The 144179-nt window shown below is 44.4% G+C and overlaps 1 protein-coding gene across 4 annotated transcripts; it reads right to left on the bottom strand.

The window, feature by feature from the left end:
* Window positions 1-28546: 28546 nt before the first annotated feature.
* TNC (tenascin C) lies at window positions 28547-119970 on the bottom strand. 4 transcript variants are annotated; one of them, XM_057720186.1, is made up of 30 exons: window positions 119788-119970; window positions 93205-93798; window positions 89193-90602; window positions 87352-87615; window positions 86124-86239; window positions 85211-85367; window positions 81500-81769; window positions 80552-80737; window positions 80216-80305; window positions 78515-78778; window positions 70505-70777; window positions 69671-69943; window positions 68794-69066; window positions 65702-65974; window positions 63141-63413; window positions 61602-61874; window positions 58892-59167; window positions 55330-55602; window positions 53522-53794; window positions 48027-48149; window positions 46743-46886; window positions 44473-44592; window positions 42484-42627; window positions 41586-41716; window positions 38196-38328; window positions 36401-36552; window positions 35537-35633; window positions 34487-34648; window positions 31822-31985; window positions 28547-29252 (listed from the first exon to the last, which is right to left on the bottom strand). In XM_057720186.1, the coding sequence occupies exons 2-30, from the start codon at window positions 93659-93661 to the stop codon at window positions 29142-29144; spliced, it is 7155 nt and encodes a 2384-aa protein (XP_057576169.1). In that variant the 5' UTR covers window positions 93662-93798; window positions 119788-119970; the 3' UTR covers window positions 28547-29141. The 4 variants fall into 4 exon arrangements, with proteins under 4 accessions (XP_057576169.1, XP_057576170.1, XP_057576171.1 ...); XM_057720187.1 differs by lacking the exons at window positions 55330-55602; window positions 58892-59167 and having other exon boundaries at window positions 119788-119959; XM_057720188.1 differs by lacking the exons at window positions 55330-55602; window positions 58892-59167; window positions 61602-61874 and having other exon boundaries at window positions 119788-119955.
* Window positions 119971-144179: the final 24209 nt, after the last annotated feature.

Here is a 144179-nt window from a genome sequence, read left to right as displayed (position 1 = left end):
GGGGGCGGGGGGTGAAGGGGAAGCTGAGACGAAGTGAGAGAGTAGCACAGACATATATATACTACCAACTGTAAAATAGATAGCCAGTGGGAAGTTGTTGTATAACAAAGGGAGTTCAACTCGAGGATGAAGATGCCTTAGAGGACTGGGACGGGGAGGGTGGGGGGGACTCGAGGGAGGGTGGGCGGGGAGTCGAGGGAGGGAGGGAATACGGGGATATGTGTATAAAAACAGATGATTGAACTTGGTGTACCCCCCAAAAAATAATAAATAAATAAATAAAATTAAAAAATATATAATGGGAAATGTCCCTAGGACTTAGGACTTATAAGAAAAAAAAAAAAACTGAACGAACTAGATCTATATACGACAGCAAGGGTAAATCCCCAAATCACTCCAATGAGTGAAAAAAGTATGTTGCAAATATGTTCTGAATGGTTCTATTTATGTTCAATTTCAGATATACAAAGAGTAAAATAAGTTGTGGTTTGAAGGATCCAATAGGTGGTTTTCCCTTCCCTACCAGAGTTCAAAACCATTACACTCCAGGGGCCTCAGGTGGAGTGCTCTGTGTAGCCTCTGGAAAGACCCTTCATTTGGACTGAAGTTGGGGGAAGTGCATTCCCCTCTCCTCCCCTAAGATGTGAAGGGGGTGAAGGAAAGCAGGGCACCCCAGCAAATTCTTTCTCTATTAAGGCCCTAGTTTTCATCATCCTCTGGAAGAATGAATTGCAAGCCCTTTCATAAAGCCTGCAGGTGACTGATGGAGTCAGTTTGGCTGCCTGTCCTCCAGTCTTAGCATAGAATCTCCATGCTTCAGAATATGGGGTATTTGATAGGTACTAATTTGTAAGTGGTCTTTGCGGGGGGATTTCCGCGTAAACTCCAAGGCAGTAGTAGATGACATTGTTAACATGTTTTTACATTTCATTAAGGCCCAAAGGTTTCACAATCAGGCCCCAATGCCGTTCATTCAGTGCCTGGTTCTTCTGTGCCCAGCCTTGTACTGGGCACTGGGACATGAACAAGGCCAGGTTTCCGGCTTTGAGGGTTTCACCGCTGGTTGGAATCGCCTTCTTATTTAGTTCTATGCAACTGTCTCCTGCAAACAAGCTAAGCGTCATCACATGGGTGACTCACCAGGATGTAACTGTGTACTTCCCCACCTTGAGGCCTTTGCTGTGCGTGTCCCTCTGCTTGCAGTGACCTTTCTTCCTACAGTGAACACATGTTCACCCCAAAGGCCAGGAAGTCTTTTTTGATTCCTAGTCCACCACATCTCTCCCATCTTCATCTTCTGTTCTTCTCTGTGCACCTCTGTACACCTTCTCCCAGTGGGCCGGGCATTGGCTTGAGCTGTGCATGTAGGTATCTCCCCCACTGGCCTGGGAGCTCTGAGAGGGTAGAGGCCTTGGCTTTTTCATTTCTGTGTTTTCTAAGATGCCCAATGCAGTAACTGGCACCTGGTAGAATGAAGGACTTGTAAATGTACTTTGCCATGAGCTACCTGGCCCTCAGTACATGAAGCTGCCTCCCATCCTTCTTGGGGATCTCAGGAAAAGTGGCTGTCCAGATGTGTGGAAAGGACACTAGACAAAGCATCACAAGGCCTGGCTTTTCCTTCCTGCCCTCTCAGCCTCCTGGTCCATGCATACTCGCTTTCCCCCTCTGGGCCTCAGTCTCCACTTCTCAGAGGGGGCTCGTGGCTCACTGCTCAGAACGTTTAAGAACCCATTGCAATTTGCTGTCAAACCTCCCCTGTATCTCTGTCTCTTTTTCTTTTCCCCCTGTCCTTCCTCTTAGGTGCGTAATAAACCTAGAGTTTACAGTAAAAGCACAGGAAGAGATGAATGATGTGTTCTCTTTAGGAAAGTACCTGGTCCCCCAGGTAGCCAGCGGCCGCCTCAGGAACCCCGAGCCTCCCTGAGCTGTGGCTCCCGAGGACTTTCAGTGTAGACCTGGCAATCCATCTCGAGCCTTTGATGTGGCTTTGACAGGGCATGATACACAAGCAGCCCTGATTCAGAGCTGCAGAAAGGCTTGCTGCTTTCTGCCACCAACCCCAGGGTTCGAACAGTGGTGGGGACAGTCAGGGAAATGGCAGAGAACATGAACCTCAGTGATTGCACCCACCTGATCCCCAGACTTCGAGTGGGACCAACTTTTTTCCACCAGAGCTCTCCAAAAGAGGGAAACAGACATGCCCTTAGAATCGGTGTGCACCCTAAGAAGCCAGGCGATGCTCAAAGAAAGTCCCTGGAGAGACAACAGGTTGAATAATCAGCCCCCGAATCTTCAGAGGCGTCTGTGCTCTTATAAAGGACTGAGGAATCCCCAATTTGTGTATGCATGTCTTCTTCTTAGTAAAAATGAAGGCGATGGAGGAGACTGAAGATACAGCTTCCACTCATGGCTTTCATTCAATGCATTTATTCACTTATTTACTTACTTAGCAAAGATTTGAGGACTTATGCCATACATGGCACTGTGCCAGCACCAGGGACATGATGGTTTTACGTAGATAGATAGATAGATGGTAGATATGTGGATATTGATGTGGATATAGGGAGGGATGTGGATGTGGATATAGGGAGACAGAGAGAGATACATTGACTAGACCCTTGCAAAGTTCAGAATCTGGTAATGGACACAAGCATTATACAAACAGTGGCGCCAATAACTGTGGTAACTGCCCAGGGGGAAAAGACTGGTAAGCCACAAACCTACAAAATGGGGGACTCGATTTATTCTGGGGCTCAGGCAAGGCTTCCTGCATAGAGTCATTTGAAAGCTGAGTTCCAATGAAAGGAGACTACCTCCCCCCACCCCCTACCACAAACACTGGTCAAATTAATTGCAATGTGGGTTCTGGAGTCAGACTGCTTGAGTTTCCATCTGTCTCCACTATAAAGTAGGTAGTTTTAAAGAGTCACTGAGGACCCAGTCTCCTTCCTTCTGCCCTCCCATCTGCAGCTCTAGAACACTGCTTTCAGTTTCAGGTGACAGGATGGCTGCTGCTCCTGTAGGTGTCACGGCTATTTTCAGGTGCTAAGAAAGGAAAGACCAAATGCCAAAAGGGGCATTTCCTTTCAAAGGGGTTAGCCACAAGCTCCAGCCATTGGATTCTGCCCATGTTTCATTGGCCAGAACTGGATCTTACCACTACTCCTAATTGCAAGAATGTCTGGGAGGAGGCGGGGGGTATTTTAAACTGGGCACTTTGCCTCGTTGAACCAAACCAGAGGAGACTGGGTGGTAAACTAGCTGTGTCTGCCCAAGATATAGTCATGATTTATTCCTCTTTGGCCATCTATATCTTTTCCTCACTTTTGGCAACACCGACTAGATTTTCTTTCTGGAAAAGAACCTGCTCCCTCATGTCTTGCCTTCCTGGAACCAAACCATGGACCTTCAGGACTTTGAATGCTGAGCAAAAGAGACAAAGATGGAAAAACAGTTGGAATACATTCATTCTAAGGTATGGTCAAAACTGGTGGGTATTTCCTGCTACCCAGCTCCCTGGAACTACCCATTGCTGTTCTTTTCACACTTTGGTTTCTAGTCTCCTCTCACACTCAGTGAGCTGAAGTCCCGGAGCCTCTGTTCTTCCTTCCTGAATTCCTTTTGTTTAGTGCCCTCTCCTCCCCTGCCCCTCCCCCCTGTTCCCCTCCCCTCCCTCCGCCCCAGCAGCCAGCTCTTCACTTGAAGCTCAACTTAGCAGTCAGGTGCTTGGCTTTTCCGCTCCAGGTGGTTGCCTGCCTGTGTGCCTCTCCCCAACCCCACCTTCTAGACTGCAAACTCCTTGAGGGCAGGAAGGGGGTCTAGTTCCTGTTCGGAAATGATTTCTAGCGCCTAGCACGGTGGATAGCATGTGGGCATGGGGGGCTTCTCAGTGCATGCTTGTTGCTGCTGTTGTATGTAGGTCCAGCAAGGTGCTGGGACTATTACAGAACAGACAAAGCAGAAGACAAGAACCTTGGCATGGAGAGATTCCTGACCATGTCCCCAGCCATTTCTCAGAATCCTACCAGCTGGACAGACAGCGCGTCCTCATTCTTCAGTAAGTCCTGGCTCACGGAGCCACCCTCCCCTCTGCGTCACAACACATTTTTCCTGCACCCTCCTCCCCTCCTTCCTCCCTCTTCTTGGTGGTCACCTCACCGCCTTTTCCTTCTTTCTCATCATCATTGCCCACATCATTGTTACCCCCATTGAGGATTTCCTCTGTGCTAGGCCTGCTCTAAGTGTTAGCTACGAGGATGAGCTAATTTCCTGGAGAGGTCAGGACGCAAACTCAAGTCAGTTTGACCCGAAACCTGTGTTCTGGACCCTTCCCTCTCTCAGCCACAGAGGCTCGGGGGAGGATAGGGATCTGCCCCAGGCATTCTCCACCTTAAAATCCCTCCACAGACTGAGCTCTGTGGCGCCCGCTGTGACGCAGGCAGGCCCCGCATCCTGTTGGCGCTGCTTCCCTCCCTCTGCGTGGAGCCATCCTTCACGCCAGCCTGTTTCTGCGCCACTTCCCTCACGTGAGATGCTAATCCTACCACCGCTCCGCGCACCAGGCATGCGCCGTGCTTTCCCATCCCTGCGTTCTCTCCAGCTGAAACGCCCTCCCCCCGTCCACCTGTACCAATCATATTCTTCATTTAAGACCTATGTCAAAGGGTGGAGGCACATGAAATCCTCCTGGATTTATCCCCCTCTTCAAACCTTCGCTTCTTCTCTAAACCTCCGTGGAACCTCTTATTGTTTCCTTGGGGTCTAAGGAACGGGGATTGGGGAACTAAGGCTTTGGAGACAAAAACACTCTTGTGAAATCCCTTTTCAGCCTCTCACTAGCGTTATGAATAATTTTGGCAAGTTACTTAGCCTTTCGAATTCTCTTCGTATCTGTAAGAAGGCGATAATGGTATACACTTTGGGAATAATGAGACAATTCTCATAAAATGACGTATGCCCCTGCCCCCTCCCCCGACCACCACTTTCGTTACATCTGCCACCCACCCTGTCTCTGAGGCAACGACGCGAGGCAGCCCACTTTCTATCATTCTTAGAGATCATCTCCAGTGATTATGCATTAAGAAATGACACCCCTGATGGTTACCACTTCTGTCTAGTCTGCTAGGGTACTCACGCCCCCATAGCAATCTCCTGGCCTCCTGATGCCTCAGTCCCCCAGGGGCTGGTGAGCAGCATCCTAGACATGCATATCGGCCCCATCAACATGGAAATTCTGTCTCAACAGCCTCGCCACTGGTTCATGTTGGCAGGTCAGAAAAAGGGCATTGCAGACTGTGTGTGGAGACGGGGAGGATGTATGCACCCGTGGAAGGAAAACAGCCTGGTTCTAGTCATGGAACGGCCCGTTATTGATCGTGTGATTTCATCAAGTCTCTGCCCCTCTCTGGCCGCAGCTTCCCACCTGTAAAATTTGATAGTGGGACTCAGTCCCTAGACAGTGTCCACCTGGGTCAACTCTGGAAGTCTGTCTCAGGGCAGTCGGCTTGGCTTCAGATACCCCACGGTGTTGGGGAGGGGTGATTGTTGGTGGTGGGTCATCCTGAACTAGAGGAGTCCAGGGTGTGTGTGTGTGTGTGTGTGTGTGTGTGTGTGTGTGTGCGTGTGAGGAAGTAGGTGGGCCAGGACCAATTCAGGGGGCTGCTCAGAGAATGTGTGACATCAACCTAGAAACAGCCACTGGGAATTCAGGACCACCTGGAATTCTTGAAGGCACGCCAGACAGTCTTTGTAAATTATCCTAGTCAAGCAAGCATTTAGCATGCATTAAGTACCTACTGTATACTCATATGATACTGATAGGAGTTTTACATTTAGAGTTATAATTTTATAGGGATAGTTGAGTTACTCATATACTCTGTCTCAAAGCACAGTATCATCATTGGTCCTAACAGCCTCTCGTTTTATTTTTATTTCATTTCATTTCATTTCATTTTTTTCTTTAAGAAATTTTATTGAGATACAATTGACATACAATAAACTGCATACATTTAAAGTGTACAATTTGATATTTTTTTTCTTATTAGTAATGTATATACAGCAATTCCAGTCTCCCAATTCATCCCCCCCACCCACCCCGCTTTCCCCACTTGGTGTCCATATGTTTGTTCTCTACATCTGTGTCTATTTCTGCCTTGCAAACCGGTTAATTTGTACCATTTTTCTATATTCCGCATATATGTGTTAATATACGATATTTGTTTTTCTCTTTCTGACTCACTATTTTATTAATAGTATTTTCTTCCTTGCACTCTTGGTACCCTCTCCTATCCTCCCCGCCCCCAATCATAAGGATAGGCATATATTTTTTAAAATGTATGGTATTCACGGTGAATGTGTAAGCTTTTAATTTGTACATATATGATGCCATGATATATCTTATTCAGTTTCTTCTTCTTTCACTCTATATTTCATTTTAAGACTCTATGCATCTCAATGGATGTACTTGTAGCTGACTTTTCTAACTGCTACATAATATCTCTGTGGACCCACTGCACTGTACTCTTCTATTCTGGTAAGGGTAGTAAGTGTATCACCTCCAATTCCCAGAAGCAGTGAGGCAGGTCTTGTCTGCTAGGGTACTCATTGCTTTTTCCCAGGTGCTTTTTAAAGGCAGACACTTGCTGCTAATGGAGACAGTATTAGGTGCTGCATAGTATAACTATTAGCAACATGGAATTATATACTATATTGCATCATGAAGATCCTATCAGTTTAGTGCTAGGAAGTCATTGCTAACCCTCTTTTCTCACTAAATTTCCCTTTTTAAATAGATTAGGAGCAGGCCTCGGGCTAGCATACTTGCTGGCAGCACACTTCAGCTGAAATTTAATTATGTTGGAAATTCAATTAACGTGTAAGTTAATAAAAAATCTATTTATTTAAATGGTTCCTTCTATTTTTAATAAGCAACCTAGTTTTTTACTTAAAGAAGTGACATCCCATATATAATAGAATCTAAATGTTGCTGGTTATACAAACATCATTATTGTATATTCCGTTAATAAATAAAAATAATTCTACTAATTGACCATCATACACCACTGAATATAAGCATGCTGCTTTCAAAGATGTTAAAATGTGAACAAACATGCATCTGTTTTTGTTTCCTTTAACAAACAAGGGTAGTTAAGTAAAGAGGAGAGTTGATTTAATGCAAAAAAAAAAAACAGTAAATAAATGACAATTCTGGAGTTAAGTGAACTTGGTAGAAATGAGGATGCTGGTGCAGGAATGACTAGAGTTTGGGAAACACTGAATTATCTCACATGGTTGGTCCTCAGACCAGCTTTGTAAGAAAGGTGTGATTACTCCTGCTTAGCTGGCAGGGAGGAGAAGTGGTCTTCCCCAGGCCACAAGGTAAGAGTAAATGTATATTCAGGCAGGTAGGTCAAAAGTCCTCACCTCCAGGTACTAAGAGTCCATCAAACTTGTGACCTGATTCCAAGGTGGGCTCTCTCCTGCCCCCCTTTTCTGAGAGGCCTTCAGGAGTGCCTAAATCTTGGCCGTTTCCTTCCAATCTTGAGCCCTTCAAAGCATGCTTTCGTGTTAGCAACTCCTATCACTCCAGCCTGAGTATGAACTAGTGTGTTCTGGTACCTTTCTCACAATGGCTACATTATCAACACAGAAGTCAAATGATGGTGAGTGCACATTTGTGACATCGAGGCATCCACTAAGGGATGTATACTGAGGACAGAGAATGTTCTAGTAATAGTGGAGTTAGTAGTAGTAGTTGTAGTAGTAGTAGTTACAAGTTTTTTCACTTCTATTTTTGTTTGACCCTTACGACCATCATGAGTAGATAATTATCCCCGTTTTACAGGTGGAAAAACTGACAATGTTAATTTGCCAAAGATCTGTGAAGGAACTGCCTTTCTCTCCCTCTCTCTTTTTTTAAAATTAAACTGTTATTTTGAGATAGTCATAGATTCACTATTAGAAATAATGTAGACTGGTCCAAGAGGTCTGGTATATTACTGGATTTATCACTTTTCCCCGTTGGTAACATCTCACAAAATTGTAGCACCATATCACAACCAGGGTTCGGACATTGATATAATCAAGATGAGCATTTCCACAGGTCTGTCCCCTGGTGTCACCCTTTTATAGTCACATCCACCTCCCTCTCCTGCATCGCATCCTATTCCTCACTCCTGGCAACCACTAATCTGTTCTCCATTTCTATAATTTTATCCTTTCAAAAATGTTACATAAATGCATTATACAGTATGTAACCTTTTGAGGTTGTTTGTTACTCAGATTAATCCTCTGGAGAGTCAGGCAAGTCAAGTGGTTCAGTGTATCAATAGTTTGTTCCTCTTACCGCTGACTAGTGTTCCGTGGTTTATCCGTTCAGCTTTTGAATAGGTTGTTTTCAGTTTTCAGCTATTACAAATAAGACTTCTGTGAATAACCTTGCACAGGTTTTTGCATGAACACAAATGTTCATTTCTCTGGAATAAATGCCCAAGAGCGTGATTACCGGATTTTAGGGCAGTTGCATGTTTTTTACGAGAAACTGCCAGACTGTTTTCCAGAGTGGCTGTGCTGTTTTACATCTCTCACTAGCAATGTGACCCAGTTTTTCTGCATCTTCACTAACATTTGGTTTTGTCATTACTTTTTATTTTGGCCAGTTTGATAGGTGTGTCGTAATATCTCATTGTAGTTTTAATTTACTTTTCGCTAATGGCTAATGATGTTGAACATCTTTTATGTGCTTGACTGCCATCTGTATATCCTCTTTGTTGAAACTTTGATGCTTTTTTTCTCTAAATGCCCTTCCATTTTCCCCAATATTCTTTCTGTTAAAATATTAAATTTTGTATTGAGATAATTGTAGATTCATATGCCATTGTTAGAAATAATACAGAGATCAATAACAATAATATGAAGAACTCAAAACATGGGCAAAAAATTTGAAAAGACATTTCTCCAAAGAAAATATACAAATGGCCAATAAATACGTGAAAAGATGGGCAACCTCATTAGCCATTAGGGAAATACAAATTAAAACTACAGCGGGATACCATTTCACACCCACTAGGATGGTTATGATAAAAAAGAGAGAAAATGACAAGTGTTTGTGAGGATAAGGAGAAATTGGAACCTTTAAACACTGCTAATGGGAATTTAAAATGCTGCAGTTGTTTTGAAAACCAGTCTGACACTTTGTCAAAAGGTTAATTGTAGAGTAAACATATAATTCAGCAATTCTATATCTAGGTATACACTTAAGAGAATTGAAAACATATGTCTGCACAAAAACTTGCACATTAATATTTATAGTAAAAGTATCCATAAAAGCCAAAAAGTAGAAAAAAACCCAATGTCCATCAACTAATGAATAGATAATAAAATGTGGTATATCCATACAATGGGATATTGTTCATTGACAAAAAGAAATGAAATATTTATACATGCTACAATAAATGCTAAGTGAAAGAAGCCAGTCACAAAGGATCATCTATTGTATGATTTCAATTATATGAAATATCCAAAACAGACAAATCTATAGAGACAGAAAGTAGATTAGTAGTTTCCTAGGGCTTTGGGGTATGGGGGGATTGGGGAATGACAGATAAAAGATGCAGGGTTTCTTTTGGGGGATAATTAAAATATTCTAAAAGTGTGGTGATGGATACACAACTCTGTGACTATATTAAAAGCCATTGAATTGTACATATTACGTGAGTGAATTGTATATTACATGAATCATATCTCTATAAACTTGTTTTTTTTTTAAGAAATAATATGAAGAGATTCTGCGTATCCTTTACCCAGTTTCCCCCAATGGTAATATTTTGCAAAACTGTGGTAGGATAGAATATTGACACCAGGGTGTAGAGATTGACACAACCCACTATGTTATTTAGATGTCCCCAAATTTACTTGTGCTTCTCTCTCTGTCTCTGTCCCTTTTTGTCATCCTCTCTGTCTCTCTGTGTGTGTGTATTGTTCTATACATTTTATCACAAATGTCGGTTTGTGTATCCACCACCACAGTCAAGACACCAAATGGAATATTGCCTCTTTTAAAGCTCTGTTCACCTTAGATTCTGTCTGAGGATGTGCTGCAAAGACCTTTAGTTTGTCCTCACTGTTAATAACCCAAAGCAGAGCAGTTGTCCCCTTGCCTCCAAGCATACTCTTCACTGTCAAAGGGCGGAAGTCATAGAGGAGCATGAATTCCCACCCACACCAGAGGCACGGAAGGTTGGGATTGCAGGCACCATTCATCTAGATTCTAGAACCACCCACACTCCTGAAAGAGTAGGAAATTATCTTACCAAAAGGAGGAAAATGAATTCTGGGAGGGGGATACGCCCCCATGTCTCCACTCCTGCTTTCTCCTCCCACCAATTTCGGAAGCGATCTCTCTAACTCCCAGACTCGGTGGGTGACTTGTCAGCGCTTTCGGAGATCCGGTATTTATTGGGTTGCCACTAGCAAACGCTCTCAGGGAGAGGACTTGGCAATGATTCATCTGTACTAATCCCTGTGTTTTCATCAGCCTTGCTTCTGTGAAAGGGGACAGCCCCGCTCGCTCTTCCACACCATCATCACTTTGGTTTCTCTCAAAATGTTTGCTCAGAAAAAGCCCAGAGTTTGACCAGGGTTCATTCTGGGCTTCCAGGGGAATTTCCCATCCTCAGACTCCATGGGTGAAGTTGCTAGAACGTTCACTCCTTACCTGGCAGGGCAGAAGGTAAATCTGGCTCTAGCACAGATATATATATATATATATTTTTTGCATCATTGACAAACTTACTAGGATCCCATCTTCTAGGACAAGAGATTTGGGAAGAAATAGCTGTTGTTACTCTCTGTCTCTCAACTGTGATCCCACTGCCTCCACATCACTGGTCCTATCATAGCTGACCACGTGCTAGTCTCAGCTCTACCCTCTACCTCGGTCTTATAATCCAGCCATGACTTGATCATCTGACACTTACCTTGTGTACATCTGACCTTTACAACCCTAACTGTAGTTCCTCAATGTCAACTTCATCATCTATTCCCCACCTGTGCAAAAGCTCAAACTCCAACACTCATAATCCCAGGATCCCAGTTAAACTTTGCATTGTGAGTGGTGCTTGGTAGAATCTCCAAAAACAAGTACTAACACTAAGGGTGATGATAACTTGATTAGTTGAGGAACTTTATGAGACTAATAGACACTCAGAGATGTGAAAACTTGTCCAAGGTCACATAGTGTAATACTGATGAAATTTGTAACAGCAGATTTAAATCTCTCACTTAACTATGGTTTCCTCATAGTCTCCTACCTCCTTCAAGTTCATTATCCCAAATTACAGGTACTTGTCTTCCTTAGTAAGACCATAGCCTTGCAAACTAGGGAAAAAAGGGGTGATCAGCAGGTCGGAGACCCAAGGAATGATTGGTGTTGCAGCTCAAGTCTGAAGGCAGTCTGCTGACAGGACTCCCTCTTCCTTGAAGGAGGTCGGTCTTTTCCTTCAGGCCTTCAAAGGACTGGATGAGGCCCACCCACATGATGGAGGGCAATCTGCTTTACTCAGAGTGTGCTGATTCCAATGTGAACCTCATCTAAAAATTACCTCTACAGCAACATCCAGACATGCTTGATCAAATATCTGGGGACCATGGCCTAGCCAAACTGACACTTAAAATTAACCATCACTGCAGCTAAGACTTTTATGGAAAGGAGACTGGGTGGGAAGGAGAGGGGATTGAACTATCCTGTGTGGGCATTTGACCAAGAAAAGAGAAGTACTTTAGATAAATGAAAGAAATGCTTAGAACAGAAGATGGTCTTTGTCTCCACTCTCTGGTTTGGGCACTGCCAGGCAGAACTGCTTCACAGGATATCATACAAAGGTAAGGGCAGCCATCTAAATGTAAACATGGCAGGGCAGCATCTGTGAGGCCAAGCGGTTTGGTCCTTTCAAGTTGCCTTTGGTTTCCGTGTGCTATGCACAGCTGGGTGCTGGTTAGAAGATCCATCATAGCAGGACCAAGGTAGTTCTGTAGAGAAGGCTGCAGAGATAACAAACCATTTGCTATGAGGTCAAATGGACTCACAGCCAGACCTCAGAAAGGTGCAGAGGTGGCAGGGCTGAGTTATCCAGGGAGTACCCAGACTTTGCCCAAGCAGAGAGAGAAAGAGAGAGAGAAACATAGCAGACCTCAAATTTCACCTGTTGCAGACGTCAGTTGCAAGCACTAGCAGGTCTGTCTGCAGTTAGGTAGATCGAGGTTATTGCTTCTGACAACAGCCTCTGCCTGGCTTTGTGCCTCAGAGCTCCAGCGTTTCCCTTCCATCCTAAAGGTCCATCAACCACACCCAGGTGCCATCTTGAAGAGGCATTGGGGGTGGCAGGTGAAAACCATCGCTTAGGAGAGTGGACCTTTTTCTCCTAGAGAAACGGAGAAGTTTCTAAAGGGTTTATTTAATTTATTGGCACAAATTTAAGGATAAATCGTAATTTAAAGTCCACATTTTGTCTGCCAGCTGGCATGAAGGTTAGATCTCTAGATTCATTAGAGACAGCAATACATTTCAAGGTTGATGTGTGATTACGTTTGTGACCTTGTTATATTAGTAAGTGGTAAGGAGTGAAAACTAGGTCTTCACTTCCTCAAAGTTTTCTGCTGACTTCCAGAAGGTGTCAACATGATTCACCAAAACTCTCCACAGTCCTCTACTGCCATTGACTGACCCCTTACCAGCCTTGATCCGGCCCTCTGGCCATGGCCTTCTAACATTCACTCCATGCTCAGCTTAGGCTAAATGAAGGAAACTTCCATCATTCTTATTTGTAAAATGCATTGCTGTATTTTCATTACTTTTATTTTGAGAAATAAAAAGAAAATATAGAAAAGTATAAAGAATAATGTTGCACATATTACCACTATCCAGATTAACAAATGATAAGGTTTTGTCATATTTGTTTTTAGTTTTTTAGACATGAAATTACAGTCCCCTGTGACCTTTATCCCTGGATCCATTTTCTTCCTATGTTCCCCAGAAGCAACCAGGTTCATGAGTTTGATGTATGTTCTAGTCCATTGGAAAATACTTTTATATATACAAATGCACACATCCATGAAAAATACAAAATATTTTGTGTGTTTCAAAATCTAATCAGGTGGTACCCAACTGTTTATATAATCCAATAACTGCATTTTTCACTCAATCTTGATGAGACTACATGCTAATGATTCTAGTTATTCATCTGTTACATTTTATTTACTCTCCTGTTGATAGGCATTTAGGTTTTTCTCCTAATTTTAAAATTTATAGCCAAATTTCAGTGGACGTCTCTGTATGGTAGTCCCCCTTTACCTGTGGTTTTGCTTTTTATGGTTTCATTTCCTGCAGTGTCAGTTACCTGTGGTCAATGATGGTCCAAAAACTATTAAACGGAAAAATCCCAGAAATAATCAATTTATAAGTTTTCAGTTGCTTGCTGTCCTGATGAAATCTCATGCTGTCCTGCTCCATCCCACCCAGGTTGTGAATCACCCATTTGTCCAGTGCTTCTTACCCATTAGTCACTTAGTATCTGTCTCAGTTATCAGATTGACTATTGTGATATCTCAGTGTTTGTGTTCAAGTCACCCTTACGGCCTGAAGTGCAAGAGTAGTGGTGCTGGACAAGACATGGTGTACAGAGAGTTCGGTGTGACCCGCGGTTTCAGGCATGCATTGGGGGTCTTAGAATGTATCCCCTGAAAATAAGGAGGGGGGAACCACCGTATGCGTTTCCATGGACACACATGTTTTTCTCTCTGTGGCATGCTTCTCGAAGTGGACCGCTGTGTTTCTTGTACTTGAATGTGGAAGTTCTCACACTAGGGGATCAATAACCTGTGTGCGTGTCTGTCTTTCCACCTAGACGCTGAATTCCTTGAAGCTGGGGGCTCTGCTTTATTCAGCTCCTGACACGTAATGTTGAGATAAATGAATAGATATACAAATGAATGAAATTCTCCCCCTGCTTTCCCAAACTAGCTTCTTTCCTCACCCTAGCATCACAAGAGTAAAGGGAAGTCCCTGCCATGACTTACAAGATGCTTTACTCAAATTAGCTCATTTAATTACCACAGCTTTCTGAGCTATAGCGATTTACAAGTGATAAGACAGAAGCTTCTAGAAACATGGAGTGAATTCCCGCCATCACAATCAGTTGGCAGTGAAGGCAAGGTTTGAAGCCAGGTCTTTGCGGATCCAGAGCCTGTGGCCTTTCCATTCTCTTCTGCTACCTCTCCAACACTGGAACTTGCTAATACGGCACCGGTCTGATCTTTTGCCTTCATAAACATGACATCAGCTCAACAGTTCTCTCCACTTCAATGAGATCATTTTTCCCTCAGAGTCTGGGGAAATCACCTTCATTAATTATCCCACAGCTTTGACTAATTAACCTACATCCTTCTCTCTTGGGCCTTGAGTGTACATATTAGGATCTAAAATGTTAGCAGGATGCTTTGGTATGAGTGAGGCTAACACCGTAATTCCCATAATCGTGGGAGAACTAGACCAACGAGCTGAGGAAACGTGCTCAAAGTGACAGAGTGAATTTGAAGCCAAGCTAAGATCAGTACCAGGTCTCCTGTGCCTGGGTCTGGAGCCCTTTGGTCTGGCTTTTGGCTCTTCTCTGACAGGTAGGAGAGCTGGGTGGGGTATGGCTTTGCTGTCTAACTGATTTCAGGGCAATGTGGAAGGGCATGGGGCAGGGACTGGGGGCAGGAATGATACACAGAAGCCAGGAATGTGCATTCAGTGAAGTCCAGCTTGGTAAGAACCAGATGGAGATGCTTGAATCTGCTAATTCAGGTCAGAGGAGAAAGCCGTCCTGACCACATGGGTCTGCACTGGCCAGGGCTGGCTAACTGCCGCAACAAACAAGCCCGTACACTCCGCAGTAGGACACTACACCAGTTTATTGCTTTCTCACGTCACAGCCCAAAGCGCCTGCTGGGTTTGATTTCTGCTCTTTGTGGTTGTTTGGGGAGTCAGGCTCCTTCCATCTCCAGACTCTTCTCTCTTCAACCCACAGCCTGCAAATCTGTGTCCAAGATGAGTAGGGAGCCGTGAGTCAGGGCCAGTCAGAGGCATAGCCTGGTCTCCCGTGGGCATTCCTGGCTCCGTGGCCCACGGCTGGTATTTCTACCACGCTGTCCTTCCCCTCAGCCTCCCTGATCCTATTTGCTCCTCTCAGGAGCGGGAACCACGCAGCCTGTTCTGCCCATCCTCGGCACGGAGATTTTAAGCCTTGGAATATGTTTTGTAAATGGGCATATGGCCTGCAGATATAAGCATGGCTGTGGTTTCTTTTCTAAGTGACAAAGAACCAAGCAGCCTGCCCACCTGGACCTGGAAACCTTTTCCTTCAGGCCCTGAAAGTAGTTGACACGTCTGAAGAACTTCCCTCACGGATGGAAAGACAGCTGCAGTGTGACTGCCTAGAACATGGTCCCTGCTGCTGTGATTTAAGGCATAGAGATCGTCTCTCCCCAGACGGTGTGGTGAACGCGTGCTGTGTGTGTGTGTTGACACTGGGAATCAGTCCCCAACGCTCCCAGCCCCTCCCACCTGCAGCCATCAAGCTTATAGCCGCAGGGTCAGTGGTTGACCTTGAACCCTAGGCCGTAGCACCATTTGGAGCCTGGCAGGTAGTTGGTTGGCCAGAGCGTGGAATTTGGAATCCAGTATATCTGGTTCAAGTCTTGGTTCATAACGCTTAGTGGGCTCACTTTCCTCAGCTGTACAATGGGGAGAATGCCTTACCGGTCGTTTTGAGAACAAAAGAGCTCATTATGAAAACTGCTGAGCAGATTAAAAAGAGACAGAAGTCAGGAAAGCTGCGGTTACTTTCATGCCATGTCCAACGTGCTAGAGATGAGTTCTGGGCACTTGTATAAGGGTTGAGTCAGAACGTTACCTTGTGGCTTCCCCGGTGGCCCCATTTCAATAAGCAGACTTTTGCCTCAGTGTCCCCTTCCTGCCTGTCCCAGTCACTTCCCTGAATCTTCGCAGGCTTCCCAGAGGCAGGATCCAGTCAGGCCACATCCCCAGCCACCACTGTCACCTGAAGGCCCGTGGGCTGGATTCCCAGGCTGGGCTCCACCATCTTGACCACCGGGCAGTGCAGTCTGAAACCTAAAGCTTCTCCACGGCCTGTTCATGGTGTGGCTTGTATTGACTTTGCAGACCTGGTCTTTATAGCCCTCCTGCTTCTCACCATAGCTGCGATGAGCTACCACCTCAGCTTAGCAGGCTTTAGCAGAGCCTGAGACGAGAGCTTGGCAGGTGAGCCCAGGATGCAGGAGTGAGGGTGTGGACAGGGTGCCGCAGGGAGGAGGGAAGGACCAGTGTGTGCCTGTGTATTGAGTTCTTGCTGTGCGCAGCTGTGGCTCCATCCCACTGGGGCCGAATGTGCCTTGAAATTGTCCTGGGGAAGGAGAGGAGCCCAGGTGTTCATCCAGGGCTCCCATCCCTCACTAGTCAAAGGGTCCCAGGGATGTCCCACCTCCCACTTTGGAAACGTTTCTGAATTAGATTGAGTGGGCTTTCCAGGCTCTGAAGAAAGCCCTGAGGCAGAGGGTGGAGAGACTTAGAGGCACGTGCTTGAAGGACAACCTGTCCACTGCAGCCACACTGACGGTAGAGACGATGTCGGATACAGGAAGTGTCTGCTGGAGCTGTACTCAGAAAGCTGCTTCCCACTCAGGGCCTTTTGCTCTGCCCGTGCCCTGCTCACACTAATGGTCTAGGTTCAAATGCTTACTTCTTGAAAGGGGCTTTCCTGGCATCCTATGTGAAGATGCCTACCTGTGATCACTCCATCCCAATATTTTTCTTTCCGTGAGTCTTCTCTGGCAGCCAGGCCAGTGTAGCTTAAAACCTGCCAGCCCGTACATGTGTCTGGGTGTTGGGATAGGTTCAAACAAGACCTGCACCAAACTGGGGGTGGGGTCATTGCAGAAGACCAGTGCTGGTCCAGGTGCCGAAGGAGTGCTAAAGCTTTGGTTGATTATCAGATATTGGGGTAGAAAATGCCAGAATCAGGCACAGCAGGCAAGGTCAGCACCCAGCAGAAACTAACCAGGCAAGTGGGGACTTAGGAGGAGACCAGAAGGTCTAGTGTTATTTCTGCAGACAATGTCAGGCTGGCAGGAGTCTCTTGGGAATGGACAAGACGCACCTCCTCGTCCTGCTTTGTCATTGGAAGAGCACTTTCCTATCTCTGGGTTTCTCTCCCACAGTGTGGCCGCACCAGTGATGTCATTCAAGGTGGGGAGAAGTGACGACTCGTGTACACACCTCAATGAAGATGCATTTCTATCCTGTAGGTTGTTTTGAACCCCTGAAGGTGATGGGATTTTAAGACCAGGAAAGAGTCTCTTTTTGAGTCTCGGTCCAAAGGGGAAGCAGCCTGCATGGCCGCTAGAATTCTGGAGTCTCTAAAAGGCAGAACAGCAGGGCACTGCCTTCCTGTGACCATAGTTTTCTGAGCTGTAGGTGAGAGCAGCCACTTCTCCATAGACCAGCTCAGCAGGACCAGCTTGCCTGAACACAGTGTGAGTCACAGACTGTGGTCAGGAGTTGGGGCTGCAGGTGTTCCTTTCACAATGACCTTGAGATCCCTGTCTCAATTCTCCACACTGGGGGAAAGGCGTCAAGTCAGGAAGAGCTCGTAGAATGATGTGTCTGCCTTGGAGGCAGAGAAAACATCAGATCGCGTGCCCTCATGTGTGTGGATCTTCTTCCCGTCTGACTCAGTTACAACAAAGCAACCTCTTGGCTTTCATTGTTTGTACAGTCAGGTTCTATAGCTCCCGAGAGTGAAACTTGAATGGTAGAGGGAAGATTTACTCCTTACCCTTCTAATCAGTGTCTGTACTGTGTGGGCTGGCTCTGTTGCCAGCCTTTGCAGTGTATTCAGTGTCCAGTTGGCCCATGGTCAACACGAGTTTGAACTGTGCGGGTCCACGTACACACAGAGTTTTTTCAGTATATATGTACTACCGGATCTGTGATCAGCTGAATCTGCGGATGTGGAACCGTGGATACGGAGGGCAGGCTGACTGTGTCCACAGCCGTCTTCATAGTTCTCAGATGATGAGGTTCTAAGTTAAAGTGTTCCATTTTAACCCTAATTGCAGTAAGGAAAGCACCTCCTCAAAAGTGTAGTTTTGAAGTTATCCAACCTTTCTGTGCCCCAGTTTCCTCCTCTGTATAATGGACATAATGCCATTTTTTACCTCCTAGGATTTTTGTGAAAATTACATGAGTTTCTACATGGGAAGCACTTATAACAGTAACTGGCATATATCTAGAGCTGGTTAAAGTGTTTGATGTTATTATTTTTTAGCATCATCACTGATTTAAAGATGGTGAATCTGAGGGAGAGAAATCAGGTATTGTTTTCAAACTAGGGGAACCCACATTGGGAACCTGTGTGCGCTTTCATATTTTAACAATCTTCTATCTCACTTTTCTGCAGAAAGGTTTGTAATGGTTTACGGATTAAAGAGAAGCAAGATTGAATCATTGGAATGAAAAAGAGAACAGAGACCGATGGAAGGATCTAGAAGGAATAGATTATGTCCCAGACCTGATGATTTGGAGTAGTGGCCAATGAATTTGTCCTTAATTTCCTTGCAGTTAATGCAGTGAGGGAACATGCTGGATGACATATGTTCCTCTTCCTGATCACAGCATCAGATACACATTCATTTGCAGAAATAAATTCACTGGGGGCAGGGAGAGGGGACCGGACACAATAGGAATTTATTATGTGGTTCCTTTAAGTATGCGCGACTCTGAGTGGAGTTTACTGTGGCTGCGTATCCAGTTTTACTAATGAAAAGCTGTCAGATGTGTGAATCTTATGTGAATCCTCCGGCAGATTCAGGGACTTTGCTTTTTGGAGCTGAAATACTAAATTAAAAATCATAGTGTAAATGAAAAACACATTATGAGTGCTAGCTGCGTCTCACAGGCAGCAGAGGTATACTTAAATTTTAGATTTCCTTCCTTCCCTCTGCCCCAAACTCTTCCATGGAGCAGCTACCTGAACCCCAGGCACATGAACTCACCTGTCTCTCCTCCTAAATTAACTGCAAGCATTCACATCAGCTCTGTCTATACATCAGCCAGACAAACATTTACACGTCAGGCATTGTGTGCCGTGCCGATCTCAGGAGTATGAGGAGGGGACCATTTACTGAGCACTGAGTCTATGCCGGACACTTTCTGGGACACTTTATACACATTATTGCACTTGTTGTAATCACTCGACATAGCTATCATTATTTCTGACTTATAGATGAAAACATGTGAGCGGCAGAGAAGTTGTGTAATTTAACCAAGGTCACAAGGCTCGTTCTATAGCAGAGCCAGAGCCTGAAACCCTCGAGTCATTGGTTCCTTCATCGGTTGAGCAGATCTCTGTCCTCCTTGCCACGGTTTGCCAAGAGATGATTCCTGCCCTCACCACACCTACTACAGTCTGGTTGGGGAGGCAATTTTCGGGCTCCTTGCCCAGTGGTCTTGTTATCATCGATCTCAAGCCTTAGTATTAAAAACGTGTATTATATGCTGTACGTGAAGCCATTTAAATTCCATTTGAATGCTTTTGGTGTTTAGGGTAAGTGGGGAAGAAAGGATGACCGTGGTGACTGAGGTAAGGAGCTGAATGATAATATTATCTATTTCTTACACTTCAGATCTCCTTTATGGAGACTGTGTCTTTGAACAACCCTCCTGCCTTTTCCTAAGAGAAGTTTAGAAAGTGAAATTTGGCCTTGAGCAATCTCTTGTAGCAAATCCAGGCCCGGGGAGGCAGTGAGATTCTCTGACAAAAAGTCATAGTTGAGGCTGCAGATTTCTTTTTCTGTAAGGAGCTTGCTTCGGAGAAACTAATTAAACCCAGAATTCTCAGGAGGTTCCTGGTGTTGTCAACTTGCAAATACAGTGCCTCCCCAGGGTGTTCCCTGGAGGGAGGGCTCTGTCTGTGCAGAGAGATAGTCAACTCTTTTTTCCTTACCCCTCCCGTCTCCCCAGGGGGCCACCTCCTGCTTAAGAGCAGCATCTGTGTTGTGTAGTGTCTTAACTCTTCCTTGGTAGCCCTTCCTCGTGTTGTATTAGAGACTCAGGATGGAGCCTCAAGGTAGAAACGTTCTGGACGCCTTGAATGAAACAACTGACTGAACTAGAGGTACAGAGTCCGTCCGCTTTTGGGCTGGAAGAGACCTTATGCCACTATGTTAATGTCTAACCACCACTGACACCTAAGATCCCTCCGGTATCAGAGGCGCACTGCTTCTATGACTGCCTGTTCTCTGGATGGCTTTGGTCACTAGAAGTTCTTCTCTTACTTGAGTGCCTTTTGTCCCCGTGGAGATTTAACCATTGGACCCTCTTTCTTCCCTCTGTCACCTAACGGAATAAGTCTGCTCTCTCCTTTCCATGACAGACATTCAGAGATTTTGAGACAGAGGTTATGTCTCAGCTTATTATTTCATTTTTCTCTCTCTGAAGAGCTGGGGATTCTATTGTTTGCACTATCCTGATTGTCTAATGTGCACTGTCCAAAGAATGACAAATACATTAATGAAACATCTATTAATTGAGTGCAACCCTCATTTTGAATGGGCCTGGTTGTGACCTCACAATTGTTCTCAGTAACTTCCAGGCAGCTACTGTAATTTGATTTCTTACTAAATAAACCTTAATTGTGCAGCTACTGTGTTCAAGCTCCACGTCCCATGGATGTGAATACAGCAGAACAGTCCATACCCTTGTGGAATTTTTAGCCCGCTTGGAAGCTAACCCTGTGCTGCACTGAGTTGGAAGCTCTTTGCTACCTTGAACGGGGCTTTTGGGTAGAGATAGATGCCTTTTCAAACCTGACTCTGATGCTCACCTGAAGAGTGCCCAGGTGGAGTGTGGTCTTCTGCCTCCACTGAGCTGGGTCTACTATGTCCCTCTCTCCCAAATTCCTCTGCACACCTAGGGCCTGCTCCACTCTCTCTTCTGCTAATTGCTTAGAAGGCCTTGATTGTGGGGAAAAGCACACACAGAGAAGCTGAATGCCTCTGGGGATAATCTAGGCCTCATTCTGCACTGGAAAACAGAGGCACTTTGTGGAGAAGCTTTTGAACCCACAGCTAGGTGAATCCCGTTTAGTGATGTTTCTACCACACCTGGAAAATGCCCTTTCTCTCTTTTTCTCTATTATTTTAGTAACCTTTCAAAGTTAATGTTTGTAGATAAAAGGCTTGAGAGGTCAGCTGCTTTTACTTACTTCCCATCGATCCTTGAGAAATGGAGGTTCTCCATGTGGTGGGGTAGTAGGGCCTCTGTCCAAAATTGGAGGATCCTCTCCAAGAGACCACATGTGTGGAAAGTCACTGCAAAAGTAATTTTCACTGGGCATGTATTATTCTTTGTCTTTGAAACGACTGATGCTTATGGTGGTTTTTTCCTCTAAATGTCCTACCGGGTTTCTCCCTCCTTGGCTGGGAGATAATCTCAGCCCGTAGCCTGTCCCTCCCTAGAAGAGGCTGCTTTCTGGGGCTCTTGATAGAGCAGTTCCTTTTCTGTTTCTTTAAATCCCTCTGTTAGCTTCTGACCTGTTGAGGCAATGATGTGGGTGAATGGGAACTGAGTTTGGACCCATACTGACTACATGGCAGCTTTGGAGAAGTTACATGTTTTCTGAGTTTGTTTCCACTTACAGTGATGATCTGGGAACAGTACTCAGCGAATTGAATAGAAAAGTAAGGTGAGGACTTCCTAGGTGGCTCAGTGGTTAAGAATCCGCCTGCCAATGCAGGGGACACAGGTTCGATTCCTGGGCCGGGAAGATCCCACATGCTGCGGAGCAGCTAAGCCCATGAGCCCCAACTACTGAGCCTGTGTGCCACAACTACTGAAGCCCATGTGCCTAGAGCCCATGCTCCCCAAAAGAAGTCACCACAATGAGGAGCCCGCACACCACAATGAAGAGTAGCCCCCTCTCACCACAACTAGAGAAAGCCTGTGTGCAGCAACAAAGACCCAATGCAGCCAATAAATAAATAAATAAATAAATAAATAAATAAATTTATTAAAAAAAAAAGAAAGGAAAATAAGGTGAGGCTAATAGACCTCTCCTCCCAGGTCTGATCAGGGACTCCGTAAACGTGTAATGATTGAGGAACAACAGAACAGGCTCTTTTCTAGGTGCTGGGGATACAGCAGAGGGGAAATGCATTTAAAGTCCCTGTCGTCATGAAGCTTGATTTCTGGAAAACATACACACAATTAAGTAAACCAGTAGCGTGTCCAGTGAAAATGTGTGCTATGGAGAAAAATAAAGAAGAGTAATGGGGATGGGAGGGCATGTGTGCATGTGGTTTTGCACGTGTGAGTGTGCACGTGTGTGTTTATGTAGGAGGTGAGGGAAAGGCTCATTGACAAGGTGACATTGGGAGGACGCTTGAAGAACGTGAGCAAGTGAGCCATGCGTGGGGGCAGAGGGGGGTATGTTGGCGGAGGCGGGTACGTTGGCGCGGGGGAGCACTCCAGGCCAAGGGTCTGCAGTGGCAGTGTGCTTGCTGGAGGCCAGTGTGTTAGCACATCACGAGAGAGACCACAGATCACTCAGGGCTTTGAAGGCCACCGTGACACCTGGGCTTTGCTCTAAGCCAGAAGGTGAGCTTTGGAGGCCTTTAGGCAGCAGGATGAGATGACACAACTCAGCCTTTCAGGAGGATGGCTCTGGGGGGCAAACCCTGCAGACCTAAGGTCCTTGGCTTCATTTTCAATGCTGCCCATGCTACTCAGGATAATCTGGAGGGATCGCCATCTAAAACAGCCTTTAGAGGGGAAGAGAAAGTAGAACAACATCAACTAACGGCAACAGGAACTAGTCCCCAATTCTAGATGTGCCCCACTCTATCTGCAGAGAGAAGCAGTAGGGAAGGAGGACAGAAGCCTTGTCGCTGCGGGGCCAGGGACAAGCCACAGGAACAGGCATAGGACAGTAGAAAGACGTGTGAGCGTGGCCTTTACAATCAGCAGTGGGGTTAGCAGACAAAAGTGAATTAGCGTTGGAACGTCGTTGCAGGGGAGCCGTTACGCGTGCCAGAGAAGCGGGGCTCCTCGCCAGGGGTCCTGGCAGAATCTGAGCGGGGACTGGAGGACACGTGGGCCAGAAACCCTCCCTCCCTGCCCCCACCCTGTCCTCCCCTCCCCACACAGTGTCCATTTGTAAGAGGTGGTAAGCAAGAGGGTTTGTGGTTGTTAGCAGGAGGCTTTGTGTAGCAGAGAGAGAGGCAAGAGCAGAAGAGGCACTTGCCATGCCCTGCTGCCCTGGGCTGGGTGTGGGGCCCCCCTGGAAAGAGGGATTAGAGTGACAGTAGAGAAGGTGTCTTCCTGAAAGTGTGAGCCTGGGAGCCCCTTGCCCCAGCAACACATCCGCAAACACGTGCGCTCCTAAAGCCGGGGGAGGCTGCCATCTGCTGGTTGATGTCAGTACTTCACCCAGATGCTCAGCCTTGGACAAACGTCTTTCAGTGTCAAAGACAGATCTGCGCTGACATTTTCTCAAGGCCAGACACTACTCATATTCTCTTTTAAAATCACAAATTCTCATCAGCATAGGTCCTCTTCATTTTCATTTTTAGGGATGCTCAGAAAAAATGAGTGACTAGACCCAGATCATTCAGTACTTGGAAAACTTGCAATTCGAGCTCGAATCTGACTACAAAGAAGTTGTAATCATATCAGCTTTGCAGACTGTGAGTGTTGTGAGGGGACCAGCAAATGGCAGGTGTTCCGTGTGTGCTGATCAGAAGAGTGGATGCAGGAAGAGATCTGCAGATGGATGGGTGCTCCTCAAGGCACTGCAGCCGGAAAGGTGAGCAGACCTAGGTTTCAGTCCTAGCTCTGGCATTTCAGTGCTGGTGAACTTGGGGAAGTCATCTCCTTGCTCTGATACACAACTTTTTTACCTGTAATTGCAAATATACTGGGCTAACATGGGAGCTACTTATTTTGACTGCATGTGTGTTTTCTTTCTATAACATCTTGAAATCTATTTTGCAGTCTTGGTGGGGTTGGAGCGATACTCAAGAGAACAGCTTTTCCCTGCTTCGCTTCCAAGCTCTAAATTCTTTCCCAGGGCTTTCTGGGGAGGGAGGAGGATGAGGGAGTGAGCCCTCTTCTGGCCACTAATATACCACACCAGCCCAAATCCGGGCAAGATGCATATGTGCAGAGTCCAGCAGCCCATGGGCTGGAGGACACAGGTGAACAGGTAGATGCCTTTCTAGTGCAGAAGTGAAATTTCTAAAGGGCAATGCTGGCTATGTGTGTCTTGGCCTAAATACTTCCTGCACTCTCAGCTGTGCTCAGAAGATGCAAAGCCTTCAAAGCCAGGCCCTGCACCACCTTCACCCTTGGTGTCCAGCCACAGCTTCCCCTGACATCGCCAGAGTCCTCATGCTAGCCACAGTACCTTCGAGGGGCCTCCACTGATTCTCCTGCCCATCCTACCCAAATTCTGAAGAGCAATGCCCTAGCACTCCAGGACCCTAAAGCCCTCCCTGTTCTGGAAGCTAATGGGGCCTTGACTCCAGCTCCCCACATCCCTAATTAGCCTGGCTTAATTGAGGTGACGGGGAAAATCTCCTGTAGGAATTGAAGGCAGCTCAAAAACAGGGGTGTAGACATGGAGAAGCTCTTTGAGATCTCAAGCCCTATGGGTTTTACCTTCTAAACATCTCTCAGCGCCATATGCTGCATCTCCAGGACCACATTTATGCAAACTCTGACACCTTTCACCTGACCTCCTGCAGTGACCTCCTTACAGCTCTTTCCCATCTGTACCTCCCAGCCCAAATACAAATTTCAACAAAAAGTTTTCTTTTTAATTGAAGTATAATTGATGTACAATATTGTGTTATTTTCAGGTATGCAGCACAGCAATTCATTAATTTATTCATTTACTTACACATTTTTTTTCAGTTTCTTTTCCTTTATAGGTTATTATAAAATATTGATGATAATACAGTAGGTCCTTGTATGTTTGTGAGTCTCTTTCTGTTTTGGAAATAAGTTCTTTTTTTTTTTAGATTCCACATATAAGCAATATCATATGATATTTGTCTTTCTCTGTCTGGTTTACTTCACTTAGTATGATAGCCTGTAGGTCCATCCATGTTGCTGCAAATGGCATTATTTCATTCTCAAAAAGATGGGTTTTTTTGTTTGTTTGTTTGTTTTAAAAAAAAACAGACATGAGCATAATACTTCTTTGCTTAAAATTCCTTAGTAGCTTCCCACTGCATTTAGGAAGAAGATTAAAAATCCTTATTCTGGACCAAAAGAGCCTGCAGAACAGGGTTGCTGTTGCTGCTGCAGCCTCTCTTGCTCCTGAGTCTCTGGCTTTCTTTCTGAGCAGCCTGGCAGCCTCAGGGCCCCTAGAGATGCTCTGCCCTCTGCACCCCCACCCCCACCCCGCCTTGCTCACTGGTTAACTCCTATTTATTGTTTAGATCACGTGACCTTCCTCAGGGACGCTGTCCTGGTCAGATCCTCATTAGATGTTCTCCTAGTGTCTCGTATTTGCTCCCAAAGCATGTCTTCAGTCTGCAGTTATACATTCGCTTGTCTGATGTGCATGTATAACTCACACTGCCAGCCTCTCCCTGGCATGGAGGCTGCATGAGGACAGGTTCGTTCACTTAGTGCCAGGCACGTGGGGGTTACTTAGTACCGACTTTCAAGTGAAAAGGGAAAAGAGAATCTTGGGAGAAGAGAGCGGATCAGCACAGCCCACAGGGACACTCTGGAGCTGGTGAGGTGCGGTGGGAAGGAGAATGGCTTGGGAGGGGCAAGCCAAGAAAGGGAGCAGGTGGGAAGGATTGTAGTCCCAAAGGACAGGGCTTTGTGGGTAGATGCTGTGATGGTGATTGTGGGGAAGCAGCCTCAGAGGCTCTTTGGTCTGCCTTCCTTGCTGAAGGTTAGAAGTCCCTCTGCAGGTATCCAGTGGGCCAAGCTCAAGTTCTGTGCCCAAGCCCCGCTACCATGGGGAGGAACAAAGAGTATTTTCTTCTGTGGCTTCCATAGTGGGAGGAGGCAGGCTCTTCACCCAATGGGAAATTCTCCAAAACTAGAAAGGAGTTGGATTGCTGGAGAGCCAATAAATGACCACTGTCCACTACAGGGAGAGAGGCATGAGCAGGAATAATGGGGTAAAGCCGGCAGGTAACTCTACAGTGGTACCGAGTGCCTGGCATCCCCAAGAGTGGGCATAGGAAAGTTTAAGTACAGGGACTGTTTCCAATGGGGTGGGCAGGCCGGAGGAGAACCGCAAGGGCCAGCATGGTTCCAGGTCTAGTAGCAGCTGATGTGCAAAGACCACCCCTGGCCTGAAAGGGGCAATCTGGGGGAGCAGTTATCTGAAATCCGAAGAGACAGTTGTGTGCAGACAGTCAATTGACAGGATCTGTGACTCCCCTGAGGGAAACTCTCCCACCATGATGGCCAGCCTGCCATGATGCTGTAGGGATGGAGCTGGAAAAGGAGTTCCCCAACTCATCCCTCACCGCACCTCCACCAGTCTCTTCCCTTCCGTGTCTCTGTGCTGCCAGCCAGAAGCCTGAGGGCATGGGCGTCGGGTGGTATAATTCAGAAAGGGTGGTCTTAAGGATACAGAGCAGGGAGAGGGGAGCAGAGCAGATAGTGGAAAGGCAAAGGGGAGAGCAAACACCCTGGAAATGAATTTTCAGTGGAGAGCTGCGGAGTGCATCTTGCGGGTGGAAGTGGGCTTGGACCTTGAGGGTGGAGTAGAGTTTCACAAGACATTTCGAGATGGAGGAGGGTGCTTGAACAAAGCCACAGGGGCAGCCACTGAAAGTTGTGTTTGAGAAATACTGAGCTCACACTTCTGACCAGTCTGAAACCCACTGTGGAGTGCAGACAGTCTGAAACTCACTGTGGAGGTTTCAGTGCCGCAGCCTCGGGCCTTCTGCCTACCCAGGCCCCACGTGGAGGCGTCTACAGTCTTCCGAAGTCCATGGTTAAGGACTCGTGTTTCATGTGACTTTTTTGATTCTTGTGTGGCTTCTGGGGAGCACCTTGCCAGCTTAGTTATGTCTACCTTTCTCGGGAGGGGTCAAGGTGGGGCTCAGGGGCTCCTGAGTCGGCAGCCAGCAGCGGGTTAAGCCCCCGACCTAAGGCTCGGTTATTCCTGGGAGCCGGTTTGTTTGGGTTTACACAGCAAGGCGGTGTTGCTATGGCTGGCTTGCAGGCCCCAAGTCTTAGGAACTGGAACAGCAAATTGTGTATGTAACATGACAGCGTTTATTAAAGCGAGATAAACTCGGCAGCAAAGGATCTGGCTGGGGCCAGAAATTCCTCTGATCCTTGTTTCTGAGCCATCACATTCCATTTGAGTGAGGCTTGTCAGCCCAAACATTTTCATTAAGTACATTGATTCGTTGAAAATCCCTAAGAGAATGAACTGAGAATTGTCCCCTCGCCCCATCCTTGTTTTAGAAGAGGAATGTGTAATGTGCGGTTCTGACTCACGTTCTCTGAGTACAAACAGGTCTGCTTTTCTGGGCAGTGAGTTCCCTCCACCACCAGATGTGTTCAGACCAGACTGGGCGACACAGGGCATTCTTCCTCTTAGGGGGCGTTGAGCAGGGGGAGAGACATTCGTAACAGACCTTCTAAGGTTGAGGTTGTAGGAGCCTGATGGAGGATCCAGGTGGCTTCCCCACACCCCTCATTCTGCAGCATGGCACATGCATTGTGCTCAGGGAAGGAGAGCTTTTCACCAGGGGCTCGGGGGGGAGAGCAAGGACACTGGGGCCAGAAGGTCTGAGTTTAAATCCTAGTTCTATTGTTGACCGCGTAAGTAGCCCTGGGCAAGTCATTCCATCCTGCGACCCCCAGTCCACCATATATCAAGTGACAGCAGCGATAGCCACGCTGATGAGCGCTTGGTATCTGCCGGGCATCACGTGGAGGGCCTCATGGGGATAATATCGTTCATTTTCCACAGAAATGCTGTGAATTCAAGAAGCCCGCGTATCCCCACTTTACTGACGAGACAACTGAGGCACGGAGAGGTTAGGGAGCTAAGGAATGGTGGAGCTGAGGTTTGAACTCAGGCAGCCTGCCTCTGGGGACTTCAACCCTTACACGATAACAACGGTCACCTCATCTATGTCATAGAACTTTGGGGAGATTGCATTAGAAAACGGGTATAAAAGTGTCTTTTAAGACGATAAACTGTTAGTCTTAGAAGTATTGAGCAGGAAGCTGAATCTTAAGTGATAAGCTTTTCCCAGACTTGTTCAGCTTTGTTCAAAAATGTTTTCCTCTCTCCCAGCCTGTCGTCTCCCTTTCCTCCTTCCCCTCCCGCTGGGCCACCATCCCTCCTTTCCTCTCCCTTCCAACATCCCTCCCTGGGTTCAATATTGGCTTTAGTGGAATTCAGGCTCGACCATGAAAGGAAAACTGATAGCCAGATTTAAAAGTACTTGTGCTTTTATTAAAAAAAAAAAAATACAGTCAGGTCCTGTCCAGATGTGTTTCGGGAAGGAAGATCTCTTTAAAAATCCTTAGTTTACATCATCATCATTATTATTATATTAATAAAATTAATCGTATCCTTAAAATCGAAACAGTATTGCTTTTCTGAAATGTAAAAAAAAGGGACGGCTTCAAGACACACACTGAATCACTGCTAACAAAAATAATGATAATTAATTATACAGCTTTGTGTAAAATACAGCTGGTTCTAAAACAAACTACCACTGTACAGCCTACCCTGCTCCCATTCCCAGAGCCACCCAAGAGAAGGAAAATCGTTGTGATGCTGTCACTGGAAGACTTTTGCTGAAGCAAACAACAAATGGAAACCTGTTGGACATGGTGGTCTTTGGTGTGAAGGAAGTCATCGCAGAGTGGGTGAGGCCGCTGGCCTCAACGATCCATGGTCAACTTTAGCTCCTGCCAGACGCCCAGGTGTGGCTTAATGGTCGGACTACTCACACTGATGCTTTGGTAAAATTATTTTCATTCTCTGGGCCCTACCCCTCTCTCCCCCAGTTGTCCCCGGAATTTACGCCCGTTTGCGCCTGCCTTCGAGGTTTCGGAAGTTGCTGGGTCTCAACTTCATCTCAGCAAACTGGATCGAATACTCGTGGCCCTTCCAGTGGAACCAGTTAACACCCTGCGGAAAAGAGAAGGACTTCAGATTGGTTTCCATCAGGCAAGGTGTTCACTAACCATTGCTGTTTCATTGACAGAACAAGATGAGTTCCGTTTCAACTTGACCATTTGGCAGCTCACAGCTGTCTCTTGCCGATCTGTTTATTGATCTGTGTAGTGAAAACTTTCAAAGGGGCTGGCTGAATCAGACTCAGTTGTTCTACTTTAGGCAGAAGTCACCTGAGTTTGCAATGGGCTTTGATCTGCCATCTTGAAATAAAGTGGTGGCTGATGAAAGTTGCCATCACTAGGATTAGGTGCTCAGGAATTTGGGTGTCATGGTCAGAGCTTACAGAATTGCGTAGCTATATGCAGGGGGGTCTATACTTCACAGGATCCCTGTGGAGTGTTTTAACAGGGGTTTGTGTGGAACAGCAAAAAGAACATAGGTGGACACAAGTTTTGCAACCTGACATATAAGGTTAAATCTTAGTGCTCTTAGTTGAGAGATAAATGAACAAGTTATCAAAACATTCTGTGCCTCAATGTCATTATTTTTTTTCCTTAAGGTCTAATAATGCTAACCTTGGAAGGATGCTGTGAAGATTAAACGAGCCTATAAAGGAGCTGCCACAGTGCTGGACACGTCATAGGTGCTTAGTAAATACTATTCCCCAACCTCAGGCCAATTTTTCCTCAAGAAAAGACTATATTTGTTTCTGGGCCTCCTAGATCCAGGTTTGACTCTTTAGCAAAGTCTACAGATAGTAGAATCTGCCTATTGAATCCCACAGACCCCTTGTCCTCCCAGGGGTGGGGGTCAGCTTCAGAGAGTCCTCCTATGAGGCCTCCACCCCGTGCACGGACGCCTCTTCTCTTTAAGCTTCGTAGGGCTGGGAGGGAACATGTCCACAGAGAAGTTGATGACTGGTTATATGAGGGAAAATATAGATGTTCTGTTTGATTCTAATCTTTTGGCACTGACTGATATTAGACAGTCTCTGAATCTGACAGGAGGATGGGATTTGAGAAAAGCTGACTTATTTTATGGGCAAATGAGTTTGTAATTACGCAGTTTGGTCCTTGTGCTGCCTTCCTCTGCCCTCGTTCTCCCCTCTGATAGAGGTTCAGAGCTGGAAGCAAGCCCTCCTCATACTGTGGTGGAGACTGAAGCCAGAGAGGGAAAGTGACACCATGGAGGCCACACAGCAGCCGGAGCAGCGCCAGAGCTGGAGCTGAACTCCCGTAATTGCTCTGCGGCCTTTATGTCATCTCCTTCTTCCAAAATTGGAAGGAAGGATGGAAAAAGAGGTTTCCTTTTGACATGTAGCTTTTTCTTCCCCCTCCCGAAGGACTTTGTGTTACACTGGTGTCAGAGACAAAGGCAGCACAGAAGCTCTCAGCGTGGACGTGTTATTGAGGCCACCTAACAGGATGGAGAAAACACAGGACTGGTGTCAGAGGTGTCCTTCAAGTCTTGCCTCCTCTGTAAAACAGGTATGAAAAGCCATGTCCTGGTCGCCTCGCAGAGCAAAGGTGATGCACATGGGATAGAAAAGGCGAGAACGCTTTGAAAAGTGTCAGAAATTATGTCAAGGTAAGGTCTACCCTCAAGGTCACAACAATCATTTGCTGGTAGTTAAATCAACATAAACACATATATTAAAATCATTAATAGCAGGTTAAAAAAAAAAACAACAACCCAAACCCAACAACTCAACAATAGCAAAAAGAGCCCCAACAACAAAAGTGTAAGTAAGTAAGATGACAAGCTGCTGCATCCCCCCAGGACCAGCCACCAGAATCCCTGGGGCTGTCTGGTGTGATTTGGACCTTTGCCTTTTTACAAAGGGATCCCAGGTTGCAGACTGGGTCAGACTCCCGAGGTCCAGCCCAGGAATCAGTCTGAGTGGCTCCGTGTGAACACCCAACCCTCCTCCCTGGAGCAGGGATGGCCATTGAGGACCATCATGGTTAAGCAGCGGGGTCCACTAGACTTTGTCCACTTTTCAGGCAGCTGCTCGTGCAGGCTGGACTCAGTGTGAGATAATGGTTGAATTTGGTTTTGCTCACTTATTTTCTCAGGGAATCTAAAAAATCCATTTCTATGATGGCAGGGAAATTTGGCGGGCTGGAAGATTTGGCTCTGCCTCCAGCTTTGCTCTGTGACCTCAGGGAAGTTGCCTTTTTCTGAACCTCGGTCTTATGAGTCATAAAAAGAAGGGACTTAGAAATCTGTGGTCTTTGTTCTGAGATGTTCTTGGGGTTCTGGATGTGCCTCTGGGCTGGGGTAAGGAGGCAACACCCTGGGCCTGTATCACCCCTGGTTCATCTAGACGGCCTCCACTTTCATCTGTTTTCTTTTAGGGTTCAGACAAAGACTTAATCTGAGGAAAGCGCTCTATGTTTGGCATCCCCGTGACCAGCGGTTCCCCTTGGGGTCTTCATGGGTTAGCGCATGCTGTCTCTGTGATTTCCCTGGCCTGCAGTGCCATGGAGGTTTCTCCCTGCTGTGAGAAAACCTATTGTCTTTCACCTGAAGTCCCTGCCTCCTGGTCTCAGCTCTGCTCGGGGCCTGGTGGTCTGCTCACCTGACTGTGGCTGTTGTCCCCGTATCTCCCCATCAGGTTGACGCGGTGGCAGTTCTTGTACCAGAAAGCCCCCTTGTAGGACAGAGCACAGTTGGTGATGGCCGAGTCCGTGTCCTTGTCAAAGGTGGAGAAGGATCTGCCGTTGTGGTAGGCCATGGAGTCACCTGGGAGAGAGAAGGTACAGACTGAGAGCCCAGCTGGAGCTCCCTGTGGGCTGTGAAGGGCAGCGCCAGGGTGACGACCAAAGGGCCCTGGGGTGGGCCGGCCTTGAACGTTGGACCCAGAATTAGGATCCGACGCAGGCCCGGATAGGACATGAGTGTCACCACGAGCCTCGTTTCTGATAGAAGCAATATAAGGTGGTAGAAAGAGGGCTGCAGGTGGCTTTGGCGGGTCCAGCTTCAATCCCATCTCTTTCACTCCCTAGCTTGACCTTGCACAAGCCAAGCCTCCTGCTGAACCTCAGTTTTCCCATCTGTAGAATGGAACTAGTATGTTGATTTGATCCACCTCAGAGGGCTGTTGGAACAATGAATGTGAAGGTGTGTGCTAAACAAGTAACATGGTGTGCAAACGGTCACGATTGTTGTTATTTTTATGATTATTTTTGCATTCACTTTACGTAAAAGTACTCAGAGAGTAAGGTGGGAAATCTGTATTTAATAATTGTGTGCTTTCCCCTCACTAAATGCAAGTGTTTAGAGCCATATTTTTAAAATCTATTTATTTATTTATATATTGTCCATTCATTTATTCATTAACTCGCACTCACTCACTTATTCACTCTCCCATCTCATATTTAGCAAGCTCTAGTATGATTTGAATGTTCCACTCTGCCACGCTGGTTTTCCAGAGCTATCCTGCGACAGTCTATCTTGAGTCTCAGCCTACAGAACCATACTTGTAATCAAACCTTTCAGATATTAGATGTCACTAAATAGCTTGTGTATCGTACCGTTACTTTTCAAAGTGTTTATGGGACCAATTTTCCCTGATTCTTAGACAAGAAGCCCATTTATATATAGTGCTATATGGGAATCTAGTTTGTAATTTAATATATTGAATTTTAGGAGCATTTAAGTGCCATTTCTTTCTGCGTCCCCTCACTCCCAACCCTGGGCAATGCTGTGCAGAAAAAAATTTCAAGACATCAAGGCATTCTATTCCTGGTATTTAGGAGCAAGTTGTCAGAGGGACTTGGGTGCATTTTTAACTGATGAAGCTACAAAGAGCATGAGGATGGCCGCTAGGTATCGATAAGATGAGATGCTTCCTGTGGAGGGGATGCTGCCATCAACACGCACAGGAGGGTGCAGCTCCACGGGTTAGCTCAGGGAAGGGCCATATCATGGCTCATTTCTGTTGGAAATACAGAGAGCGATGGGTGGAGGCCACGTTCCTGGTGCCTTCGCTTGCCCTGTAACAGTATCCTCCCCGCCTGAAGCCATCTCAACAAAAGAGGTATTTATTGGCAGGTAATAAAATGTCAGAATTCTTTGAGGGATGCAACAATGAAAATTTTCACCCCGGGTCTCTCTCTTCGTTACCACCAGACTGATCTCTAAAGAGCTCTGTCTCTCCTTCGATTGAGCCTGGCTTTTGGCAGATCTTATGTGGAGGCTTTTCCCATTATGGACGTATTCTTTCAGGGCTGAGAGGTCGGGAATGTGGTATAGCATCTGTCTCTTCTGTTCTCATAAATGTAACTGAAAGCCACCCCAAGGTGGGCAGGGGTGGCATGGGGTGGTCACGCTCCTACACGTGATCGGCTTGTTACCAAGAACACCCATCAGCAGCCAGGCTCACGCCCTGGGCCCTCCTTCCACAAGCTGTTACATCTTGGGCAAATTGCCAACCCTCTCGAGCCTCAGTTTCCTCATCTGTATGATAGCGATATCTTCCTGGAATTTTTTTTTTAATGAGAATTAAAAGAGGGTAATGCATGTGAAATATCTGTAAAAGAGGCTGCTACCTAGTGGGCCTGAATGCATAAAGGCCATTTCAAGTCAAAGAAATCTTCAAAACCTGAACTTAAAAAAAAAAAAAAAAAAAACAGACAAGGGGTGAAGGACTGCTGGAGAGGTAGTGAGCGTCTTTCGGGTCATGGGGGTATGCAGGCTGAGGCTGGATAGCCATGTGGCAGGAATGTCTTAGAAGAGATTCATCCAGTTGGGTGATGGGGTGGATTGTCTGCTACTCAACGTGCAGGCCACAGGCCAGCAACGCCACCAACAGAAATGCGTCATCTTGATTCCACCCCAGACATCCTATGTCAGCACTCTAATAGGATCCCCCAGTGGGTCATGTATATGTAATAAATCTAGATGCACAGGAGGAGATGAATATTAAGTCTCCCAAGAGGACTTTTCCTCTCAGTCTAAAACTGAAATCTAAACATGGATTAGAAAAGACATATTCTTTGAGCGATGGTAGCTACAAGTCTGTCCTGATTGCCCTAATTCCCAACCTACTCTATATTTCAGTGACCAAAATATCTACCCAGCGTTGTTCAATTGTAGCTCTGCCGGATCAGCACCTAGTAGGGATTCAAATATTTGTCGATAAATGATTGGACCCATGAAGGAAGGAATGACGACCGGAGGAACTGGCTGAACACCCAAGAAGGTTTTGCGGGTCTGTGGGCTCTGAAGCGGGCTGTCCATACCTGCTGTCCCGCTGTACCCCTCCACCTTCAGCCGGTAGCGAGTCCGGGCGTCTCCCACATTGAACTTGTCATAGACGGCGTAGGCTGACTGCCCGTGGTCCCGCAGGTCCACCCGGAGCTCGTACTGCCCTTGGGCTGTGATTTTGCTCAGGGTGTCCAGCCCTGTGGACGATAGGCAAGAGTTGCCTAAGAAGCGCAGTGACAGAGGCCCTCATTCCTACTCATCCCATAAGAGCAGCAGCTGCGTGTGCTCAAAAGAGGTTTGCATCACGCACACCTGGGCTTGCAGCTTGGTCTGCTCTTTGCTGCTGCAACTCTAGGCGAGGTACACGTAGTTTCTGAGCTTCAGCTAAAATTGGGTTGACATCTTTGCCCTGCCAACCTCCTAACGTATTATGAAGATAAAGGAGATAAGGTGGAGAGTGTACCTTTTAAACTCTAAAGCTCCTTCCAAGTGAAAGGCAATAGATGATAGGGGCAGACATTCCTTGGCCCGGGCGCTGGAACATAGGACAGTGCCCTGTGTCGGTAGCTTGTTTCGAAATGTGAGCTGCATGGATGGATGGATGATGGTATTGTAGTGTTGGCTTGGGAGGGTTCAGATTGCAGCTCAACTCTTGATTGGCTGGATTCCTATGGCCAGCAATGTAACCTCTCTGAGGCTCTGTTTTCCCAGGTGCAAGTTGGGAATTTCTACCTTGTGAAGGTGCTGTGAGGCTTAGAGGTTGTGGCTATAAGGGACCTAGTCAGCACAGGACGGAAGCAGTGAATGACCATCAGTGAGGACAGTTCTCTAAATGGCCCAGGGATTGACTTAAGGTTAGGCTTATTCTTAAGGCCTGGCTGTTGGCTCTTCTTCCATCAGATTTTTATTTTTAACAACCCAGAGAATTTAAAGTCTTTTCACTGAGAATTTGATATCCTGTGATGACCACTGGAGCTATCATTTCTTCCTAATCCATTTCTCGCCCACATTTTGCTGTGGATTAGGACAGATGACAAGGAGGGCAGAAACGGACATTTGGGACACAAACATGCAGCCTGTATTACCAAGCCAGAATTCTTCTTTTAGGTCCCCAAATCCAGCAGTGTAGGCCTTCCAGTTTCGATAGAAATCCTCACGTCCATTTTTGCGTCTCAGGAACACCTGTGAACATAACCAATGAATCTGGGTGCGCTTAGGCTATTGAAGGAAAAAGAAGATATCTTTCTGAGAGGAAGAAACCTCCACTGTGGGAAAAACACCTGTCCCTACCTCTGTCCTCACTAATTTGCCATGTGACTCAGTGCATGTCACCTCCTCTCTCTGAGTCTCAGTGGTCTCACCTGAAAAATAGCAGTTAATAAGACGATCACCCAGCTCTGGGTGGTGATGATGTGCCCGTGTAGGCTCACCACGGGTAACAGATGCACCACTCTGGTGTGGGATATTGATAGTGGGAGAGGATGTGCATGTGGGAACAGGGGTGTATGGGAACTCGAACTTTCTACTCAATTTCGCTGCCAATCGAAAACTGCTCTAAAAAATAAAGTTTAATAATTAAAAAATATTCTACCTAGCTCATATGGTAATGGGACTGAAATAACTCATGTAAAACTCTTAGCACAGTGCCTGGTAGGTGGCCAGTGTTAGTTAAGGAACATAAGGGGCTCAGGCCCGCCGTGATTTGTAGATCACAGAGTTGTTTGAGGATCAAATGAGATACATGACGAGAAAACAGGGGAACTGGCTTTTATCCTCAGCTTCTTTCCCATTACTTTGTTCAAGAGAGAATTCCTGAGTGTCTCCATGTGACAGGCACTATCTTGGAGAATCATATGCACGGCAATGTCAGAGGGCACAGGGAGAACCTCCGCCTCTCCTCTGACACCGCCCCCGCTGAGAGCTCTGGAGTCTGTCTCCATGATACTCACGATCCATCCACCCCCGTCAGAGGTCATGTCGCAGAAGACTTGCTGCTTCTGGGCCTTGTCGTTGTTCAGATAAATGGTGTAGACGCCAGAGGTCGTGTCTCCATTTAGCATTGCTTGGGAGCAGTCCCTGGGGAATGGGTACAGGACTCCAACTGCAGGATAAGAAGGAAGGGTGACTCTCTCAGAGCAGGACTGGGGTAAGAACTTTCAAATTGCAGGTCAAACGCTTATTGGCTCAAGGCCTATGGGCAAGGAACCCAAACTCTCTGAGGCTCTGTTCTCTCATGTGCAAGATGAAGATTAAAGCTATTTTGTGGGAGTGCAATGAGGCTGCAAGGTTACGGATGAAAGGGACCCAGTGCAGTCTTTTATACAGATGGAAGCCACCAGTGATATCAATGGGAGGAGAGCTGAGCTGCTGTGAGGGCCATGTGTCAGGTTGACCGTGACCTACCTAGGGCAGCCAGGCAGCACCTGGTGAGCACCTGATGAATACCCAGGTGTGGCCAGGATGGCTGGGTCTCTAGCACCTGGGGGGTGGATCACGGTGGGTCAGGACATTCTGGATGCATGTCAGGCTCTTCAGAGGATGCTGAAGCCAAAGACAAGGGTTCTAGCCCTGAGCTTGCCACTTGCTTGCCTTTGGACACTGGAGAAGTCATTTAACTGCTCTGAGCCTGGAGATCTTAGAGGGCTAACACAAGAATGCGTGGGGAATTTCCACATGTGATAATGTGCTACAAAAATTAAAAACTTGATAGAAATAGATGATCTCGGGGGCTATGCTGAGCGGGTGGGCTTGAGAACTGACAGTCGTAACAGCTCTTTTTTCTGATCTGACCTCCTCACTGTGCTTTACCATCACCTGAAGCTGTATCGTTAGCTGTATTCTTATCTGTTTCACAGCCCTAGGCTGAGAGCACCTTTAGGGCACACTCATATTTTTTGTGCTCCCAGCACCTGGCATGAGATCTGGCAAAGAGGTGCTTTTGCGTCTGGCCCTCCCTCAGCAGGTGTGTGCAGAGCGACTAGAGAGACGTGTGAAGGGCAGGAGCCTGCACTGGGATATACTCCATACACTCCAGGTTCACGGCTCTGCAGAGGCCCCTCTGCCCTTCCTCAGAGAAGGATGCTTCCGCTCCTCCACCAATGGAGCAACTTGCCCGTTTGCCATCTGCAGAGGACATGTAGTGGACGGGTGTGGGGGTGGTTCCCTGGTCCTGGGAGACCTGAGCCCAGATCTGACTCTAACTTGTGGTGTAACCCTGAGCAGGTCATTTTGTCTCTGGAAGCCTCCATTTCCCCACCAGAAAACTGGGCATGATAATCTTGGCCCACCATACCAGCTTCACAGGAGGACCGTTTGTGATTTTGAATATGAACAGGCTTTGTAAATGCCGCCATGCTGAAGGAGAACACTGAGCTTACAATGAGCCCCGACCATGGCTACCCACCGGGCTGGGAGTTCAAATACAATACACAGATTCTCACAAGGTCCTTATGAAGAAGCATAGTTATTAACCCCATTATATGGATGAAGAAACTGAAGCTTGTAGAATGGCGGTCACTTTCCTCAGTCACACAGAGCAAGTGGTGGAGATGGGGAATGAATCCTGCTGGCCTTCCTCCCCTTTCACCACGGGGCTGTAACCTCCTGCATCCACATTCCTCTGGCTTTTCAGGCAAGAGCAGGGAATTGATTCTTCTCGGACATTTGATGGGAACATTTAAAGCGGCGGTCAGAGGAGACGCGGGGGTGGTTCCGTCTCCCCCCACCCCAGCCCGAGCCCTTTACTTGTGGTGAAGATGGTCTTGGCTGCCTTGCTCCTCAGGGGCCCGTTCAGTGCCTGGATCTCGGCTGTGTAGTGGGTGGATGGGCTCAGCTCCGTCAGCCTGTAGGAGGTGGCATCGGGATCCACAATGACTTCCTAAGGGCAGAAGAAAAGTATCATAGCAACTGGCCACATAAATCCTCAGGGTACAGACGATGCATTTGTTTATTCACCCATCCATTCATTTCTCCATTCGACAAGAACGCACTGAGTCCCACTTTGTGCCAGGGGTCACTTCAGGGCTGCGGACATGGGGAGAGGGCAGCGTGAGCAAAGCTCCCGGGGCCAGAAGGGGCAGAGCAAATGCAGGTAACGGGAGGAGGCGATGACCTACCTCGACCACACGTCAGTTAGGGGAGCAGTGGGAGAGGTGGGCAAAGGCCAGATTACAAAGGGCCTTACGTGCCAAGCTATGGAATTGGAAGTTTATCATGATAAGGAATGGAGGGGCCTGAAAGTTTTTTGAAAACGGGAATGCCATGATCTGATAGGAAGATGAATCACACACAGGGCAAACGTTCAGACTTTGAGACCAGTTAAGTCAGCGGTCCCTCATATGGCTCTTTTTCACAGCTCTCTGGGAAGCTTTAAAGTAAGACAATGCCTGGGCTTCATCCTAGAGTGACTGGGTGATAAGAGCCAGAATGGGAGCCTGACCAGGTGTGTATTTAAGAAGCTCCCCGGGTGATTCTGATGCACGGTCACTCTGGGGATCTCTTGAGTCAGGAGATGATTGCAGCAGCTCAGAAGGCACGGCGTGGTGACGGCGTGAGCTGACCCAGCATGGCTCTTTTCTAGAACAGAGATGTCCAGGAGAGGCAGACGTGAACAGCTGCTGCAGACCTATTCTAACTACACCTGCAGTTTGTGACCGGTCACTGTGCTGCCGTCCAGAGGAGGGGATCGGTTTCAATGTTGCAGGAGATCCTCTTTCTTTTCAAATTCTCTTTTTACCTTCCAGTGCCTGTCAATCACCTTTTTAGCAGATGACCCTGGCGTAAGGCATTGGAATTCAGCCTGCATTCCTAGCAAACCAAACACAGCAGTGCTCTCTGCAACCTGCAAACACAGCCGACTGGGTTTAGTCAGCAATGAGTCAGTGTGGAGGCCCCCTGGACGGTTCTTTGGCATCCTCACAACTGGGAAGGTGAAGTTATCCTGATTTTTCCAATATGGCAGGGTGGTGGGGTGGCAGTGGAGGTGTGAGTAGTTTCAAAGAGGCTGAAAGACTCGCGCTTCCTCCAGAATTTGTTGGTGGCAGGGGATGGTCTTGCATCCTGTCTCCTAACATCCTGTCCAGGACTCTTTCCTCCTCTACCAGGTTGATTTTCTTGAGTGCAACAGATAAAGCTGGGGATCGGACATGCAGGGAAGTAAACCTGGGTGAGTGCCTATTTAATACCACTGACCCAATGACCTTTGTGTGGCCCCCAGGTCTGGTCCTTGGGGAAGGATCAGGTACAAAGCTGGGTTCCTTGAATTACTTGGGGTTACAATTACATATCAGCTTTCTAAGCTGCTGTGCAAAATTGTTTTCTAGGCAATTAGGGTAGATTGAAATGAGACACAACTTCAGGTAAACAGTGAATCCTAGGATGCCTGACCAGGAAGGGCCCTTAGAGACTGGGGAGTTCAGTGTACTCATTTTACAGATGTGAACACTGACACCCAGATAAGGCCAGGGACTTGCTTCTGCTCACACTGTGAGTTAGTTCATTGTTATACCGACTCCGAGAAGGGCTGTGACGGTAACTAGAGATATGTGTCCACTACTGGTTAAACATGGCATATTGAACAAGCCAGTTTATCTCTACTTGCTTCTGATACCCACTAAACTGAGAGTAAATGAGATATAAAGTATAAGCCCACAAGGATAAGGGAAATGGCAGAGGAGACAGCAACAGGCACTCGATGTCATCAGAATCTTGATAGATGAAAAGGGTAGAGTGATGGAGTGACAGCTGTGGCGACAGAAGGGAGAAAGCCAGGAGCTAACTAATTAGTGGGTGCAGCCACATGGCTGCAGAGCCCCGCAAGCAAAGGAATGGAATGTATACAAAAGCAGAGATGCCTTTGAAGGCCAGGGTGGGGCATGACTGAACAAAGGTTTGTTTAAAACTTTCTGTAATAAACAGATCCCCAGCTCTCTCCATCCCCCAACAATCTGGATGACTGTCCTTCCCGGCCCAGCTGAAAGGCTGAGGTTTCCTCTCTGGAGAGGCTGAGCCAGAGAGGAGACTCTGGGTTCAAATCTATCAGGCCCAGCCGCAGGGGAGGCTTGGGCACTATGCTGAAAACAGGAGAAGTGAAGGTTTGTACACAGTGGGAGCCCAGGCTCCGTCTCCAGTGAGGCTTCTGGCAGCATGGTTCGAAGGAGGTGGAGGATTCTCCAAGGAGACTGATGAGCTCGAGAGAAAGGTCCTGACGCTTGAGAGTTCCCCAGGAAAATTGCTGGGTATTTGCCCAATCACTCTACAGTGAGCCCCAGAGTTGACAAACCCTGTCTGTGCAATTAGGTGTCCCAGTCAGCCTATTTCATCCTAGGCTCCAGTACAGAAAGACCAACAGACATTAGGTGAAAGTCTCCAACATCAAAGATGGAGACCCAAACCAAACCCAACCCAACAACAGCAAACCAGAAAAGAGACCTTGGAGGAAACACTATGTAGGCTGTGGAAGAAAATACCGAGAACATATATTCTCAGAGATAAAGAGAAGAAGATAACAGGAAATGCAAACAATATGCTAGAAAAAGATCAATGTGCAGACAATAAGTAAAAGATCTGGAAATGTAAAGGATGGTGACCAAAATTAAAAAGTCAATAACAAATTTAGAAGGTAAGGGTTAGAAAATTTCTTTCATTTGTATGAAGGTCTAAAGTTATTTCAAATTAAAAAGTAGGAGAAAAATTTCATGGGTAGAGAATATAAATAAAAATTGCTGTAAACAGTTGCTGTCATAAGGACATAGTGATATGTATTTCATTATATAATGGAATGATGCCATCTGTGAGATAATATATATAGCAAAGATGCGGAAGAAGGCTTTGTCCTTTGCTCAATAAAACATTTAAGGACAAAGAGTCCAGCTCCTAAAATGGCCTCAAGTCTTGTGAGCAGTGGTTCTTGACCTTGGCTGGCTGTCAAAACTGGAGTCTGGTTAAAATGAGACAGGGAGGCTGGAGTTGATGATTCAGAAGGTCTGGCATGGTGTCCAGTTCCTACTAATTTTTTTCCAGCTCCCCAGCTGCACTGGGATAGGAGAAATAGCACCCAGATAATTCCTCCCTACTTTAAGGATTACGTGAGTGTTTCAGCCAGCAGTGGGGAGCTGTTTATATACTTCAAGATACCTTGGTTGTACCGTCCACGGATTCATACACCAACAGGTAACCAGTGACAGATGCCCGGGGAGGTCTCCAGGTGAGAACGGCAGTTTCCGACTGAACCTCAGTAGCAGTAAAGTCTCTTGGAGAATCGAGGTCTGGAGAAGATAAGACATTTGATATCAAATAAGCCAGAAGGTGTAGGACAGAGTCCCTAGCTGGGCTATCAGGAGGCTTGGGTTCATGTCCTTTCCCTACCATTGACCAATATGACCTTGGACAAAACCTTCCCCATCTGTAAATGAAGAGGTTGAGCTAGGTGACCTCCAAAGGCATACGTTCTCTGTGGAGCATCTCATCCTAAGGGCCACGTTTTCCTGAGCCCAGTAGGATGTTGATTGGCTTCAGTGAGATTTGGGGAGAAAGACACGGCCGTGCACATAATCAGAACCCCCCGTGCTTCTAAAGAAGAGGACAGATGAATGCTGGTGCTGGTGTTCACCCCTGCTCAGAGCACATTGCCTCTGTTTCTTTGCTTGCTGTAGTTTGTAAAAAGACCTCAAGGTATAAAAACCCAGCGGACATCTAGGAAAACTTGCCTTTAAAATCTTTCCCTTAAAAATCTTTCCCTGCCTAGAACATGGATCATTAAATACTGGGTTTAGGGCCAGTGGGAACCGGTTTTCCACTTAAAAAGCCCTCCTCTTAAAGTCATTTTCTAGTCTGTGGGGAGAGCAAGGTCGTTTCAGTTCAAAAGGAAATGGTGTGTTTCTTAAGGTCTGGACTGAGCGGGCACTGGTGAATTCAGCTGATGCTGATGTCATCACATTGCAGGGAGCTGACTTGAGACATAAGAGTTGTAGCGGGATGCTGTTAAAGATAGAGGCTGTGGGTGGGCATCTTCCAGTTCTTGATGTCTTTGTACCTGTTTTGAACTTGGTGGTGCTGGTTGAGCTCTTCTGGGGCCCTTTCTCTGCAAAGATCCTCAGCGTGTATTCTGTGGCAGGCTCGAGGTCAGTCAGTGCATACTCCACCGTGTTCCCGGACACTGTGCGGGTAATTTCTGGTACTAAACAGGAAATATACACACCACAGCAGTTACCTCTCCCTGTCCAGGCCATCAGTGGACTTGGCCAAGGGTGCACACACCTTCTAACACAGAAACTTTCCATGACCCTACAGAAAAGCAGGTTTGATTTCTGAGATGACTCACACTTCTGTCTCACTCTTGAGCAATCACTTCATATACAAAGGATTTCTCATATGGAGACTGGATTTTTTTCAGGCACCAGATCAGAAGGAAGAGGAACTTGGGATCAGAAGACTTTTGCACATGGTGCTGCTGGGACAGTATTACAACTGAGGCACAGGACCCAGTTAGAGGAGAGTTGCAGGTAACATCTCTAAGACTTGGGCTACTCAAATTTAATTTGTCCCATTGCTTGCTCTCCCCTTTTTTTCACTTACTCTCATGTCCTTTTATAATTTACCAAATGTCAGATCATTAGGCTGGGGGATCACAAACATCAGGTGGCACAGACACACCAGAGCCTCATAAGTGGCTCTCAGTTCCACGGGGTCAGGACCAGCGGTGGACCCCAGACCATGGTGCCCAGATGCACGTGCTTACTTCCCAATCACAGGTGACCAGCCATCCTGGCTTGCCGAGGACTGAGAGGTTTCCCAAGGCTTGGGGCTTATAAGGCTAAAACTGGGAAAGTCGGGGCAGAGTGGGATGAGCTGGTCACCCTACTCATCACTAACGAGAGCCTCCCCCGCCCCAGACACACACACACACACCTGAACTTGGAAATGTCTCTGCCTGCGTCCACGATTTCCACGATTCCCACCAACTATACTCTGATTTATTTTAGGTGAGATAACATCATCTTCCCTGACTTGGAAGAGGTTGCTCGCTCACAGGGGATATTTAAAAATGGAAAAGTAGAAAGAATAAACCCAGGCATTCCTCTAGCCACCCCCCCCCCCCGCCCCCCCATCTTTGCTCTGTCCTCACAAGGAACTCTCATAAGCGGTGCCAGGGCTGAATTAAGACTTTCAGAGGCCCCAGCACAGCTTATGGTGTGCTCTTATATTGTTACTGAAAGCAAAAAAAAAAAAAAAAAAAAAAAAAAAACTGAACCATAAAGATATGAAACACATATACTTTGAGACTAAAATAACATATTTTCTCTAGTCTAGCTCATGACAAAAGTGTGGATGTGTTCATTGAAAAGGAATCCTTCTCTTCTCTCTTATTTGTATTTAATTTTACCTTTTGGTAGCCTTGACTTGCTGGTGCCCCAAACAAGTAATCTCCAACTGAGTGAATTAGCACAGATGGTTGCAAAGACAAGGAAAAATAATTTCTGATTTCTCAATCAGACCTGCTCTAATTGGCCTCGTCTGTGGCATCCAAGAAACTCAGGTCCCCAGAGCTACCTGAAATAGTCTGTTTAAGAGTTCAAAATCTGGATTCCTTCTTTGTAAGAGGTGAGAGCTGCTGCCTGCAGAGGGTGACTCACTCTAACGGCAGAGAGACTAGCAGGAGAGGAGGAACAGGGTGGAGATGCACCCTCTGCTTTTCTTTAAACGGCCTGCTGGCCTCGCTTGATACAACTGTGGTGCTGATGCCCTTTCACTTGACAACAAGCAGGGGAATATGGGTAGGACCCCTCTTGCCACCACCTGAACTGGCCTCTCCACACCCACTCACCCAGCCCCAGTCCTAGCCCACGTGTCTATTCTCAGGTGGCAGTAGAGAGACACAAGAACATTGCTGGATTCTCCAATCTACCCACGCATTTTTGCCACCATATACCAAGTATGGCATGAAGAAGGGAGCACAGTAAGAGTTTACAGCAGGCCAGACACTCCTTGGGGTGGGCGTGGGGGGTCTTGGACACGACCTTACCTCTCTCCCCGGTGTAGGAGATGACATAATTGTCCACAGGGGCGATGGCTGGCTGCCACATGGCCAAGGCTTCTGAGTCGGTGATGTTGGCTGTCACGAGGCCAGATGGGCCGTCCAGAGCTGCAAGGAAAGATGGTGATGTGTTGAAGAGTTAGGCCACCGTGGGGTAGGACATCAGACCACAGCTGCTCTGCTGTCTATACTGCTCCTGGGCTCCTGGTGTGAGACACAGTGTCAGAAGAATGGAAAGGGCAGAATCCTGACCTTGGAGTCAGGATGACCTGGGTTTGAGTCATGACTCTTTCCTTTGCTGGCTGGGTCACCTTGAGTCTCTATTTCTCCACCTGTTAAATGGGGATAATAGTTCTTTCTGGCTTTGTCTCCAGTGTTACTTTGATTTTCACATGATATTATAGGTGGAAAGGTGCTCTATGAACTGGAAAGGGCTGAACATGTGACAAGGACATATTTATAGTTCATATCACTTTCTCCAGGGAAAGGACTTACAACGACAGGACACGTACAGTGTGAAGGCTGCCTGTGATGTCCCTGGCTTTGAGCGATAGTTCTGGTTAGGAGGCCCATAGATAACATGGAGCCAGGCTCCGGGGACCAGGTGTCCCAGGCTCTCCCTTGGATTCTCTGTCTGGGGTCCATGTGCCCTTGGGTCATTTACCTTCTCCAAACTTCGCTTCCTTCAGTGTCACAGAGTGATTGCTGTGAGGATGAACTAGAGGATGTGTGTGAAATGTGCTGGGGCAGCACTCAATAATTTTAGCTGTTATTAACATGACTATTAAAGTTATGTGGAGTCTTTAATATGATTTCCAAATGACTGGTACTGAGAAGGGACGGATAGTCACAGGGCCTTGGCCCTTTTAACTGACCATGGCTACAACGCAACATCTCTTTCGTAGGCACCAACCTAAATATGACTAGTTCCTGCTTTCACTCACATTTATGACAATTACTGCAGGACGACAGCCTTGGGAGGATGCGCGGGGTGGGGGGGCAGCCACCAGCAGCTCGTTTTACAGATGCGGTGTCTGAGCCCCAAGAGGTGAAATGACTGGCCTGAGAGTCCGGAGGTGGCAGAGTAATTTGGGGTGCCCACCCAGTGCACTCTGAGGTCCTTCCTGTCTCATCTTGTGTGCATAAAATCTCCTTTAATGGATGAGGACAATGGGGCCTCCAGAGGAAACAGACCCAGCCTTTGCAGTCAGTTGCCGTGGAGAACCCGTGAATGAAAGATTTCTAGCGGGGATGTGAGGGTCTGTGTGGCAGGGTGGGCAGAACTCTGGGTTCAGACGGGAGGTTTTAATTGCATATTAGCAACCCTTGTAGACTGTTAGGATATTTTTTAAATTTCCTGTGAGGCCTATTCTTTGGATCCCTTAATGGATTAGGCTGGATAATTGCTCATATATCAAAGGATAAATTGTTTAGAGACATGGCTGCCTGAAGAGAAATTTTCCACTTCATTCTCCTTCAATGCAATTCATTATTTTCCCCTCCTTACATCATGTTGTACAAATCAGGTTATAATAGGAAAATCATCCTTTATTTTAGAAGAATACAGAGTTTGCCGTCAGACTGACCTCAGTTCAAATTTGCTTCCAGCATTTACTAGTTATGTGGACTTGGCCACGGCATTTAATTTCCTCAGGTCTCAGTTGTTTCCTCTGTAAAATGGGAAGGATGATAGCTATGGGGTTTACATGGGAAGGGTTTAGTAACAGAGCCTGAAATACAGTAGCTGCGGATCCAGAGTAGTTACTTTATATCTGTCATCATTAGTGTCTGTGTGAAGCACCTGCTTGTAAGGATCCTTGCAGTCGTCCTGGCACTGCCGGGGAAGGGAAGGAGGTGGGTTAATGCGTACAGGCATTTATATTTACAGATGTTTTACATATACACTTCCAAGTGATTCTTATAGCATCCTGCAAAGGAAGCAGAATTGCACCCATTTTACAGAGGAGAAAACTAGATCCTCGAGCAATTAACTGACAGCTCATCTGTCTAGAAGTGGCAGAACTTGGGATTTCCACCAGGTCAGCATGACTCCCCAACTTGTGCTCTTTTCCTCACAATACCCTGGGCAACAGTGGCCCAGGAAGATTGAGGATGCAGCTCAGAAGAGGCTACGGATGGACCAGAAATGAGACCTCTGGTGCTCCAAATCCAGCCACCTTCCCTTAGAATTTCCTAAATGAAAACTTTTATTCTAGCTTCTGAATCATGAGCAATGATGCGGAAGGGGAGAAAAACACCTGTGGTGAGCGTTCCTGAGATAGGCTCGCTTTCCTCAAAGCCCTTCAGGGCGATGACGCTGACCAGGTAGTCTGCTCCAGGTAAGAGTCTCAGCAGCCTGGTCTGAGTCTTGGTTCCATCCACAGTTACCACTGAAGGTGCACCTGGAACACAGTAAAAGCAGAATGGGGAAAGGTGAACCTCACTGAAACTTATTCACAGTTGTCTCAAGAATGGGTGTATCTGGTTTGGCACTGAAACTATATTTTTATCCAGTACCATTTTCTTGACTTCTCATTTGCTCCTACCCTCTGGCATAAGAGAAGAGGTTTTACTTTTCATATAATGTTTTTTCCATCCATGAAGATGCCAAAATCCAAGCCAGGGGAGGAAAAAACATGAGGTCACAATGTGCTAAAAATGGCAAGTTTCCATTCAGTAGAGAGCTGGCTATGTTGTACAAATTTTATTTATCTATTTTTTCCCACAAAGAATATGGGAAGCTTGCTATGCAATGTATGTCTGATATATTTAATCCATTGTATTAGTTTAAGCATATATAGACTGATCCCTTACTAGCAGAGATTCTACTATTGAAGAAGATGGTCATGGTCAACTTTGTACTCTTACATTTATGAAGAAGTCCAACGTTAATATTTCTTAGAATTTGGGGGCTGGTGAGACACTTGTATATCAGTCAGCCAAACTCCCCATGGAGATGCTACAGCATTTCTCTGAAGAAGTTATCAACTATCATCTTTGTATTCACTTCCACTAACAGGGAGCTCACTACCTCCCAGAATGTCTTTAGACATATTTGACTATCCTCCCCCCCACCCCCATGTTCTCTGTTATTGCCCATGTGCTCTGAACTAGAACTCCAAATTCTGCTAAGTTACAGCTTCCCTTCCTACGCTGAGGCAGACAGATTTTGGGACCAAGAGGCAACACCTCACATATATCCAGGTTAAGACCAGCTTTGCAGATGAGTGTGTTCAAAGAGAAAAAAAGGCCAGTGGATTTAGAGTCTTCTGTCACTGTGTGAAAACATTATTTGGCATCTATTGCTCATAGAACTTTAAGATTATGAGACTGTAAACTATCTTCATTACATGACCCTTCACAAAATAGTTTCTTCCAAGGGTCTCATAGCACCTTTCAAATGAAGTCTATCCAGATGGTGTCAAATATAAAGAAGTAGTTTTCTTTGGCCATGATGTTTGGGAGGATGGAATTAGTGCCTCTTTACTACTCCACCCAAACTCTCCAGATCCTCCTCCCTCTCTGCGCCCGAAGTGCCCTACCTCCTGCAATGGGCACGTAGGTAATCCGGAAGCTCTCCACCTGGGTAGTGGGTGCCTTCCAGCTGACAGCGGCTGAGTTTTCAGTGATGTCTGAGAAAGTGATGTCCTTCGGGGAGCCCATGGCTGTGGAGGAGAAAGCACAGGAGAAACCCAGAAACAGTTAGCTATCTTGCTCACCAGTGATGCTTGCTCAGTTCCTTATCCATGAAACTCAGTCCCTAGTTCATATCCCAGCCAAGCCTTTAGGATGGAGAATGTGGTGATCTGTGGTCAAGTTACGACTTCATGGAAACAATTGTTTTTTCATTCAGGTACAGGGCCCCAAGCTGTAGAGCTGTCATTTGATTTCATTCAAGAAGGATGAAAACCATAGCTGACATCTGAGGAAGTGAGGGTGAGTGAGTGGTTTCACAGCTTGGAATATACCCTCAAGTTTTGATGTTTAGCATTTTTTCAAATCTTCGCTTTTTAGTTCCTTTTATTAAATGATACCACGCCTTGACAATTGTACAGTTCTTTGCAATTTATAAGGATTGACCCTCATTTAGAAACCACTGAGAAGAAGGTGTGGTTGTAGCCATTTTACAGACGACTAAACTGAGGCTCAGTTCTCCAGTGAACATTCTTGTGATGTGACCTTTCTAAGTCCCAGGGCTGGGCAGCAGAGCTGAGCACAGCCCTGGGATGCTCAAAATAATGTTCATGTGGAAACTGACCTCGACAAACCCATTCCTGGAACAGGATGGAGGTCCAGAGCCAGAGGAGCAACCTCAGACCCATCACCAAAGAAAACACCCCTTGGATATTGGGTCTACCTGTGAGGAAAGCCATGCTCCGGGGACAGTTTTTGCTACATAAGTACCTCCCCCGCAAACCCAGCTTCCTTTGGCTTTTCCCTGTGTATATTTTGGCTTAGCTTTTTGCCCTCTTCAGCTGACCATGTTTAACCGTAGAATTCAGGAAACAATTTTCAGGTCTCCAGGGAGCCCATTTCCTCATCTTTTCCCCTCTGCGGCCCACGTTGATTATTAAGTTCTGAAACCCACAGCCCACTTGGGGAGCTTTTTTCCTTTGCCTTTCTGTCTTTCTCTCCTCCTACAGCATTCTCCTGTGACCTGCTAGCCAGCCCCCAGATTCTGTGGCTGCCTGGGGCTTTCCTCCTCTCCTTGGGAAGCTTTGGAAGCCACAGGGGCTCTGGAGCCTGGAAGAGCTTGGTTGTCCAAATGCCATGGAGAGGCTGGGCAACCTGGGCCAGTTCCCTTCACATCTGTGAGCCTCAGTTGCTCCATCTTTCCAGTGGGAAAAGTGGTGCCCACCTTTAGAATGTTTTAAGGATTAGCAGAGATAATGGATGTGAAAGCCTAGCACAGACTCTGGCACGGTAAGAATTCAGTAAACGTGCTCTCCCTCTCTTTTTTTTTCTTTCCCACGTGACTCTTTTTTCTATCAGCCACCTAAATTTTGAGGTAGCCCCCAGGAAAGATCTAGATGAGGCAGACTGAGAAAAAAACCCAGTGAGGTGTGTAAACTCAGGCACTGGGGCTCTCCTTCTGCCAGCCTGGTCCACTCTGACCTTCACTCTGACTGTGACCCTCATTGAGGAAGGTCCTGGCATATTTTAGAAGGTATATCTTGTGGCAACAGCTTTCCTCTCTAGATCTCAGTTTTCTCATCTGCAAAATGGCAACGTTATCTGCCCTGTCTTAATAACCAGAAGAATTAGTAACTTCATCTGTCCTGCATTCCTGAGGGATGTGCTTGATGAAAGTGACAATATGAAGACAGCCATGTGTCATCTGAAGAAAGGCACAGTAGTGGTGGAATTCTAGGGTCAATGGTATTTTCAGACAACAGACCTTCCTAGCTGTGGAAGAAGGTTTGTTATTTTCACATGTGTCCTTCCACTATAAATGGGGTCCACAAGTCTCCAGCACCACAGCGGAAGAGATGGTCAATGGGAACCTGAAAGTTGAGCCTCACAGAACAACTAAATCATACCTATTGGAAAGGTAGAGAGACCCAGGAAAGGCAATGCCTCTGTCTCTCTTTCCAAGTAAACTCTTGGTTTTCAATAAAAATTGCATTAGGGAAACATTTGGACTTGCTAGAAATTCTCAAGGAGGATGAAGAGGGCGTCTGTCTGTTCTCTGCATAAAATGTTGCCTCTCAAATCTGGAGCAAATGTCTTTCATAATGTGACCATTAACGATCGTTAAAAAAATTCTCCCTTCAACATATTTTTATTAAATACTTATTATGTGAATCACATGATAAGCTAAGGAGACAATTATTGTAGCCAGTATGATTTAAGAGCAAGGATTTTGGAGTTACATTGACCTGGGTTTGAATTTCATTCTGGCTTTACTAGCTAAAAACTCCTTAGCCCCTTAGCCCCTTAGCTCTCTGTGAAATAGGGCTGAACGTGGCACTCACTTGGTCTGTGTCATGTGAATCAGTGAGGTAAAGTGTGTCAGTTGCCCTGCTGTGTGTGGCAGGAAGTGCATGCTCTATAATTGGTGGTTATCTTTACACGTTATGAGAGTCACACCCAAAGGCACCAGGCATAAAGAGCCTGGTTCAGTTAGAAGGGAGGAATGCTGAGTACGTGTCTCTGCAGACCCACGGACCCAGGTCCCCAGGCACTATGCCAGTGTAGCTATGTGGTGTGTGGTTTCAAGTGCATTGGAACTGGAACTGAGTCAAGGGGCTGGGAGACTGCCTGGCTGGGAAAAGTGAGGTGGGCTGGGAGGGGGCATCTTCTGGGAGCTGGGAGAGGGCTGCCTCCTTGACTTCGGGGATGGAAAGGGTGTATGTTTGGAGGTGGTGATGGGGCAGGTTAAAGAAGCATTTCGGGGTCCTCACTACCCCCGAGGTGAGCAATAGGAACCTCCAGAAGAGAATGACAAGGGCGTCTTACTGTGGTTTGGATTTTGAACTATTTTCTGTCTATTCTGGGGACTCTCCAGAGGCATGTTGGCATTTAACTCCCCAGAGGCAAAAGAAGTTCCTGGCAACTCTGGGCTTTCCAAAGGGGGACCTAGGCTATTAAGGCTATTATGAAGAAGTGGCTAAAACCACAGAGGGGAAGAGGAGCCATTGTTAATGCAGAGATTGACAGAGAAAGAAACAACCCATAATCTAAGGGTCTGTCAGTGGGGGAATAGTTAAATAAATAAGGTATATAGGGTTATCTCTGAGATTTATTAATAAGTAAGGAACACCCCCCCCCAATGTATAGAAGAGTGGGTATGTTGACCAATGTGCCAAAAAAAGGTAAAAAAAAAAAAAAAAAAGAGAGAGAGAGAACATAGATTTATGTCTAATCTTATGTGTTTGTATAGAATATTTCTGCAATGATTCAGAAGAAAGTGGTAACACAGACTGCTTCTAGATAGAGCAACTGGGTGGCAGGGACACAGCAGAATTTTGCATTTTGAATTTTGAACCAGGTGGGCCATTAAAAAATAAAATGTATATTAAATCACCCAAATACAATATTAGCAAATACTGTTACCGTGGGCAAGGAAACTAAATACTCAACATTCATGGCTGACCTTTGAGTTAAATTCTATTGGCCAGATGAGGGGACAGAGGCTCAGAGGAAATGAGACTTGCTTACACTCACACAGCTGGGAAAAGGTAGACTAGGAATCAGACGCCAAGGGATCTGCCCAGAGGCTGCAGGCTTAACCGCTTAGCTACACTGCCTCTAACCACCCTCTTTGGTGCTGGGGCACTCAGGGCTGCCAGCTTGTGCTCAGGGAGTGAGAGGAGAACCTGTGACAGGTTTTATGGGGAAAAAGAGGAACAGAGCATCACAGAGAAAGGTTTACAAGGAGAAAGAATGAAAAAAACAAAAGGGAAATTTTATGAAGCTGATGAGGTGAATTAGACGTCTGCTGTGCTCCAGAGTCACCTCTGCTGTCCTTTCTAAGTACAGAAGCACATGTGTGTACACATATACACACAGACACACACACTCCTCTTTGTCTGTGAAATACAAGGTTCCAGAGAAAGAAATCAAAGGAAGGGCTATCCTAAACAGCCTTTTCTTTTCTTTTGTTCTTAAAAAAAAAAGTTCATGATTGTTTGTTCTCTGTTTTAGAACTGCAGCCCCTCTAGAAAAGAAGGGTCAGCAAAACAAAATCAGTGATCAGAAGTAAACTTTGAAAAGCAGTGTTTATAAACCAAGGTCAAAATCAGGCTCTGGCTCTGATCTGAAGTTGTTTTATGGGAAGCCACAGGGAGGAGGAGACAAGGACCCGCATCCCTGGGATAGGGTGTCTGTGTTAATAAGAAACAGGGTATTTCCTCTGGCTGAATTGCTGCCTGGATCTCAGCATTTCCTCCACATCTGAAAACACTGATTATGATTTCTATAGGTGGCTTTTCAGAGCTCATTAGGTCCTGAAATTTGGCATCAAAAAATACTCATCTCTGGAGAAAGGGAAGGTCTTGGCTAGTGTTATGCTCTTTGCCTGTCAGAGATGGCAAGCATGTACATTCATTGGTTACCTGTCATCTAGCTTATATTTAACAGTATTAAAATAACTTGGTGTTTGGGTTGTACCCCAAACCTGGCTGTGTGACCTTAGGCAAATCACTTCACCTTTCTGGGCCACAGATTCCTCATGCACAAACAGAGGTCTGGGCTACATAATTTCTCAGGTCCCTTCTACCTCTGCCCGTGGTTCTGTGATGCTTTCCTCTGGTTCCTCTGAAGCAGCTGTCTCTAGCAGATGCTCCATTTCTGTACCTCCCTCAGTTTCCTGAAGGAATTCACCCTACTGTTTGAAGGTCTCTCCTTTTCTCTTTAAAGAGTCATGTTAGTCTTAGTATTGTTATAAACAGCCTTGTTATAACCATCTTTCTTTACTCTCCTTGAAACAACTCATATTGAAAAGGATTTTCATTACTCTCTCGAGTGCCTTTTAGAGTTGCTGTGAGCATCAAATGAAATGACTGAGCCTCATGAAGAGCAGCCTGTCCACCTTGCCAACCTCCTCTTTTTTTCCCTTCTTGATCAGGGTACTGACTATTCACACGTAGCATTTTATAAGTATTAATCTTTATAGCTGGAGGTAACACGTCTCCATTTTTCCCTACAGAGTTTGACCAAAGAACAAGGAAGTACATCTCCAGATAAAACATAATAGGTAGAAGGAAGGGTCTTAGGAATTTTTTTTAAAAAGCAATGATTGTAACGATCATCTTAAGGGCGATGATGAAAATGCTAGCTCTCATTTGCTCCACGCTTGCTATGTGCCAGGCCCTGTCTATGGGCTTTCCGTGAATTATCTCATTTCACCCTCACAACACTATTACGTAAGTGGCACCATATTCTTTTTGCATAAAGACTTAGCCATGATCACCCAGTCTATAATCAAGAGTCAGTCTTCAAACATAAGCTTGTCTGAATCTGAAGCTCTTATAATTTCCCAGCCCTGTGAGAAGAGAAAGAGAGAACTTTATTCTCTCCCATTTATATACGGTACCTGTTGTTGCTATAGCACTGACTGGCTGGGATTGCCTTCCACTGCTTATTCCATAGAGTTCAATTTTATATTCAGTGGCCTCTCTGAGACCTGTTATGTCCCTGGTACGTTCGGGGGCAAGTAGGGTTATTTCCAGTGGCTGAAACTGCCTTTTGGTATCTCCGATTTTGAGAACAAAGCTGTCGAAGACCCCTTCATCAGCTGTCCAGGACAGACGGAAACCATCTGGGGTGGCATCTGAAACCAGAAGGTTGTCAACTTCCGGCTCGGCTTCTAGAGGGGGAGAAAATGGTGGAAGGAGGAGAGAGAACATCATTCAGCAGCCCATGCAATCTTCTCTCCAGGTGGGGTATCGATACGCACTGATGCCCCGGCTCTCAGAGATGGAAGTGTCCTGAGATACCGAAAATAACATTATTCAACACGAACATGTCTAGTAGGTCTAGGAGAGGGGAAAGATGGAGTTGACACATTCAACACAAGCCAAGCGGGTGCTTGCATGTGTGAGTTTTGTCTAAAAGCAATTCTATAAATCCACATCTGGCTCAGCAGTGGCCCCTCCCATGCATTATTAAACAAGTTCAAAGCCAGTCACTTGTTTACATTTGCTCTCTGTCTGCCAGTGGCTGAGTGCCCATCCTCTGCGAGACCTTCTTCTTTTCTTTTTGAAAAGACAAATAAACCAGCATTAATGATCTGTAGAGCTGCCCGTGATAATACTGCTGATTATATTTCCCTTAATCCTGAGCAAAATGGCTTTTAAAGTGTTATAAATGTTATGTTCTTTTTGGCCTTTTTCTTGGAGCTGCTTTACTAAAGAAAGCTCCTACTTTTGACTGGCTTGCTTTTTGTTAACCATTCAGTAAGTGTTCAGATGGTAGAACTAAGACCTGGAACCTCTTGTGCTACATATTTTAGACCCAAGGTATTATCTTGGATTGCCTTAACTAGACAAAACTCAATGTCAGGGTAAATTTAGAGGTGAGTTTCCCAAAGTGTACTCAGAGCAAACTATTCCTGTTTGATCATCATCCTTTGTCAAGTAAGTTTGGGAAACATTGCCTGGGTAAGTCCCTCTTGGAGAGAAGTGTGCACATTAGAATGTTCTCTAAAGCCTGTTAAACTGTGTTTAACTTAGTGTTTCCAAAACTTATTTGAATGTGGAACTTCTTCACTGAGTAGACACTTTGAATATGGAATTAATAATATCTAGAGAGACTTTGGGGAACACAGAGTTTTGACTGTAAAGGCTGTTCATGCTATATTTCTCTAGGAATTATTAGTGTTGAGAAAACTATGGATTTAGTCTGTGCTGAAGAATCTCGATGATATTAGTATTTACCAGTATAAGTTCACAGTTGGTTTTCCAGTGACAAGCCCCCCTGGTAAGTTTGTCAAGATCACAGTTGAGGCTTTGAGATGACAAATGTAGTAAATAAGTTTCTGAAATATACTCACTGGTATATTTCTTTTGAGAAGGCTGAAATGTAGCTGGGGACCAGCCAGGATGAACACAGAGGAGGGTGATGTGGAGTAGGTACACAAGAGCTACAGACAAGACACGGGCTGAAGGATTTGGGATGCCTAGTGGAAACATTTCGACCTTCTCATTTCTGGAGTGGGAGAAGGGGAGTGCTCATTAGAGACGTAAGACAAAAGAGAGCGTGGGGAGGACATGAAGAATAGGCCACATCTATGGATTAAGTAGGGAACATGAACAAGGGTGTTAAAACCATGGTGATCTCGTAGACGGATTACATGGAAGGGAACCAGGAAGAGGAGAAAATGGCTCACTTGAACCAAAATACCTGTAACAATCTCAGCCCTCAAGGGCTTGGTTTGGTGCCCTTGGGTGAAGCCAGAGACCATGACCTCATAGCCAATGCCGGTTATGAGGCCTCTAAGCTCCAGCTTCCTCTGGGTTCCTGAAAGTGTGAATTCCTGGGGGTCCAGCAGCTTCCCAGAATCCACCAGCGTTACTAGGAAGCTGTCAAAGGCATTCTCCGATGCCATCCAGGAAACTGTGAACCCGTAGGGATTAATGTCGGAAATGGTTAGGTTTTCCAGAAGGGGCAGGGCCTCTGAAAGAAGGGAGGGGTGAAAATAACTCAGGTTAGCAGCACTGACTCTGCTGGGAAAGCACAAGTCTCCATGAACACTGATAGATACCCAATCAATCATTAAACGTGTTACATGCTCAGAAAATGCATATTTCGTAAGAGCTTATTGGGTGCCAGATGATGCTGTCTTGTGTAAATCTCTTAACAAGCTTATGAGATAGACTTATTCTCATTATACAGGTAAGAAAACTGAGCTTCAAAGAAGTTGATTGACTTGGCCAAAGTCACAGAGCTAGTATGTGATAGAGCAAGGTTTTAGCTGGGTCTGACTCCAGAGGCCATGGATTTTTCCCGATAAAATTGAATATCTTGTGTTGGGTTTAGACCCTTTTGTCTATTTCTGACTAACTTGTGGTTCTGAAGGAAATCAGCTTTCTAATTTTATTTTTTAAAATATACTTCCTTTTCAGTATATTTCATATGTTTCTATTCCACTTCTAGTTCCTATTTCAAATTAAGTCGATTAGGCCAGTTAGTGACATACATCCTCAACCAGCTGAGATAAAAGGAGGAGGTAAGGTTTTTCATGTGTCTAAATTTAACCAGTTATGTTTATGGCCCAGTAAGGAATACTAAGATTTGCTAATTCTTTTGCTGTTTACTTTCCTGGATAAAGTTAGGATCTCCAGTAAGTTCTGTCATTATTTGTTCATTCCATCACCAAACATCTGTGTCTCAGGCACTCTTATTTCGTAAGAGCCAAGGGGCCTTTTCACACATTGGGATTCCCCAAAGGAGTGGGCTTATATCAGCTTAGTTCTTGTCAATACTTTCCAATTGACAAGGCTTCACGTCTTTTATCCCGTTGAGTCCTAACAATGACACTGTAAGGAGACATTATTACCCCATCTTTTCTCAATGACAGCAAAGGAAGTAGAGAGGTCAATGATTTATCCAAAGTCACCTATCCACTAGGTGGCTGAGCTGGGATCCAACCCAGGTCATCTGACTCTACATTCAGCGTTCTTTCCACACCCTAGGCAAAGTCTAATTAGTCAATCCCATGGGTGCTGGCAAGACCTGAGGCATAAACAGGATTAGTGGAGAAAGTCCAGTGCCACCCCTCTAGTAAAACAAAACACGGTAATGGTGAATGTGTTTATTTTTTATCAGAGCAGGCGTGGGGATGGGAATTCCAGGGCCAAGGCTGCTTTAGCCACATCTAGTTTAGAGCCTGCTTTTTCACTGAAGCTAAATGGAAACATTCAAAGAGATAAATGATCTTACACTAATGCCCAGAGTCTAATCCGTGGAATGCAAAGAAAAATGTTTTAAAAAGAGATGTTTGGTGACTGAATGAACAAGTGAATGAATGCCCTCACCCCCTAAGCAGAGATTTAAGTTTTGCTGTGGCTTGGATTTCCTGTACTTATTTTGAACCACTTGGTGTTTGTCTTGAAGCTTTTTTTTTAAATTTTAACCAAATAAGGCTCTCCCCCAAATCATAATTCTATCAAAGGCAAAGATGAAATCACATTTACTGTGCAAACAGTCTTCTTTTTCTGCAAGACAAGGGTCTCAAATTCTGTTGCAGAGTTTTGTTTAGATAAGTGGCGCCTTTCTCTGATGACTGGCCTCCTTGCATTTCCACGCCATCAAAGCAGAGAATTCCAATGAAAAGGAGGGCGTTCAGGCTAATTAGTCCATCAAGGGCTTGTTATTTATAGTCCCTCATGTTCAGTTTTTTTTTTTTTCTCTTTTTAAAATATGCTTCTTTTAAAATGTGGAGTCTTTTCACATCAAGGATTAGCTGAGACAATGCTGTAACTGGATCTAGGATTCCCAAGACCAGCCTCCCTTTCTTCTCTCTGTTCTGCAGGAGGTCCTGCAAGAGGCTACAAGTAAGAGCCTGATGGGATCATGCTTCCCCTCCTGGGCAATGAGGTTCTCAGTCATGACTCCTCCTTGCCTCATCCCACTAAGGAATTACTGTGTTCTGCGTCTGAAGACCGAACAATTGAATTCATATTAGATAACTGGACAGAAAACATAACTACTCTCTGATCTTACATTAAAACATCTTACAAATAATAGAAAAGTCATGATTGCAGAGGTCTATTGTTTTTATCTAGGCTGTTGCTTTTTTTCTTTCTTCTTTCTTTTTTCCTTTCTTTTTTTCTCTTTCTTTCTTTCTTTCTTTCTTTCTTTTTCCTCTTTTGTTGCTTATTTTTAAGAATGCTACTTTCCTCATACTGTTGGGAAATAGAGGAAAGGACCCAGCATCTGTAAAATGCCTCATGGATGCAGGGCAGTTAAATTTCACCATATCCATTTAATCCCTGAGACAAGGCTGTCAGAGCTGCCTGTGAGTATTTTCTCTTCATACGTAAGGGAGTTGGGTTCAGAGAAGTTAAGAACTGGCCAAGGTTATATAGCTAAAAAGATGTGGGTAAGGATTAGAAACCACATAGGTCTGCTCTCAAGATCCTCACTCCTCTAGGAAACCATGCCACCTCCAATTCAATATTTAATTGAACTTATTAATGTATTTTATTTATGTAGATAAATAGCAATTTAGACCTCAGGAGAGACCTGGTTTAATGTGAAAATCAGCCAGCAAAGTTAGTCTCTTAAAAATTATCATTAGTGGAAGGCAAGAGACTTCTAAATACTTTCTGAGGCTTTTCGAGCTAGAGGTTTGTAAACTGACACCACTTGCAGTCTTTGCCATTGACTTAGGATAATTTCAGGCAAGCAAATAGAAAACCATTTCTTTATGTAATTCAAAGAGAAGTAAGAAGTCAAGTATAATGAATGGTTAAGGTTTAATTAAAATTGAGATTTATTTGCTATCTTAGATTGAACCTTCATTAATCTTTTGTAGATGTCAATTTTAAGAAGTAACTTCTTTAGAAGAAAAAGATAAATTATTTTATTTCTGAGACAGGTAGTTTACAGGCTGCTTTGCCTAGCATGATTTATGGACAGAATTCCTGCCTTGGGCCATTACTAACTTAGAACTCACTCTTCAGCCAGAATCTCCGAACTGTGACTCAGACAGCCTATAAAACTGGGCACAGAATGCTTTGGCAGCTTTATATAACTGTTGAGTCTATTGTCTCCACTTCCTAAGAGTGGCTGTGAAAGGCCCCCATTCACAATAATACTTGCTCTCTTTTCACATAGAACTTTACATATGGAATGAAGACTATGGGGTTTGAATTTCCATTTAGAATGCTGCCTATCCCCTTTCCTCCCTTTCCCCATTTTAGAATTCTGAACAGACAAGCGAGAACCTTTGAATGAGTACCTGTCACGACAAAGGCAGTGAGGGGTCTGGTGGGGTCCCCAGCCCAGGTGGTCCCTGCCACACTAACGTCATAACCAGTGTTCTCCACCAAGCCCGTGACGTGAGCGTGCTGTGCGTCTCCTGAGACTGTGAACTGCTGGGGCTCGTGCAGCGAGTGAGAATCACTAACATTGATAACAATCTTTGCAAAAGGCCCAGCTTGAGTGGTCCATGACACGTTGAAGCTGTCAGGAGTAATATTGCTAAAGATTAGCATGCCCAACTGTGGCTCTGGCTCTGAAGGGGAAGGAACATGGGCGGAAAGAGAGACACATTATTAGAAGAAGCAGAGGATTTCTCCAGAATGTAGCCATAGAACATGAAAGTATCCATCCCTCCAACTATTTGCAGAAAAGTAGTGTATTAGGCTATGTCCACACCTGCATTGGTTATAACGCTAGAAAATATATTGCTTTCTTTGCAGGTTGGACTTGCATTTTTTTTAAGTAGAGACATGACCATTTGCTTGTCATGTATAAAGAAAAGCGCAGAAGTTGTTACAGCAGTAGATAGAAGTATTGTAAAGATGTATTGAGTACATTTTCTAAGGTTTGTAATGGGACACTAGCTCTGTAAGATGTTCCAAGAAAAGATAGCTTCACATCATATTGAATATTATATCTCACTCTAGAGATTCATGAAGCATACTAGCATTTTAAAGGCCCCAGAATGCTTGTTCTGTAAAGAAATCTACTTAATTTTGTTTAGCCCAGCACTTCATAAACTTATTGATCAATGGATACCCTTTCTGAGGAATATTCTCTGAACATCTCAAGTTGCTGGTGTGCCACTGAGCATGCCTTAGAAAATGCTACTTTGGAGTTTCCTGATTTAGTCTTCTTTGATCTGTTTGGATTGTAGAAATTCAAGGTTAATATCCACACAAGAGAAATTCTTTGTAGTATTCAGAAACCCAAATGTATGCACCATAGGAAAATCTACATCTCACTCTAAATACTATAAAGGAGAAAATGTCCTCCATTTAAGAATTCTCGGGGTGTATAAAAGTTAAAGGAAAACTTGAAGTTAGACTTCGCATTTTCTAATTATGAAATTCACTTATCGGATCATGTGGAAAGATGGATGGTTCCACTGATGTTAAGGTTTTTTTCTCTTGTCCCTTAAAATCTAGATAATCAGTGATGAGAGCAACTCATTTTTAATGTAGGGGGCCTACACTGCTAGTTTCAACTGGGATGTATACAGTCTGGCCACCTAAATGCACATTTATCCAATAATACTAATATTAAAATACATTCAACCCAGACTGTATTTTAGAAAGAGGCAACAGTCCTGGAGGGTTGAGATACTAGGATCAGATTTAGAGTTGGGAAGAAGCAGACTCTTTCTTCCAAGGACTTGGATGTTGCTTTGCTGCAGCTCCAATATTTGAAGGAAAGAAAGAGCTCATTTGGATAAACTTTAACTGGACAACTGCACAGCATAACTCAGTGCCATAAAGCCGCTAAGGACAAATGAATGTGGCTCAGAAGCAGAGTATAGCCGTGAGCAGTGGCACAGGATTTCACCTAGCAATTAGTTTGAGAAGCTAATGATGCTGTAATTTTGAACGACAGCATTGGCAAGTTACCTCAACCACAGAAAAAGTGAAATCCTCCAAATGGGACTCTGTCTGCTTTTTCCTTATATTTTGCTGTGGAAGGAATCTCCCGAATTAAGGATGCATGTTAGGACTCTTTCCATGCTACTGGACAGAGACTGGCAGTGCCAACACATTTACCATGCAGAATAAGACCTGGGTTTTCAGTCAGCTTAACCTCTAGCTGTCTCCCAAAGGATGCAACCAAGCTGAGAAGTGAGATGCAAGAAGAAAACTCAGAGAATGGTAGTTAGGATCCAGTCAGTGTTCCATGCAATCTAGGGATATTTTTCTCTTGCCGCTTCCAACCCTTTGAAAAAATCTCTTGACATGCTGTCTGCTTCCGGGAAAGACAAACATTTTCAAAAACTTAATACTCTGAATGTTCACCACATGCACCAAGATTTGGACAAGATGATAGATGAAAGGAAGACTCTGACACTTTGTGACAGATGTCAGTGGATGACAAAACATGCTTGATAGAGTAAACATCAAAAAAAGAGCAGTCTGTAGGGAATGCAGGCAAATAAAAGCCTCAAGAACAGATGAGACCACTGGGTCCTCTCATGTGGGACTTCGGGTGTGATTTGGGGTCTTTGCATGCTACTGGCACCACTTTTAAAATCTTGGTGGAGAGAAAGAGAAGGTAGATCATTCTGACCGAGGAAACAGCAATGGCATGCACACACCCCTTTGAACGAGACATGGCCAAACTGTGATTAGGAAGACCACAGGCAGATGATAATGGGAACTGGAAAAGATTATTCAGGATCAGATGAAAGGATGGTTTAGAAACTCAACCAAAGCACGTCAGGTTAACTCTATACAAACAAACAGAGCAACTCCAGATGTGAGTGGATATTTAGGAAAAAGAGGTTGACACAGAAGTTCCTTAATTTGGGAGGAGAGTTTTTCTTTTTAAAGCTTTAGAGCTCTGCTTTGGATGTCTCTCTTAAATCTGAGAAGGATCTGGAGAAACCAGGAGGGTGAAAGATGGGTAGAGGTTGATTTTTTTGGAACGCTCTTCAGAGGAAGTCCAAGGGAGAATGAAAAACCCATCGTGGGAAATACCTGTGGTTGCTTGGACCATCAGGGTCTGAGCATGCTGCCCGCCAATCAGCCCATGAAGGTAGACAGTGTAATCAGAAGAAGCTTTGAGGCTGGTGATGACAAAGCTGCGAGACGCCGCAGGCACAGAACGTACCACCATTTCCTGGAGGTGGTCAGAATTCCTAACTTCTATAAGAAAGCTATCAAAGGCAGACTCCCAAGCTTTCCACGAGATGGACACACTGCCCGAGGTCACATTTGAGACAGTGAGATGGCTAAGGAGAGATTCGGCTACTAAAGCAAGAAGAAACAAATACAAAAGCGTGTCAATTTAAAACACTGTTAGAGGGTCAAAATCAAAACATGTGAGACTAAATCTACAAAGTTTTATCCTTTACCCTCTGGTGAAGGAACTTGCCCTTTTTTTGAAAACCAACTTGAGCCATGAGAAAGAAATATATGTGTTTGACTGGTTTCCTCAGTTTTTGATATACTTTCATCTGACTGGGATGAGAATCCTGGCTGGCTCGCTGCTTTTCCTGTGGTCCATGCTGAGAAAAATTTGTAGACTCATATAGAATGAGGACAGACCCTTCCTCAGCTGTGGGTGACTTAAATGATAGATACTTTTGATTCTACAATGTTAACCATTTTCTTCAATTCTCCTAGAATATTGGACCCTTTTCTTTTGTGACCAAGAAGAGACACTCCTGTGTTTATTCCACAAATAACTGTTCATTTCAGTTTGTGATGTCTAACTTTATCTGTCAAGAGAAGGCACTGTCCAAAATGTGCTAACAATGCTATTTAGAATGAACAAGGCTCTCCTTTCTGTATCCACACAGCATTCTCTTTTGCTGCACTCAAGAGAGCATCTCCCATAGCGTGTGTGTCACAGATACTGCAGATTTAGTGAGAGCAGTTCACTCTTTTGTTAACCAAGTTCCTTATTTAAACATGCCTACTCTACTTTACTTTTGCCATCTACCATTCACTGTTCTGGAAGCAAGCCAGCGTGTTCTGGTCTTTTCTCCTAGAGGTGGCATTGGAATTGGGGTGGTCTGAATGGCATGACTTCCTCGTACACTCATGTGATGAATAATCTTTGCTCTCTCATCACTTTCCCAATTCAGCTTCATTAAATCATTGGAATATTTGGGTATTAGGAAGTCAAAGGCATTAGGAAGACAAAGACAGTTGGATAACACATGGTATAAATTTTCAGACCTCTTTGACCAATATAGACATCCTTCCAAGTCAAGGACAGCTCTCACCATGGCTTTTTAGTTACTGACGAGGAGAATTTTTTTCTCCAGATTCAATTTGGCAATCTGGACCAAACTACATTTTATGCTGCAAATATCCTGGTCAGGGTTAGATTAGGAAAGTCGCCATTTGGGCTGCTGCTGGAAGAGAGTTATGTTGAGTAGTGCTCCAGCCTAGCGTCACGGAACAGTTAGTGCCCTGTGGCCTGTGCTTCTGTGAGTGGGAAGGAGTGGCTCCGCCCTGCAAAAAAGATTCTGGAGAGAGGGCGTTAGGAATGGGTGAATGTGCGTGTACCTGTGGTGGCCGTGGCACTGATGGTTTTGGTCTGGGTGCTGGGAGCGAGTCCAGAGAGGTAGACAATAAAATCATTACTAGGGCGGAGCCCTGAGATGTGGGCCGTTCGTTCAGCACCAGAGATGTTATATTCCACCGTCTCCAGGAACCTATTGGAATCAATAATTTCAATGGTAAAGGTCTCGAAGGCCCCATCAGTAGCTGTCCAGGAGAGATTGAAGCTCTCAGGAGTGATGTCGGAAACATTTAAGTTTCCAATTTCAGGTTCTCCGGCTAAAAAAGGAAAGGCAGGAGAGAAGAAACAAATAAATCTGAGTTAATCATTGGGCTTGGGTTCTAAGACTGCAGTTGTTAACAGAAGCATAGCCAGGTAGAAAGATCTGACAGTTCAGGGTTAGGGTGATGTGAAGTGATGTTACCAGTCAGTGCCCATGGGAGAGAAAAAGGGGATTTGTTAAAAGAAAAATACGAAAAGGAAGCTGTGGCAATTATATTTCCCTGCTGTGGAGCTGCCACACACGATCAGGGCCTGGCTGAGATCCGGCGTGTGTGAGGAGACATGCCCAGTGACGGCAGCAGGAGCTGCTCCGCTGAAGCCGAGATGCTTCTGGGAGCCACACCTCAGGGATGCTGGCCATGGGTCAAAAGATACGAGCGCTGGCAGCTTCCAGTCTCTTAAATTGCACTCAGGAGAGCACGAGTACTTGGCTCCCGCCAGCAAACATCCTTTGCTTTGAGGGAGCTCCCATCTATTCAGCTGATGACTAAATAATTCTGATGCCATTACCCTCCCAAGGTGGTACCTTGAGGCTTCTGACTTTGTGACTTAAAGGGAATTGGCAGTTCGTCAGTGTAATTCGTAGTATTTTCATCGCATTTCTGACAAGGGCCAGCTGTTCTCATATTCTGTTAAAATAGCTTGTCCTTTCCTAACTGCTTCTACGTGGGCCAAGAAGGCTAGTGTCGCATTGCCAACCAAGAGAGCTGAGCCAAGGCAACCCTGTTCAGCCAAGAAGTAACATTTTGTCTCAGAGATGATCCTACCAGTGCTTTTCCGAGCAACAGGAATAAAACATGCAGAGGGCAGGCAGAAGCAGGGTTTGAAAAGCTAGTACTGTGTCTCTGGCAAAGCAGGAGAAAGCCTTCCCATCCCAAGAGATCTTGTGAAATGCAGATCAGATGGAATTATGGCCCTTCCTCCCCACAGACCAACTTGTCAGAAGCAAGAATGCTGCCATCACTATAAAAAAAAAACTTATAAAAATACTAAGAACACCCAAACCACAAGATCTGCAGGAAAGATCAGAAGTGATGGGTGATTTCTCTGCCTTCTGAAAGGGGATGGTTTATAGATGTTAGATAAAACAGCCCTGGGTCCATCAAGGGCAGCGTCGGCTGCAACTTTTAGGCATTTCAGGGTCACGATTCATGCAGCAGTTGTCTGTGCTGTATGTTTATCTCAGAGAGAGTTACTGAAATGATTGAGGTGAAAATGCAGAGCTATGTTTTAGCTAGAATCAACTAGGACACACAGGTTTGCACAAAAGTTTGGTTGCAATAATTATGGACAATGGGGCAGGCATATGCAAAACCAAAACCAAACAGCCTCTGCTCAACTTCAGACCAATGGGGGTACATGAGAAGGTGAACCACGGAAACCAGGGCTGGGGAGGGCTGCTCTCTTGAGCAGGCTCCAGGGAAACACTGGATGCTCTGTCATTGGAGCAGAGGATGAGTACACTACAATGCACCCTCCTGGGTCGGCTGAGAGTGTGCCATCCAAAGGCCAGTGGACCGGGGAGCAACTCTTGATTAAAAGAACAGAAAGGGCATCGGATCTTTGACATTCATCGCCTGGGACATTCTTTGCTTCAAATGCTGCTGTGTGTACTTCTGGTAATGAATGCCTTTTTCTTTGGTACTGTCTCTAGTCATAATTGTGTGATTTTTTTTTTTTCTTTTTTGGTCTAGCTATTTGCTAATTTGGTGTTCTAACAATGACTCAGTATCTGAGAGAATTGCCTGGAGGAGGGTAATTCAGTTCTCTTATTATACTCAGTGCATTTTAAAGAAACATTTAAATTAAAACATTTCTTTTAAATGCAAGACCCACGGTGCCCGTACCCTTGAGGGATTCGGGATAGTAAAGCAGCATTTGCAACTAGCAGAAAGATTCTGTAAAGTAAATAATCTGTGCTCCACCAGAGCTCACACACGGGCAGGGTCAGCTTTTAGTTATATCCAAGCGCTGGAGAAGAGAATTAAGACTGTCAAGCTGTCCCATGAAAAGGAAAGCCATCATTTAGAAGAGTTGTAGTTATAGGATTGGACAGGTAAGGTCTGGGAGAGGCTGGAGGCTGGCGGTCAGAAAAGACAGCATCTGCACATTCATTCCTGAGATGTCAAAGGCATCGGGACCAAGGCACAGCCCATAGGGAGGTCTCCGAGCATGCAAGGTCCGCAGCTAATGGGCACATGGAAAGGATTTAGATATGGACGGAAGCTGACTCCCCACAGGATCTCTTGGAGAGAAAGCATCATGGACAGGGAGACGAAGGTACCTGTGGAGGCCTCAGCAGAGAGCACTGGTGTTCTATAGCCCCGGATCACCCCGTAGATGGTGACTCTATAAGGGGTGGCGGCCTTGAGGCCCGGGACGTCCACAGCCCGCAGGCTGCCCGGCACCGTGAGGTTCTGAGCCGCCTCCACCCTGTTGGCCTCCTGCACCTGAATGACAAAGTGCTCATAGGCATGATCAGCTGCGGTCCAGTTGAGTCTGAGGCCGTCCCAGTCACGCTCAGTCACGGCTAAGTCTCCCAACTGGGGGAGCTCCGCTGAAGGACAGAGAGGAATTTGTCAGTCCTGCAAACTGAAAATGAGGAAACCAAACATCCCACAGCCCAGCTCTAGGGAAGAGAGAAAGGGGCAAGAGATTTTCTTGTGTTTGTGTGTGGGGTCATTCTTGGTCTCGGGGAACTGCCAGTTTGAACTGTAGTCATCTGGCTACAGCTTTCTTCAGGAGTTGAAGATGGTCAGAAAGGGGAGTATCTACATTGTTCATCCTTGACGTGGCAATGCCATCAGGACCACTGATAACCCACTGGGACGTCTCTGAGGACCATGCATGACTAGCACCTAAAAGGCCCATGGGAAAAGGTGGCACTGTGGGTCAGGGTAAGGGAAGTAGGAATTGGTTAAAAGTACAGGCTTTGGAGGCAGATGGACCTTGGTTAGAATTCCACACCGATGTTTGCCAGCGGCATAACCTTGGGCATGTCACCCAGCTCATCTCTGAGCCTTGCTCTCCTCATCTTTAATTGCAGCTGACAATACCATTTCATTGGAATGTGTGATGATTGAATGATAATATTTATAAACCTCTGAGTGTATATCTGACATCATACCTGACAGAGTGAGGGCCTGTTAAGTGACAGTCTGATAGATACAGTTGTTCCTCAGTATCTTTGGGGGATGGGTTCCAGGACCCCCATAGATAACAAACTGAGGATGCATATAAAACGGTGTAGTATTTGCATATCACCTATGCACACCTTCCTGCATACTTTAAAAATCTTCTCTAGATTACTTATAATACCTAATGCAATGTAAATGCTATGTATTTACATTGCACATGGCAAATTCAAGGTTTGCTTTGTGGAGCTTCCTGGAATTCTCTTGACTAATATTTTCAATCTTTGGTTGGTTGAATCTGAGAATATGGAACCAACGGATGCAGAGACCTGTGTATCACTATTTTGATGTTTCTCCTTGGAACTTCTCGGTCATGTGGGAGAGAATTACCTGCTTTAACTCATTACTGGACTTTGGAGAGATCATCTCATTGCTGGCCACAGGCTGTCTGACTGAGTGTATAAAGCTTGTGCTGAATCAGTTTTGATCAAGGTTGATGTTTTATCTCTAGACTTTTCTCATCTTTCAGGCATCAAAGGTTCTGTACCGTACTGGATTCTTGGCTTCGCTCTTTCGCTCCCCACTTCTCCTGATAGCACTCTGTGTCTGAATGAAGACTGCCTGCATCACAAAGCAAAGCCCTTTGTGTGAAGTGAGTGCCTGCTCTTAAAGTGATTACGTTTTGCTCAGCAAATGGCGCACAGCAGTGCCCACTATTCATTTTTCTACAGCGTAGGAGGGAAATTTAATGTCGTCATTGCCGATTTAGAAAGTTTGAGTTCCGGATATGGAAAAACTCACTGCTTAGTGGAATGCTGCTCAGGGTTAAATGCAATCTCCCAGCCTCTCTTTTTAAGGCTGAAGTGGCCATGGATTCGAAGTCAGAAAAGAAAATATCTGCAAAATTTCAGCCAGAAAAAGTATGAGGTACTTGTTCTCAGGTATTCCCAGATTCAGTGCACAAGGAGAGTGTGGGCAAACTTGACCTTTCGGAGGGATTGTATTCAAACTATAGAACTGCTCCTTTTATGGAAGAACTGGGTTGGGGACATGGGTGCAGGCAGCCCTCTCCTCCTTCCCAGCTCACCAAGAATAGCTGTTTGTTTATCTGTCGTATAGTTGGGTTCCTTGTAAGATTTCACGTGCAAGAGGAATTCCGCTGCTAAAAATAAAAAGTTTACAAACTACAGATGTTCATGATTAGCACCTTGCTCCCAGACCTCACGTGTCTCAAAGGCACCTTTTGCTCCTGTTTGGTTTGACAATATTTCCAGGAAACACAGGCCATTGATAATCGGTCCAGTTTAGGTGTCCTGCAACATCACTTTTCTTAGTTAGGGAATTGTGTGTAGTTTCTAGCAAGGACCAGATTTATTCGGTATCTATGAGCAAGAACAACGATTTATTTGATTAGATTATGTGGGTGGCATTTTCAAAACACAGGATGTGTAGAGAAGGGTATGGGCTTGGGGCCCGGCATAAAAACCCTATGCCCCCAAATCAGGCTCATTTTCCCATGGCCCTTTTTAAAGTTGTTTCTGGAAACCTCAGGCCCAGCACAGAGTTTTCTGTAACAGATGGAGTTACATATTTTCAGAGGGCAAATTGAGATGAATGGTTTTTCTTCTCCAAACTGAATCAAAAACTTTGAAGTCCAATGTGACTGTCCTTTCCTGGAAAGAGCCCTGCCTTGAGGATCTGTTAAGGAGAGAGAGGCTTGGCTAACTGCAGCAAAAGATGATAGGTCATTTCAAAGGTTATTCTGTGGAGGTCTGACTGCCAGATGGATGGCAGTCAGCGACCCTGAGGCCACTCATGATAAGATTTCTCTAGAAAGTTCTGACCTTATTTTGTGTCACAACCCTATTGTTTATGCTATTTACATTACATGTTGCTGTCTGATAAATTTAGCTATTTACCACTGAAAATTTGCTATGGGATGGGTGCTTTGCTAAGTACTTTCATTCGTTATCTCATTTACTGCTCACGATAGTGTTCTGAGGTACGAGTATTATCTCTGATTTGAAGGTGAGAAAAGAAGGCTCAGAGATGTAAAATGAGATACTCAAGAATATTCGGCCAGTAAGGTGGAATTCCAATCAGGACCCTCCGGAGTTAGAGCCTGTATTCACACTGCCTGCCAACAGCTTAGAGAGAGGGCCCTGACACATGGGGAATTTTCTCTATTCCAGTGAATAAGCTGGCACGAGCAGGTCCCTGGTCTGCAGGGAGGGTTGTATACCTGTGATGACCTCCACAGCAAGGGGCTGAGTGCTGCGGCCCCTGACCTCGCCGTGCAGGGTGATTGTGTAAGGGGTACCAGCCTTGAGGCCTGGGATTTCCACGGAGCGCAGGCTGCCAGGAACCGTGAGACTGTGAGCTTCTCGGGCCTGGTCAGCCTCCTGGATCTCAATGACAAACTGCTCATAGATCCCATCTGGGCTGGTCCAGTCCAGTCTGAGGGCATCCCAGCTAACCTCGCTCACCGTGAAGTTCCCCAGATCTGGAGCCTCCCCTGCACAGGGAGACAGCGTTACGGAATTACTAAAACAGGCAGCTGCATGCTGGGATTCAGGTGAGATGGCATTTTGGCTGGGGTTGGGGTGAGTGCCTGGTTAGGGATGATCACAGAGGTGTGATTTACAGCAGAGGTTGAGCACACTCTCACTGTTGGCGCTAAAGCCAGGCTTTTCTAGTCAGCCTTTGGGAATGAAAGATAGTTCTCAGAATTGTTCACAACTTCCATTGTTGACATACAGATGGGGCTTTGGGAAGTCTTTGGTGCATTCTTAAAATGAGCTCAGATCAATGTTTTTTTCCTCCACTTGCAGCGTGTGCTTTCCAACTTCTTAGATATTACGACTCAAACTTGCTTTGAAAGAAAAATCACCTCTTAATTTATGTAAAAAAAGAGGTGGAACTTTCCATGGAATTGGCTACCATACTAGAACTAGGACTAAGCCAAATAAGGGACAGGACGTTTGGCTGGAAGCAGGGATGATTCACTGGTGTTCCTCACTGTGGTAGGGGCTGACCGTAGTTTACAGCAGGGAAAAGCGTTGATCCCTCCTGAGCAGGGACAGTGGGAGGAAGCAGATTATTGAAGTAGTCTAGAATACCTGTCAAGACTTCAACAGAGAAAGGGGTTGTGCTGAAGTCCCGAGTGACCCCAAGGATGGTGATGCTATAGTGAGTGGCTGCCTTGAGCCCAGGCAGGTCCACGGACCTCAGACCTCCTGGGACAGTGAGGTTCTGGGCTGCCTCCTCTGAGTCAGTCTCCTGCACCTGAATGAGAAACTGATCGTAGGCTCCTTCCGGAGCAGTCCAGTTGAGTTTGAGGGCATCCCAGCCCACCTCGGACACTGTGACCTCCCCCAAATGGGGAGTTTCTCCTGGAGAAGGACAAAGAACTAGTTTAACAATCAACTCACACACCAAGAGCCTGGGACTCCTTAACAAAAGAACAGGCTTTATATTATTTAAAAAAAAAATGACTTTCTTTAGATAACAGCGCATCACGCAGCTTCCTAAATTTGAGGAATAGAGCCAAGGGTGAGGGAGGCATAGGAAAACACTTGTGATCTTATTTCATTAAGGAACTGCCCCTAGCCTCCAATAGACAGGGAGATTACTATTATTTTTTCGCTTTAAATATAATGTAATATCGCTCACCAGGAGGGAGCCTGTTTGTGAAGCCAAAGGTCCCTGCCATTGGGGCTGTGTGTATGGTCCCCAGGCTCGCCTCTGTAGAGGCCCAAAGCCTGGGGCTCACACGGGGTGCAGTGTGAAAGCTGCCCCAGGAGTTGTGCAGCCTGATTTCTTCCCCTTATTAGGCACCACTGCGCTCTAATTTAAGGTGCTCAAGTCTGTTCAGAAGCAAGTTGCCTCTGATCATCCTTGGGGAGTTTCCTGTTGGAAAAGACAGAAGCTGTAAACAGAAAGGTGAGAGGTACCTGTGGAGGCCTCAGCAGAGAGCACTGGTGTTCTATAGCCCCGGATCACCCCATAGATGCTGACTCTATAAGGGGTGGCGGCCTTGAGGCCCGGGACGTCCACAGCCCGCAGGCTGCCCGGCACCGTGAGGTTCTGAGCCGCCTCCACCCTGTTGGCCTCCTGCACCTGAATGACAAAGTGCTCGTAGGCATGGTCAGCTGCGGTCCAGTTGAGTTTGAGGCCGTCCCAGCCGGCCTTGGTCACGGTGAGGTTTTCCAGTTCAGGGGTGAGATCTGAATAATGACAGAGATGGGGTCAGTTAAACCATTCCTAAAACACTTTCCATCTGGGAACTTAGAAATGTCAAACCCCGCTGCCAATGCTGAGAGATGGTGGAGGCCCCAGGGCCATCTTTCACTCACCACAGCTGTGCTGTCACCATCTAAACACCAACAGAAAAATCAATATAATACTTATTTTGCCTTGCTGCGTATTTGGGTTTGTCTTTTGAAAATGGTGTTTTTCTATTGACCAGTGTCCTGTGGATTTAGAAGACGCTACATGTCTGTGTTAGTACTGCTCCGAGCTGCAGTTTCCATTTTGGAAAGTGTCTCTCATCTTAAGGGTGAGATCATAGGAACAGCTTTCGGCTACTCTTGGGATTCTTGGTCTGGGCTGTCCAGCCTTCTATATTTTGAGAAAATTGGCTCCCCTTAGATTTCCTTCCTTTCCGTGTTTCCTCAATCTCCCCTGGAAGGCGTTTTATTGTCTCTTTATGTTGGGATTTTTGTCAATTTCTGGGGCTCAAATCAATTTACATAAACCACTTCAGAAAGATCAGAGATAAATTAACACTACAAGTAAGGATGTCCTGAGGAAGGCGCTGAGTCTTTGCAAAGCTGTCTTTCATTGGATAGAAAGACGGAGGCCCTAGGAGGAAAAGTTTAAGTTCAATTAAAACTTGCCTTCTTTATTCCTGTCTAGAATGAACAAAGCACAGAACACTCACTTGTCTGAATATGGCTTCAAGGTGATAATTTGCCCAGGGCTGAGCCTAAGTGGACTTTGCATCACTGAGGAAGAATGGATTTTTTTTTTTCTGGAAACAGATCCTCTAAACAACAGAGTAAGAACTGCCTTGAGCTCATTTAAGTGAACAAATTGTTTCTCTCTATATGCCTCACAGTGACTGCTCATTTCAAATCAGCCCTATGTGTCCATTAAAGCAGACTTCTCACTTGAAAATCTTAGCTTGTAATTGGATAGAAGATATCTTTTCAGAGGGGAAAACGTTTCTTTTCAAGAATCTGTTCAAGTCAGACTTTTCTACCATCTGGGGAATGTTCTTAATTGTTCCATTTTGGCAAAGCTGACACTCCTTCAAATCTTGTTTGATCTAGAACAGGGGTCTGATAGCCATGATCTGAGGGTCAAATCCAAAAACTGCCTAAGAACAGTTTTTAAATTTTTAAATGGTTGGAAAAACCCAAAGAAGAATACTTCTTGACGGATGAAAGTATATGATGTCATAAGTAAATCTCATTGGAACTCAGCCATGCCTGTACATTTACGTATTGTTAATGGCTGCTGTGTGCTGCAGTGGCAGTAGACGAGTTGAGACAGAGATCGTATGGCCTGAAAAGTCTAAAATATTTACTGTCTGGCCCTTTCAGAAAATGTCTGCCATACCTGACCTTGACCTTCATTCTATGGACTCCTCATTCAACCCAAATCTGTGTCCTGGAGCCCTTACCCAAGACCCCAGAGCAGCTCTTAACCACACAAACATGGTCTAGGTGAGAAAGAGAGGACCCCAAGCTCAAAGTGATGTATCTACTTTTGGGGAAAGAAAGGGGAAAAGGTCAGCCATCTTTTAACCCAATGGCCCTCGTAAGGCCAGGAGCAGTGCTCCAGTCGTAGCAATTATTTCCTCGACCTTAGGATTTTAGCACAACTAAACTCAGGCGCGTGTCCTTTTCAAATAGTCCAAGAGCCCTCATGCACAAAGAGACATCAGACAAAAACCAATCTAAGCCAAACTGTAAAGTTAAGGAAGTCAATTCTGTGGCCCATAAACTCTCCTTTTTATCTCACTTTCCTCTTTTTTTTCTCCTGCTGCTGTCAAAACTGCTTGTCAGGAACTTAGCTAACATTGGTAGCTGACTCCCTTTATATGAATTAAGTCAGTATTTCCTCTCAGATAACTGTCTTCTAAACTCTTTCTCTAATTATGACATAAAACATTTTTTTTTCCATGAAAGAAATTTCAGGTACCAGGTTGCAAGGGATGTGGGGAGAATTACCTAACTGGGGGAGGGGGGGGTTACAGATTGCCTGTTAAGCTGCTGCAGTAAAGATGGATGGCAAGAAGAGGAGATCTGCATTAGAAATGTCTCTTCCTCATGAGAACCATCTTTCTTCTTTGAATCAGCTTTTTATATGCCACGGATACGATTATACAACGTCCCTCATATCCTGCTTCATCTCTTGGTACAGCTGATAGAGTTATCTTCATATAATGTCATGTTGCTCAGTACATGGTAATAGTCATGGTGATGATACCTCCACCAAAATGTTTGACTCTTCTTCCACTTTGGGGGGGGAGGGGGATAGACAGATCAAGAAAGAACATCCGTTTATATTTAGTGCTATGACCGTGACCACTGTTGGGTGGGTGCTATTAGTTGCCCTACCCAAAACCCTTCACTAAACAAATGCTAGACAGATAAGTAAAAGGTGTAACGTCAATGAATAAAATCAGTAGATAAATTAAAGGGAAGCAGGTAAGAATTATGAAAAGAGGGGGAATAACGTATAAAAACGCAGCAGACAGCAGTCAAGATGGAGACCAGAGGCGTCACCTAAATGCGGACTCTGCATTTCAACAGCAAATGACACACTCGTGGGCTTCCTGCCCCAGAACCCCAGTGTTTCCGTTGTATAGTTCCACACTGAATGTCTTGGCCTTTCTTTATGAAAAGGCTGTTGTCTTTTTCTTACAGCTGTGCACTGGCATCTACCCTCTGAACAATGTCAGTGGGCCTGGGAAATTAGAATTTCAAAATCCCATTTCTGTGCTCATGGTGAATTGACCAGCTGGCCTGAAGGAATTTCAGGCTGTGCCAATTTTAAATCTTCAGATTTCCACCATCTTGTAGATGGTAATTACCAAGTGCTGACTGATGAGGAATCCACTTTTACTGCTCCCTGATGGAAAAGAGACTGATTCTCCAACAGCAGTGGGTTGGCCAAATTCAAGCCTCAGGACCCCCAAGGGTAGATTAAATTGCTTTGACTTCATCTTGTAAAGTTAATGGAAATTAAAAGCCTTGCCTGCCTTAAATTTTTTTTGTTGACTCTTCACACTGTCAAGAATGAAACCCAAGCCCCTCAGCATGATATTCACTGCCCTTTGTATCAATAAGTGGTACTGATGATGTCTGTAACCTTGCACCCTGCTATCTCCAGCTCCATCATACAGCAGGACTGTATGGCTGGTGTTACACTAACATAAAGTTTCTCATGCCTTTGAGCTTCTCACGTGCTGTTCCTTCAGCTGGAAATGTCATTACTCTCTTCTCCACTTGCCCAACTCTTTTTTTCCTTTTTTAAGACTCCACCAAGCATCACCTCTTCCAAAAAGCCTTCTCTGATACCCTGTCTTCGCTTTGCTCAGGTCTGGGATGGGTATCTGCTCTGTGCTCCAGTGGCTTGCCACACTTTCCTTAAAACAGACTAGTTACATTGTTATAATTTTGGTTTTGGTTCTCTCATTCTCATTGCAATGTGCATCATTTCCGGAGTGGAGGGGCTGTGTCTTTCTGTTCTCTATACCAGCACTGGCTGACCCACGGCAGGTAAGAAATACATATTTGTTGGATAGTTAAATATTTGACTAAATCTCAGTTTGCTCCATGAGAAAAATCAAAATGGCAGATTAGAGCAGAATGTTCTCTATTACTTGCAGCTGTGGCTAAAAGCAAAATCCCACCTCTCTGCTTCCCAAACCCTCGAGAATTACTGGGGTATCACTGCTGAGTCTTACGTGGTGTGGAAAGATGCTTTATTGGCCTTGTGTTTCTGCATATCCTCCCTGCTGTGTGTCCCTTACTGCTCACAGCACATCATGGCCTCCACTCTAAGCAGGCTTTTGTTGAGTTTATTAGGATGCAGATGCGAGGGGTGGGGGAGATGCCGGGCACATACTAATTTTGTTCAGTGCTAACAAGGATGGTACCTTTGTTCTTTCTTTCCTTCCTTTATCCCCCCTTCCCTTTCTCCATTCCTGCTCTCCTTCCCTCTTTCTTTCCTTCCATTTTTATCCAGAGTAAGCTTAATTAAAGACTCCAAGAGAATGACTTCCCTCCCTTTAATCCTTAAGGGAGAGAATGTGGGCCATTGATACAGAGGTGAAAGAAAAAGACCAGAAGATTCAGTGGAAATACTGCCTCTGGAGGAGCTGGGTCCCCAAATGCTCACGAAGCATATGCCATGTGTTTGGCTGTGTTCAAGGCACTGAGGCTGTTGCACTGGATAAAGGAGACAGAGTCCTTACACTCTGCTTAGAAGTAGGAGGCAGCCCATCGAGAAGTAAACCAGCTAGTGAGTGATATCTGGCCAGCTAAGTGTCATGGGGAACTCTGGAGCAGCATGAAGGGGTAAATCAGGGTAGGGTACCCTTTTAGACTGGTTGACAGAGAGGTCTTTTGAGATGAGATTTGAGCGGAATGAAATGAGGGAGGTACTGGATGTAGAACTGAGAGAAGAGTGGTATCTAGGCAGCAGGAGTAGCATGTGCAAAGGCCCTAAGGTAGGAGCAGGCTTGACATACTTAACGAACAACGAGAAGGCCAGGTGAGCACAGTGAAATTAGCAGGTGGGAGTGAGGTCAGAGAGATGGGAAAGACCAGATTCTATAGGGCTGTGTAGCCTGTGGTAGGGTCTTTGGGTTATAGTTCAGGAGTGATGAGCAGCTAGGTAATGCTTACTTTTAACTTAGTGCCACATCAAGGAAAAGCTTGCACTTTGGCTCAATGCCATGGCTAGAGTCTTGGAATTCTCTGGGAAAAATGCTTTGGGGCAGCCAATTTCACATCTTCCCTCTGTAAAATCCATATGCAATGAGTGACACTTTACAGACTTCTGGTATTAAGAATCTAGTGATGCAGAGCTGAGAATTCCTTTCTTCTGACATTTGAACCTACAGCCCTTTTACATTTCAGGACTCATAGCTACATGGTACATCCCCCCAAGAGCTCCCACTTTTCCTATTTCTTTTTTCTCCGCATGCGTTTACCAAGGCCAGGTGCCTGGACTTCTACTTCTTCACGTAATCCACAGCACAGTCCTGCTTGACTCTTTGGTGTCTGTCCAAAAGTTTCTTCCCATGTTAAGCCTTTCCTGATGCTCAGAAGGCATCCTGTGCTCCGCCTGCACCCTCCGCACCCCCAGTTACAGCAAGTGAAGCTGTCTGTTTACTCGATGGTGAGCTCCTTGGAAGCACAGACCTGTCTTCATTGCTCTCGTATCCCCAGGACTTAGCATGGAGCATGCTTGTAGTGCATTACTGACTGAATATATGTAGGAGGTATTTACTGGGAAGATATTGGAAGATATATTTATCGGGAAGACAGATTTCAGGAGATGGAAAGAAATGTCCACTCACTTTTAATAACATAACATAGTTCTATGGAGAAAGCCGTAGAGAGAAATATTCCAGAGACAATGGGAGAAGACCCAGTAAAAGGGACTTTGCACACTTTTGCTGTAATGAAGAGTGTCTTCAAATATACAACGTGATGTCTTTGAAACAGTGTGAAAGAGGCACAGCTGGGGAAATGAAACCACTGAGCCCTTGGGATGCCAAAACTGGGCTCTTAGTCAGAGGCAAAGTAATTCCAGCCAGTGATTCACTTGAAAGCTTTCATCTCCCTGAGCTGCTGAGGCCTGGGGATTCCCCACTGAAGATAGGAGATAAAGTGGCAAGAGCCAGCGGGTAAGATGATTGAGTGGAGGTAGGAAACTCTTTAATCTAGCATTTGTAAAAGTCAGGGCAAAGTGAAGGGAGAGGGGGAAAGAGAGGGAAAGAGAGAGAGAGGGAGGGAGGAGGAGGAGGAGGAATAGGAGGAAGAAGAGGAGGAGGAGGGAAGAGCAGAAATTCCCTCTCCTATTTCTCTGATTCATTTGTTGTCCCTTCACATCTTATAACAAGCTCGTGTTTGTAAAGCTAAACCATTCAAATATCTACCATAGATTTATTTCTTCCCAATGTAGTCTTCCTCCTACCACCTATGATTAAGCTACGTCCCCCCACCCCCACCCCCAGAGCATCCTTGATGATCATCTCATAGCTGCGTGGGAAGCAGTCCATGAACAGAGTCAATAGAATTGACCACCTGAGCTCACTTTAGACTTTCTGAAGAAGCTGCTCTGTCTACCAGATACCCCTTCTCTCTCTCTTCCTTACAAACTACCACAACTTTATGTGGACAGCAACATGCTCAGCCAGAAGACTACCTTTTCTAGACTTACTTACAGCTAGAAGTGACCAGTGAAATGCAAGTAGAAGTCACTGGTGAGGTTTCCAGAAAGACTCATCTAGGAGGTACTTTTATTTTGTTTTGTCTTTGTTCTTCCTCCTTCATGCTGCCGACTACACAGATAGGAAGGCTGTGCTGAAGCAGCCATATTGTGACGTGGAGGTGGCTTTGAGAATGGGAGCCAAGGACTAAGACTAGTGGAACAGAAAGATTGAAGGAGTCCAAATCCCTGATAATTTGGAACTGCTGTGCCGTCCCTGAACTACCTAACCTCAGACTTATTTTATGAGAGAGAAAAGCAACTTGTATCTTGCTTAAGTGGCTGTTATTTGAGATTTCTGTTATATGCAGGTGAAACTATTCATAAATGATAAAGACACGTCAAGGCATTTCCAAATATGCCCATCATAGCAACCTCTTTTCTGCTTATGGAGATTCAGCTGGAGTAGCACCTCTGCCAAAACACTTTCTCTGGCTGCTCCTGATTCCCCAGTTACTCCCTTTCCTTGGTTGAGCTTCGTCTAACATTCCGAATATCTGGTCTTCCCCGAAGGACTGTTGAGTAAGAATACATGAGTCAAAATAACAGTGCTAAGTATGTTTCCCATTGTTTCCTCAAATATGAGCATACTACAGTGTATTCAGTGGGTTCTCAATAAATGCTTGCTAATGAAATGGAAACTAAAGACTATTACTCATCCTACCCTGAAGAATGAACATTTTCCACCTGTACCTCTTGACTATTTGGGAGCCAAAATAAAATGTGCATATTTTTCATAAAGGAAGAACTGATTTTTTTCTGATTTTTTTTTTTTTTTTTCAATTTAGCCATTGAGAAAACGTGGAAACAGGTACAAAGAACAGAATACTCAGCTAGAAGGGATACTGGAGGTCAGGATTAAGCTGTCATGGAGAAACAAAGTTCACCTCTTAATGACTAAGGGAAAAATGAGAAGGGCACTGTGGAAAGCTCAAAGGACTGTGTGCTACACTTCAGGTAACCTGAGAGGAAAGCAAAAGACCTGGAATAAAAACATTTAATGGGAAATAATGAAAGAATTATTCCCAACATCTTAGTCATCTTGGAAACAAATAAAATGAAAAGTTAATTAATTGTGCTATAGAGGGGGAAAAAACAAGAAAAATATAAAAGATTCCATGAATACACCAAAAAAAAAAAAAAAAAGGAAAAGAAAAGAAAAAAAAAAAAAAAGAACCAAACACAAACTCCGATGCTTTAAGTTCTCCCAGGAAGAAATATTTAAAAACTACTATTGACGGCCCAGCTAGGGAACTTTGCTGTTGACTGAGTCAGCTGGCAAGAAGAAAAGATACGTAAGTAACCTTTTCAAATGGCATTTAGAGGAGTCACCAGTAGAGAAAGTCCCACGTCTTCCCATCTGGTTTTCTCATTTGAAGACAACCTGACTGATGGGTCTACAGCCTCAGAAGCAACAGAGGGTCTGGAGAGAGCTCAGAGTCTGACCTCACCTGTGGATGCCTGTAGCCGCGCCGGCTTGCTCTTGTGCCTGCCCTTCTCTGCCGTGAGGAGGATGGTGTATTCCTGCCCAGGTTCCAGGCCGTTCAGGACGTAGGAGGTGGCGTCTCTGGGGAGCTGCACCTCCACTGGCTGGCCCGAAGGAACGCTGTAGTTGAGGCGGTAACGGTCAAACTTGGCCAGCGGTGTCCGCCAGAGCAGGGTCAGGCTAGACTCCATAGGTTCAGAAATGCGAAGGTTCTTGGGTGCGTCCAACTCTGGGAGGAAAACAGAGAGTTGAACTCCCTTCAGGCTTCAGGGCAGGACTGCTTTGGGGGCTGAAAGCTGGTTGTGGGCTACAAACCTGGGTTTGCCATAGGACTGTGTGGCTTCAGGCAACTCACTTGAGTCTCAGTTTTCACCTTTGTGAAATGCCGCTACTGTACGGTACCTCATTGTGTTTTTGAAAGATTAAAAATAATATAGGGGTATATGCATACCATGAAATGATACTCAATTAAAAGCATTTAAAAGAAACTGATTATTGATACAAGATACAATTTGGATGGATCTCAAGAGGATTATTCTGAGTGAAAAAGCCAATCTCTAAAAGTTGCATATTGTATGACTCCTTTTATGTAGCATTCTTGAAATGATAAAATTAGATGAAGACCAGATCAGTGATTGCTAAGGGTTAGGGTGAAGGGTTGGGAGGGAGGGAGTTGCCTTGGCTATAGAAAAGTGTCGGAAGGGGGACCTTTGTGATTGGAACTATTTGGTGTGTGACTACAGTGGTAGATTCCCAAATCTGCAAGGGATAACATTGCATAGAACTAAATACACACACACATGCGTGCATACACACACACACACACAGTTGAGTGAAATCTGAATAAAGTTGATAGATTGTGTCAGTGTCAGTTTCCTGGTTGTGAGAGTATTCTGTAGTTACACAAATGTTACCATTGGGGGGGACTAGACAAAGGGCACAGATATCTCCATATTCTTTCTCACACTGTATGTGAATCTACAATTACCTCCAAAGAAAAAGATAAAAAAGAATATGTATAAGTGCTCAGCATTGGCTTCTGCATAATGCTCTCCCCACACCAGCCTCCCCTTATCATCGTCCCTGGGGGAGTGGAGAGGTAAAGGGAAGAGTTTTCTCTGTTTTACAAATTTTTCAGAATGAAAAAAAAAAAAAACTTGCAGAAAGAATCAGTGGCCTCAAATCACGTAGCCCCTCAGCATCCTCACCCAGAGCCTGGAGCTACAGGATGCAGTGCGTAAGAGCAAAGATTGCTTTAAACTGTGCTCCTGCCACTTCTAATCTGTATGATGAGGGTATGCAGTACCAGTTAAGTGTTTGCTAAGAGAAAATCCCCCAGATGTGTTTTGATTAGTCAATGGTTTATAAAAAACTGAATCGGTTGCCAACTTTAAAAAGTTTGTATGCCTCTTATAAAGTCTGGTTCCAATTTCTTGTAAAATAATCCCCTGTCCCCCTTCCTGCATAGAGAGGGTACTTTCGGGACCAGTCACATGGGGAGTGCTTATGCTACTTTTGAATGTAGACATCTGGGCTGGATGATCCTTGAGGACCCTTTTTCCTCTGGGCAACTACTATTTCTTTTCAGGTAGGTTTCCTGTCTCCTGGGCCCTGTCGTGTCTGCTGGTGCCAGTCCCAAGGTGGTGGGAATCCAGGCAGGCCTCACCTGTGGCCGCGTTGATGGTGGCCGGGTCGCTCTCCTTGTCCCCCTTCACGGCAGACACTCCAATCCCATATTCAGTTCCTGGCCTCAGACCTAAGAGAGAATGTGCAGGTTGAGATTCAGCCCAAAACTGGACAAACTCTCAGAGGACCATAAAAAGGACCCTAAGCTAGTCCCTGAAGGCTACGATTTCTCAGTGTCTGGACACTGTCCCACGGCCTGACTCACTGATGGCCCGAGTGAGAGGGATACCTGGGGACTGGCTTTCTTCTCTCTCTGAAGGGTTGCAAAGTGGGGCCATACCCTCAGGGCCAGTTAAGTCGAGGATGCGGAGCTCACCTGTGAGCACGGTTTTGGTTGTGGTTTGTTGGCTCCTGGGGACTTCTACCTCGGCATGGTCACCTCCAGAGATGGGCGCGTACTTAATTCTGTAACCGTCAGCAGGTGCTTTGACGTTCCTCCACTCCAAGGTGATGCTGTTGTCTGTCTGGGAGGTGCGGCGGAGATTCCTGGGAGCATCCAGGCCTATTTGGGAGAGGAAGGGGCATTGGTATTGAGAACATCAGGTACCAGGAGAGCGGGAGTCCTTGATAGTTCAAGGTGAGGCATGACAGGTGCCTGCTATTGGAAAGAAATGACAAAATCACCCACACACCCCTCTGGCTTAATAGCTAATGCACACATCTAAACAAATACTACATATTTGACACTTACCTCATTATCAAAGAGTGTGATACCTCAATCATTCATGTTTTCTACCAATTTTGTGCTTAATAAAAAACTATACAGAAACTTGCAAATAAGCTGTATGACTGTAAGAAAGGTTTGTTGTAGTCATGACTGGATTTTTAATAACTTAAACAGATCTTACCGAGCTCTGAAAAAGTATTTAGTGAATAAATATTTAGTGAAAGACACTTTGGTTTTTTAAAATAGTGCCGCAGGCTAAGAGGTTAGAAGGCATCTGTGTCGTTCATTTTTTCCTTATACTGCATCTTATTATTAAAATATTTATTTGAATTTTATTTTAACCAAAATGTCTGAGAATCTCAGACCAGCATATTCTAGGTAGGCAAAAAGATTTCTTTTGCGTTAGAAGGTTGTTTGGGTAATTTTTTTTCTTTGAAAAATTAATCAATTGCTATAGTGTTTTAAAATAAAAAAAGGAATGAAAATTCCCCTTTCCACTGTTTCTACTGTAAAAGGAAGACACCCCGACATGGAATGGGGATGGGAGTCTGGCAGTGCTTACTTTCCTGGGGCTGTTAGCAGGGTGAGGCCCATTACCTGTTGTGAAGATCTCTCTGGCAGGGTTGCTGGACATGTCGGCCCTGCGGGAGATGAGGGACACCTCGTACTCAGTGTCTGGCTTCAGGTTCCCGATAGAGTACTGGTTCTCTTCATGAGTGAGGTCGATGCTGGTGCGGTCACCTGGCACATCTTTGATTCCATACGTGAGCTCAATGCCGTCGATCTCGGCCAGCGGCTTGGACCAGGTGATCAGAGCTGTGGTGTCCGTAACGTCTTTCACTTCGATCTGGCTGGGGGCATCCAAGCCTGTGACCGGCAGAGGACAGAGGGGTTTCAGAGACTAGGGCCAGTACCAAGGGCTAAGCAGAGAGCAAGCCTGCAGGCTTCTAGATCCGTGAGTGTACGTTTAGGCGTATGCTGGCCAATTGACCTTATTTTGTCTTTCAGAATCTCAGTTTCCTGTTTGATAAGCTATAAGTAGAGACGATGACAGCTGCCTTGTAGGTTTTCTGTTTTTCCAAATATTAACGGAAATAATGCACGCAGAGCATCTAGCACAGAGCCTGCAATGTAGTAGTCATATGATAAATGGTTGTGACTATATTATCACCACCATCATCTTCCTCGTAAGTTGAAGAAACACACTTAGGGGCTACTTCACTTGAAAAACATTGACTTAGTCTCTCTGGTTTTTCATTTAGGCAAAACTTCCTAATTGGTGACTTCTCCATCAGAGTGATGGAACAGAAAAGTGAGGCAATGACTGCCTTGACAATGTATGGGAAGTTAGTTTCGATGAAAGTAATTCAGAAGAAAGTCACGCCTATCTCAAGCCTTGCCTACCTTTGGGTCCTCATTTTGGCCTTCCACCTGCCCCAGTGCTCACCTCCCGCCCCACCCACCTTGGGTTTCCTGCTCTGACAGTGAACTTCTCCTCTAAGAGCACACCGTGTTGTTTTTCACCCCCGGCCTCTACACTTGCTGTTCCTTTGTTTCTTCTTCCTGAGATTGCTCCTCTCCCTCTAAAAATCTCCTATTCATCCTTCAAAATCCCACTCATATGTCACTTCCTAACAAGAACCCTTCTCTAACCCTGTTGCAAACAGATAAATGCATACTCCCTCCCCTGCAGATATAAAGTTTCAGTGTGCAGGATGATTAAGTTCTAGAGATCTGCCGTATGGCATTATGCCTCTTGTTGACAATAGTCTATTATACACTTAAAAACGTGTAGAAGGAAGGTAGATCTCAGGTTGACTATTCTTACCACAGTCAAAAATAAGAGCTTCCTAATATTGTACTTTTCTCACTATTCTGTAACAGATTTCTCTACAGTTTATTCAAACTATATTATACAATCTAGACAGGGTCATTCATTCATCCAGAGAGTGGGTCCTTGACTTTTTTGAATCCCCAGCATAGCATCAGGCTTTGTCATTTATGTCTTAACCCTTTTTTTTCCTAATTATGTAAATAATTTTAATGCATTAGAACTTTAAACATTAAAACATACCAGGCCTAAAATGAAGCTATTAAGGCATTCAGTCAACATTTCTTTCTTCATTTTTTAAAATAAGTAAGTTTGTGTTTTCAGCTTTGGTTGAGGAAACAATATCAAATGAAAGGAACCTGGTTTTAAAAAGGGAATGAGCAGGAGGAATAATTCAGAGCTGATTGTTAGAAACGTGCAGGTCTGTTTTTTGAACTCTAAGTGTTGATACATCAGTCTCGGCTCACAGATGATAAAGCCATAAAATGCACAATGAAACTGATGCTGCAATTCAGCAGTGAAGCCTCCTGTCCTGTGTTCTTTGAGGTACTAGGAAACACCCGAACCATACCTACTACCTTCCTTGAGCACCCTTTCATTAAAGAAGTTGAGATTCAGCCAAGGACACGGATCTCCCCCTAGATTCGGAACCCTTCAATACAGGAGGTGAACAGTGTCTTGTGCTCACTATGTGCCAAGTACAGTGCTTTGTCATTTAAGTCTTAACTCTTGTGACTACCCCATAGGAAGATGTATGAACCCAGTTTCCAGATGGTGGGTCTAAGGCTTAAAGAAGTGGATTTTCTGCCCAAGGCGATGGTAACTGGTGAAGCTGGAATTATTATTATTATTTTTTAACTTCATGAAGTGAATTCAAACTTAGAACTGTTTGGATCCAAAGCCCATGCTCTTTATCCTTTAAATGAGGATGCCTCTCAAAAATATTTACATATCAAAAATTATTGTCATACAATCTCTGTATAGAGCCGACAGGGAAGGAGCTAAATATGAAATTTTTAAAATCCTTTAAATCTGGAAAGAGATCAGGTATCAGTAAAATAAACAGGTAAGTATCTGCCTCTCAGTGTTGATATTTATGTGATTGCGAAACTTCAAATGTTGGGATGTTTGTCCTGCAAGAAGAAGAAAAATAAAGCAGCCAATCCCCAAATTTGGATTAAAAAGAAAAGGGCAGATGAAAGAAATGTCTTTTGTATTTTCAATGTGCCGTCTCTAGGCACATTGAAATAGGCATTTGCTTGATCTTTTCTATGCCTTTCTGGTGATCTAATGATTTTTTTCTTGTTGGTACCCGTCTTCTACCTACCACAGTGGGATGTTGTCAAGATGATGGAAAACACTTGCTTATAAAAAAGACAATCTTATGAATTGGATCTGAGTTAAGCAAAATGTGCAAATATTTAAATGCAAGATGTTCTTTCTTGTCATTAGTCAACAGATTTAAATTTTCCAATCACCCCCTGCCAAGAAGAGTCAATTCCTTAAACAGTTGGCACATACGCTGTCTTGAAGAAGATAAAGAGATTTTCCCAAATGTCAGCACAAAATAATTTTATTTATTTATTTATAAAAATGTGCTTCTTGCTAGAACGACTCTAAATTCAGGATTTTTATTACCCCCCCAACCCAAATGATCTAGCAGGGCCAAATCCTACTCTACCCTCAAGAAGTTCTGATATCTTTAGCACTGAGTCACATTTTATTTAAGTTCCTGTTGAAGACATGGAATCAATACTCTACATAACCCAGAGCCTAGTCAATGTTCCTCGTAATGAGGTTAAAGTCACAAAACTAAACCCAGGCTTGAAATTCTGGCCCTGATAGTATTAACCATGTAGTGCTAGTTAAATTGATTCAGCTTCTCTAAGCCTCAGTTTCTACTCTTGAAAAATAATAGCATTAATATTTGCCCTTCCTCTTTCACAGGACTGGGTACTAATATTAAATCAGATGTCATGGTAGATTATTTGCTAGAGTCTCATTTATTTTCCTGTATCGGTGCCCCTTGGAAATGTCACTTTGAAGCTTCTCTCATAAAGAGATGGATCTGCTTTCCCACCCCTTCAATCTGGACTGGCCTTGAGGTTTGCTTTGATGGAAATGACCCAGTGCCCTTTGTGAGCCTGCTCAGCCACCATGAGATCAGGTCCAGGCTAGCCTACCAGAGGCTAAGGGACCATGTATGGTAGAAGGGCACCATCCTGGCTGAGGCCATCCTAGACCAACCAGCCCACACAGATGCATAAGTGAGTCCAGTCAAGAACAGAAAAACTGTCCAACCCCAAATCATAATGTACAAAATTATCGTTTTAAGCCGCTAAGTTTGGAGCTTGTTTCTTATGTAGCAAAAGCTAATTGATACAGATGCTCTATAAGAGGGCATATTATCAACCAGAGATACTTTGCAGTGCAATCAGCTTTATCCTTGTGTCCGTGATATTAAGGGTGATACTCACGGGTGGTTGTCACCCTCTTCAGGCCCGGGCCCCGGGTATTGTTTTTCACGATGTGCAGAGATATCTCATACTCTTGCCCGGGAGCTAGGCCAGTCTGCCGGTATGTGGTCTCCGGCCTCCGCAGGCTTTTGGTGATCTCTCCCTCATCTTCTTTATTCTGAAATGTAGAGACAACTGCATAAGACCTAAGAAGGTGCCAGCCCCTTCATTTATGTGATTCATTCCTTCTGCGTTCGCTCTTTCCTCTTTCATTCTTTCATCTATTCACCGGGCACTTAGTAAGCATCTGATCAGTACGGCAGGTGCTGAGGATATAGAGACATGAGTACATCTCTTAAGTTGGTTTCTCCCTCCCATAGACCTCTCCACGCACCCCTTTGACCCTCAAGTCAAATGACAGGCATGAGAACCAGAGGAACTCTGGAGCCACCAAATCAATCCTTCCTCTCACAGACGAAGAAGCCAGCATCCCAGAAGTCAGGGATGTCCCATCATCACACAGCTAGTAAGTGGCAGATACTGGCTTTGAACGCAGGGACTCACTTTTCTGCCTCACGTGTACTTTTCGGCACAGAGAGGAAGGACACTGGGATCTCAGATATGCCTGGAGGCATTTTGAGACAGAGACAATTTCTTATCTTCTTTGCCTCTGAGTGGAGATTTGCAAGATTGTGACGGGTGCTCGCAGCTGGAGATGATTTGCCATCTGTTTGTCTAGGCTCGCAGCCCTAAGTGCCATGCTTATTAACATCTTAAGACCACTTAAAAATATATGCAAGCACACAGGGGCTGATTAGAATCTTGTTGCCCACCAAAAGCCAAGGAAGTAGAGTTGATAGAAAAGTCTGCAGAGCCCTGGGAGCATCCTTCAGATTCTTGTGTTCAAACATGCCCTCTCCTCTGTGCTCCTTACCATATTCCGGAAGATGACCTCCCATGTTTCAAAAGCGATATCCAGAGGATCCCACTCCACTTCCACAGATGTCTCCTTGATGGACTTGAATTTTAGCCCTTCAGGTGTAGGCAGGTCTGTCAGGAAGAGCACAGGGAGGAGGTAAGGATGACTGCATGTGTGATGGTGGGTCAGACATTCCAGTAAACCCCATGGGGCTGGTCATCAGGAGCTGATCATCAGAGCTGGAGTCTACTTAAGGGTTCTCCTGGGAACCCTGGCATCATGGAAATTAATGTAAGGTCCAACCATATGATTAAATATTGCCAATTTCATATGCTTGAAAGTAATATGAGCATAGACCCTGGAATCAGACAGACGGGCTAGAATCTAAGCTCCATAATTACAACTTCTGTCTGCTTGGTTGAGTCGAACAAAATGCCCTGAGCCTTTGTTTCTTCCCTCCAGAGAAGGAGGTAATTATGCCTGCCCCTTGGGAGTGTTTTGAGACTGAGTGATATATCCCACAGTGACTGCTGGCCCGTCGTTCCTGGTCTGAAGCACGTGTTTAATAAAAAGCAGACCATGTTACTATTACTAAGCAAAAAAAGGACCCATTTCTAACCACAGCTTGCTTTTTTAGGAGTGGAGGTAATTATTCTCATGTCGGACTCTTAAAGGAAGAACTTGAACCCTAATGTGTCCACTTTCATATTTTTTAAATATATAGACCGTGAGCTCCATGGAAAGACAGTAGTAAAATAGAGTACTTAAGGCTTCCAGAGCTCAAACCCCATCTCTACCACTTATTAACCGTGTGATTTGGGATGCGATGCTTACCGATTCAGTGAAGTCTCAGTGTCCTCATGTGTAAAATTGGTTAACAATAGCTCCTGTCTCATAGGGTCATTGAGAGTTAAATGAGTTAGTATGTGAGGCGTTTCCTTAAAAAAAATTCAATGGGCTATAGGAAAAAGAATATATATATATATATATATATATATATATATATAAAACTGAATCACTGGTGTACAGAAATTAACACATTGTAAATCAACTATACATCAACACAATGAAAAAGAAATTCAGTGGGCTTAACTGGATCCCAGGGTTTTAGCTGGTGTAACTGCATAAGGACAGCCATAGAGCGACAGGGGCACAGGTTAGGCAGGAGCTCATGGTGGGGGCCGGTATGCGCGGCACAAGCAGGGGGCAGTTGGGGCTGACGCGAGGGGCTGTGCTCACTCACAAGTGGCCACCCTGGCGCTGACAGGGATGCTCTTCTTGTTCTCCAGGATGGCAAACACGCGGATAAAGTACTCCACGCCAGGCTCCAGCTCCCGGATGGTAGTGGATGTCTTGTCTCCAGGGACACGGAACTGCATTTCCAGGCCGTCCTCATGGGTGGGTGTGTACACGATGAGGTACTCTGTGACCCGCATCTCATTGTCCCAGGCCAGGTTTACGGTCTCTTCTGTCACATCTGTCACGATGAGGTCTTTGGGAGGGGACACTGGCAGGAATCAGGAAGGACAGTTTGGGTCAGACAGTGGCAGTAACACACTGTATGAATTCTCTCCTGGTTTGTTTCCTTGCATCTGTCTCTTCCACTGCCAGTCACAGAGGCCTGAAATCCAGTTTCCATTTTCTAAAATGCAGACTCAACAAGGAGCCCCCTGCCGTGAGCCATCTTCAAAACCTTTGGTGGCCATCCCTTGCCTTCAGGCTAAAGTTCCAGGTCTGCAGTGTGGCCTTCAGGGCTCTTTGTGAACGGGCCCCTCTGACTTCTCCACTCCCTAGACCTGAGTTCAGATTCAGGCTACCTGCACGCGAAGGTGCAGCCTGAGCTTGGCTTTCTGTTCTGAACTTCACGTCATACGTCCTTAGCACTGGAAGGGTATTTTGGGCTCATCTGGTCCAACTCTTTCCTTTTCTTAGAGGTGGGTGAGGCAGAGGGACTTGCTCAATTCACTTACTCATCAAATTTGGAACTCACCTCTCCTCCCAGCCAGCCTGGTGTTCCTTCCAACCAGGCTTCCCTGGCTTGGCCATGTCAAACACAAAGCCCTGTGTTTATTCTTATCTGCCAATGGCTTTAATCAAGGCAGAAATTCTCCATTATGACAAGTATATAAGAGAGGATGAGAGAAATACAAAGAAGACCCTTATTAAACACAAGCATTATCGGTCTTTGTCATGTTCTCACTCGGCCAATGTTTACTTACTGAATACATGCCTTGCGCTAACTGCTGGGATAATACTCCTTTAAGGCACTCACAGTCCTTGGGATCAAAGACAGCAACAAAAAGATGATTTAAGAGATGGGCCTGCCTCATAGGTGATCAGCATTTCATTTTTAGCTGAGTGCTCATTTAAAACAGTTTGTTTTTGTAAAATAGATAGTCAGTGGGAAGTTGTTGTATAACAAAGGGAGTCCAATTCCAGGATGGAAGATGCCTTAGAGGACTGGGGTGGGGAGGGTGGGGGGGACTGGAGGGTGGGGGGGGGACTGGAGGGTGGGGAGTCAAGGAAGGGAGGGAATACGGGGATATGTGTATAAAAACAGTTGATTGAACTTGGTGTACCCCCCAAAATAATAAATAAATAAATAAAATTAAAAAAAAAAAAAACAGTTTGTTTTATGTAATCTCACTGTCCTTGCAATTTAGCTGAATTTTTACTTCTATCCAAACAGAGGGATTTAGTTTATTATTGGTTCCATGTCAGTGGAGAGTAGGAAAGAAGGTTGATGTTTAGCAAAAGGGAGGTGATCATTTCATCTACCCTCTTCGTGGGCACTGGGTGTTAAATTCAGTGTAGACGAGTTATCCAGATTCAGGTACCAGCTCTGTGATATATAAGCTGTGTGTCCTTGGGACAATTCCATAAACTCTCTGAGCTCTCAAATAGGTAGCTCTGTAACAGGTGAACGATCAGGGCTCCTTCAGAGTCAGTGTGTGCTTGTGTGTGTGTGTGTGTGTGTGTGTGCGCGCGCGCGCGCACAGATGTGTTTAGTATCAGAGTTTTCTAGCCCATGCCAACCCAATCACACCCATCATCACCGTCGCTTCCCGAAGCGCTGGTACTCACCCTGGGAGCAGTCTTCCCCGGTGTAGCCCTCGTTGCAGACGCAGCGGCCCGAGACGCACTGCCCCCAGTTGCTGCAGTCGTTGGGGCAGGAGCGCTGCCCACAGTCCAGCCCGGTGAAACCCTCATGGCACTCGCACTGGCCATCCACACAGCGGCCCTGGCCATGACAGTCATCGGGACACCTGCGCTGCCCGCAGTCCTTGCCCGTGAAGCCCTCGTGGCACACGCACTGGCCGTCCACGCAGCGGCCCCGGCCGTGGCAGTCACTGGGGCAGGAGAGGTCCGCGCAGTCAGGGCCGGCAAAGCCGTCCTCGCACACGCACCTCCCGTCCACGCAGCGGCCCCGCTGGCTGCAGTCCCGGGGGCAGCGCAGCTCCCGGCAGTCCTCACCCGTGTAGGCGTCATCACAGACACACATGCCGTTCACGCAGCGGCCGTGCTGGTGACAGTTGTGGGGGCAGCTCATCTCACCGCAGTCGTAGCCCTGGAAGCCGTGCTCGCACTCGCACCGCCCCTGCACGCAGCGCCCGCGGCCGTGACAGTCGCTGGGGCATCGCAGCTGCCCGCAGTCCTCCCCGGTGCGGCCCTCGTCGCACACGCACTGCCCGTTGACACAGCGGCCGTGGCCGCTGCAGTCGCCGGGACACCGGAGCTCGCCGCAGTCCGGGCCCGAGAAGCCATCGTCACACTCGCAGTGCCCGTCCAGGCAGCGGCCGCGGTCGTGGCAGTCGGAGGGACAGCGCTTCTCGCTGCAGTCGGCGCCCGCGAAACCCTCGTCGCACACGCACTGGCCCTCGTCACAGCGGCCGTGACCATGGCAGGCGTGGGGGCAGGCAAGCTGGCCACAGTCCTCACCCGTGAAGCCCTCCTCACAGTAGCAAGTGCCGTTGACGCAGCGGCCACGGTCGAAGCAGTCGTTGGGGCACACGAGCTCACCGCAGTCGTCGCCCGTGAAGCCCTCGTTGCACACACACTCGTTTTCCACGCAGCGCCCGCGGCCGTGACAGTTGTGCAGACACAGGGGCTCCTTGCAGTCCTCGCCGGCGAAGCCGTCCTCGCACACACAGCGGCCGTCCACGCAGCGGCCGTGCTCCTCGCTGCAGGGCACCGGGCACGTCTCCCGGCTGCAGTCCACCCCCGAGTAGCCTTCGAAGCAGATGCAGGTCCCGTTCACGCACTTGCCCTGGTCATTGCAGTCGCTGGGACAGGCCAGTTGGCTGCAGTCCTCCCCGGTGAAGCCCTCGTCACACACACACTGGCCTTCCAGGCACTGGCCCCGCAGGTGACAGTTGCCTGGACATTCAGGCTCAGAGCAGTTGGGACCTTTCCAGCCTGGTTCACACACACACCCGCAGCCTTCAGTGCTGAAGTTGCCCCGACCGCTGCAGAAGGGCTTGGTGTCCAGGCGGCCTGCAGGGAAGAGAACAGAGGCTCGCCACTGAGCACCAGCAGCCTGGTTCTCTTGGTTTCCAGCCACAAAACCCAGATTCAAATTCAGCTGTAGCAGGATTGCACCCTCAGGCCCCATCTGGCTTGAAAACCAGTTGTTTATTGTGTGAAATCAGATGGGGCAGCATCTAATGATACTAGGAGGGAATTCTTAACTTGTACTCTCTGAAATTGTAGGTTCATATGCAAATTGTGTGTGTGTGTGTGTGTGTGTGTGTGTGTGTGTGTGTGTGTGTGTGTGCATCCCTGGGGAGAAGGCCCATAGTTTTCATCAAATTTTCAAGTATTCTCGGGAACCCACAGGTTTCGAATTACTGCCTGTGGAATGCGTTATGCTGGGCTATGTTGTTACTTCTCCCGTACCTAGCCAAGGTCAGGCATATAGGAGAACAAGCGTTTCACAAAGAAATGTGTTGAACTGAACTCAATTCAGATACCTTGACTCAATAGCTGTGCTGCATTTGCAAAAAGATTTAGATGCTCTGGAGCTCAGTTTCTTCATCAGTCAGGTGGGACCATTGGCCCACTTCCCTGGCGTATATCGAATTAAAGGAGGACATTAAGGACCTACTGTTACGCTTACTGTGATTTCCTTCTGAAGAGTGTTTTGTATTGATTCAAGTTGGTATATGCGTTTATGTGACCAAAACGTTCTAAATTTTCCGTAACTGAAATGAGGCAGCTAAGGAGTGGCTTTCTAATTCTGTTAGGGCAAATTTCCGTTTGGCTCAGCCCCTACAAAGCTCATGTGCCTCCATCTTTTGTCCTCTCTATCCTGAAAGCTGCAGTGGTGGGTGAATCTGCAGAACACGTGGTCAGGGTTGCCGTGACTCCGGCTCTTTGAAGTCTCTATAATGTCTTGGCTTAACTTGCAGCCATGGCGGGTGTGGTCTTCATGGAGCCAAGGAGAAGAAACAAACAAAACTCACTCCATTTTCTCTGCATCTAAATACAGTTGAATTAATACATTTTATCTCCTTCCTGACAGCAGGAAGGAAGTCAATTTTAAGAAAAAAGTTGGCTTGAAAAGTGAGACTCTAAACCTGTGTTGTCTAGTATGCTAGCCACCAGACAAACACATGTGGCTTCTAAACAATTGAATTGTGACTAGTCTGAATTGAGATGTGCTCTAAATGGGAACCTCATACACACTGGATTTCAAAGACAGCATAAAAGAAAGTGTAAAATACCCATTAATAATTTTTGTATTAATTCTTTGCAGAAAGATTATTTACTTATATTGGATAGACGTTTAAAATCATTTTTACCTGTTTATTTTTCATTTAATTAATGCAACTACTGGAAAAATTAAAATTACTTACATATATGACTCAGATTACAGTTCTAATGGACAGCACTGCATTACCCGGTTTATTTTTTTCAACCCATTGTTTAGCATTAGTCGTAATGTATAACTCCCCTCTGCGTTTTGCCAGGGAGTTGACAGAAGTGGAAGATAAACTAATTTGTGCTCAAAGAAAACTTTTTTTAAATTTTATTTTTATTTTTATTTTTTTTTGCCTTGGAAACCTAAAGCATGTCCTATGGTACTCTCCACTTGTGGTTAGGGCTACTCTTGAAATAATTTGTCAAAATACTTTCTAGTATTTTTTTTATGAATGGCAGAAACAGAGATTTTCATGTCTGATTGGAAGCTGTAGAAACCCCTGTAGTTCTATCAACTTTTGGGAATGAAGACAAAATTCCAAAGTGGCAAAATTCCTTAAAAAAGGATGCACCTGGAGACAGGGTATCACTGGGACAGCGTGAGCTCTGGATACACACAGGCACCTTCCAAGATTCTATCTCTTATCATTCTTTGTGTCATTTTGTGCCTGTTGCTTAACTTTTTTGAGTCTCGTTTCTTAGATCTGTAGAATGGGAGTATTAAACCTTACCTCAAAGGGTTGTTGGGGGGATTAAATGAGAGTGAATTAGTGTCTGGTACTTAAAGGGGCTCAGTTCATATTGTGATCATCATTGCCATTAAACTGGAACATTTTTTCTCTTTCCCACAGATTTTGCATCACTGTAGGCAGCACTGTAACTTTGTAGGAACACTGGGGTGTGGAATACTGTACTTTAAGTCCTAAGCTGGCCACTTTTGGCAGGACCTTGAGGAATCCCAACTTCCTTCTGGGCCTTAGTTTCCCTGTTTGTACAACAAAGTGATGGGACTGCATCACTGCCTTTCAGAAAATAATCTTTGGGTTGGGGATTTCAAAATACATTTGTAGGTTTTTAGTGTAGAGAATAGGTAGGTTTCATTGTCAAGTAAGTTTTAGAAATTAATAGTTAAAGTAAAATGGGGTTTTTTCAAAGCAAGACTTCTTAGAGGCCTGAAAATTCCTCTGAGAAACATTTGTCATCAAGACTCTCCAAGAGCAGAATAGAGACGGTTACATTCTGCACAATTATTTGTCCACAAAATCTCTTTTGAATGAACACCTTGTGAGGCTAGTTTCCTGGGGAACCCACTCTGGAAAACAGCTGATGGATACTGCCCAGCTCATCGTTCCTCCCATCTGTACAGTGAGGGGCTGGGCCAGCCACCAGCTCCTACCTTCAGCAGGCTGGAGGCAGCAGCCTGCTCCAGAGGTGCACTGCTCCCGCAGGGAAGACACCAGGCTCTCCAGTTCCTCCAGTCTGCTCAGAAGCTCCTTGACATCAGGAGCAGAGGCACAACCACAGGCCCGGCGGGGGATGTTGATGCGGTGTGTGAAGACGATCTGGTTTTCCTGATCCACTGTCTGCTCCTGGAAGCTTTCCCTGGGCTCTGACGGTGGGGCCAGATCTTTCTCCCCACTGGCTGATTCCAGATCCACTGAGCACTGGGACCCCATGGGCAGCTTGATGTTGTAGACATGATTAAACACCACTGGCTGGTTCTCCTCTGGCAGGGTGACATTCACCCCACTCTGTCGCTTGTGCCGGATGACTTTCTTGAGGACGCCACCTTCCGCAGAAAGGGCAAGCAGAGCTAGGAAGATGCCGGCCAACAGCCGAGTTTTGACCCCCATGGTGGAGGTGGGTTTGGCTGAATGTTTCTGGGGTTCTATGGTCCTTGGGTATCCCACTTTTAGGCAGAATTGGGGATTTGGAAGCAGAGAGTAGAATCCAAATCAGTTGTTCCTGATCTTCTTGAAGGAATTATCTTCTACAAGTAAATAAAGGAAAACAACAAGCTTGTTAGTATCTACTGCTAATTGAATCTATTGAATATCTGCAATTCCAAGTGAATTTTGATTTTATATTTCCTGTGTTTGAAAGTCTCCTTTTATTCCTTCAGTGTTCACTGCAATGTGGATATAAAATAATCTCTAAAAGAATTTTGCAATCTTGAAGGAATGATTGCACTCCCTTTTCAATATTTGGAAAAATAGGGAGACAGCAGAAAGGGCAAAACTTTGGAATAAGACAGATCAGATGTGGGTTTGGATCTCAGCTCTGGCTCTGGGCCTGTGCGTAAGTTATATAACTTTTATTTGTCTTATTTCACGTCTGTACAGTGAAGATTATAATGTCAGGGTTAAAGTAACGATGGAAGTGAAAACAGTAAATAGAAATCATTCATATATTCATGAGTTCGTTCAGTATTTACTGGATGAGCACACGGAGTGATGTGAAGGCCACAGTCCCATAGATGTCCAGTAACTCCTCCCCCTTATTGTTGACCTTCCCATCTGAGATTAACTCCATCTGCTAGTTCTCCTCTGCTGTGGGAAGCAGAGGTGAAAATGAAAGACTTTACAAGGCAAACTGAGTTTTTATTCTAGCTGAACATCTTACTCGTAATGTGGCTGTTGGAATAGTATTCTATTTCTTTGAACCTCAGTCTCTCCTCTTTTTGAGTTATTTCTAAAACCTGAAAAGGTCAAGGTTTTACAACAGCCTGACAGAATGTTCCTGAACCAGTTATCCAAACTATGACCAAGGGCAAGAGATGACTCAGAGAGGATGTCCACGAGCCCTTGATGTCTTCTGCAATCAACAAGTACTTATTCTATTCTTACTGAGTGTTATTCACTGAATCACATCTTCCTCTCCCCCCAAATTCATAGTGGAAGCCTTAGCCCTCAGTGTGACTGTATTTGGAGATAGGGCTCTTAGGGAGGTAATCGAGGTTAAATGAAGGTCATGAGGGTGGGGCCCCAATCTGATGATAGTATTGGTGTCCTAATAAGAAGAGGAAGAAACTCCAGATCTCTCTCAGACTCTGTCTCTCTGTTTGTGCACAGGGGAAAGGCCACATGAGGACACAGTGAGAAGGTGGCCATCTGTATGCTTTATCATTCAAATCAGTTTCCTAATAAGAAGTTGTGGATCTGTGATGTTGGCAAGCCCACTGAATGAAAATTATTATGAAGTGGAGAATTTGGCAAGTTCTCTTCTTTCAAACTACCATAGCCCGTCCTAATTGTTTACTGGACAAATAGTTATTCGTTGCATATTCTATTGCAGTTGCTTTCACTGTCTTTTCCTTCCACAAAGTCCCTTTTTCTCACCCTCTTCCCATCAATTCTTAGCTCTTTCTTTCTTTTTTCTTTTTTTTTTTTTTATGAGACAGGGCCATGGGCCAAGTTTGAAATGCTTTTGGACTTTTACCCAACACTTTTGTGTGTGTTGTTAAATGACTTAAATTTCCATCTAAAAGGCCATTAGACTTGTTGGTTGAGACTTTAAGGCAACAAGTCTAGGGAAATAATGGCCAGAGTATGGGCTGAGTGAGGACTTTTCAGTCTGTATGTAAGAGATGTGCACTGGCGCAGCCAAATGCTGTATTATTTGGAGGAAGGAACTGATTCTTGAGGATTATGTATTTCCCATATTGGTTCATAGCATACTGAGGGCAGGTGGATGTTCTTGCCCTTTGGGAAAGACCCATTATATCTTCAATGTGGTGGAAGATGTCTAGGCTTTGGAATTAGACAACCCGTGTACCAATGCAACTCGCTAACTCTGTGACTTGGACAAGCTATTGATATTTATCCTCTCTAAAGCATGATCTCACTTGTACAACGGGGTCAGAATCCTTCCAGAGGGAATTATGAGTGAAAGATCTGCACAGAAAACACTCAACATGGTGTCCTTAGTAGGCACATATTAAAAAGTAGCTGCTCTTTTGTTATGCTCTGAAGAACAAAACCTAGCATGAGTCCAGGCCAATAGTCTCCTTTTGCTTAAGCTTGACCTCCTCATTAAATCCACTCCTTAACCCATCAGCAACTTGGATCTAGATCAAAGAGGAGCTGCAGAAATCACTGATGAGTGAGGCGGTAAACCTTAAGAGGATAAATTTGCTAGAACTGGAAATATTTACACCAGAGATGCAAACATACAAAGCGAATAATAACCTTTAAAAATGTAAAATATTCCCATACAGACAACTGGCTGGTTAATGTCCCCTTTGAGGCTAGACCTAGGGAAAATTACTTTAGATTGCAGTTCATGATAGTTAGATTAGACATGAAGGCTCATGTACTGACAGTAGGGCTTTTAAAATCGGAGAAGGAGCAACTTATTTGTGAGTTTTTAGAGAGCACAAGCAGGTTCTTATCTTTATAGGAAGTGATCAGGCAATGGAAGGTCTGGAAAATATCTTGTGGGAGGAAGGCTTGCAGACCTGTTCATGTTTATTCTGTAGCTGAGAAAGCCAATGTTGAGAGTAACAGGATTCCTATGTATAAATCCCAGGGAAGCAGGAGCTTGGCTTGTCCCTTGTGGCCTCAAAGGACAAAGCAAGCACCAATATGTGTGTACCTTAAGGGTAGAGAGGGAGTTGGTTACAAGAAGGCAAATTTCAGCACAATAGGAGAAATATGTTTCTAATTGGAATTACCCAATAGCAAGGGCTTCTTTGAGAATATGGTAAGCTGCAAGGCTCTGGAATGTAAGCAGAAGAGTGTTGAAGAGCACAGGTTCGCACACAAACTGTCTCGAGTTTGAGCCATTGTTCAACCACTTCCTCTTCCTTGGGCAAACTACGAGGGTGAGTCAAAAATTATCTGCACTCTGGCTATAGAATTTATTGTAATTAACTTTTAGAAAAGACACGTACAGCATTTTTCAACATAATCTCCTTGCTTTTCAATACACTTTGTCCATCTGTCAACAAGCGTTCATATTCCCTCTTTAAAAAATGTTTTAGGCTGAGCCACGAGCCACAAATGCACCGCTGTCTTCACTCCTTCATCAGAAGTGAATCTGGCTCCTTCTTGATGGCTAACACTTGTGCGACCTTCCTCGAACTTCTCTATCCATTCATACACACTTCTTCATGACAAAACACTTTCTCCACACTGCACACAAAGTCTTCGATAAATAACGGCACCAGGTACACCCTCAGACCACAAAAAAAAAAAAATCACTGCACGCTGCTCTTCTTTCATGCAGATCGGAAGTGGGGCATCCATTTTTGCTCGCACTGCAGTTACAAATGAACTGATGTAACATGTTCACACCTGCACAGCAGTGACTGAGGAGACAGTAGCCTTGAAAGGAAAGTGCTGATAAGACAGTGCGGCCAACAGAAGTTTTAATATAACCGGAGTGCGGATAATTTTTGACTCACCCGCGTATTATCTATACTGCAAGCCAGAGTCATTTCTTCAATAAAACATGCTACGAGTGTCTCAGAATGGCTGTGGAAAGTGCATGAGATAATGCATGTAGTGGGAATGGCAGTCTTTGGGAGCAGCAAGAGCTCAATGAAGGGGAGATTTTGTAGTGAAAAATATGGACTTCAGTTAATATTTTTTCCAAGATTTTCTTTCTCCCAACTCTTGAAACTCCTACCTTGCCATATGCAGGTCTGTTTCTTCTAAGTAAGGGTGAGTTCTGATTAAAGTGAAGGTATCTCTGTCTCAGAGTCCCCAGGCAAATACATCCTGGGAGATGTCTCTATATTTATCTCTATGTCTACGTCTTTATCTTTATATCTACATCTATATCTACATCTATACCTATACCTTTGTCCATATCCTTGTCTGTGTCTATACCTACATATCTGTCTATTTACCTATCTATCTATCATCTATCTATCAATCCATCTATCTTTCTATCTATCATCTATCTATCTTTCTAGTTATCTATCGTCTATCTTTTATGGCGAGATTAAAGGATCTGTTTGTCAAGTTTGCAAAGGGAGGGCAGCAGGAAGAGACACAGCCTTCATATTGGCTCAATACATAGATTGTTGAGGTCACGCGTGCAGGACACAGTGGCTATATCCAAGCCATGCATGTTACCTTGCTCTGTAGACTGTCTTGGCATACATGCTAAATGCAGGAAAATACACATGTGGATCAGAGTCTGCTTTCTATTTTCACCAAAAGAAATTTTTAGAGCTAAATTAACTCTTGTGATGGTGTCTGTGAGTGTTTAGGTGCCTCCTTTACTGTTAACTTTTCGAGCATAATTAATCTGGAGAAAAAAAAAAAAAACTACCTTAAAGATTTCTTCATGAGAGAGACGGTTTAAGAAGAGGAAGAAAACCTTAAATTCACTGGTCCAAAGCTGCGTTGTTCAATATGGTAGCCACTAGCCGCAAGTGGTTATTAAAATTAAATACAACTAAAAATTCCATCCTTAGTAGTACTACTTACATTTCAAATGCTTGACAGCAACGTGGCCAGTGGCTATAATGTCAGACAGTGTGGATAACGAACATTGCCATCATTGCAGGAAGTTCTATTGAGCAGTACTAGTTTAGAGACTAGTTTAGAGGTCTGCTTGGTAATATTAAGCTCATGGTACACATGAGGAAACTGAGGCTCAGAGAGGTCAAAGAGAGTCTGAAAAGGAAAGTAAGGATATCGTTTGATCTCCTATCTAGTTAAATTTGGTGAGTACCTCACAGACTAGAGAAGATGACATCTTTTTAGTAACATAAGCAAATGCGTATGTGCCCCTTAATTTCCGAACTTTACGTGTTCAAACATATCCAGGTACAAGCAACGAGTGGTCTTTATGGCTGTCGTCCTCCTCAAATCTGAAGGGACGTGGAGCTTGCCCCAGGTCATCTTCTTTTCCCTCATCCTACACTTGGGATAGGAGATGTTTTTTCTTTTTCTCTCTGCATATCTTAGAGCCCCAAGTTCTCCATGAGATTCTTCTCAAATCAAACCAAAGATAAGTGGTTCGGGAACCACTTTGGCTATGCCTAACATCTCGTCCTGCCCTGCCTCACCCCTCTCTTGGGAGCCGGTAGAGCTTGTCAAAAATAACTCATGGCTCTCCGGTGACTCTGCACTACATTGCTCCAGAGTTTTTGAGGGGACTCAGTCCATTTCCTTCAGTAGTCTGAACAGTTCTATTGATGAAGCAGCTAGGTATGGGAGAAAGAAACTGGTCTTTGCAGAGAAATAGACCTGTGTTAGAATCCAGCTTTTCCACTTAGCTGCTACCTGTGGCCATTCACTTCCCCCTCTAAGTATCACTTGCCTCATCTCCTGCGTAGCTATATACATATATGCCTATTTCATAGAGTTATAAGAAGATGGGATAAAATAAGAAGGTATACCTTAAGCTACTAGCACAGTGCCTGGACATGGTAGGTATTTCAAGTACATAGTAGGTACTTAATAGGGTAGCTAATGATAAGAGAAACAATAATAATGACACTGGTCAAATAGAGAGTAGATTAGAAAGGAAAGTTTGCATCCAGAAAGCATGGGAGAATCAGGGGGTTATATCATGACTATAATAATGATGTAATAGATAACAAAAGAGATTGACTAACCTAGGTCTTTTAAGGTTCAAAGTGGAGGGTGGCTACATTCTTTTGAGCAGCTGAAGAAAGAGGTGGCATCTGAGATGAGCCTGAAGGATGGATAGGACTCTAAAAAGTGGTTGGATACAACTGAGTGGATTGAATTTGCACCTACCCTCCTCAATTAGACGTCCAAGAAGAGGGACCAGCATGAGAAAAGGCAAGGGATGTGTGGGTGAGGAGGAGAATGAGGAAAAGGGCAGTAATAACTGCAGTGTCCCTTTGTGGCTGCCTGACGTAGGCAGAAGTGGGGTAGCATGCATGGGATACTGATGGTCTAGGTCCGCTGGGGTGTGTAAGGTGCGTAGGGGAGTGGAAAGGAGAGGACATGTGAAGTTGGTAGAACCAATGAGGGGAGCCTTAATGGTCAATGTGAAGGGCTGGTACTGAGCCCAGGAAGCATTGCTGTGTCTTTCTAAGCCTAGGTGCCTAATTGTTCAGTGTCATCTGTGGACAAGACTAGGCAAAACATAGGCTTCTGTATTTAGTCCCTTGGTCTGCAAATACCAGGCACGCTTATGGCATCTGCTCTCTATAAAAAACAAAAACAAACACAAACAAAAAAAAAAACAATGGTCTTGGAGACTTTTTTTTTTTTTTGAGGAGGGGAGTTGTTAAAATGTTAGGGCTCCCAGCAAGGACATACTGTATAGCACAGGAAACTCTGGTCAATATTATGTAACAGCCTAAATGGGAAATGAATTTGAAAAAGAATAGATACATATATATGTATAACTGAATCACTCTGCTGTACACCTGACACTAACACAACATTGTTAATCAACTCTACTCCAATATAAAATAAAAATTAAAAAAACAGTAGGACTTCATCACTGATGAAAGATAAAAATTAGTTCTTGTTTCGGTTGCTTTGATATTCGCTATCTCCAGTGTGGGATGATATCTCCAGATTTGGGCATTATAGGTTTTTATTCAGAACATTTCTCAGAGGTAGCGCTTCATTTAATAGATGGGGAAACCACAGTCAGTGTCATGGCAGCCCCGTGCCAAGAGTTTTTTGGTTTATAATTGTATACTCTGAGGTGCCTCTTGGCTTGTTATCCAATCTTCCTTTTTTTTTTCTTCCAGTAGAGCTGTTTGATAGCTAACCTTCTGGAAGAAGCATGGAATAAACTAACAGTTATTTTTAGGTACTCCACCATAGGACAAAGACCATTGCTTAGATGAAGGAATCAACAGTCTTTGAATTTTTCCCGGGTCACAGCTGGAGAATAAACAGTTCATTTTTAGATAAAGATGAAACTTCCAACTGGCTAGAATCATATTTCAGAATACTTATGACTTCACTTTTAGTAACTCACAGAATGTATTTATCTTGTTGACTTAGGCATTTACGTCAAATAGCTTGCGCTTGAGGGGACAAGGAAGATTCCTACTGTTTAGAAATGCAGATGAATTTCTTTCCACATCATTTTGGCAACACCTGAGGCAGATCACATTTTTCTTCCTGATTACGGGCAAGAGAATTTTATTGTGCCAAGTCAGTTAAGCATGGAGCTGCTTACATGGGTGTTCTTAAAGGTTCAAGAAATTCCTCATCCCTTGTGCTTCCCAACAACCATAAATTCCTTCTTGGAATGTGTTAGGAAGAGAAAGGAGCCAAGAAACAGCCTGAAGTGTGGATTTTTTCCGAGGACATCTGATCCGTACACTTGCGTGAGTCCAGCACAACCTGTGTCTTAAAAGAATTGAGCAAGCACTGCCTGCCCAAGCAAAGCCCCTCCAAGCCTTAGGTGCTGGAATTCCAGCACTGAGAAGCGCTTATCCAGTTACGTAGTATGGCGGCGAAGCTGGCAACCGCTTCAGATGCTTGTAGAGCCAGCATTCATTTCAGAGGTCCCAGGAATTAAGTCATTTTAAAAATCATTCACTCTTGGATTCAACAGAGATGAGTTGAATGAGTGTTAAGACCAGGCTATAGGACAGCTCAAGAGGCAGTGAGGTATTTCAGAGACCAATGATGGGTAGTTCCTGTTCTCAATGAGTTCATAGTCCAGTAAAGGAAACAGACAGTAAACAGATACTCTATAGGGAAGAACGATAGATACTAAAACTGGCAAATCTCCAAGGAGAGTCTGTGCAGTGTTTGAGAATATCTGCTCTAGAATCAGCCAAATACTATGGATTCTGGTCCTGTCACTTGCTATTAGTTTGAATCGTATGGAATTGCCACTTTCGTAGGTCAAATATGGGTTGATAGGGGCAACTTCATATGACTCTATCTAGTAGCTTTGACCTTAGATGTGTAACATTGCCTCTCTGAGCCTCAACTTTCTCATTTGTAAGATGGAAACACTCACAAAACCTGACAGTAACGTTCTTTCAAATGCAAGTGAGAAGAAAATGAGATCAAATGAGGTAATACATGGAAATATTTAGGACATGCCTAACAGGAGCTGGTGTATTGTTATTGTGTGATGATTTGTATCTTTTGTCTCAAGAAGGCAGTCATGGAAAGCTAGTCTCTGAAGGATGAAGGATTCCTAACAGAATTTGGGGGAGCCCCCTTTGCCCACTGTTGCTTTTTCCATGGAATTGAATAATTCTTAGGGTTTCAGTTTGTCAAGTGACAGAGACCTTAGGAGAAGAGGAGGCTGTGCCTAGAGTTCTGATTTTCCTCCTAGCCTACATGTTCTCATTCAGTAGCAAGAAAAGCAAGCCCGTGAGCCCAGGGTGGAGCTCTTTTCTGGCAGGTCAGTCCCCTGGCCAGGAGGCAGTGCTGCTACTGGGATGGCTGTCTATGCTGCTTAGCCAGATCTTTCTCCAGAACAGGCTGCCTGTGGTTTAGTTTTTCAAGACATTGCTTCTGACGGGAAACATTTGGCTCAGTTTTTCAGTACTTTCCATCGACACAGACAGACATCGGATTATAGAATCAACATCAGACTTAAGCAGGCTTGGAAGCAACTGCAAAAGATCACTGAGTCCAGTGGTGGCAAATCTGTGGCACCCACACACATCCATCTGGTGTGCGTGGCAGACATCACTAATCGATGCCTACACACGTCCATGGAGCCACACTTCAGAGTGTTCTGAATATATCACTTCAGGCAGCCACAATGAATTGAGTAAAAGTAGTACATGATATGAAAGAGAATACCTGAACTGAAACACCCAGAGAGGGTCACCGGCTAATCAGTGGTAAAGCAAATATTAAAACCCAGATATTCTACCTTTTTTTGTCAATGAATTTGATTAAAGTTTATGCCTTCCCCGAAACCACTGGGAAGCCTTCAACAATAAATGCATATGACAGGTTTCTAGTAATTCTTATTCTGAGGTCATTGTAACGGTCCCCAGAAAGAAATATCAGCAATGGGATCTTGGAGAGCATCTGTGGTAAGAAATGTCCAGATTTCTTGGTGGTATAGTTTTTCTTCAATTGCCATCCATCCATCCAACCATCCATCCATCCAACCATCTATGCATCTTTTAGTACATATTTGCTAAATACCGACCATGTGCCCAGCCCTGAGTTAAGCATGAGAAATACAAAAACGAAGAGGATAAGCATGTTCTCTATTATCGAAAAGCATACTGTTTCCCCTGGAAAGCTCACAAAATAGAGTGAATATTTGTGGTATACTCAAGTGTTCCTATGCACCCTAAGCCAATAGCAGGAGTATAAATGTTAAGGTTCTTTCAAGAGCTACATGATGTTTACTTCCTATACGCTGCATGATGTGCTGGGCGCTGGGAAAACTAGGCAGAATAAGGACCTACTCTCTGTTTCCAGAAATTTCAGAAACTAGAACATACACAGTGTTCAGTTAGAAGTGCTAGCCAGAATGAAGGAATTGAGGGAAGTGTCACTCTGAGTTTGGAAGTTCCTGAAGGGCTTCCTGGAGGAGGAGGTGCTTAGGTTCCCCAAATATTAATTGAAGAGGCCTTGGAAGATCAGGGAAAGATTGAAATAATAACAGTGATAATAAAAGTAATAAAGACATCGTTAACTATCATTCATTGAGTGCTCAATTGCCAGAGCCTATGCTAAGCATTTTAAATCTTCAATTTTAAATTTTTACAGAGTGATATGATGTGGTGTCTTTATTCTCATTTTGTAGATGAGGAAACTGAGGCATCGGATAATTAAGTGGCTTGTGCAAATTCAGATATCCATTAAGTAGTGGAGTCAGGATTTGAACGCAGGTCCATCTGAGTCCCAAGTAAGTGCTCTGAGCCACCATCTTATAAAGCCTTTTGTGCTGGAGGGCCAAGGAAAAGAGTTACGATTTAAGACCAGACCCAAGCTCTGAATGTATAACTTCCAAACACCTGGCTCAAGAGGGAATATTCTCAGTACCCTGGAATTAGGACCTTGAGGTGCAGGATATCCTGTGAGTGCTGTAGAGATGAAACATGCTGAAAGACACCTTGGAGATGTGTCAAAGCTCAGCTATCATTGAGGAAGGATTCAAGAGGCCTTGAATTCTCTTCAGTAGCCCCTTTGCCATCTGAGCTGGCAAATCTCTCTGTCCTTTAATATCCAGCTCAAAAAAAATCATGTAATATTAGAAGTTTTATCAGGTAACTTTGTCCTTCTGAATTCTCCGAGTATTGATCTGATATTATTTCCATCCTATGTCATTCTAAAAATGATTTGGGGTGGCTTTATCAGGTATGTATATCTTCCTTTTTAGAGAAATAAGCAAATTCTATCTTGTATTTACATTAAACTGTAAGCAGTTAGTCTTTATACAGGTAGACTGTATGTAGACCATAAGTTCCACGAGGTTAGGAACCATAGTTGAGTCATTCATCTCTTAATATCCAACACCAAGCACTGTATCCTGAACATAGTAAGTATACATTATATTTATATTTGAATGAGATAAAGCTAAATGTATTTCTTGATCTGAACTTACATACAGCTAGCTGGCGCTTATATTCATGGAATTAATAAATGAACAGATACTCTGATTTTCATGATGGCCTTCATGTAATTAGCTCTCCTGTGATCTCTTCTAAGACAAGTTGCATCAAGGAATTCATCATAGCCACACTCCTGGAATTAGTTCATTTTTGCTGACTCAGCTATTCAGTGAGTATCTATTATGTGCACAGGGGTTACAAAAATGGCCAAGACAAACCTGACCCCTTCCCATGAGATTCTAGTCAGCACCCCAAGAGTTCTTGAGGGCCCAGTACTGCCTGCTTTGAGACAAGCCTTCTGTGTGACTGAAGTATACTCCTGACCTTTGCAGGAGGCAGACTTCACCAGGCCTCTGAGATAGTTAGTGTAAAACTCTGGTTTCAATGCAAGGGAATCATCCTAGGTTATCAGTCCGGAATCCTTCTAATTTCATTGTAGTATTTTTTGTTTGTTAAATTTTGGTCACTCTCTCTCTCCTTTTGTGTTTTAAATTTTCATTACTTATTTTTTTTAAAGATTTTTTTTTTTTTTTTGATGTGGACCATTTTGAAAGTCTTTATTGAACTTGTTACAATATTGCTTCTGTTTTATGTTTTGGTTTTTCGGCCACAAGGCATGTGGGACCTTAGTTCCCCAACCAGGGATTGAACCTGCACCCCCTGCATTGGAAGGTGAAGTCTTAACCACTGGACCGCCAGGGAAGTTCCTCATTACTTATTTTTAAGCTCCTGGAGAGCTGAGTCTCTCATGGGGCAACGTAGTAGAACATGTCAGCACTGAAGAGCTATAAGATGAGCTGTGAGCCACAGTTCTGCCAACCACTGTGGGCAAGTCACAGCCACTCTTGGGGCCCAGACGCTCCTGTAAAATAAGCAGTTTTATATGCCTTCAATTCTAGAGTCTCTTTCGTTCTAGTGATGTGTGCTCCATTGCTGATTCGGCACTGTTTCTGCTGAACGTAATTTTGGATTTCATTTTAGACCCAAGTCACATGGCTGATATTAAGAACACTCCCCCCGCCCAGGACTGAGCGTTTCTTTCTTTAGTGTTTGGCTTAAGCATTTGCAGTGCTTCGTGGCTTCCTCCCTCCCATCCCTCGAACATACGTTTCATTACCAACCAAATGACGCCCACAAATCTTAATCCATAAACTAGTTCCACCCAGACTCAATAATGAGATTCATATTTGTGGTTTAGTATACCTAAGAAAAGCTCAGATGAAATATGACTAGACCCATTGATATATTCAGACCACAAACTGCCCTGGTGTGGTCTGGTTTCAATTTTTGAAATAAAAATTCTGCAGAGCACTTGCTTTCTCTCTTCTATTTCTTTGCCTAGACAGAAAAGAAAATAAGAAAGTAGGTCTGACCAAGTGGCAACAATAAAGGTTCCTGTACAATTCTGGAAAATTGTTTCAAAAATAGATTTGAAATAGAAAATGAAAAATAGATTTTCATTTCCCAATGGAACAATGACCTCCTCTGTTTCGGCCTTCATCCAGAATTTTAAGAAATCTAGTTGACTCTTACACAAGTATTGGAATGTGGGTTCTTGAACTCTTGAGCCAAGGTTAAAAAATTAAAGAGATTTATCTAGGAAGGACAGATTATCAATGGACTCATATCTCAATCCTTAAAAAGAGATTTTCTGAAAAGGGGTCTATGACATGGTGGCCTTTGTGAAGCTGTTGTCAGTCACCCAAGGCCAGAGATGTAGCCTTGAAAGACTATGAGAACTCTTAAGGGGCGCTGTGGTGGGAGAGAGAAGAGGTAGTCCTTAGAGTCAGGAAGACCGGAACTCAAATCCTGTTTACCTGCTAGGAGCCTTGGACAAAGTCTTGTAACTTTTCTGAACTGTGGCTTCTTTAAACTGTAAAATAGAGCTCTTTCCAGGGTTGGAGACAGTGAATGTGATAAGGAGTTATAAATGCCTGGTGTATTAATAATAAGTGCTACCCAGATGCTAGTTTATATTTTCCTTTTCTCCTTTTTCTTCTTGTCCTCCCCTATCAGGAAGCTCTACAACATTGAATGTGTTTTTAAAAAATAGATAATAATATTGTAGAGGTCACTCAAGTATTGGTTAAGAGGTTGAATTGGTTTGGGATGACAAGTTTCAGTTTATGTGTCAACTTCAGTTAGCTGATAATGGTTGCCTGGAGCTGCTTTGAGAAAGATTCTGTGGCCATGTTTGGACTCAAGGGGAAAAGGTGTTGTGATGGATTAGCAATGTCTGCTGTGGGTACAGAAGTGGGGGGTGTTGGTATGTGTGCCGCATATTTGGCATAGCAAGACTAGATAGCTTTGGCAACCTTTTCCATCCGAATGTGCTGATATTTAAATAGACGGAATGTGGCCTGACTGATGCCTGTGTCCGAGGGAGCCAGATGGAGTCACTGATGGTTATAAAAGCCTGTAAGAATCAACTTCAATAAAGTTTGATACATTTTGATGAAAGTTGACTCCTGAAATGAAAATATGCCTCTAAGACTGGAAGCAGGAAACTAGACTCTCAGGGAAAGCTAAGACTACTCTGGTAATTAATGTGTATGATCCCAGACAAGGCAAACGTACTTTCATTGTCTACTTTTTCTTTTTCAAAAAGGAGCAGTTTAAATGCTACACTAATAGCTGACACTGATTGAAAACATCTATGCCAGGAACTACTTTACGTGTCTTGTGTGGATTATCTGAGTCTTCTTCAAGACCTCTGAGGTGACTACCTTTATTTTCCTTAGTTTATAGATGAGGAAACGGAGGCTCACACAGCTCAAGGTCACAGAGCTAAAAAGGGGGAGCAGAGATTTAATTCAGGTGGACTGTCTCACGAGTCAGGGACCCCATTCCTAACCATCAGCTTTGCTGCCATCCATTTGCGATGTCAAGAAGTGGTTTGCATGACTGAGTTAAAAGGACTAACTTCAAAAGGACTCAGTGATTGGTGTCTAGAATAACTACTAGCAATGAAAGACCATTATGACTCACAGAGAGAACAGGAGAAGCTGCACATGAGCCTGAAAAAGAGAGATTATTTCCAGCCCTTGCCTTGGGTTTGATTTAGCTGGGTAACTTTAAGCAGCATTTTCTAGAGTTACAACATGTTGATAGGTATTAATGCAAGGAGAAGAGATTCCTAATTCAACATATTTGGAAAATGCAATTTTGTACCAAATGCTATTTAAACCAAACAAATTACCCAGCTTTCTTTACTTCAGGATTTTCTAAGGTCTTTAATATGTTTGTGTTTATCTGGAATCTCCAAGAAGGGGAGCGTTTACAGTGTTTCCCAAACTTACTTGATTATTCTGTGTTTGAAGTACATCACGGGATTAGGTTTGATGGTACACGATGGGTAGAGTACAGATTTGGAAGGAATCCTAGACCCTTTCCTCTTTCATTTCCTTACGTATCAGATGAGAGAAATGATACACCCAACTGTGACTGCCCTGTGATAAGCGTGAAGCTCCAGGACGGAGCCTCTCTAGCAGTTTAAAGTAAGAGTGAGGCGAATAGCTGAACATTTATCCTGCGCCTGGAACTTTAGCAACACTGTGTAACTGTGACACCAACGTTATGAGTTAGGAAGCACTGTTCGTATCTTGCTGTTAAGAGAATTGAAGGCTTGAGAAGGTTAAATAAGTTGCCCAGTTAGTAATCATTTGACTCAGAATTAAGAACCCAGTCTTTATAATTCCAAACCCTATGCTTTTTCTGCTATACCAAGTTGTCTTTTGAAACAAGATTCGTTGTTCAGTTTAAAAATATGCAATAAATATCAGCAGGATATCCACCATCATTGATATAGAGTTATTGGATTCCTAAAATGGGACTGCTTGGGAAAGTGATCTTGGGGATTTGGGGTGCATATAAATATTTTATTTACAGTTTTGAACTTGAAGGTAAGGCATGAAGCCAAATGCACTGTAATTTCTATGTCTCAGGCAAATCTTTAAAGCCCCTGGAAACAGCCTACTCTCCTTGAGTCTGGCCTGGAGAGAAAGTGAGTAAGTGAGAGGGAGATAAAGTGAGAAGTAGCAGAGAGGGGAGCTTAAAAATCTTTCCTTTATGGAAAATTGGGCCTCATGCTTATGTGCTGTCTAAAAAAAAAAAAAAAAGTATGGCTTACAAGAAATTAGTTAGGACACGAGAGCATTTAAGAGGGTCTAGAAATTACAACTCATTTTTGAAAGAATGGGCTTATAAGAACAAACAAATAAATAAATAGATAAGGAAACAGGATTGGGGGGAGGGAATCCCTTCTAACCAGGATTGTTTGGTTCAGCATATGGCAGGAAAGTCAAGAAATTTAGCCTGAGAGAGATAAAAGTCGGAGGTAGTCAGGAGCAAATTGAGGCTGAATCATATAAATGAATAACTTTTCTATCATTCTTCTAAGCTTCCTTTAGGTATAGAGTGTGGCTTCATGTTTTTCGATGAAAACTTACTAGATGAACCTTTATTTCTGCTTCAATCTCTTCATTCAAAGACGCGTAATAATATCCAACTTGCTAGGTTGTGGTGATTGGAAGTTACATTTATAAATTTAACACACTGACTGGTGGGAGTCAGTAAACGTTTTCTTAAGTGACCAGAGAGTACATATGTTTGGCTTTGCAGCCAGATGATCTGTCACAACTATTCAACTCTGCAATAGTAGATAAAGTAGCCTTAACATGATATAAATGAATGAGCATGGGTGTGTCCCAATAAAACTTTGTTTACAAAACTAGGCTGCCACCCCATAGTTTGCTGGTGCTCCCTGGAATATAGTAGTTAATAAATGATGAACTTATTATAAAAGCAAATACAGATTGAATGGGACAGGAAGGAAACTAACATTTTGTTGAAAGCCTACTATACACCTATTTTGTGCCAAGCCTTATGCCAGGTGCTTTTTTACACACGTAGTCATTTATCTTGTCGTTTGTCATGACAACCTGGTGAGATAGGTAGAATTATGCCTATTTGGAAGTTAAATCTAGACTCAGGGAGGTTCCGAGACTGACCGAAGAGGCAAAGGCAGCTTTTGGACCCTGATTTGTGACTCAAAAGTGTGTGCTCTCAATTACTACGTTGGGGTGACTCATCAAGCAACTTCCTGCAGCTCACATAAGGTGAAAACTTAAAGAAGCACGTCTTGATAAAGAGAGCAGACACCTTCAGCTTCCACTTCCCAGAGCTTCAGTGGCAATCTGGTGGCTGTCCATGTGTAAGCACAGAAATATTTGAGCTCTGTCCTTCTCCCAGAGTCTCTGGCTGGACCTCAAGTTTCATACACTCCCTCCCCGCTTGGAGCATGCTTAAGCCAAGGTGTATTGTTTGCAAATGCTTATTAGATTCTAGGCAGATGTTGGCAAGTTTCATTTGGCCTGTGATGGAGTTCCAGAGTGTGCTGAAGCCTGGCTGTGCTCACTGATCATCTTAGCCAAAAAGAACTGCTAATTAGGGTGACCCTCTGCTTGTCTCTACCTCTGGAGCTAGGTTTTCCCACTCTGGGCTTGCCTGTTTCAGCCCAAGTGGTCTGTTTGGCTCTTTACCAGATCTAGAGAGCAAATTTACAGTTCTTTTAAAATCGATGAACCCCTGTGCTCCAGTGCAGAATGTATTGGACTGTGTTCCAAGGTGTTCTTAGGTAGACGTTCTACGGACAAGGGTGTTTGTGTTCAAATAAGTTTGAGGGAACTGGGTTAAACAAAGCTGAACGTTAACGGCTGCTGGATCTCTCAGGTCAGGCACTCTTCTACCTCAGATCTCCCACTGGCTTCTAATCACACTCGGAATGAAACCCTAACTCCTCACCACTGCCTACAGAGCTCATTTCCTCATTTCATTCAGATCTCTGCTCAAAGGTCATCTCCATGTCTCATCCTAGTTAAAAGAGCAACCCTCTCACCACCAGCCATTGTCTGATCCCTTACCTCGTTTCAGATTTCTTCCTAGCAAGTATCTACCGGAGATTGTACTATAAGTTTGATTCCTTTTTTTTTTATTGTCTACTTCTTTCACCATAAACTCCACGAATAGAAGGACCTTGCATGTCTTGTTTTCCATTGTATCTCTAAACCTTAGAATTACATATTGAATGAACATATGAGCTATGAATTTCCAAGAACAAGATACAGTGTCAAGCGTTCTCCACTCTTTTATCCATGGAACCCTTTTTTTAGGTGCATCTCATGGGAAGGCTGTTCTACAGGACACGCTTTTGGGAACTGCTTCTCTAGTGGAGTCTTATTGCCAAGAACTCCTCTGACAACAGGTAACAACAGCAGCAGCAACATTAGAATGTTGATATGGAGAGCATTTCTGTGCTAAGCAGTGAACTTGCACTATGTCATTTAATCACCACAGTAACCTCATGCTGTACGTGTTACTATTTGCCTTTAATACAGATGAAGAAAATGAGGCTCAGAGCACATAGCAAGCTCTCAAACCCAGAGCTTTCTGATGCCAGAGTCATACCTTAACCATTACCCAATCCTTTCTCTGCACTGTGAGTTTCTCCATGCCCTGAGATAAAGAGCTCCTTATCTTCATCCCTCCTTTACCCTCTGCTTCCTCCCACTAGTTGAAGACAGATCCTTATTATAACTGCCAGATTTTCCACTGTCTCTTGTGACTCAGCCTCAAATCCCCAGACGGGCCTCCTCTGTCCTTGGTACTGGTTTTTCAACTCCCAGGCAGTGCAAACTTTGATGGGGGCGGGGCGGGGGATGGGAGGGCACCTCTGAAAGCAAGGACATTCCTTGAAGTCTGCATCCTGAGATGGTTTCCTGTCCCAGGGTTGGGCTGGCTTCCCCCTGTCACATGTTATGACATCACTTTGCACAGTTGAGAGCCTAGAGGGCTAAGCATGAAAACAATTTCAAGTTCTGGGCTTTCTGCACAAACTCTGGTGAGGAAGGGGAAGTCCAAATCTGGGACACAGCAAGGAATCCTGTTCATTGTTGAAGACAATGGATTTTATTCCAATGTACTTGACTTTAGATAAACTAGACACAAATTCCCTTTTTAAAAACTTTATTGGCAGGAGGGATTCACCTATGAGCAGACAGGCAATTCCATAAAGATAAAGCGATGATGGAAACATGGGGTGGAATAGGATGACAGTAAAGGGGCATCTTCTCTACCTGGAGGAGGTGGGTCCTGAACGGAATTTTGAAAAAAGAATATGAGTAGGTGACAAACATAGGGAAGGACATTCTAGGGAAGAAGGAATGACATTTGGAAGGGCATTAAAAGCATGAAATGGTTGGTGCGGAAAGCATGTGTTATATCTGAAGGTACAAGGTCTGTTTGGAGACCAGGGCCTGATCATGGAGAAAGCTGAATGCCAGGCTGGGGATTTGAATTCTTCCTATGGCCTAAAGAGAACCATTTGGAAAGCTTTATGCCTAGGAATGTTGATTTCTACAACCCAGTGTTGAGGGACAGGTTGAAAGGGAAGGCTGGAGGATGGGGAGTGGTGCATCTGCTGCAGTGGTCCATCTGTGGGATGCTGCAGCCTAAATTAGCCTGATGATGGGGAGGCTGGGCGGCAGTGAACTGATTTACTTGCCGAGGCAGTAGAGTCCACAGGTTTGATGTATAGTGAGGTAATAACAAAAAGTTGGCAAAGGAGAGGGAATTAATCCTAGAGTTTAGTCTTCATTATAATATCTGCTAAGAGAGAAATAGGTTGGGGGGTGGGGACAATGGGTGAGTTTCAGTTTTGGTCACTTTGAATTGTCTTGCCCTTGAACAAAATGCATTTGACGTCATTGCCTTGGAGGATCCTACCCTGGGGTTGTACTCAAGAGGAATCCCGGCTCCCCAGTGAACGATGACACCTAATGCAAGATACCCGGCTCCACCTCATAAACGAATAAGAAGCTTAAATAAGACACAGTCCACCCTAGTCGTTGCCATAAGTATTGACTGCTAATCAATATGAGTGCAGGTGGGCTGGATGAACTTATTGATAAGAAGTTGTTGGAAATTTGTGACAGTGGCGCCCTGGAGGCAGTAGCAGGCACATTCTAAGACTGGCTCCAATGGTCCCACCTCCTGATAGTCACATCTCTGTATAATTCATTCTCCTTGAGTATGGGGTGGCCCAGAGGCTTGCTTCTTACTAATAGAATATGGCTAAGGTAACAAGATGTCACGTCCACCATTCGGCTACTCAAGACTGTGATATCTGTCTTGTTTGCAAGCTCTCTCTCTCTATCTTGCTGGCTTTGATGAAGCAAATGGCTATGTTGGAGGGGCCCATGTGGCAATAAAGCGAGGGTGGCCTCAGGCCAACAGCCAACAAGGAACTGAATCCAGCCGACAACCACACAAGTGAGCTTGGACACGGGTCATTCCCCTGCTGAGCCTTCAGATGAGACCCCTCTCCTGGCCAACCCTGTGATTGTAGCCTCAGGAGAGACCATGAAGCAGGGCATCCATCTAAGCTGTGCTTGGAAACCTGACCTACAGAAACTGTAGGATAATTAATGCGTATTTTTCTAAATGATCAAGTTTTGTGGGAATTTGTTATGCAACGATAGATCACTAACACAGAGGCCGCCTTGGCTCAGTTCGTGTGTGCTAAAGCTGTTTAGAGAATCAAACTCTGCTAATTTTTCCTTTCTAAAGAATGTATTAACTCTGACATTTTTTATATTGCCCCTGTCTTCCAAGAGCATGGGTTAGAAGACCTAGGATTCAGTGCTGACTCTGTTGCCAACTGGCATGAGATTGTAGAAGGATTTTCCCTTCTCCCTGTCTCAGTTTCAGCATCTTTAAAATGAAGGAAGATAAACCAGGCCAGCAAACTTTTTTTTTCTTTTTTGGCCACAGAAGCCTTTCACCAAATGACATTTCATGAGGAAGCTCAGTGCCCAAAACAGATAAAAGGGGAGGGGCTTTAGTTGAAGTGAGGGTGAGTGCTTGGCCTCTGCATCTCTCCACGGCAGCCCCCCGTAACACCTTGGAGCAGCCTTTTAAATTTAGTCTCCAAGCCCCTGGCTTGGAGGCTGCCAATAAGCCCTTCTAGTTTCAACATTCTGTGGGTTGAAGGAAATTTTTCTTTTAAAACACCCTACCTGTAAATCGGAGCGTTCTTCTGTGGCATCGCCACACGGAGCTCTCTCTGTGTGACCATCCCAGGCCATAGGTACCTCAGAGAGCAGGCCACATCCTTGGGGCAGCACGAAAGGTGTCTCTGCCCACCATGAGCCACCTCCCCAGCAGGTGGGCTCCTTCTGTAGCATCAGAGCTCCTTAGGTATTTGCCTCTCCCAGACTGTCTCTTCCCTAGGTGGACAGTCATGGCTTCCTTGTCTGGATGTACTCAAGCTTTATTATTGTTGTCGTTGTTTTGTATCTTGGTGCTACGCTGGATGCAGTGTTCCTGAGAGTCTCTGGATGACAGGGAGTCCAGTGTTGCTCTAGGATCTCTTGCACTGGCTGTAGTGTGTCGCTTCTGCATGAAGTGCCTAGCAGAGTTCCCCAGGGCACTGCTATGAGCCAGGCTTCCCCTGTGTGGCATCCATAGACATAGAGCTTTGAACCAAAATATACTGACCTGCACTCAATATTCAGTCTCCCATCTTGTTTCTACCTACTAAATATGGTTTTACCCTGAACACCTCCCTGGGGCATTAAATTTAAGCTCTCCAAAGTATCCCCTTGCCCAAAGGTCTACCGCTGGAAATTCTCGTATTTGTATTAAGCATTGCCCTCTCTACAGAACCACTCCTTAAAACTGTGACTGTTCCTCTAGCAAGTAGCCTGCTACCTCTCTTTTCTCATCTGGAAAATGGGAATAATACCAGAATGCCCAATGACACAGTGGAAGAAGTGCAATTAGGGTACTAGTTTGGGTGTTAGGCAGTTTTTGAAGTTCCTGGAGAGGAACCCCAATGCCACCACTTTCTACTTTGTGCAAGTGACAACCTCTTGTGGCCTCAGTTTACCTAATTTTGAAATAACATTTAGTTATTTAGTGAAAATCTGAGCATGGTCACAGAAAAGTTATTTTATACATTTATGAGAATCCTGCTTTATTAAAAACCTACCTGGTGTGTAAAAACGCTTCATTCATCATAGGACACAGTTCAGAAGCCAAACGGCGTTGTGCTATTGTTTGTTTCCTTTGGGACAACGAGAGTTTCTTCAGCAATGCCTTTCGGAGGGCCTGGACACCTGCCAGCAGGTAGCTAAGCTCTGGGGAGAATAAGCTCCTGCAGACACGGTCCTGCCTCGCTGATGATCTTGGCCTCAACGGAGTGCAGTCAGGTGGGGCAGGGAAGGACATCGTCAGGGCAGTTATGATGCAAGGAGGTCAGTGGGGGAAGCGCAGAGCCTCTGCAGGGACCGTCAGAGGGGCAGGTAAGCCCTCTTGCAGGGCAAGCCCTTGCTTACGTGTGCATCTGTGCTTCACGTCTCAGGCTGGCAGGAGGGGTGAGGAGTGGATCAGGCTTCATCCTCCTGCAGCTTCCAGCCCAGGAGGGGAAACATACTACACTAGAAACCATACACTACTTATTTAATTACAGTTCCTGCAGGAAGTGGGCCCTGAAGGAGCAAGCTGGGGAGAGCAGCCGTGGCCACCTGCTGAAGAGAACACCAGGCTCTGAAAGACACGCCTCTGACTCTTTCTGGGCTCTGCTCTGTTGTCAGAGATGAATAGGGCGTCAGTGTGGAGCGTGACAGTTATAACCACTTGCTCAGGACTTGGAAGCGGGTTTGAGTTCTGCCTCGGGCAGTCACTCTCTGAGTGGCCTTGGGGAAGCTGCTTACACTTTGCCAGCCTCAGGTCCCCCAGGTTGCAGCTGGAAGGGGCAGTTATACTGGCTGGAAGCAGCTGTTGCTGATTAGATGGCATAATGCCTGCAGGGCACTCAGTAAATACTGGTTACTACCACCAGCCCCTCAGCCCCTCCTTGAAGCGCTTTCTGGACACGTTCACGTAGGAGTTAGTAGCAGCCAACTCACCTCCTCCAGGGTAAGAGTTGGTCAGTGGTTAATTCTGAAACAGGCTGTCTACTTTCAAAGTTTATGAAATATCTCTGGCTCTGGACATAGGGGAGGTTAAAGGACCAACCAAAGCTATTTGAGTTACCATGGCTGCATCATTACGGGCCTGTGAATTTCAGGATATTTCAAAAAAAAAATCTGAGACAACTTGGCATGAGAATGTTTTTCATTTTCACTCACCAATAGACTAAAAATACACATGGAAGGGTTTTTCCATTTAGGATCTGCTTTCCATGTGGGCATCTGAATTTTTTTCTGTAATGGAGGGTCAAAGGGAGTGATGAAGTGGTGAACTTAGGTTGTTGCTACAGTTAAGGAGAAGCCGGAAAAATGAGACAATAGAGGAGGAAACAGAGAGCACGTCTAGGCTTCAGGGCATAACTAAAAAAAATAGTCTGGTCACCAGGGTTAGAATCAGGTAGGTACACAGGCTTATTTCCTATGTGCAAAGAAGGTCACAGGATATGCAGAGCCCCTTATGATAGGGAAGGCCACTGCTCTTCGTCCTGGATGGAATTATTGCCTAGAGTTTGCAGGAGTTTGGAGGGGGTTTCCTTCTTGGAAGGGAGCGTTCATCTAATGTTTCCCACATGTTGAAGGTGTTCACACTAACCTGGGATTAAATTCAAGGGGATTCCCTGTGATCTTCTCAAAGTGAGAAGTGATTGAATCATAACCGAGGGGAACTTGTGGCAGAGCCTACAACCATTCCCTATCATCCTGGGATTCACTGCCTCGAGGCTGGGCACACTGACTTCACTTCATCTCCCAATCAGCCCTTTTAAAACCAGATGCTCCGTTCACCTGGGTCTCAGAGAGGGTGCAGGCACAGGGACAGCCCTGCTTTCCCAGTCAGTGCTCCCACCTGTTGAGTACAGCGAAGGGTGGGATGAAACTCGGCAGTAATGACCTGACTGCTGCCTCTGGTGTCATTCTTCTCCCTTGCGGGCTGAAATTTGAACGTTTCTGTTTCCAGGCAGAGAATTTCACCACCATGAGCTGACCTTTTCTGAGCACCATGAAAAATGATATAGGCAGGGCTATTCTGCAAAATCAATAGACAACCAATGCCAGCTGAGGGCTTCTCTGCCATCTCTGCTAATCACCGAAAGACATCATTCAAGGTCCCATAGAGGTCTGCCCAGCCTGACTTCAGGAGGCAATGCAGCATAGTGGAAAGTATAGTAGGGTTTTGGTCCAAAAGTTTGGGTTCAAAGCCAACGCTGCTCCTCACTTATGGAAATCCTCAGTTGCCTCACTTCACCTCCTTGGGCCTTGATTTCTCTGGTCATAAAATGAGGCTAGTCATTCATAACGTGCAGTGTGAGAGGGAGAATTCGATAAGAAACCGTAGGCAAACACTCCTATCACATATTTGATACATAGTTAACGTTCCACTTTATTTTGTGTGTGTGTGTGTGTGTGTGTGTTATCATCACAGGGGAGTTGTGTATTGAGTCAACTAAATGTTTCTTCCCTACTCTCTGCATTTCAAACTGCCGTGACTTCCTTGTGACATGTGTTAAGCTGGCTGGATGTTTTTTCCTATAAGAAAACATGACTGTTTGTAGAAATCCAGAGGGAGGAGAGAATAGGTGTTCGGAGCCCCATTGTGAGCTTTAGAAAGGGTAGGATTAAGGGGGATATGTTTTTCATTCTGTCAGCTTGAATTCCCTTTCCAAATTCCATTCTGGTTATATGATCAGGCTACCGCTGTATTTATGGGTGGCCACAGTCTGGCTGGAGGGGCAGATTTAGTCAGAAAGAACATTTTTTTTTCCTTCTAAAGGCAGCTCAAGAAGCAGCAGCATTCAGAAGGAACGTGGTGGAATGGGCTTCTGATTTGGGGGTCAGGGGCACCTGGGTCTGAGAACCAGCTCCATCCCTCTGAGTTCTGTTACTCATTCTCTCTGCTTTTCAAGCTTTGTCAAATAGATACGGTCGCTTTCTCAGAGACGTGGATATTTAGTGAGGTGAGGTATACAAAGATTTAGAGAGTGGGTTCTCCATATGTTTTGTCTATTGCTATCACTGCAATTAATTAGAAGAATCATCTTTTGCCAAGCATTTTAAACTCCCCACATATATGTCTGTCTACCGTACTTCTTGGGAAATTGCTCAGACTTCCACTGGACGTGGAGCGGCACCAATCCTTGTCAAAGCGCAAAATTGCAGCCCGAACACACGCCACATGGCTTCATGCTTTTTAAGTGTGTTTTGCATGTTCAGGGTTCTGTGGAGATGTCCCAGAGGCTGAGAGCCATGGGGTGAGTTTTGGACCCTCCACCCCTGCTTCAATCAAATCAGCCCCACATTTACCTGCCATATGTTAGGGTTTTGCCAATTCATTTCAGTTTCATTTAATGACTATTTCTGCTGCTAAACATAACTTTGAAAACCACTGTCCTGGAACATTAATCTTGGACAAGTCCCTGTAAATTGATAAGCAGGAAAACCAAGGAAAATCTCCATTTATTGAGCTCTTACTATGTGCCAGGCACTGTGCCAAGTTTGATGTATATTACCTCACTTGAGTGTCACAGGAGCCCTATGAGACATAGATGCTCATCCTCTTTATATGGATGACAGAGCTGAGGGCTGGAAAATCGGTCACTTTGGGAGGGAGAGGCAGTTAGTGGGAGATGAGATAGGGAAGCTAGGTTTTTCAAAGCATAGAAAAAAAAAAAAGCAACACCTTAACAAACTATAGAGTTTGGCAACACCCCTCTCAATCCTTATCCAAATCACACTGAGCAAATCAGAGAACATTCATATTCATTTTCTTTCCCCAAACGCCATCACCTCCCTGCAATGCACAGGTTCAAAGCGCACTCCCTTCCATCTGCTGCAAAGGGCTGGATGCCCACGATGCCAACAACCTTTCCACAGTTTTCAATAGCACCAAACAAAGCTCTCCCCACTCCCGAGCTGGCCTTGCCCCACTGCAGGACAAGGCAGCAAGCTGGCTGGGATGGGCAGCAGGTTTTACTTCTATAGCACATGCGGCAAATCTCCATAAAAAAAGAGGAAAGGGGCCACAAAAAAACGAAAAAGAGGCCTTCATTCTTTAAGTGGGGCTCCCTGTCCTGCTCTCCGTCTGGATGGAACACATTTCCCAAGAATCCCCCGGCAGTGTGGTACTTTATAGCTGAGAGCTTCAGAATCTGCAAATACCCAAAACTCAAAACCTTGTGCATTCTGGAATCAGAACGCGACATTTACATCCAATCCAGGCTGCTGCCTTTTCTCCCAGCCGGTGCCAACATAACCTCCAGCTTGTAGAATACAGCCAAGAGTCTCACCTGCCAGCTAGTGAGAAGCCCTCAGACCTGGTGATATAAAAAGACAGGGAGCAGGGGGTGTGGGGGGTGAGGAACACACAAGAAACAATCCAAGATTGGCTAAGTGTCTCTTTTAACTTCCAAAGTGGTAGCAGTTTTGGGCGACGACAGCGGTTACCCAAACTTCCAGGTCTTTTCCAGTTCCAATCTCTTTATATTTCATTTTCTCACAATGACAAGAGAAGTTATTGTCCCCATTTTAGAGAAGTGAAAACTGAGGCTCAAAGAGGTCTCATATTTTCACCAGCATCACGTGTGTGGTGCTGGTGGTGGTAGTGGGGACACTAAGGGAATCCCTGGCTTCAGACGGCCAGGGGAGGTGTACTTCCTATCCCTAGGGGCAGTTGTTTCTCAGGGCTTTCTGCGATGAGAGGTGAGGAGGGAGAAAGATATCTAGATATCTAGAAAGATACGGGATACTGCTGGCCCTAAACACCCCAAACATGCCCAGGTACCCAGCCCAGGGAATTCCATCAATGAGTCAGGAGGCATCCATGGGGAGTCCCCCCACCCTTCAGAACAGAAGCCGGTGTCCACCATTCCCATCCTGTAGTCTGCACTTGTCTGGCTGACCCTAGGAGTTACCTTCTCTGTGCTGTCCCCCAGCCCTCATTCCTTTCCGTGTCTGACTACAGGGTGGATGCTGTGGAGCAAGCGGATGGGCGCAGGACTATTTGTCAACTGTAATGTAAGGGCTGTTGAGATGTAAAATTTTATTGTTCTTCTACCATCCTCTACCAATCTCTGCCTAACCCACCTCAAAGGAAGGCCATGAGCAAACTCCACTTTCGAACTCTACTTCCTTAACCCTCCAACAAAAATATTCACAGGTGAATCAGCCAGGTAGTAAATTCTTACTTTTCCCCTTGAAGAATGGCAGAGATAAAAACTTCCTAAAAAGTTCCTCGCACGTGGAACTATTCATAGAACTAAAACAGTCAGACAGAAATCTACAAGACTGGAAGCGGGCAAGTAGAAAACAAGTCAAGGTACATCCGATCATAGCAAATACCCCATTTTGCTAGTAGCCAAGATAAAGCAGAAAGTTTTATAATTAGGAAACCACAACCCACTTGGTACTGGAAATACAGTTTATCATAATGATCTTTAGTAATGTGGTGAAACAGACTTACCTTTCTGCAGTTGGGAAAGACCTAGATCCTTGAGTGAACCGGCTCCATGGAGTAAGTACCTGGATGTCAGCAGCGGGGCTCCCCGTGCGCTGCCCCCGTGTCACCCCGAGCCCGCTGTCTTTGTGCAGAGCACAGGCAGGGGTGTGTGTCTGCGCGGGGAGAGCGTGTGACAGTAGGCAGGCTGTGGCCAGTGCAGCCAGCTTTGGCTGGCTTATATAGTGAGCTCCTTCCTCTGTAATGGGACGCCTCGCCTCCAGACATCCTTTCCCACTTTTTCAGTTGGTGAATTAAAGGAACAGCCCTCCCAGCGGAACAGGGTTAGCTCATGAAAGATGCACTCACTCCTTGCTCTCTGCCAGGAAAAAGAACCTATTTGCATACAATTTATTGCAAAACTAGGAATTCCCTCTTCCCTCGCCTCCTGCCCCCAACTGGGAGCAGCTGTTAGTAAAGTGTGATTTTTGCTTTGCTCCCCGAACGGATTTTCTAATTGTGAGACAGAAGCCCAGGGAGCGAGGGGAGCAGAATCAGCCGCTCTGGCGCTCTCCCCGGGCAGGCTGGAAATGTGGAAAGAAGACAAGACAGGGGCTCGCCTGCCTGGGCGCTGGGCTCCAGCTGCTCAGTGGCACCTGGGAGAGAGCAGAGGGGCTGAGCCCAGTTCCTGGAAAGAGGAGATAAAGCCTTTCAAAAGCCTGGGTTGTTTGGGGTTTCTTGGGGCCAGCAGAGAGATAAGGGATTAGTTCTCAGTAGGTGGGAAAAGCACTGGGAACACTGATCAGTCCCAAGTCTCTTTAGGGGAGTCAACCAGAGTGTGCCCAGCTGTCTGGAGGCGGTACAGCCCCGGTGCCCTACAGGGGCACAGCTTTTTCACACTGTTCATGCCCTGTGCGTGGTCCATCTTCTAAACTGCCTCTCCTAAAAAAGTTCACTAAGATTTCCTCTCAATGCTGCAAGGTGTCCACCATAAGAAAAAAAGTTACAAGTTAATCTTTGAAACATAAGCCGCGCCTTTGCTCTCCAGCCTGCTGTGGATGCTTTCCAAGCTCTGAGTCATCCGTAGTTTGGTGGTTAGCATGCATTGGGTATCCTTAGGGCACACACAGTCGTGGGAGGGAGCGGGGAAGCGGCCAGGCCAGGGCACCCACGCTTGAGCTTGTCACAACACTTAGTACTTTTTGGACTCGTGGAGAGAAATGAGGCATCACGTAACCTGTAGCTACCGCTGGACCTTCCTTTATTAAGTCTAGATTAGGTGCCATGCAAGGGATTTCATAGACACTATTTCATTACATCCTTTTACCCAGAATGTGTGATAGGTACCACATGCTGTCCTCTTTTTACAGATGAAGAAACTGAGGTTCAGAGAAGTACTGGCACCTCACTGAGGGAATACACCTGGGGACCATTCAAATGACAACACGGGCTCCACAATCTTTCTATCACACATTACTGCACAGGAACATTGTAAGATGATATTTAAACAGTGTTTGATGCCGTATTAGACTGTAGCACTGCTTGTATAAAAATCACTGCCATATTTGTATATGGAAGATAGGTTGCTTTGCTCTAAAGAGCTAATTCAGAGATCCTTGGTTTTTTTTTAAACCAAGTACTAATAACAGAGGTTTCAATTGTCTGCCTATTTTCAGTGCTGAATGATATCACCCCCACGCTCATTATTATTGCTGTTTATGTATTGGGCCTCAGTTTACCCATCTGAAAAAAAGTGGGACAAGATTAGGTCATCCCTATGGTCTCGCTGGGTCCGGAATCCTAGGATTCTCTGCTGAAGGGATCCTCCCAGACAACAAGAAGCCCATAAATAATCATGTCATAAAATAGTTGATTTGAACTTTTGAACTGTTTTGGCTAATTCAAATGTTGGTTGTTTTGGAAGTTTTTAATTCTGTGTTTTAGCCAAAGCATATTGTAGTAGTCGGTGTCTTCTTACCCGTAGTGAGTGCTTCCATTTCTCTTGGCTTTCCAAAGTCTACCAAGTTTATCTCCTGGGTTAGAGAATAGAATATTAGAATAGTATATTATACATATCATATGGCACATAGTCTACATTTACATATAATACATAATACATATTTGCAGTCGTATGTATGTTTAAGTGGGATAAGAGCACATGCTGGGAAGCTGGGTGATGCATGTGGCTTCTTCTGGGCACCTCTCAAACCTAGCCCGCCATCGTTGTCATTGTGGTATTTCACAGTCATTGATTAGGGTCTACTACATGTGGCTCAGCCCATCACAGGGAAAACAAAGCCAAATATGATCAGGCTGACCCTCAAGGCAGGAAACAGGCCAGTGCAACAAACAAACAAGAATATCATTAAGCATTGTTAACTATCATAGAAGGATATTCCAATAACATAGAGAAGAGATGATTAACTTTATTTGTGTATTTTTAGAAGAGGCTATTTGTAAAAGGAGTTTTCTACAAAACTTATGTGGCTTCTTAAGCCATGCATTGGCTTTTAAGTAAGAGGAGCTCAGATAAGGTGCTTGTTTATCTCCACCCACGGACCTTCTGTAGCCTCCCTTCCAGACAAATGGGTCTGCATACACCATGTGCTCTCCAATACCTGAACCTTTGCTAACGCCGTAGTCTACTTGGAATCCTCATCTCTACCTTCGCACATCCACTTGGCATCCGATTCTGGTCCAACTTCGCCATGGACCTTCCTAGGTATCTTCCACAAGCAATGCTTCCATATGCCATAGCATGCTGTAACTAGGGACATTCATTGCCTCTATATGGTATAATTGTATGTATGTCTAGTTTTTCCTCCTACACACTAGGCATTCAGAGGGCAGTGATCACACCTGCTTTCCCTTGCCTAGCACAGAGCCTTGGGTGTTGCAGAAGCTCAGTACATGTTTATCGAATGAAAGAAGTCCTGGAGTAACAAGTGAACGTTTGACATGCTGTGCCTTATGCTTACATTCTTCTTCTTTCACCCTTAGAACGTGAGAGGGAAACTGGATTCCCCAACACATCCATTTCACAGACGAGGAGAGGGGGCCCAGAGAGGAGGAAGGATGTCTCCAAGGGCCACATTGGCTGCTTTGCATGCAGATGGTCATCAAGGTCAGAACTGAGCAACCAAACCACATTAGACATTACAGCGCAGGATGTCTACGGAATTAATAACCATTCATCCTCCTGTTTGGCAGAGGCTGCACCTCTTGGCATTTGATATCTCACAGTGGCATTCTTTTCAGTACTTGCGGGAAGCACTTTAACCCCACGTGAGAGGGCAGAGCGAGTGCTTGTATATACCACCTCTGCACGAGTTCTCCGCCAAAGCCTGATTTTGTTGTTGTTTGTTTGCTATCCTCATTCACAGGTTGCTAGTGGAGGATGTGGTGTGGAGGCCTGAGGGAGTGTGGGGGTTCACCTCAGGTGAGATCATTCTCATTTCGTTGAAGGCCTATTAGATGCAATACATTTCTCCCCCCCGAGATAGACCAGCCAGTGAGTGGAATGTTGGCCAGGGCCAGCACTGTCTGAGGAAGCCGGGCGCCCATGTCGTTGAGAAGTCTAGCATTAACTTCCCACGGGACCCCTTGATTGCCTGCCCCCTCTTGCTTACCCGCTTCTCCACTGCTCCCAACCTCCTCCTCCTCCTCTTCTTGGGATTCATTTAGTGTACCAACTCTCGTCCAAAAGTCCCATGTGACTCTATATTTGCCAGAAATCTCTCCCAAAGCAATGAAGGAGCTCGGGTCCAACACAATGGGCTAGTCATTCAATTAGATGCATTTGTTTAGGGTCAAGGTTCCCCGACTTGCTGTCCACAAGGCTTTGTTCAGTACTCTTCTTCTCCATATCGTCTCACTTCTCCTTAGATAACAAGATACAAGAAAAGCTCAAAGATGTCATTGGTCATCGAATGACTGGCAGGATAGAAGAGAGCTTCCCTGCCTTCCGGAACAGGGTGAATCAACCAATTAGTAGGCTGTCTGGTCAGCAAGGCAAAGTGGAAAGAGCTTTGGTTTAGAGTAGGTTTGAGTCCTGAGGCTGCATAACTTTCTGTGTGACTTTGGGCAAATCTCTTCTCTTTTCTGGCTCTCAGTGTAGTGGTTACCAAATGAGTGATTCCTACGGATCTTAGCAACTTAAGAATGCTAAGTAAAAAATTCAAAAAAAAAAAATTAGAGGACGTTAAGCCTTTGTGCATTCCCAGTCCCTAGAGTAACCCTCTCCAGGCTTTATTCATATGGCAAGTTCTTATATTATTTTTCAAGATTTACTTCTAAGACAGTTTCCATAACCTTACATTCAGAGAGAAGGGCCCCTCACCCATGCTCAGCCAGACTTCATTTTTCATTTCTAGCACATTGTATAATCGCCTTTTTAGCTCATGAGCGCATGAACACTTTGAGAGTAGGCACTGTAACTTTTCAGGTGCTTCCTAGCAGCTCTGTTTACAGCCACTGTCTGTTTATTGTTGGTGCCTGTGCCATGCCACTGGTTAATTATTTTGAATACCATTCCTGCATATCATGGTTTTTAGAATGGCATGTGATCTGCGGCAGAATTTTTAGGTGAACCATAAAAGTTTCTTGAAATGATTTATTAGATGATTAGAGTGTTCATTTTCATCACCGATTTACTCACCCAATACCCTAAAGGGACCGTGAGAGTTCCCTGGGGCCAAGAACTGTGCCTTCCATCTCAAAGCACTGGGAAATCAATTAACATCTCCATGAAATGACGGATTGATTGGCTGAATGATGGGAAAGATGGAAAAGGCGTAAGATTGGCAGAAATCGTTTTGGGTTCCAATCATCCTAACCATTTACAAGGTGAATTATCTTGAGAAAATCATGTCTCTTCTCTGAAACTCAGATTCCTCATTAGTGAGACAGATAAAAATATCCCTACCTAGAGGACCTCCCAGAGCTGGTCTGAAATCCAGGTAGGAGAGTGGAAGAGAAAGTGCTCAGTACACTGTGATGCCCTATGCAGACTTTTTGGATGATAAGTGACTCCCCCCCTCCCCAAATTGCAGCCGAAAGCTCTGACCTGGCACAGCTATACGGTGCGTGAATCCCAGCTTCCACTTAAAGTATTTCTGGGCTCTGCAGGGGTTAGCAGGGGAGAGAAGGGAGTTGAAGCCACCAGACGCTGTCTTGTCTACTAATACTTTATAAGGACAACCTCTTAGCTGGAGCCAAAGGGGAAGAGGGAGTGATTCAAAAGATGACCACTGACCAGTGCTAAGTTGGAAGGTCTGGAGTTGTGGAAGGACTGGGGGGCTGGTTTTGGTCATGTTTGCTGGTGTGCGTGTAGGCTGCCGTGATGAATGCAGGTGAGTCAAAGCATCTCCAGACTTAATGCAGGTTGCAGAGGGAATACACAGCTTTGAAGTCAATGCAGATTGAATTTTTTTGACTGATACTTGTGAGGACGTTTAATGTGTCCCTTTTCCTTATTTCTCGTCTTGTTTTCTCTTAGATTTCTCTTGTGGTCAATGATGGATAACAGTGGCTCACATTGACTGAGTCGTCCCTGTTAGGCACTTTTTAAGTAGTTTGCATATATAAAGTTCAGTGACCTTAACTGTGAGCCCATTGGGTTGATACTATCATTATTCCCATTTTGCAGATGGGAGTTGTTAGGAACAAAGACCTTAAGTAAATTGTCCCAAATTCCTAATTCATCCCTGCCCTCACCCCACCTTTCCCCTTTGGTAACCATAAGTTTGTTTTCAAAGTCAGTGAGTCCATCTCTGTTTTGTAAATAAGTTCATTTGTATCATTTTTTTTAGATTCCACATATAAGTGATGTCATAGGATATTTGTCTTCCTCTGTCTGACTTACTTAATTTAGTATGACAATCTCTGGGTCCATCCATGTTGCTGTAAGACACATGAGTAATAAATGACAGCAATAAGATCCAAGCCCAGGCTGTGACCCTATCTCCAACCTCCTATGGTTGGAAGTGCTTCCTTATGCATTTAATTTAACTGTTACCCAAAGGCAAGGATGACATTCTTGGACTCAGATGGACCCCCCTGAGTGATTATGGAGTTTGTATATAACAGTCTAATGAGGCAAGAAGGGCTTTGCTTGTGTTTCTTCCGGTACTGTGGCAGCAGGAGGCAGTGAGAAGTCCACGCTGGTCAGTGCTAATGCTGGAATTGTGAAAATATCGGGCATGGATTTGGTTCCTCTCCTAATTCAACCACTAACTAGCTAGGAAAAGGAGTGGGGCCTTGGACAAATTATTTAACTTCTTTGTTATTGGTCCCTCATTTGTAAGGTGGGTATATTCATAACTTAGAGTTATTCTCAGGATTAAAGGAAATACGCAATCAAATTTTATGCTTGCTACACTCTTAAATAATCTCAAAAGGATGCTTATTGGCTATTCTAGGCAAGTTACTTTTCTATTCTGGACCTTTATTTTCTCATTTTTAAATGATGGAAAAGATAACCTCAAGCTATGTTCCAGAAATGTGCTCACTAAAATAAAAAGTGTTAAGGGGAAAACAAAAGGTAAGCATGTAAAAAAATATATAGCATCTTTTATCACATGCCTTGGGATTCCCAGGTTGACAAAACTGAGTGTACTGGTTACTCTATTTACTCAAACATCCTTCATAGATTCCCTCTCCATCCTGCTGTACTCATGCAATCAATAGCAGGCTTTAAGGGTCCTGTTCTCCCATTGTTTTCCAAGTCTTTACACATTCTATGTCTTCCGGTGGTGCTGGAAAATTCTCCCCTATTCAGAGTTAGCTGGATGGTATTGCTTGCCTGCCCCAGCAGGGCCTAGAGGTTGATGTACAGCTATCACAGAGGTACAGGAATCACTTTCCTCCTTGGGGAGTTCCCCTGGGCTGGCCTTCGTCCTGACAGAGCAGTCTCACCTGAACTCATTCCCTACCCCACAGCCTTCCAATAGCAGGAGTGGTAGCAAATATACTCACTTATATTACTAACACTAAAAGCAGTGACATTATTCCAGTCCTCACACCCAAGCTTCCCCCATATTACAGGTGAGAAGAGGTCAAGAAACTTGCTTAAAGTCACAGAGCCGGTACATAATTTGGCAGAAGTCTCCATGTGCAAAATACCGGGCTCTTTGGTTTCCACTGCAGAAATCATTTATAAAGAGGATTATATTATTGGTCTTGTAGGAGAGCAAAGTTCGCCATCCCCAAACTTTAGCATACAGATTATTTTGAGCTGAAAACAATCAAGGCCCCAAAGACTGAAGAATTCTTTCATTTTACCTGCCCCTTAGCTGCCTAAAGAATTTAGGTAAAGGGCCTGTCTTAGAATAGAGCTATCGGGAGAGGTACCTGCAAAGAATACAGGTTAGGTGTGGTGGTGAAGGAAACCTGAGCAGGGTCTCCAGATCAGAGTCCACTCTGTCCCATTGTCTCTGCTGAGGTCCAGCTCACATTTGTTTACCAAGCATTTGCTTTTCCATTTCCATATGAATCTCCTTTCTCCCCTTTCAAGTCCCAGCTACCCTAAGGTGTTCTTTTGCTTTTAGCAGAAGATGGTATTTAAGGTGAGGGTTTCAGCCATTTGGAGTGTTACTTGGTTTCTCTGGTCTCTGCCCTGTATACATGTTTTTAAACTTTTGTTTGATTTTCTCCTGTTAATCTGTCCCATGTCAATTTAGTTCTTAGACCAGCCAGAAGAACCTAGAAGGGGAGAGGAAAATTTCTCCCTGACAGTCTTTGGGTGTAATGGAATAAAATAGGAAGCCAGTGATTTGAAAATACAAACTTAGGTTTAATCCCAGCTCTGCCATTTATTAGTGTGTGAAATGTTTCAAATTCCTTCACTCCTATGAGGCCCATCTGTGTCTTTGTCTGTAAAATGGGAGTGAGGATACTCCCTTCATAGAGATGACAAGACTGCGGTAGGCTAAATAATGGCTCTCCCAGGACAGCCATTCCCTAATTCCCCAGAACCAGTGAATTTACCTTATATGGCAAAAGGGACTTTTCAGATGTATGATGACATGAGGAGATTACCTGGGCTGCTATCACAAGTGACCTTATAAGAGTAGTAGGCAGAGGGAGGTTTGACCACAGGAGAGGAGAAGGCAATGTGACCAGGGAGCAGAGATTGAAGTGATGTGGCCACAAGCCAAGGAATGCTGGCAGTTACCAGACGTTAAAAGAGGCAAGGAGCAGATTCTCCCCTGGAGCCTCCAAAAGGACCCAGCCCTGTGGACGACTTGGTTTTAGCCCAGTAAAACTCATTTCAGACTCTTGCCTTACTTCCCAGAAGTAAGAGGAAAAAATTTTGTTAAGCCACTAAGTTTGTGGTGATTTGTTAAAGCAGCCATAGGAAACTGATACAAGGACTAAATGGGCCTGCCTTGTATATAACAGGGCCTAAAAAACGGTAACTCCACCTCACCAGATTTTAAAATCCTTTCTTCTTTTTTCTAATTTAATGTTATATTACAGTATAGTTTATTTACAATGTTGTGTTTCAGGTATGCAGCAAAGTGATTCAGTTAGACATATAATGGTAACATATCAGTTACGCATTTTTTTTCAGATTCTTTTCCCATGTAGGTTGTTACAGAATATTGAGTGGAGTCCCTTGTGCTATACAGTAGGTCCTTGTTGCTTATCTATTTTATATAAAGTAGTGTGTATATGTTAATCCCAAACTCCTATTTCATCCATCCCCTTGCCCTACCTTTCCCCTTTGGCAACCATAAGTTAGTTTTCAAAGTTGCTGAGTCTATTTCTGTTCTGCAAATAAGTTTATTTGTATCATTGTTTTAGATTCCATATATAAGAGATAGCATATGATATTTATCTTCCTCTATCTTACTTACTTCATTTAGTATGATAGTCTCTAGGTTCATCCATGTTGCTGCAAATGGCATTATTTCATTCTTTTTTATGGCTGAGTAATGTTCCTTTGTATAAATATATCACATCTTCTTTACCCATTCCTCTGTCAATGGCCATTTCAGTTGCTTCCATGTCTTGGCTATTGTAATCAGTGCTGAAATGAACATTGGGGTTTTCAAATTATGGTTTTCTCCAGATGTATGCCCAGGAGTGGGATTGCTGGATCATATGGTAGTTCTATTTTTAGTTTTTTAAGGAAACTCCATCCTGTTCTCCATAATGGTTGTACCAATTTACATCCCCACCAACAGTGTAAGAGGCTTCCCTTCTCTCCACATCCTCTCCAGCATTTATTGTTTGCAGACTCTTTGATGATGGCCATTCTGACCCATGTGAGGTGATACCTCATTGTAGTTTTGATTTGCATTTCTCTGATAATTAGTGATGTTGAGCATCTTTTCATGTTCTTTTTGGCCATCTCTATGTCTTCTTTGGAGAACTGTCTATTTAGACCTTCTGCCCATTTTTTGATTGGGTTATTTGTTTTTTAGATATTGAGCTACATGTGCTGTTTGTATATTTTGGAGACCTTGTTGGTCACTTCATTTGTAAATATTTTCTCCCTTTCTATAGGTTGTCTTTTTGTTTTGCTTATGGTTTCCTTTGCTGTGCAAAATCTTTTAAGCTTAATTAAGTCCCATTTTAAAATTTTTGTTTTTATTTTCATTATTTTAGGAGGTGGATCCAAAAAGATATTGTTGTGATTTATGTCAAAGAGTGTTCTATGTTTTCCTCTAAGATTTTTATAGTATCTGATCTTACATTTAGGTCTTTAATCCATTTTGAGTTTATTTTTGTGTATGGTGTTAGAGAATGTTCTAGTTTCATTCTTTTATATGTAGTTCTTCAGTTTTCCCAGCACCATTTATTGAAGAGACTGTCTTTTCTCCATTTTATATTCTTGCCTCTATTGTCATAGATTAATTGAACAAAGGTGTATCTCTGGACTTTCTATCTTGTTCCATTGATCTATATTTCTGTTTTTGTGGCTGTACCATGCATACTGTTTTGATGACTCTAGCTTCGTAGTACTGTCTGAAGTCAGGGAGCCTGATTCCTCCAGCTCTGTTTTTCTTTCTCAGGATTGCTTTGGCTATTTGGGGTCTGTTGTGTTTCCATATAAATTTAAAAATTTTCTGTTCTAGTTCTGTGAAAGGTGCCATTGGTAATTTAATAGGGATTGCATTGAATCTGTAGATTACTTTGGGTAGTATACTCATTTTGACAATATTGATTTCCCAGTCCAAGAATATGGTATATCTTTCCATCTGTTTGTGTCATCTCCAATTTCTTTCATCAGCATTGGTTAGTTTTCAGAGTACAGATCTTTTACCTCCTTAGGTAGGTTTATTCCTAGGTGTTTTAATCTTTTCTTGCATTTCTCTTTCTGATCTTTTGTTGTTAGTTTGTAGGAAAGCAAGAGATTTCTGTGTATTAATTTTGTATCCTGCAATGTTACCAAATTCATTGATGAGCTCTAGTAGTTTTTGGTAGCATTTTTAGGGATTTCTACATATAGTATCATGTAATCTGCAAATGGCGACAGTTTTACTTCTTATTTTCCAATTTGGATTCCTTTTATTTATTTTTCTTCTCTGATTGCTGTGGCTAGGCTTCCAAAACTATGTTGAATAAAAGTGGTGAGAGTGGACACTCTTGTCTGTTCCTGATCTTAGAGGAAAATGTTTTCAGCTTTTCACCGTTGAGTATGATGTTAGCTGTGGATTTGTCATATATGGTCTTCATGATGTTGAAGTAGCTTCCTCTGTGCCCACTTTCTGGAGAGTTTTCATCATAAGAGTGTTGAATTTTGTCAAAAGCTTTTTCTGCATCTATTGAGACGATCATATGGTTTTTATTCTTCACTTTGTTTATATGGTGTATCACACTGATCGACTTGCTGATATTGCAAAATCCTTGCATCCCTGAGATAAAACCCACTTGATCATGGTGTATGATCCTTTTAATGTATTGTTAGATTCAGTTTGCTAATATTTTGTTGAGGATTTTTGTGTCTATTTTCATCAGTGATATTGGCCTGTAATTTCTTGTATACAAGAAAAAACCTGTAAAAACATAAACACATGGAGGCTAAACAATATGTTACTAAATAACCAAAGTATCACTGAAAAAAATCAAAAAGGAAATAAAAAAATACCTGGAGACAAATGAAAACAAAATCATGATGATCCAAAACCTATGGGACACAGCAAAAGCAGGTCTAAAAGGGAAATTTATAGCATTACAATCTTACCTCAAGAAACAAGAAAGATCTCAAATAAACAACCTTACCTGACACCTAAAGCAACTAGAGAAAGAGGAACAAACAAAACCTAACATTAGAAGAAGGAATGATATCATAAAATCAGAACAGAAATAAATGAAATAGAGACAAAGAAAACAATAGCAAAGATCAATAAAACTAAAAGCTGGTTTTTTGAAAAGATAAACAAAATTGATAAACCTTTAGCCAGACTCACCAAGAAAAAAAGGGAGAGGGCTCAAATCAATAAAAATAGAAATGAAAAAGGAGAAGTTACAACTGACACCACAGAAATACAAAGGGTCATAAGAGACTATTACAAGCAACTATACACCAATAAAATGGACATCCTAGAAGAAGTGGACAAATTCTTAGAAAGGTACAACTTTCCAAGACTGAACCAGGAAGAAATAGAAAATATGAACCGACCAATCACAAGTAATGAAATTGAAACTGTGATTAAAAATCTTCCAATGAACAAAAGTCCAGAACCAGATGGCTTCATAGGCAAATTCTATCAAACATTTAGAGAAAAGTTAACACCTATCTTCTGAAACTATTCCAAAAAATTGCAGAGAAGGAACACCACCAAACTCATTCTATGAGGCCACCATCACCCTGATACCAAAACCAGACCAAGATACCTCAAATACCTTCTTGTTCCATATCCTTTAATGTGACTTTTAGGTGTTGGCTGGAAGACAGGCAGGGAAAGGGAAGTCAGAGGGAGCTGCAACCTCCACCATTAGCCTGACAGTTTTGAAGTGGCCTCTTGATGTTGGAGCTCTGCAGTGTTGAGTGATTTAGCCCAGGGAGAGGAATGAAACTGTACTTAAGACACTGCATCCTTATCATTCCAGAGTCAGCCTGACCCTAATAAGTGTCAAGCTTATCTGAGTAGCTGCTCAGCTATAAATCTGAGGATTCATCCACAGCACACTTTGTCAAGTTGAAAAGAGCTAAGAGATCATCGTGCTCAAATGTGAGATAAGAAAAGGAGGCCCAGAGCATTGCCTGCTTTGCCCACACACTATGAATTGTGGTTAGCTGAGGCTAAAATCCAGATCTGCTCTTTCTGTGATGTTTCACATGGAGGAAGTAAATTGTTGAGATTTCCGTAAGACCCACAAACCCAGAGGAGTTTATAGCTTAAAAAATCCTTCATAGATGGAGATTTTTCTGCTTAGAAAAGACACAAAAAGGTGACTGAGTGGGGCAAGCAGACACATGCCAGGCTCCCAACTCACGCTGTGCTTCTGTGCGTGATCTACAAACTCTGTCTCTCTCTTCTGCTTCCCTCTGGCTTCTATTTGGCCCAGTGATCTCATCTGAGAGAGTCGTGGTGTGTGGGGACCCAAAGGATCCTCTTAGTGAGACATCAAGCAAATCTTTCAGACACTGTCTCAGAGAGTGGCCTCTGTAGGGGAAGTTCAAAGCCTTTCTAAATGCTTTGGAACACCTGCCCAGGCCAGGATTGGACTCAGCTTGCAGATGAATAGTATATGGGGAGTGCTCTTCTGAGACTATAGATACATGACTCATCGCTTGAGGCAGATGATAGACGATTTCCTCCATGGAAATACTTTATAAGGAAATTACTGTGAAGACTTGATAATCCCCATAGACAGGAGGGGGTGGGGGCCAGGATGAATCAGTGAGACAGCTGCATTGTAGGAGACCAGCTGAGGGGCGCTTACTTTGAAGTATGTTCTGCCAGTAGCTCCTATAAGCTAGTATAGTGTCGCCAATGTGGGATCTTCTGGGAGCCCAGTTTAATGAGAAGAAATGAGTAGCACATGGTTGTTTTCCAAAGAAGTAGAAGTGCTTTGGCTCTTTAGCAAGTTGCAATCTTATTTGCACACAATCAATAGGTGATTTATATAAAATTGCTGGTATTCGACCACATTTGACCTACAAAAATGGCACTTACATATTAGTTCAACTAATGAGCATAGGCCTTGCTAAGATCCCAGCACCATGGTAGGAAATGGAAAGAGCAGAGCCGCTCACTTCTAGGGGTGCAGGCTTGCACAATGAGGAAAGCTGCCATGGCCAGAGAGGAACGAGGCATGTAACCAGTTCCTAGATGTTCTGGGCCACATAAGACCCCTGGACTCCTGAATAAGCCAGTAGGTAAGATAAACAATTTCCAACAGAGCAGAGATTAAATTTTACCAGTTATTTGGATTTTATTTTACTTTATTTTATTTTATTTTACCAGTTACTTTGATGAGAACTTAATGCAGAATGGCAGGGTTGAGAGAAATGAAGAGAAATAAGAAACGAAGTGTTTCTTACCCTCTAGTATTGTACACTATTGTACCTACTATTGGGTTATATACATACAGCTATCAGCTTACGGCCAGCCACAGAAAATGCTAGTTTTCTTCTTTCTTCCTGTGAACAACAATCAGAGATGAAGTAAGAGCTTTTCCTGTTTTCAGGGAAGTTGCATGGTGATTAGAGAGATGAGACCTACAGGTATGCCAGCCTTTCCAATGCCTAAGCATTCTGCTTTGGAGGTTTCTTCCCTTTGGCTAGGAAGTATCTGTGGCTTAGTTAACTATTTCCTTTGTGCATCAGATGTTCCCTTCTCCAAAGGTGCTGAGACCAGATGATGAAGAGTTTATCTCCAAGATTTCTGAGCCCCCTTTTTGCTGTCTAACCCAAACAATCTAATAGGAACATCTGGTTTCCTTTGGGGAACTGAGAAGAATGCCCAATGTCAAAATACATTCTCTCAGTCTTAAATGACCCAACAGGATTTAACTAGAACCTTGAACAGTGGCTGGCACTTTATATATATTCGTTTTACGAATGGTTAAATCTTTGAAGTGCAAAGTTAGATATGGAAAATATGGCTCACAATTTTTCTTTGTAAAAGCAGCCAATTTAATTTAATACAGTTATTGATTGTCTGTGTTTACAACAATAGAAATAACAACCCCAATCTTTTGTTCCTGATTGTTGGATGTTGTGTGAGCACAGCTGGCAGCAGTTAGAGTTGCTGAGGCTTAGAATTGATGACTTGGAAGATAACAGTGGTAACTTTGCCTGAGTTCTAATTTGGTTGATGGATATCCTCTAAGGCATCAAAGTCTTTATTTTGCAAATTTTGTTTATTGGACTTGGACATGTATCCCACCGTGGAACCATGTCACAGGGATTAAAAGGTGATCCGCTCAGCTCTGAAGGAGTTTATAGACTCATGGGGAAGACAGGCACAGAAACGGGTAATTGCAACAGTGTGATGTGTGCTGTGGAGAAAGGAACCATAAGAGGGATGATAGGGATACAGAGGAACAGAGAAGCTAATTGTTCCATTGCTTGAATACTTCCAGTGTCAGGAAACTCATTATCTTAGAAGAAAATGCAGAGAGAAAGAATACATTAACATTTACTATCAATCAACTTTTTTTAAATGAGTACCTACTATGTGCCAAGTACTATGTCGGGTGTTGGAGAGGCAGTGAATAAAAGACATACAGTCTCTGCTCTTACAGAACTTTTTAAAATCATGGGTGAGAGATCCATTAAACGTGTAAATATACAAATAAGCATATAATTACAAACAGTGATGGGCGTGATGAAAGGAAAGCCAAGTGGCTGTAGGACACTCTATGTTGGTTTCCACTACCTGGTCTCAGTTCAGTCCTGAGAGGTGAGTATTTTAATCTCCATCCTGCTGGAGAGTTAACTGAGGATCCCAGTTGTAAAGTGCTCTGCCCAAAGCCACACAGCTGGGAAGTATCAGAGCAGGGATTAGAACCCAGGACCATCCAGTGCCAAGTACATGCTTTCAACTCCAAGTCCTCACTGAGGAGCCTCATGGTATATGGGCCACCCCATTCAGGGACAGATGATAAGAAATAGTCATTAAATCTAGAAAAATGGTACAGATGAACTGGTTTGCAAGGCAGAAATAGAAACACAGATGTAGAGAACAAATGTATGGAGTGGGATGAATTGGGAGATTGGGATTGACATATATACACTAATACGTATGAAATAGATAACTAATGAGAACCTGCTGTATAGCACAGGGAACGCCACTGTACAGTAGAAACTAACACAACACTGTAAAACATTACTATACCCCAATAAAATAATTAAATTAAAAAAAACTATTCTTTCTCTTTAGCATACTAGTTATATGACTTTAATATGTGCCACCAATTAAGGGGTTAATTATGTACTATCTCATGTTGATTTGTAAATGTGGGCTAGTTAGTCTTCTTTAAGTAAGAGCTTGGAAAGTCTGATTCTTTCACTCAAATCCACCCACCTTCTGTCTAGGCTGATGCTGAATGTAGACGTTCTCATTAAATACTCATTAGTTTATATCACAGGCTTTGAAATTTTTATAACGTTGCATACAGATTCCACAATAATGGGCTAAGATAGTGCAATGGCTCTGAGTTTGGACTTTGAATCATGCAGACTTGTGTTCAAATCCTAGCTCAGTTATTCATGAACTATGTGCTCCTGGGCAAGACCGTTCACCTCCCCAGGCCTCAGTGTCTTCGTGTGTAAAATAGAGATAAGAACACCTACGCTCAGGTCTACCGTTAGGGGTCAGTGACATGCATTGCTTAGTACCATGCTTAGGACACAGAACTGCTAAATAGTTAGTAATTATTATTACTTCTATCAATACATTTGCCTCTTCATTGAACAAATATCATCTGAACCATCAACAAAAGCTGACTCTCAGCTTTTTACTTCACTTCTAAAACTAGATAAGGAGTTGGAGACTTACTGTATTTTATTTTTTCCCCTGAATTCTGATGTTTCATTCTTTGGTTTATGCCAGTGGTTTTCAACAGGGATAATTTTGCTGCCCATGGGGCACTTGGAAATGACTGGAGACATTTATGGCTGTCCCATCTTGGGGGGAAGTGCTGCTTGGAACCAGTGGGTAGAGGCCAGGGATGCTGTTGAATATCCTACAATGTACAGGACAGCTCCCCATAGCAAAGCATTAGTCTGCACAACTATGTCAATAGTGGTGAGACTGAGAAACTCTGGTTTATGCCCTCCAGCGCGCACACATGCACACCACCATATGCACGCTCACACACACCCACGTTCCCTCTCCTGGGAGCTCCGGGATGATGTCATGCTGGGGAAAGCCACACAGGCCTGTGGTGAGACACAGAACACGTGGGGGATCTCACCATTTCCGTGCAGACCCCTCACCTCACTGCTGCCGCCGCCTCATATCCTGCTCTGGTCCCTCCTGAGACCAGAGGGAAACCTCTCAGCAGATGGGGTTTCACTTAGTCACATTCTCTGTGGCCAGATCGGATTACATCAACAGCAGCTCTGGCTCAGAGACCAACAGTTGCCTGGTGCTCTCTGAGCTGGCCCTTCACCTTCCAAGACCCAAACCCATCCCAAGACAGGCAAGGAGAGGAGTTTGTTTGCAATTCTATCTATTAAAAGGAAGAAATCTGAGAAACAGAAAAAAGCCAAAAGTTATTGGTATCCTCTTTTGAGGGACTGGATATTTCTGTCTATTTTCTGTGTTTGTCATGACAGGTGTTAAGTATTCAGTAACTTTTTTTTTTAAGAATTTTTATTGAGATACAGTTAACATACAATAAACTGCATATATTTAGAGTGTACAATTTGATTTTTTTTTCTTATTAGTAGTGTATATATGGCAATCCCAATCTCCCAATTCATTTCCCCCCAACCCTTCAGTAACTTTTTTAAAAGAAATATATAAATGATAGAAATCTTGAAGGTACTTGAATTTCATATGAAAGAGTAAGAATGGGTACTAATTATTGAGTGTTTACAGTATTCCAAGAACTGTGTTATGTGTTTAACAATTATCATCTCCTATAATTCTAAGACAGTGATGTGTGGATTCATATCTCCACTTGAGAGCTGATATAATAGAGGGTGAGCACAGCTGGCTCACCCAAAGGGCAAGAGCTGCTAAAGGGCAAAGCCCAGATACCAACCTCACTTCCTTTGAGACCTGGGTCTTAACCACTTAGCTAGATGCCCCTCACTAGTGAGGAGAGAGCTAATCTTTGGCAGAGAGCACAGCTAAGCCAAGACCTACCCGCCATGGTGGAGTGGTGGGAGGATCTAGGACCCATCTTGGCATTGCTCTTTAGCAAACAGGTGAAGTTAGTTCCTAGTGCCTCCCATCTCTCACCTGGGCCTCTACTTGTCACCAGGCCGTGTTGCTCTCACCTTCTGTCTCAAGCTCTGGGTGTTACCTGCTGTCAATGTGGCCCATTCTTTCAGAATCGTTGCTTTTGTGGCTATCTGACTCATAGTGGCATGGGCTCAAGGGTGACATGTGTGCAGTAGAGAGTATATTTATTGGGGTAACAACACTTGCTGTCACAGAAAAAAGCTTTTTCAGTGGCTTAACAAGATGGAAGTTTACATCTTGCTCACATAAAGCCCTATAAGGGGGTTAGCTTTCTTTGAAGCAGTGATACCAGAATCTCTCTGTCTTAAGGGTCTACCAGCTTGGCTTCCACAGAGATATTGCTTTCCTGCAGTAAGCCAGCAGAAGCGGAAAGAACAAGGAGATGTCATGGGTGGGGTTAAGGACCAGACCCAGTAGTGACATTCCATTGGTTAGACCCCAATCTCATGGCCAAACCTAACCACCAGGAAAGCTGGGAAATATAGTTTATCTACTTGTCTTAGGTTTTCATCTATTTATTTATTTATTATTTATTTGTTTGTTTGTTTATCTTTGGCTGCACAGTGTGACATGCAGGATTTTAGTTCCCTGACCAGGGATTGAACCCGTGCCCCCTGAAGTGGAAGCACGGAGCCCTAACCACTGAACCGCCAGGGTAGTTGTCTTAGGAAGGTGAGGAAATGAGTTTGACGAAAAGCTTCTCTTGGATTTGGAAGAGATGTTCAAGGATTTGGGGGAATCTCAAATTTAGGTAACAGATTTGGCCGTGCACCTTGGATCTCACCTTTCAATTGATGACTACTTCTTTTTCCATACAGTCTTCCTTTCTGGCGACAGTGGTGGGCTAGGGACAAGGTGGTGAGCAGAATTCCCCTGAGGGCTGTTGTAAGGCAACAAAACATGCCATCCCGAAGTGTCTCTTTAACACCTGGATTATTTCGAGCTGAAAACAATTAAGGCCCAAAGGACTAAGGGAGAAACTTTGAGCTTCCCTCTAACTGCCTGAAAGAATTCAGGTAGAAGGCCTGTTCCCAGAATAGAGCTATCACCAGAGATATCTGCAAAGAATACCGGCTAAATGTGGTGGAGGCCTAGAAGTCACAGCCCACTCTGGGTCCCATTGTCTCTGCGTGGCTCAGCAAACATTTATTTACCAGGCATTTGTTCTTCCATCTCTGTAAATTGCATTCCTCCCCTTTGCTGTCCCAAGCCACCACCCCCAACATCATCTTTTGTTTTCAGCTGAAGATGTTATTTAAATTGAGAGTATCAGCCATTTTGGTGAGTTACTCAGTTTTCTTGGGTCTCTTCCATGTATACATGTTAAACTTTTGTTTTGATTTTTTCCCGTTAATCTGTCTCATGTGAGTTTAATTTTTAGACCAGCCAGGAGAACCCAGAAGGTGGAGGAAATTTTCTTCCTTCCTGACACTGGACTAGGTCAACGTAATTGGATGAAAATAGAACTCTTTGGGAAGAAGGATCAGTGATGTGCTTTTATCTCTGTTCCATGTGAATCTGCCCGTATTACAATTGCTTCATTGATTTGTTTATTTCACAGACATTCATTTGAGCGTATGAGGTACAATGCAGGCAGCTGGGACCTAAAATTCCAGTCTCTGCTCTTGAGGAGCTTACAGCCAAGTGTGAAAAAGAGAGGAGAAACAGGTAGTTACGTGCAGGATGAGGGTCATCTAACCCAGGCTCGGGGGAGGATTAGCTGATTTATCTCTACATGGAGTTTTGAAACATCCTCAATGCAAGGCTGCTGGGGAAGGATGTTCTGGTAGAGGACGCAGCATGTGCAAAGGCAGGAGGCATGGAAGAGCACTCAGGAGTGGCGAGTAGTCTGGGAGGGATGGACACAGGATCCACGAGGGAGAGACAGAGCTGCCAGATCACCATGAGTACTGTGTGCTCTCCCATGGAGTGGGCATTTATTCAGATTTTCTGACCTTCCAAAAATGACAGTGTCCACTTGGGAAGAGGGAGTTTCACGACATGTTACAGAACTGGCCGTGGCTGGCCCGGACGAGAATATGCTGCTCGTCCATGGCGATGGGAGTACCGTCAGCATCCCCGTGTGCGTGTCACTAGGCTAGAGACTCCCCCCAATCATGTGCCCTCCTGGCTGCAGTCCACATACAATCTCTCCTACCCATTGTAGTCTCTCATAGCAATGATGTGAGCCAGAGAGGGCACTGATCTCTATCCACACGTGGACCACTCTCTGGTTTCCTGAGGCCTCTCTGATAAAATGATGTCCTTCCTCTCTCCATCCCGGGAGAGCCGATGGCTGTTTTCACTCTTTAGAGAAGGAGATGGAGTCACTGTAGAGTCCCTCCCTATACAGAGACTCAACTCCCTTTAGCCGTCAGCATTCACGGAAGAGACAGATTGTGAGGACACGCGCCGGGAACTAGAATCTCAGTTTCTCGTTTGTAATCTATTTTTGGATAGGAAGCAGAGCCACATGGAAAACATTTGATAATGTTAACAAATGACACACTAGTAACAAGCTGAGCCAGGAAGGGTTTCTTTCCACACTCGAGTGATGGGCTTCAGTTACACAGACTTCTGGGAAAACGGCTTTCTCATCTTATCTAAAATGCCATTTCATCTTCTAATGCTCAAGCAGAATGCCACCTGCTCTGTACAGTATTCCTCAATATTCCGCTCAAAATCTCTCTCTCTATTTTACTTGTATCTCTAGTCCTTGATTACCACCTTGCCTGGATCTTAAGTAATTGCTTCCAGATGTGTCTTTCTCATGAGACTATAAAACAAGGTAACATTTATTTTGAGGCCACGTGTGTCAGGCACTGGGATAATTGCTTTACACATGCTGTTTCATGGAATCTTCTCAAATCGACTCTGGGTAGATGTTACTAGATCCATATTAAAAATGAGTAAATGGAAGTTCCCAGGTGTTAAGCTCCTCAAAGGCTTAAAAACGTCTGTCTTCATCTCACTCTGTATTCTCCACCAGCCTGGCATAACAGGTCCTCAAAGTGGTGGGAACAAAATACCTTTACTGAAATCCTTGGAATTCTTTTCCCTACCCAAGTATTACAATATCCATCAAGGTTCACTTTACATGTAGATAAAGGCGCTAGGAAAACTCAACAGTGGTGTAATCAAGGACTCAGAGCATTCAACACCTTGGGCTGCTTCCAGGGCATTTCCCGTAGGAGATGTATTGTTCTGCGCTTCATCATGGTAGAAAGAATGTTCAGTGACAACATCATAGATTTGAGAATCAGATTTGCAAAACTTCTCCCAAACAGCTGGGTGTCAAAATGTGGGAAGGGCGTGGGCATCTGGACCACCTTGTGTTCTGCCCTTTTGAATCTTCTTTCTTGACCTTTAGCAAGCCCAACGTGTCTTCCCCTTGAAGAAACAGCTCATGAAACACAACCCTTCCCTGATTTCGGAAAATCCTCAAACATCTGCTTCTAAGTGAGTGTGTGTCTGTGTGTGTGTGTGTGTGTTCGGGAAAAGGAGGGAAGAATGAGGAAATGATTTCCACTTGGTAGTCCAGGGTCCCCTTCACTGGAAAACTTTCCCCTAAAAAGAAATGTTACAAGGCTCTTCTTTTGCAGAGCCTGGAGTAGATTCCTTTCTGTTTTTGGAAAGGCGGGTGTGAAAAAATCCATCATGTTCTCATCCGCGGTCAGAAGGCCTGTTCAGACCTGTAAAACTGCAGAGGCAGTGTTTTTGAGCCCCTGTTTTCAATTAGTTAGCTGAAGTGGTTCCCCTGCTAAGGGAATGTGGTCCCATGGAGATGATGAAGCCATCTTTACCATCTCTGGGAGAGGGAGGCTGGGGTGGCCCTAACAAGTTAATATTTAACGATGCAAACACAGCATCTATTGTGAGAACATAGAGCATCCCTTATGAGGTGAACTTGACAGTGAGGATACTTATCCATTTATGTAATGTATATTTGCTGATCACTTGCTGTGTGTTTAGCATTGTTCTAGTCAGGGAAGAATTCAGATGAATGAGGGGGCTTGGCCTTAAGAGGCATATAGCCCAGAAAAGGAGATAAGCAACAATTGTGATCCAATGTGACAGGGGCCGTGAGAGAGCAAGTAGAGGATCCAGATACAAGTGGGGGGAAATTTTTCTAGAGAGGGTTACACCTGAACGGAATCTTGAATATGACTTAGAGTTATGGAGGAGAGGGGAAGAAGAGAGGGAGGCAAAGAGAGACAGAGGGATCTGCCCTACTAGGTGTGGAGCTGAGAAACAACATACATGTTCTAGAAATCTTCAAGGAGTGAGGGTGGGGGAGAGAGGGAGTGCGGAGGTAGGGCTGGTCTCATGCAGGGCCCTCGAGAGCCATGTGAAGGATTTTGAACTCTTCTCCTATAGGTGGTTGATGAGAGGCCATTCCAGAGTGTCAACAAGACAGGGACAAGGTTAAAGTCAGGCTTTAGAAATATCATCCTGGCTGCAGTGTGAAGCAGGCAAATTGGAGTCAGGGAGACCAGTGACGGCCTGTCAGAATCATTTAAGCAAGAGGTGATGGCTGTGTGGACCAGGGTGGGAGCTGTGGGGATGTAGGGAACTGGGAAGATTTTATGGATATTAAACAAGCTTACTGGGCTTGGCGATTGAGCAGATGTGGGGAGTGAAGTAGAGAGAAGCAGCCTCCTGGGTTGGGGGCTGGATGGTGATGGATGGGGGCTGGATTGGCATGGATGGTGATGCCATTCCCTGCAATGGGATCAGGAGAAGGGTGAAGATGACCTCTGGGGGCACCTCATAGTTCCAGGTCAGGAATAGAGGCAATGGTGGCAAGAGAGCTTCTTGGTGAGCTTGGCCTCAGCAGGACACAGTGACCAGGCTCCATCCCTCTCCTGACCCGGCCTATGAGCACATGTACATAGAACCCCTTCACCTGACATGGAGCCAAGGATAGGCCAAATATATCTCTAGAGGCACTCACTCTCCTCACTGGTTTGGTGCGTTTTTCTTCTCACAGTGCATCAGTCATCCTGATAGTCACAGAGAGACAGTACAGTGGTGAAGTGCATGTAAACCAAACTACTTGGGTTTGTAAAGAGTCAAATTCTTACTGCTATGGGACCTCAGGCTACTTAACCCATCTGCAACTCAGTGTCCGCATTAGTGGAGATCATAGTTCCTACTTGGCAGATTTGTTGTAGGGGAAGAAATGTGTAGAACCACGTGTAAGGGAGTAGGTACCTAATAAATACCGATAAAACAAAGGAGTAGTTCTGATCTTATTCTTGGCTCACTTCTGCTTCTTCTCAGTGTAAAACGTGGATTTTTATTTTATTTTATACTGAATGCACTGTATTTCATGCATTCAGAGCTCTGCTTTCTTTGAGAAAGGAAAAGGAGTTGAGGGGCCAACTAATGTTTTTTTGGAGAATCTCTTTGTATGCAGTGCTGGGCTAGACATTTTTTTCACATCTTCTAACCCATGGCCACCTAGAATTATCACCCACAAATTCTGACCTACTCATGCTCCTTCCCCATGTTTAAAAGTTCAAGTTCAAGCTCCAAATGCCTCAGCATGGCTTTTAACACCTTTTGTGACCTGTCCTCAACTTGTTTCTTGTGCTTCATCGCCTGCTCCCATCTCCTACATACTGATTCTACCCTCTGCTTTAGCCACAATGCACTTTCCATTTTTCAAACGTCATAACCATATATGCTTCCATGTCAAAGTGTGTGCTGTGCCTTCTGCTGGGACTGCCCTTACTTCTCACTTCTTAATTAAGACCCTGCTCAGATATCACCTCCTCTTGTTGAGTTGATCACCCCATCATCTCTGATCCCCAGCATTTTGTCAATTCTTCTAATATAATACTTACTACAGAGTATCTTAATAATTTATTCATGAGTTTGTCTTCCCCTTAGTAAACTGTGAGCTCTTCAAGGGCAGAACCTGTGTCTTCTTGGCCTTGAAGTCCCAGATCCTAACCTAGAACTTGGTATAGAGTGGGTGTTGGGGTAAAGCTTACTGAATACGAGTCAATGGATAGATAAACCCCACTTAAAAATGGAAGCAACAGTAGGTAGACAAGATGCTTTTTTTCCCTCCTCCCACTACCTTCCATTGCCTTCAGCCCAACTCAACAATCTACCAGAAAGAAGAGCATCTGGAATTGACCTAAGAAGGAAAGGACATCCTAAGATATGATACAAATATTTACTGCTTTACTTGTATTCCCCAGATGAGGCATTGACTCCAAGACACCAACATTATTTACTGTAACTAAAGAGATTTTTTTTTTTAACCTCTCAACAAAGATCCAGGGCTTAAAACTCTTTCATTTTCCTAATGTAAGTTAGGGTACCCAGTTACTAAAGTGTAGCATGGGTCCAGGGGTGGAAACACTGAACAGGGATGGATGGATAGGCTCAGATTGAGTCCAATCTCAGCCCCACTTGAGAGGTAACATTCATTCTTAAAAAATGTGTCATTCTCACCTTCTTTACACAGACTAGTTCATAAGCACATAATATCCCCTTGAACACTTAACGCTCAATCTGCCCTATTACAATTATTGAAGAGAATTCACTGTGATAAAATACAGTAGGCTTTAAGAGTTTGCTTTTGTACTCTCTAAAATAATCTTGAAAAACTATGTACCTTTTAAAGTCGACAAACGTTTTTATTGTACATTTAAATAGTTGAAAGGGATTTAACTTCAAGTACATTAAAAATATAGTCACTTAAAAATAAGTACAATCATTTAAATATAGTCATTTAAAAATAAATATGGTCGATTAAAAATAAATAGACTTAGTGAAATCTAAATTCCATGGTGATCTGATACTATCACCTACCCATTAAAGATATATATGAACAAGATCTTCCTTAACAGTTGAAAATTTATATAGTTCCTTTTTCTCCTTAAATGTATATTTCCATTCCTTTTCCTCCAGGGAAGTTTATCCTAATGTAGTATATTTTCTATACTTGAAAGTCTTTCACTTATCATGTTCTATTACTCTGAAGCAAAACATGTATATAAATTGATATTAAAATTTCTTTAATGTTCT

This window comes from Hippopotamus amphibius, chromosome 2, assembly GCF_030028045.1.
Source record: "Hippopotamus amphibius kiboko isolate mHipAmp2 chromosome 2, mHipAmp2.hap2, whole genome shotgun sequence".
In the NCBI taxonomy this organism is placed as follows: Eukaryota; Metazoa; Chordata; class Mammalia; order Artiodactyla; family Hippopotamidae; genus Hippopotamus; species Hippopotamus amphibius.
This window is presented reverse-complemented; position numbering and strand designations above follow the sequence as displayed.

What these genes read in the sequence shown, in the direction of transcription:
- TNC (XM_057720186.1), bottom strand. Translation starts at nt 93,661, where the DNA reads ATGGGGGTCAAAACTCGGCTGTTGGCCGGCATCTTCCTAGCTCTGCTT. An exon ending in CAGCGCCAGGGTGGCCACTT is followed by an intron (nt 86,240 to 87,351) that starts GTGAGTGAGCAC and finishes TCTTCCTGACAG; the next exon opens with ACCTGCCTACACCTGAAGGG. An exon ending in CTCTGTTGAAGTCTTGACAG is followed by an intron (nt 69,067 to 69,670) that starts GTATTCTAGACT and finishes CTCCCTGTGCAG; the next exon opens with GGGAGGCTCCAGATCTGGGG.